Raw genomic sequence first — 121,469 nt, 5'->3', positions numbered from 1 at the left:
CTGGGCTCTGATTGTGGCTAGCCAAACATGTCCCTCGGAGAAGACCCTCGGATCTCCTCCTCAGCAACCGGATCACCTTTGCCTTCTTAGAATCAGAAACGAGGCAAAGAGACCCCTTTAAAAAAAAAAAAATTCACGGGCTTTCCTGTGCTTTGAACTGGCTTGTCCGGGAAGCCAGAACTCCACTTGTTAAGCTTTGCTGTCGTATCTTTAGGTGATCCATAGCTTTTAGGTTTCTGTCTTTAGCAAGAAAAAAAGGGATAGTGAAGAACCCGGACAACACTTTCCGGACTAGGGCAGCACCATGGTCTTGCTGTCTGGGGGATGATGGGACTCTTACTTCCCAAGCGAAATTCACCCGCCTCTGGAAGCTAGGCATCCCGCTTTGAAAGAAAGCCGCTTTTTAAATAGATCACCAACTCAGGGAACACAGAACCCGGTAGCGCCCTAAAAGGTGACCAAATGGTGCCATAACAAGACTTCAGAGTCTTTCGAACCCCACGAGCTTCTTCGTTTGGCCGTCAAGCTGAGCGGGCAGAAAAACTAACCCCGCAACGTTGACCCTCGTTTTTTGCTGCTGACCTTTCTGCGCTCTGCAAAAGCCCCCCCCCCGCAGGCAGGACTTTCCCTTTTAAAAGCCACATACATAAAGTAAAAACTTCTAAAACAAAGTATAAGAGCAGGACAAATAAAAACATTAAGACAGTGACCCAAACTTGGGGTGGGTGGGCTGGATCTTTTGGAGACCCTCAGAATCTGTGACCCATCCTGCTCGAGGCAGGAGTGCCAGATGTTGTAGCCCCCAAAAAAGGAACTTTTATCAGCTCTGCTAATACAGAACAGCGTTATCTCACCGCACAAAGCTGAGACGCCGGGCTGTGCTGTCTTCCCTCTTCTTGAGGTTTGGAAAAACGAGTCTCTCCGTGGCCGGGATATTGCAGGGTGTCTTGACCCCCACCGCTTCTCCTATAGGACAAAACAGACTTGGGAGGGTAGAATAGGTCAGCAGGGTTTTGGAACGAGATGGCTCTGTGTTCAAGTTCTACCTGCCTTCTGAATCAGTTCAGACTCACCCCCTGCCACTAGGGGGCGAAGCCGAGCACACACTCCTTAACTGGGCAGGTGAGCACTGGGAATCTTGCCTTTCCAGCTCCGGAGGGTTATCCCGCAGAGAATCTGGCTGCATCCCAGGCAATACCTCGAGCTGGACAAAGTCTCCGTCGGTGTCCTTAAATCTTCTTTACTTCTCAGCCAAGAGGCGCTTGCCGCCTGCCAAGCTTGATTCTTCGCCACGCTGCAATGGTTTTCCTTGATCGTCGCAAGGTCTGTATACACTGGGGTGAAGGTTTCAGGGGAAGCAAAGGAGCGGCATTCTGCAGAAGCTCAGAGGCACTCTAGTGATTTCATAACCTGGCTCTCCTGGGGCACCGGGTGGGGGGGAACCAGATCTGGCATACAGGTGACATGACCAGCTCTTGGAAAAGTTATGTGTACTTCTGGATTTCAACATTCAAGGTCTCCACAACCGGAATTCTAGGGTGATTGAAAAATGGGACTCGTCTAAGCTCTGGAAATGAAGAGTCCGTTCATTTCCACACGACGGATTGATGTTCCCCATATTCAGTTCTCAAATTTCCTAGCTCTAAACTTTTTCGCTTATTGCATTAAATCTAAATTGGTGCGTTGAAATTGACAAATTATTATTTTATCTTGTCTTGTCTTTTTTTCATGGGAGCTAAACTAATGGGCTATAAGAGGATGGGCACGATATATCCTTTTAAAGGCCGTTCACTGGATAGCGTGGCAATGCAATGTGACAGCTTAATTCGCTTCTTAATTATGGCTATTTTCTAAAACTGTAAACAGTCAGGGAGAGGCACTTTCTGGTTTTGCTGCTCTTGTGGGTGGCTTTTACAGACTTTTAGGTGAAAGAGCAGGATTTTTTTAAAAAAGCAAAGCAAACAATTATTTAAGAGACATGCCATGCATTCAGACGGTTCGATGGACGGTTCTAATTTAGATCTAATTTGTTTTGTCTGATTGATTTGCTAACTACGCCATGTAGAGAAAACCAAGAGCTGCCGAAGGCTGCCAAAACACCATCTACCTTCAAACCCCCTCTTCTTCTTTTCCCCATTGTATGCTTCCAGAGGTGGCGAAGCTCTTGTGCCAAATTCAGAAGGCACCCACTTTGATCCGTGCCCTTGCCGGAGCAGGTCCCAGTACATCCTTTGGGGTGTGGGGATTTGGGTAACTAAAACTCCCTGTGAATTATTCCCTGTTTCTGTAAAAGAACTGGGAAGGGGGTCTAGACTGGACTTGGACTGGTCCTGCTTTACAAAGTCTGAAAAGTTGCTCTCTTTAAATACAACCAGAATCCTCTAAACAGCAGCTAGCAGACTCTAAAAGTTCTTTTTAAAAAAGTAAAGTTTTTTTAAAAAGGGGGGGATGACGACAACTTCTGTTCCACTTAAATCCACCCCCCAAGCTACAGCCGTTTATTGATTATGATAAAGCTGAAAATAAATATTTTACACCTATGTTGCACCTGTATTGGAGGAGAGCTTCACAGATACCCTCGACTCTCAGAAAGACCAACAAGGGGGTCCTAGATCAAATCAAGCCTGAACTCTTTCTGGAGGCAGACACGATGGAACGGAGGCTGTCCTCCTTTGGGCACCTCATGAGAAGCCAGGATTCTCTGGAAACGGCCATCCTGCTGGGAAAAGCGGAAGGCTGCAGGAAAAGAGGAAGACCCAATACGAGATGAACCGATCCTGAAAGGAAGCCCCAGGCCTGAGTTTGCAAAAACTGAGCCGGGCTGTTGAGGACGGGGCGTTTTGGAGACGGCTCATGCCTAGGATCGTCATAAGTCCAAGGCAGCTGGATGGCACACAACGGCACTTTCAGCATCTGCACATGGCATGGTTGTCAACAACCCTATGAGGTGGCTCCTTATCATTGCCCATGTTGCATATCCTGAAGACAGGAGGCAAGAGAAAATCGAGAGTCCAAAATCCACCTGGAGATTCCATGACAGAGGCAAGATTTGAACCTGGGACTCCGAGATCTGCTGTTTGGCCTCTAGCCAGGGCCCCGGATTTCCTTTCTGAACTCGGGATGGCTTCCCACTGCTTTTGTCTTCCAAACGCCCCTGTGGAGCGGGCAAGGAGAAAGGGCAAGGAGAAAGGGGCCCAAGGTCATCCTGCGGAGCTGCGCTGCTCAGTAAGGGCGGATGGGTTGCTTGAAATCCTTTCCCGACTTTCATCTCATCAGCTCCAGGTGGGTGGACGTGGGTCTCTGCCTCCCCGTTTTCTCCACATCAACCCTTCAAGGTAGACCAAGCAGACGAAGAGGGTGTGGTGGGTTCACGGCCATCCCGAGAGCGTCACGGCTCAAGGGATCCTCCTGACCTCCCACGTCTAGTCCAGGGCGCTAAGCATTGACCCCGTCTGGAGCTTCCTCGTCCGCCTGGCGGAGCCGGCTTCTAGGGGAAAGGGAAGGAGCTCAAGACTTGGAAATCCAAAAATCTATCTCCTCCTTTCTTCAGCGATACAGGATTTTTGCAAAAGGGCGCCCGTTCACCTTGAGGCAACCGGTTGGAAAACATCTCCGGGGGCACCGACATTGAGCAGGCGGTGCTTTGACGTTCCTGCCCACTCAACAAAGCCCATGTTCCTTTGATCCGGCCAGGTTTCCCCAGCAAAACCCTCTCAAAGCCTCTTCAAGCTAAAGGGGGGGGGGGAGAAAGATGGCAGCACATTTAGGCAAATACCGGTCCACAAACTTTTAGCCAGGACTGCCTGCCTGGCACAGCGCTCCACGACATGGCCTCCTCGTGTCACTGGACTACAAGGTCCATCAACCCCAGCCAGCACCGGCCAGAGGGATCGTGGGGCTTGTAGTTCCACCCGACCCAATGGTGTCGTCCATGAATGCTGTTTTGTGTGAGACCATTCCCTTTATATAAATGGTGTCTCCACTTTTCAGGGATCTATCTGGCAACGGGAGTTGTTTTCACGAGAGATTTAAAAACTGGGAATTTTACAGTGGGAGATGTCCTATGCCCCAATGCTTTTTGCTCCAAGCTTTCCCTCTTAGAAGGATCAGGGCTCTCCCCACCCCCGTTTTTTTTTTATAATTGCCCAGAGAAAGGGAGGGGAAAAAAAACAGGTTCCAAAGGGCAAGTCTGAAATGCCAGGCAGAAGGGCAAAGGGCCAAAGGGAGCCTCACCACCTGGTTCAAAGCAAAGTCCACCCTGGGGCTGTGAGGTCAGCTGAATGGTAAGGCAAAAAAAAAAAAAGGTGACCACTTTCTCTCGAGAAACTTGGAGCCTTCCAAAAAAAGAAAAAAGCTGAGCAGGACACTGAGAAACCCAAGCTCTCAAGTCCAGTCCCGAAACCTGTAAGAATCCTGGGGCTCCCTATCAAGGGTTTGGAATCTCACCTTTTTTGGATGACCACAATACCCAGAATTTCCCAGCCAGCGAGTTAGAATCATGGGATCCTAGAATCATGATGTGGGAAGGGGGCCTCGAAGGCCATCCAGTCCAACCCCCTTGATCAAGGCAGGAACCCAAGTCAAAGCAGACCGGACAGAGGGTTGTCCAATTTCCTCTTGAAGGCCTCCAAGGCTGAAGTTCTCACCACCTCCCTTTGAGGTCATGGGTTCCCTTGTCGTACTGCTCTAACTGTTAAGAAGTTTTTTTTTCTGATATTCAACCGAAATCTGACCTCCTGCAACTTGAGCTCATAATGACATGTCTTGCACTCTGGGATGATGGAGAACACAATCTGCCCCTCCTCTGGAGGACAGCCTTTCAAGTCTTTGAAAAGGGCTATCCTATGATCTCCCCTGGGCCTTCTTTTCTCAAGTCTAACCATGACCAGTTCTTTCCACCTTTCCTCCTAGGGCTTGGTTTCCCATCTCCTGATCATCATCCTGGTCGCCCTCCTCTGAACTCATTCGAAATTGTCAGCATCCTCCTTGAAATGCGGTGTCCAGAACTGGACACGGGGATAACAAACCTTCTTGAGAATACACAGAGTGACATTTCTGATCCAGAATTAGCCAGCACAATTCTGCAAGTGGGGAGAGCCATAGAGACCACCCAGATGTCCTTTCCACCCCCCTTAAAAAAGGTACCTATTTGTGGGTGTCGAGCTCCCACACCGGCAAATTCTCCCAACCCTGTTCTCCGGAATCCTAGCCCATCACACTTTCCACTACACCACACAGGGAATCCCAACTGGCTACATTTGGTAGACTTTTTTTTTTTTGGACATGTGTTGGGGCATAAATTGCATGTACCGAAATGCTGCATGGATTGAATTTCTCCACAGTCACAGAAAAACTGTCCTGCACTCAAGTAGCCCCATTTTTGCTGATTATTCTCTGATCTTCCTAGTTGGCTTGGAAGTGTGTTAGTTGACGTGTGGGTGGAAAAGGGATGAATGACAGAGGGCCAGGTGGTTGGAGTAGGGAAAGTACAAGCTTTTGAGTACCACAACAACCTTTATCATAGGGGATCCCGGTGGGGAAAGCAAGCAGAATTTTTGTCTGTCTTTAAAAGGAATGTAATAGTTGCAATTAAATGAATTATGATGCAAATCACCTCTTATAACTCTTGATAGTACTGCATTTTATCTTTTCATTTCTTTTTTAAGTGTAAGTTGCTCCGTCTTTTTTAAAACAAAACCCAGCAAAACGTTGTTCTTAACGCTTATGCAGAGCCCATTGAATCCGTGGGTCTCTACACTAATTAGGCGCAGAACAGTGACAAAAATAAAATATAAAAGATCAGAACAATTTATGCAACATACCCCTGAGACTATCTGCAATGAAGTGCCCGCCAGATAAACAAACATAATGCACCCACTTTCCATAGTGGTGGCAAAGACACATTTACCAGTATGGACGTCTCTATGATGTCCAAAAATGAAGCCACCGGAAACCAGTAAACTTTCACACCAAAACCCTCTTTGGTTAGCTGCGAGTTTCGAGCTACCGGTTTAATTCCAGCATCAAGGCTCCCTGAATCATCATCCGACCCCCCACCCCCCCAGCATCCAGGAAATCAGACATCAGATCGCACCAGTTTCCTCACTGAGCTCTTGTAACTTTTATTTCAGAAATTGTCAAAATTACGAAATCGATGAATAAAAAGCAAGAGATGTGGCAACAGATGTATTCCAAAGACCGCGTGGCCATCAAAACCTAAGTGTTCCGAAGCAAGTTTCCATTCTAAATTTTAAAACGCACACACACACAAGACGAGATTCAAAAGCCGATGCCAACACACGGCTCAGGACTCTTTTGGCTCAGCACTTTTCCGCGGTGTCAACTACAAAGCCCATCATCTCCAGCCACCCAGGGAGCTGTAGTCCCAGACATCTGGAGTATACTGGCCTGTGGAAGTCTTCCCTGCTCGATTTTCCAGCTAAACCTTCCTTTCCAGTGGTCTGGGCAAGGCGGTGGAGGAGGAGAAGGAGAGAATTAAAAGCTTTGGAGAAAGTGGTTTTCATGATAGTGAAGAAGGGTGGTGTTACACAACACAGGTTGGGGGGGGGGTCCCCCGGCAGCCCCCTTAGGGAGAGTAAGAGACTTTCCATCCTTAAAAGCCTGCAGATCTGGACGTCCACTGACCCTACACTTAATACGGAGTAATTAAAATGTTAGGCTTTTACCCCAAGATATGCATAAAATCAAGAACAGAAACCTGGAAATGTTATTTTTTTATGACTAAGAGATTCTAGAAGCCACAGTCCCCCCCCAAAAGTAGATCTTTTAAGGTTCTGGGGAAGAGTAAGCAAAAGTGCAGTTCTCCAGATATTCATATACTACAACACCCATCAGCCCTAGCCAGTGAACGCTGGGTTGTGCAGTCCAGCACTTGACTCCATTTCGTCCAGCTTCGCTCTAGAATCACCTAGATGGAAGGCAGACATAGATCATGGATTACATGTTGCTTTGAGAAGACATTTCCCTGATGGGCCGCAGCCAATAAGGGCTGGCTCTTACCGTGCAGCGTGGTGGAGGTGGGACCACCGCCTGGCATGCTGGTAGAGACCACCACGCAAACATCCACATCATCACGGCAGCCACGTTCCCCGGGGTGGGGAGTTAAAGCAGTTAAATATGCTCAGAGACTTCATGTCCCGATCGCCTGCGGTTCTGGGAGTTATAAGGTCTTTTGGGGGGTGCTTCTGCACTACAGTTCTCAGAATCCCTTGACCGCCAGCCATGATGGCTGGCTCTTCTGGCAGAAAGGCGTCTGAAGCCCCCCCCCAGGAGAGTAAACCACCAAGAAGAACACCACCGTGCAAATCACCCTGTGCTTCTTAAAATCAGGGCTTCCAACGGGTCCTCCCCCCCATGACAATTGGCAGGTTCTCTACAGCCCTGGCCATGCCGGAGGGGGGATTATGGGACTTGTAGTCTGAGCATGGCTTTCTGCATCTCCCCTCCAAAACAGCTGTCTGCGCAGAAAGGGCCGACAAGTGCGAGACCCGTGCTGTTTCCGGTGGACTCGCCCTTCGTGCCGTCCAGTTCTGGCCGGCTCCCTATTGAGCGCTCCTCTCCCAAAGGGAGGCCGGGGCTCTGCCGAGGACGGACGGGTTTCCCTTTCTCTGAGAAACAAGGATTCCCACCTGAGGAACATGGAGGTGGTGGGGATTGAAGGGGAAACAGAAACTCACCCCTTCCACCCAAATTATTGCCAAGAGGGTGTGTGGTTCATGGGTATGGGTGTAGCAGCATCGGACATTGGCACTACAGAAGACGCTGGGATGGTGGTGGTAGTGGGGGGCTCATATTTCCTTCCCCACCCCATTGTCGAAACTTATTGCTTACCCAAAGGGAATAATCCTCTTGCCCACCTGTTTTGGCAAGGAAGTCACAGGAAACTCAGAAAACCCAAGAAATTACGAAAACGCGGCTGGGCACAGCGCAACCTTCTTAAGCGCTGTCCGGCTGCAGTTACCGTCCTCCCTGGGCCCTCCAGCCTACGGTGGGGGATGTCTGTGGTTAAAAGTCCAAAAGGTAGCTGGTTGGCTGCACTTTGACCACCCCGGCTTCAAACGGGAGCGTGGAAAATTTGGAGCAAGCCTGGGTTGGGAAGACATGCGGCCTTCCAGGTTTATTTATTTTTGGCACTACCGCCCCCATCATCCCCTGGTTAATAGTGAGGATGCCTCGGGCCTGATGGGAGCTGAGGTTTAACCCAGCGCGGCCTGCTCCCACCTACATAACAGATATTTCTGGTTTTGTTTTTACCGTCCAAAAGTTAATGTTTATGTTCCACCTAAATCGTTAACAGTCCTTCTCCTGCATTGCTTGGGGAAAATCTGGAATCTTGATTAAGGCACAGTGATGTAAATACTCTAATCAACACCTCCTTAACACTACATGTCAGAGAAAGCATTTCGTACATACACGCACATACCATGACACACACACACACACGGACAGTTCCATTGGTCCCAAAATATTTCGAGGTGAAGTTTTTTTTCCTGTCCGGTTTGGCCTCCTCGGCTGCCCTCTTCGATTCCTCCAGGAAATCAAGCCTGTCTCCATCAGGACACCAGCCCGGCTTCAGAAATGACCTTGTAAGGATGACCATTTTCGGGACCGATGACACCCACGGGAAGAGGCCCCTCGGTCGCCAAAGGAGTACCTTCGCCAGCCTCGGCTTTCATGTCAGGTTCTCGCAAAGCCGAAGGCCGGAGGCAGTGAGAAAAGTTGGGCATGGTGACCAGGACGAAGCTGCCGGCCACCAGGAAGGAACCGGCAGCTAAGAAGGAGGCAACGTAGTCCCCGGTCACATCCCTCAGGAAACCTGGGAAGAAAGGAAGGAAGGAATCATAGAATCATGGAATGGGAAGGGGGCCTCAAAGGTCATCCAGTCCAACCCTGTACTCAAGGCAGGAATCCAGATCCAAGGAGATCAGAGAGAGAGAGTGGACCCCAGCGTTGGGAGTGCTCACCACCTCCTCTTGAGGCCATGGGCTCCCTTGTTGAACTGCCCTAACAGTTAAAGAGGTTTTTCCTGATATACAGCCAAAAATCTGGCTTCCTGTCACTTGTGTTTCTGGCTCCCTGGTCATCCTTTGTTGACCTTCTCTGAACGTGCTCCAGTTTTTGTCGGCATCCTTCTCGAAGTGTGGTGTCCAGAACTGGACACAGGACTCTAGATGACGCCTAACCAGGGCTGAATAGAGGGGGGCTTATCTCCTTGCTAGGAAACCCTGCCCTCTGGGTAGAACCGTAAGATGTTCAACCCAAATGTGTGAGAAAAAGGCCTTGACTCCAGGGGAAGAAAGAGACACTCTATGCATGCTCAGTGGCTCCCTTGACTAACAAAGCACATGTGAAGGTTCTCAAGTCATCCAGGTGAGGTTGTCTGGAAATTGAGTCATGGCCACTGGACTTCTTTCTTGTTGGGTGGAAACGTTTTCACTCCTCATCCCAGCAGCTTCTTCAGACTGATGAGAGTTGGTAGGAGATCCTTGATCTATCCTCCACGTTGGTTTCACTTCCCCCTGGTCTTGAAAAGGATCCTCAGAAGGACAAAGGACTCTGGGGGTGAGGGATAATCCCACCTCTGCAGTCCTTCTCCACCCATTATCATAGATTGACTGTTAGTGGTCTTTCTGGTGTGTGGGGGCCTAATCTTTCTGGGGAGGGATGAAAGGGAAGCATGATAAATCCTTTTGAGCTTTTCAGACACACCCACCATGTAAGGAACCGGCCAGGTTCTTCCGTCAGCTCTGGGTCTCAGACTGTTCCATTTTCCTGCTGGGTCCGGACACGGCTTTGTTAAAGGCTCCTTTAAACAATATCCACAGGCCGTCAGGGCTGTTTTCATATGTCCGTCTTCCTTCTCCTGTGGAGGTGGAGATGTTTCTTGCTCTGTGGTCCTGATGACCCCGAGATTTTTTCACCCATTTGTCTTTTGCATCCTCGACTGTGGTCCCCTCATCATCCTTCTTCTTGCTGAGTTCCACTGCTGACTGTTTTCAGAAGATAAGGGTATCACATTTCTTGGTTTGTGTTTTTGGAAGATTAAGGTATCAAATTTCTTGGTTTGAAACTGGAACAACTGATCTACCAGTGGCAGAAGCCCTTTCATCCGTTCCCCAGAAAGATAAGGCCCACAAACACCAGAAAGACGACCGTTAATGACCGTTAAGGACCTATGATAATGGGTGGAGAAGAACTGCAAAAGTGGGATTATCCCTTACCCCCAGAGTCCTTTGTCCTTCTAAGGATCCTATTCAAGACCAGGGGGAAGTGAAACCAACGGGGAGGATCAATCAGGGAATCTCCTACCAACTCTCCTCAGTCTGAAGAAGCTGCTCGGATGAGGAGCGAAAACGTTTCAACCTAACAAGGAAGAAGTCCAGTGGCTGTGACTCAACTCCCAGCTCCTAGAGAACGGAATCCACTTTTGAACCTGTGGCAGAAAAAGGTCAAAAAGAGTGCGGGTCAAGAGCTGGGCCTACCTGAAAGGGGCGATCCGAGCAATCCCCCGATGCTCTCTATCATCTGCAGCAGCCCCATGGAGCTGAAGATGTTTGAGATGCCCACGATCTCAGGGATGATGGAGAAGACCAACGGAGTGAGGGCTCCGGAGCAGAAGCCGTAGCCCAGGCTAATGGCCACCAGCAGAGGGTAACTCCGGCCACAAGGAATCAGCAGCAAAAAGACGCCCGTCAGGAAAGTCCAGGTCACCAAGATGTGGATCAGGCGGAAAGCCCTGCAATTTCCCAGCCAGCCGGAGAAGAGTCGGCCACACAGATCCGCCACGGCCGCCACGGACATCAGGAAGGCCGCTTGGTACTCGCTGAACTTGAGCTCTCTGGCCCGAGCCACCAAGTGGACGTAGGGGATGAAGTACCCGGTGTTCACGAGGGTAACGGCAAGGACGAAGCGCATGAAGGGCCAATGGGAGAGGAGGTGGAGGCCAAAAAGCGAGGAGAACTTTTTCCAGCAGGACTCTCCGGGGTCTCCTCTGGTTGGGGAGGAGAGGTCTTCCTTCAGGGTCAGCGGCTGGATCAGGGCCCCGCAGACCATCAGGTTGAAAGACATGCCGGCCACGATCATGAGGGCCCCACGCCAAGCGTAGGTGTCCACCAGGAGTTGGAAGAGCGGGGAGAAGGCGAAAGAAGACAGCCCCACGCCGGTCAAGGCCAGGCTGGTGGCCAGCGTCCGGCGCTTCTTGAAGTATCGCGCCACGGAGGCCATCGACGGGGTGAAGACGAGAGCCCAGCCGAAACCTGCCAAGAGACAGAAAGGCACCCCGTCCCCCCAGCTCTTGTGACGTTGTCACGGCCCACGTTGAGGGATGGGGCCTTTCACTGACAAGGCCATGACGTTCCCTCAAAGGAAACCGTTCCCTACAGCCTCAGGCCCTTACCAGCTACCCCAGTTTGCCCCAATGGACAGCCCACTTCTTCTGGGCAACAAGACCTCAAGGGACTCCTTTCTCAGGGGGAATGGCGGCCATTCTGGAAGAGCCTTTGTTGCATCCTCAAGGGCAGCCATCTTGCACAACACCTAATTTTGCATCTGCCTGGAATATCCAGCGGTCTCTCTCTCTCCCTCTCTCTTGTTGACCACAATCCTAACCAGCTAAGACCGACTTTCCTTTCTCCAACCCTTGGCACCCACTCAAATTCACCCATTTTTCTAACATTTCTACCTCCTCCTCTTTCGGAAGGAAAATGAATCAAGTCCTTCCGTGGATTGGAAGACAAGACAGACAGATTTAATTCAGCGCAGCCTTCCTGAGACGACAGCTCTCCCGATATGCCACAGGTTACCACACAATCAGGGGCAAAAGTGGATCATTTTGGAGCAAGACCAGCGTGTGTAGGTAACGGGTGGACCGGAGGCAAAGGACAGGGTTTTTCGAAGGAGAACGTACCTGACAGAAGCCCGATGCAGAGGTATAAGTGAGCCAGGCAGGTGGCAAATGATGCTAAGAGCAGTCCCACTCCAGAGAAAAACCCGCCGGCCATGACGACAGGACGGGCCCCATAGCGACAGCTCAAGGCGCTTCCCACCGGACCTGCCAGGAAGGACGACTCTTGTGTTATTAAATCTCTCTGACCTGGGGTGCAGTCCCTCACACCAGCATCCACCTCTGCGTGTCTAAGTCCTCGTTTTCCCTTCATTAATGGGGGAAAATGCAACCTTTCACTTCTCCTAGAGAAGCTGAGCTTCTTGAAAAGATTCCATGACCAGCTTTCCTTTCTCCGCTTTACAGCCACCAAAACATCTGGACTACAGTTGTCTATACTCCACGGTGCCCCCCTGGAAGAGTATTCAAAAAAGCCTGTTGGCAGCTGTGCCGTTCCCTTTGTGTGGGTGATCCTCTGGTGGGTAAGAAGGATTTTTTTTAAAACCCAGGAAGTGGCTGATTTCCCTTCCACCGACTCGGTTTTTAATTGCTTTTAAAAAGCATCATGTGTTTATGATTAATATGCTTCTATGACATCCCGTCATCCTAGCCGGTGGAGGAGACTAAGAAAAGGGATTTGCAATACATGGACGGACGATCATCCTCATCATTCATTCTCCATGCTCCCTTCCCATGAAACAGACCCCCCCCCACCTCCCTTTCCCCACATGAGGCGCTTCCTGCTCGTTCCACTCACTGGCAAACTGCTGGATGGCGATCCCGATGGAGGTGATCCAAGAGATGCGTCCAGAAAGCTCGTCAAAGTGGGTCACGAACTCCACGAAGAAGACGCCGAAGGAGCGGATCACGCCGAAGACCAGCGCCGACTGGAGGAAAGCGGCCAGCACCACCACCCACCCCCAGCCTCCGTCGGGGGGCTCGGGGCGAACCACCCCCTGGGCCGGCATGGATCCTGCTGGGAGAGAGAGGGGGGGGGAAGGAAGAGATGTAACCAGGGCATCCCCCAGGCTTTTTGCTGGCCAGAGCCAGAATAAATAAACAAAACGGGGATGCGAAAGCCGATTGGACTTTTAACCTCCCCGTAGCGTGAATGGTATATTTCAAAGGGCAAGTGCCGATCAGAACAGCCCTTCCAGTCATTTTTCCTGCTATTCAATCAAAATCTGGCTTCCTGTCACTAGAGATCATGGCGGTGTGTTCTGCCCTCTGGGACGATCGAGAAGAGATCCTGCCCCTCCTCTGTTATTCCTTTGAAATATTTGAAAAGTGTTATCCTACCCACCTTTTGTCTCATTTCCCCCAAGGCTAAACAGGCCCAGTTCTTTCAGTCTTTCCTCCTAGGGTTTGGTTTCCAGGCCCCTTCCCCTCCGGGAGAGTCCCCCCCAAAAATTCATGTTGCTGGGTGAGTCAAAGAAAGTGCATGCCTTTTGTAAAGCTAATGGCTCTTGATGGCCTGTCCGAGACCCCAGTATCCTCAGATCCTCTGTGTTACAACAGAGATCGCTCACAACAGGGAAGGAAAATCCATTTCCCTCCCAGCTCCCACGAGGGTTACCGCTACACCCAGAGAGGAGGAGGGATTGTGTGTTCGGTGGTAGACGATGTCACCGTTCTTACCACTCAAAAAAGTCTGGGGCTTTGATTCTGGCATCATAACATCACTGCATCTTCTACCACACCTGAAGGCAGAAGTTTAATGTAGGAGAGGTGCTCAGCTCTTCCTTCTGATACTTTTGATAGACCTCCCAGCGCCTGCCGGCTGAGGCCACCCCTCAGTCTGACTGATCACAGAGATTCAGGGGGAAAAAAAAAAAGAAAAATCAGACGTAAACATGTCCCAATTCCTTAAGCGGCTTCCTTCATAAAAATTAAACCCACTCTTTCCTGGGTTGGGGTCCGCTCTGCCGCCCCCCCCCCCAGCAGAAAGCTGAACAAAACAGGCGTGCCTTGTTTTCTGGCCTCCCAGGCTGAGCTCCAGGATCCAAAGAGACAAGAGTGCCTCTGAGCACATGCAGAGTGATGCACCCTCCTGCTGCTTGTGGGGGAGAACCTCCAAATGGCTAAAGTTTCTGTGCTGGGCTTTAAAGACCCATCCACCTCTCAACAATCTCAATCAAAATACATCATCACAGGCCATCGAGCATCTGCAGGTCCAAGGAAGGGACGGAGAGGATGTCTCCCCCCCCCCGAATCGATTCATCCCCCCCCAGTCACTGACTCACCCCTGGATCAGCTGCTTGTTTTCTCCCTTCCCCCTTCTGCAAGCCTCGGGGCCATCAACGGAAGCATCATCGTGCGGCCAGCCGGCCCTGCACTACTGCAAGCTGGAAAAGAAGGGGGTTCAGGGAACATGTGGGGGGGGGCAAAGCTTTTTTTTAAATGGAGAATTAAGGAGAGCTTCTGCAGGAATTCCGGGCGGCGGGGTGGAAGCAAGAGAGAGAAGCTTGGTCACTCCATGTCATGGGTGCAAAACGGCGCACGCCAGCGTGCGTTCTGGCCCATTTCTCTTCAATGAGCTAAATTAAGTCCAGAGTCAAAAACGTGGAGTTCACTTGTAATCACTTTGGGAAAAAAAGGTTTATTCAACTACAGACTTTGGCAAAGGTCAAAAATACTGTATAGCATTTGAACGAAAAACAGAGAAGGCATTGGTCTTACTTATTCCAGGCAAAGTTTTTATTTTTAAAGCTTTGATGAATGTTTCTAAACTGGGTAAAGCAGCCCCTAAAGCTAGATGGCTTGATTGCACGTGTGGATGGAGGGAGGGAGAGGGAGGGAGCCATCAAGGGGGGGGGGCAGGTGCTCCATCTTGGAAAGTGAGCGAGGGGCAGGATCGCCCACCTTGAGCTGCATCCTGACAAAAGTCAGGTTGGTTACCTGCACGTTTCAGGTAACAGATCTTGGAGCTTCCCAGGAAGGGCAAACGCCCCCCCTCCCCGACAGAAAATGCTGGAACGGGGGGGGGGGAGAGCAGCGCATCCTCCATGCCCGTTATGTGGGTGGGGGGAGGAAATAAACCAAACGCAAGAAAAGCACGCCTTTGCAAAGGGGTTGATTCATTCATTAAATCAAAAAAAAAAAATCAAAGGAACTGATTATTTCCCATGGTTACTAAAAGGGGGGGGGAGAAAAAGGACGTTAAGGTGAAGTTAACCCTTTGCATGCCAGGGTCCCCGGCCCCCACCTCCTCCCCACACATTTGCAGAGCATTCCCCAAAGGGCATGACTCCCTCCCTCTCACACCCCCACCACCACCAAGGGGGGGTCTATAGGGGCTTCTCCCCCCCCCACATAAGCAATCTGCCCCCTCCAAGGAAAAAACCCTCACGCACCCCCCCCCCCACCGAACGGTCCCCTCTTCCCACCGAGGGGGGGGCTATACGACTCACGGATCGCCCCCCCCACCCGCCGCCCCAAGTGCGCCTGGATCGCAGCACGTACCGGCGAACGAGGGAGCCGCTACAAGGTTGCAGGATTCGAAAGGGGCGGGGCCTAGGGGCCCACAAAGCCACGCCCCCAGCGCTCCCATTGGCCTTCCCCCAACGCGCCCCCCTCCCCTTGGCCAGCGAGGCGAACAGGTTCGTTTGGCGCAGCCGCAGAAAGGGCGGCGAGGGGGGGGGGAAAGAGCGAGGGTCCCGATCCCCAGCAAAGTTGCACGGGCTCCCAACCAGTGGGCGGAGGGGCTTCCTCGGGAGGCAGGCAGGCTTTCGTGTAAACCTGTACCACCTCCCCCTCCTCCGGTCCACCTTGCAGGCGAACGCCTGAGGACAAATGATTCATCATCCTTATCATCCTCCTCTTCTTCAAACTGCAGAGCTGGAAAGAGATCCCTTAGGGCTAACTTGAGAACCAGGCACAGGAAAGGGCGCTTTACTTCCGAGGAAGCCTACCTGGGATCGGGACCTTCCACGCCTGCCGGCCGCGTGGCCGGCCGGAGTGCACGCGCTTCCCATGCGCAGGGACAGGATGATGGCGTCATCTTTTTCGATATATTTTTAGCCCAGCCATTGGAAAAAAAACAACAACCCACAACCCCCCCCTTACACAAAACAGCTGGGAATCGGGAGACGAGCCTCCATCCTCAGGAGCAGGCTATCCCCGTCCACCTTGCTGTACATAATGCTTGCTGCAGGCAAGGGGTGGTGGAATTAATTATGGGAGTTTTTAAATATATATATTAAATATGTTTATGTTTATATATGTTATTAAACATATACACACACATATATACATATATACATATACATATACAGTGGTGCCTCGCTAGACGATAATCCGTTCCACTGAAATAGTTGTTTAGCAAAATCATTGCGAGAAAAGTTGAAGGCAGCAGGAGAAGAGGGAGGCTGGACGTGGGAGGGACGGGCTCCCTAAAGGAAACCCTGGGCTGGAGTTTGCAAGACCTCACCTGACCCCCCCCACCCGTGGGGCATCACTTTTCTGAACCGTCTCTAGGCTTTCAGTTTTCTCAGGCAGAGATTTATTAATTTAAAATATTTTCACCCACACACCCACACACACCTTTCTCCTCGAAAAGGACTCCAGGGGAAAGGCAATCTTTAAAACTAAGAACAAATGATCCACAAACCTGCTTGATGACCTTTGGAACTCCCTTTCACTTTCATCCCCAGATAGTTTGAGGTTCTAAAGACGTTTCGCAAACACAGGAACAAAACTAGCCCGGCCGTCTTTTGTAATTCCTAAAGATCTTTTGGTTCCTGTGCACGGAATTCTTCTCTTGCCTATTTCCCCCCTTTCTTTAGAGGCCGGTTTAAAAGCCTGCCCCACCTGGCACGCCTTCCAGATGGGGGGGTCAACTCTACCGAGGGCGATGGGAGCAAAACGGTTTAACGCGCTCTAAGACAGACCTTGGAAAAGTTCCTTTTTGGGGGGGCTACTACCACCCGAGAAGAAAAAAATTTTCCAGCTGTGCTTTCAACCTGCAGGCACTGTTTTGGTACAACATGAGAGATCAGCAAGGCTTTTGAATTTTGTGTTTTGCTATGGCACCCTGCTCTCTCTGTGTGTGTTTTGTTAGGCTCTTGACGAATAATCCGTATTTTTGCTGGCTCGTCCCTGGGGTTTCCATGGCTCATGAGCTGGCCCCCTGCTCTGTAACCCTCCATGACCCCAGGACGCCTGGGGTCCCCCAGACCTCAGATAGATACCCGTATTTTTCCGTGTATAAGACGCCACCCTTTCTAACCCAAAATTAAGAAATCTAAGTGGGGCTTAGCAAGTGTAGGGGGAAAGGGATCAAAGCGCTGCAGGATCGCTTTGATCCCTGCTTTCCCCTCCACTTGTTTTTGTGAGAGTTGTTGATGAGCTCTGGAGAAGACCACAGTAATACATTTTAGCTGCTCATTTGAGATAAATAAACTTGCTGACTTTTTCTGCGCCTTTCCTTGCTGCCCTTTTGAGTCTTCTGATTTATGTCTATGGAAAGGCACGTCTGTGTGTTCTTAATGTTTTAAAATGCAAGGATATTCATGAAAACGTGGTGGGGCCCCTCCTATTTAAAGCAAAAGGTTATGGCTGAATGTGTGTGTGCCAAATAAGGAACTTAATAATTCTCCTTCACTCGAAACAAAGATATGTGGATGCAGCCATCTTGGACCTTAACTGCTTCCTCATGTAAACACTACCGAATAATCCCACTAGCCACTCCACTCCTAATATAACACATCAATAGTGTGCAGGTTATGAGCTAGAACAAGCTATGATCATGTCAACTCCCATAAAGGTCATGTTCCAAAGTGGTCCTGTGCGCAGAGATTCGCCACTCGTCTAGTTCATCTAGTCCATGTTTGGGGAAACAAAGGCTTAGGGTGTTTCACAGAGCTCATCTCTTGTGTTTATTTGGGTGGACATTAAGGTACAAGAGAGATTTGCCGATGTGCCCCTTGTTAGTGAGACCTTAAGTGCTAGTTAATGAGAAAGGGGTGGACTATGTGGAGAACTTGAAGCTATTCTCTTCTGTGAGTTTAAGAGGAATGCTGACCAACTGGAGCAAGTTTAGAGGAGGGCAACAAGGACAACCAAGGGATTGGAAACCAAGCCCTATAAGGAGGAAAGACGGAAAGAACTGGGCCTGTTTAGCCTGGAGAAAATAAGACTGAGGGGAGATGGTTGTTGTGGGTTTTTCGGGCTCTTTGGCCGTGTTCTGAGGGTTGTTCTTCCTAACGTCTTGCCAGTCTCTGTGGCCGGCATCTTCAGAGGATAGCACTCTGTGCTCTGGTGTAGTTGGCTTTGGGAGTGCAGTATTTATGGCTGTGAGTTAGGCCATAGGTACCATAGGTAGGCATGCCAGCCTAGTCTTAAATCATGCCCCTCAATTTTTAAACGTCTCCGATTTTGTAGAGTAACGCATTCTCTCATCTAGGACAGACCTGCTGCTCTGTAATAATTCATCCAGTCTGGTAGGCCAACCCCCACCCCCTTTGTTTATTGTCCTGAAGAGACTTAAGCTTTATTCTTGGTTTTTTCCCCATCCCGCCTAGAGTGTTCGCAATGAACAGATAGGCGGGGTATAAATGCAATCAATCAATCAATCAATCAATCAATCAATCAATCAATCAATCAATCAATCAATCAATCAACCAATCAATCAATCAATCAATCAATCCCAAACAAACTTGGTCATATTCAGTTCTTTTAAAAAAATATTGTTTTAATAATATTGGGATTGTCTGGAAGAGTTTTGGTAGTATATTCGTTCTTATTGTGGATATTCTACCCATTAGGAGTTTAGTCCACTTTTGCAAATCTACTTTCATTACTTTCATATAATTGTCCTTCATTAATGTACTTGGGTTTTTTTTTGTCATATTAATTCCTAAGTATTTAACCTTGCAGGTTTGCACCTAGGGAGCAACATGATGCTTATACTGTAGTCTGTGCTTCTGTGGATTCCTCAGTATGTGTGGAGTCCCCACACTTGGGGGATTTCTGATGTGCTGAAGAAGGCTTCCACATGGATAGTTGTGTGTGAGGCTTTCTTCACAGGTTCTGATGAGCATGAACAGATCACAGAAGAAGCCTACGACTGAGGCCTAGACATTTAGCAAGTGCAGCTTTTTCTGGCATGGAAATATGTGCAGGTACAATGGTGCCTCGCAAGACGAATGTAATTTGTTCTGCGAGAAGCGCTGTCTTGCGAAAAAATCGTCTTACAAAAAGCGGTTTCCCATAGGAGCTATGGCAAGCTCCCAAGATGAATGATTTTTTTTCATCTTGCGAAGCATCGGTCTTAAAAAAAAACCTGTTTTGCAAAGCACGGCCATAGAAGAAGCCTTCTTGCGAGGCACCATAGCGATCGGAAAAACCATTCGTCTTGCGGGCTTTTTGTCCTGCGAGGCGTTCGCCTTGCGAGGCACCACTGTATTTCCAAATTTGGGTTGCCTCGTGGCGCAGTGGTTAAACACAGATCGCCCAGCTACATCCCTATCTAGACACGGGGGCCCTTGCCACGCTGGTCCATGCGCTTGAAGTCTCAAGAATAGACTACTGTAATGCTCTCTACGTGGGGCTTCCTTTGAGACTGATGCGGAAGCTTCAAATAGTCCAGAATATGGCAGCCAGGCTATGAACAAGGGTGAAAAGATGCCATCACATCTCCCCTATCCTGGCCACCTGACACTGGTCACCTATTCGCTTCCACATCGACTTCAAGGTGCTGACTATTACATACCAAGCCCTGAACGGTTGAGGGCTTCCGATACTTGGTAGAGCTCCTTCTTCCACCTCGTTCTGCCTGTTCCACTCGTTCCAGCCAGGCTGGGCGGTTGAGGGGGCCTAACTCCGAGAGGGCCCCAAAGGGAAAAAACTAGAAACCAGGACTTCTTGGCAGTGGCCCCTCGTTTCTGGAACAGCTTGCCAACAGAAATCCACCAGGCCCCTTCGCTAAAGGCCTTCAAGAGCCAACTAAAGACCTGGCTGTAGAAGCCGGCCTTCCCAACAGCCATCACTTCGCTTTACCTCTTCTTTTTTTCCTTTCCCCCCCATCTTGGACTCTTGTAGGAAAACTGGGCCTTGTTTCTGAAATGCATTCATGTTTTCATTTATTATATTTGCATCTTTGGTTTTGGTATTTTGGGTAAACTGCTCAGAGTAGACCTGTTCTAGATGGGCGGTATATAAGTCTAATAAAATAAATAAATGAAATCGGGATGGGGAGCAAATTTCTCTCTGCCGTCCCAGTACTTTCTAAATGTCCGATTGATTGATTGATTGATTGATTGATTGATTGATTGATTGATTGATTGATTGATTGATTGATTGATTGATTGATTTGATTTGATTTGATTTGATTTGATTTCTATCCTCCCTATCTAGACCAAATGTCTACTCTGGACGGTTTACTAATTTTAAAACAATAAAACCAAAAACATATACCATAGGTCCAAAATGGCAAAGTATAAAAAATTAAGATACGGCAGGAGAGAAACTTTGCCCAAATAGCCAGGTTTACGTTTATTCCTGAAAATACCCAGAGTTGTAATAAAAGGCCAACCCGACAGATGGAGTGGCCATCCGCTTCGCCGTGAGCCATTTGAAAAGAAGGAGGTGCGCACCGTGCAAGCGCATGAACAGGACTTGCCTTAAAATCCACACAGTTAAAAACTCTTGTTTCCTTCTGAGATCACGGCGGTTTCCTCTTAAGACACGGCGGGCCATTCGTTCGTCATTCCCTATTTGGAGCCGGCGAGATGGGTGGAAGGATCGGCTCAGTGTCGGGTGAGAGGGATTAGTTTCCCCAGGTTCCCGCATGGCGTTTTGCCATGGCATGACTCACACTGGGGTCCGGGGGTGGGTGGGCAGCGGCTTGCGGGCCAGGAGCAAAGCGTTTCGCACCTGTTTCCTGCCCTCCCAGGCCTGGAGGAAGGAGCCGGAAGTGTTCTGGGTGAATCTGGAGAGGGTCCCGTTTCCCCTGATTTGCCGCCGACTCCTGAATCCGGTGCAGGATGTCCAGAGGAAGTGGACGGCCTCCCGATGTGTCGAGGAAGGAGACCGGCCAACCCTTTGCGACCATGTTGACTCAAAGCAGAGAAGGAGCCCTTGTGCTAGGCGCTGTACGCCTTGGATGCCGGAGGTCAAGCTGGCATTAGAATGGCTAATGATCTTTCTAAGTTGGGACAGGCCAGAGACATGGGGGGGGGGACAGATTAAACAGAGGTTAAACTGGCTGTCTTGAGTTCATACTCCCAACTTCCTCTGCCATAAGGTCTGAATGTTCTCCCTGTCCCACTGCTGGCTGAAGCTCCGTGGGTGGGTGGGTGCCCCATCTACCAAGACAGCCGAACCAGCCTGGTTTGTGGCAACGTCCACGGGCCGATCCCCATTGATTCAATAGGTCCCCTCGAGTGCAATGGACGGCACTGAGCAAGAGGATCCAGGCCATGGGGAGAAAGCAGCTGGGGCGGGGTGGGATGCGGTGGAGGTCAAGTTTTTGGAAGCAACACCACATCCACCGTAGAAAACGTTTACCCACCAGAAGGTGAAAACCAGCTTTCATTGGCCGTTGAAATGATAGGAATTCGCTCTCTCCAGCCTGGCTGCTGGTCTGGATCCGTAATCAAGAGAGGGTGTTTTGCTAGATGTCTGTGGCCAAGGGTCAAGCTGGATGTACAGTGAACCATCTGCATGCATGAAAAAGATGCTTAGTCAGCCTGTGCGCGTTCGTTTGTAATGAACAACCTCCCGGCATGATTGCGGGATGTAGTAACGGGGGGGGGGGGGCTAACAGCAAAGCGATTAACCATTTCAGAAGACGAAGCGATACCGACGTGGCCAGCTCAGTCCACCAGCTCTGCCTCCGTCTTCCAGATGCTGGAAACGAGACGATGCTACCACGGGCGGTGTGGTGGAACCTGGGCTCACAGAGTTGACGCCCCTGGATGCTTTGACGGCCAGCACGTCCATTGTTCACATCCCAACACATCTGGAAGGCAGTAGAGTGGGAAAGGCTGTATTTCGACACTGAGTTATTTCCCCCTTAATCCCCAGATGTGATTTTGCGGGACCGAGTTGACAGCCTTCTATGCATCATGCTCGTGCACCCTGTATTTAGCATCTTTCTCCATGTACGACGGGGGCCGGACCTTTCTTAAAAGGGGAAGCCGAGCAAACCTACGCAGAGGGAGCGTAGAAATGGTGGCTGGCGTTGCAGTGCTTTTATGACCAAACTGCCATTCCTTGGATATCTGGCGGTGCAGAATCTAGTTGACATTTCTGGTTTGTTTCTGGGCGCCATGGTGGGCCGAAATACACCGAACCATGAGTTCACTCTTTTCCCCCCTCTTCTCCGTTTTATCTGGATCTCCTGCTCCTCTCTCTGCCCCCCCCCCCCCCAGCTTCAGCCCTGGGAAATGGGTTGCTATGCTTCTGTTAAAAATATCACAGCAGGAAAAATGACAAGAAGAGGCCTGGGTTGTTCTAAAGCAACCGGATCAAAGGCTGGTTTTTTTTTCCTGGCAACCCTTCCAGCATTGCCTGGATGAAAACAGAGAGAGGGAGGGAGAGATGGAGGGCTGTGGTGAACCAGGTTGAGCCACGAGGTGGCAGTAAAAACTCAAGCTTTAATCAATCCCCAGACCCACACTGCCCTGTAGATACACATTTTGAGGACAATAACAACCATCACAGCTCCAAAATTTATGCCAGTATTAGGAACAGCATACGTACTGTGCCAATCTTTAGCAGAGACTTAGGTTTTTGGTTAAAAACCTGTATGTGTTACAGAATACAAGTCAATGTTGATTGACTGTGCCAGCTATTTATTTATTTTTTAACAACATCAGCAATACAGGCCAGCTGCCTGCACTGGGCTGGAAAAAGTCTTGATTTTTTTAAAAATTATTAAATTTATACCCCGCCAATCTTAGACACAAGTCTACTCTGGGCAGTGGCTAACGGTAAAATTAGAAAGAAAACAGTATAATAAAATAAAAAGCAACAATAGTAATATGGTTCAAGATGGGGGGAAAAATAAAAATTTCATTGTCTTCCCTTTGCGGAAGAGAAACTAGTTCAGATTTCAGGAAAGCTGCAATGGTAGACTCTCTCTCTTTCTTTCTCAGAATCCCCCCCCCCCCCCGGCCAGCTCTGAACGACAACGGGGAGTTCTAGATTTGAGGTGCAGAATTTGCAAGGTCCTTCTCTACCGCCTCCAGGTCACACACACACACACACACACACACACCGACCCCCTGACATCTGGAACCCGCAGAAGGGAGGAAAATCTGAGTCTGGGTGGTGATCTGGCCGTAGTGGGTGTGAGGAAAGCAGGATGCATCTGCTCGCTGTGTTTTGTAGAGCCAGGAAGCCGCAGCCAGGGTGTGTTGGAGCAGCCTTTCTTTTTTCGGAGAAAGTATAATCCTCAGGAAGTCTTTTCCCCAGCGCAGAAAGCTGGGCGGCAACTGTGCACATGTGTTTGGTTTGTAGCCTAAAAAAGGTGAGATCCTGCCCCACAACCGGAGACAATCACTTGTCGCAAATTTTTCCATCTCTGCCACCCAAAAAGCAGCAAGGGAAAAAAAATCTAGTGTCTTGTCTCTGAATCCCTTTTGAACACGTAGGGACTGCCGTGCCTGGACTCACGAGATCCGAGTTCAAATCTCTGCTTAGCCATAAAGATCTCCCGTCCGGCCTACCTCACTGGGCTGTTGTTAGAATACCAGGAACGGGGTGGGGTGGGGGGTAGAGAGGCAGATATGCCATTTTGAGCTCACGGCTAGGAAAGGTGGCATGTCCATGCAACACCAAACATAAATATAAATAAAAATGGAAAGTCCTTTTGTGCTTCTTCGCCTCTCACTGAAACTTGTCTGGGGAGATGGTTGTCATACTGAAACATCTCTAACCATTTCCATAGGAAATAAAACATTATTTCTAAAACTGCCCCCCCCCCCCGGATTAAAATCAGCAGAAGCCTCCACATTGCTCTTAGTCAGAGTTCGGAAGGGTGTTCTGCCGCTTGTTCTGTGAAACAGAAACTGCTATTGTCATTATTTGTTCCAAAGTTTTAAAAAAAGGACTTGTTTTATTGTTCACTGCATTTCTAGTTCTTTTATTTTGAGGTTTTTGCATTACCTCTTTTTTTGGGGGGGGAATCCTGCCATCCATGAGGAAACAGCAAAAAATCCAAAAATAGCCCCCAAACCTTTCAAAGTTTTTTTTAAAAACAAAGTTTTAAAATGCCCCTTAAAGGTCAGTTTTAAAGAAGGAACCAGGAAGCATTGCTAGCTTGTTTCTCGGGTAAAGTTAATTTGCTCCCACTTTGTAATAATACATTTACAGTGGTGCCTCGCTAGACGATGATAATCAGTTCCACTGAAATCGCTATTTAGCGAAATCATCGTCTAGCGAAAAGCATTTCCCAATGGAATGCATTGAAACCTGTTTAATGCGTTCCAATGGGGAATAATCGTCATTGTCTAGCGAAGATCAGCCATAGGAAAGCCGCTTTGTGAACCGCTGATCAGCCGTCTTGCGAAGCTTAGGTCCCGAAAACATCTGTTTTGTGAGCGTGGAGGAAGCTGTCAAAATCATCATCTAGCGAAAATCGGTTTGCGTAGCAGGGACCAAACATTGTCCAGCGAAATTCCCCCATAGCAATCACTGTTTTGCGAATCGCTATAGCGATCGCAAAAAGCCAATGTCTAGCGAAAAAACTGTCATGTGGGGTAACTGTCTAGCGAGGCACCACTGTAATACATTTACTCTCATTCATATGCTATGAGGAATGACACCCCCCCTTGTAACCGGTTAACTTTTGATGCTCTGTTAACACTCAGCTCTTTTTCCGCCTCCAGACTCCCTCGTCCATCCTTTCTGTTTGCAAATCCATTGGAAACTCTGAACCCACGCCTGGCTTGCAGAAGAGCTGTAACCCCCCCCCCCGGGGCCAGATGTGAGCCCTTCCCACTAGGGACAGAGGAAACGAAGGGTGTGAATCTGCACACCTGTAGATGTGGGGGAAACACAGGTCTCCTGAACAGGAACGTGGCGACCACGAATGAACATTTTTGAACACAACACATTTTGAAGGCAGTCCAGAAATGCGAAAGATCCTCAGAAACAACTCTAGCTTTATTGATATAGGATATAAAAGTTTGGCAGCCTTACAAAGAGTTACATTTTCATAATAGGCCTTTGGAAATAAATAAAACCTTTAAAAAACCTCAACAGACCCTTATGTCTTCCTGTCTCCCTTCCAAACAATTTCTGGACCAAAAGGATTCCTGCCTATTTGGTAATGCCTCCAGAAGTCTGGAAAAGTTCCTTTTTTTGGATAACACATGCCAGCCTCCCCAAGCCAAGAGTGGCCATGCAATTCATCAGAAAAATACCATATTTTTCCATGTATAAGAGGCTGCCATGTATAAGACTATAAGATGCCCCCATTTTTCTAATCCAAAATTAAGAAATCTAAGTGGGGTTTAGCAAGTGTAAGGGGAAAGGGATCAAAGTGCTGCAGGATCGCTTTGATCCCTGCTTTCCCCTCCACTTGTTTTTGTTCTCTCCTCAGCTTACTTCTGTATATAAGACAACCCTCAATTTTTAGTCTAAAGATTTTAGATAAGTCTTATACACGGAAAAATACGGTATCTATTTTCCAAACTCTGCAGTTTCCCACATGCCTCGTTCAGGATCTTTTTTTAAAAGCATCCCGAGATGTCCAAGAGGACGCACCTTTTTTGCACAAAACTGAATTTGGAAAAGGTCCTTTAATAAAAAATCTGCAGTTCCTATCATCTGAAGGATCCCAGGAATCATGGCCCAAAAGATAGCTGGGGAGGATGGTCAGGGTTCTGCAAAAGTAACTTCTCCAGGCTGTACTACTTATCGACCCCACTGACTCTCTCCTGAAAGCAGCTGAGGTTCCAGCCCTCTTGTAGAGCACCATAAACGTCAATCGCCAAGGTTCCAGACCTCAGTGTCTCTCTCATCTAGACTCCCTTCCCCTTCCATTCCTGCCAGGCCCGGCTCTGAAGACATTTCTCAAAGGGTCTCTGACCACTTTGGACAGCAAAAATCTCTTCAATGCAAGAGAAAGGCATAGAAAGCAGACGCGGCCTGGCGAAAAGGAATGAATCACCATCATAACATAACATAATTTTTTTAAAAAAAAATTAAGACTATTATAAACATACTCAAAAGATTTGGCCAGCAAATAAGGTGTAAAAAAGGATGATGGGAACTATAGTCTATCAACATTTGGAAGGCCACAGATTCGCAGTTCCGGTTCCCAGGGATGCCTGGGGGTAGGGAGGAGCAATCTTAAAACACTTTCCGCCTGAAAACGGGATCTCTTTTGCGTCCCCACCTCCTCTCGCTCACGGCCGGAGCAGTTCCCTGCGAGACCTTGGCTTCCCAACAGAATTTCAAAAAGAAAAGAAATAAAAGCACATCCTGGGAAAAGCAGAGCTGAGAAATGCTCAGGGGGTGGACTACGGACCCCATAATCCTCCAGCCACCTATGGGATCTGTAGTCCAAAACAGGGCCCCCTCCCCCTCCCCCCGAGCTCTGTGCAAAATTGAAACGCTAGATACTCAGCCCTGTGGGCATCAGTCTCCGAAGCCTGCTAGCGATATAATACGAGCTGTGCCTGCACAGCTGCGCACCCGGAAAGCTCCCGGAATGACTTCTCTCTCGTTAAGAGAAGAGTAGGACCCAGGGATGGGGACTTTGATTTGTGCAATTTGCCGTCAAGTGACTCAAGCGTGTTTTTTCTTCTTCTCTCGACTCATGATTTGCCCACCCACTCACTTTTTTCTGGGGGTGGGGGGTGGGAGTTTGTTTTTCATAAGGACTCAGAAACGGGACTCAGGTTCTTGTACCAAAGATCACATTCGAACTCGGAACTCAGACCCAAAGATGTGCCAGCATCCCTGGTAAGGGGCCTGGTGGGTTGGTCCCCAGGAGTCGAAGTGCTGATCACAAGAAAGGGGTCCCCACTCCTCCTTGTTCCTTTGGGGGGTGGGTTAAACATGCTTCCCTCCATCCCTCCCTCTTTTCTCCTTCCTTCCTAACCCAGGCACCTATTTTCCTGAAGCTTGGAATGGAATAGGAAGCAAATTTCTGTGTAAACGCTCCAAAACGTGCTGGGATTTTTACAGGATGGTGTTTTTAAAAAAAAAATCTGGCTAAAGTCTGGATATTTTTGAACAGAGGAGATGCTTAAAACGAAAACACGCATGTCCCCGGGCAAAAATTGCCCCAAATTGGGAAAACACAGAAAGGCCGAACACCGGGGAGAGGAAAGCGAATTTCCGAGGCAGGCGATGAGCTTTTTCCGCCCCGTCTCTGATGACGCTGGGGTTCTCGGTTCGACGCGAGCCGGGCCCCCTTCGCTCCCTGCTCAGCAGAGGGTGGCGTAAGGGCCCCCCAGCACCTTATAGCGGATCTTCGTGTTGGTGACGGCGCCGTGTTTCTGCCGCAGGTGAAGGCGTAGCTGACTCTTGTGGCGGAACCGGACGTTGCATTTCTCACACTGCTGGAAACAGAAGGGCGTCAGAGGGATGGCCGATGGTCAAGAGGAAGACGTAGAGCCCAGTTGGCTGGCCTTGAACGTAAGGTCAAGTCTTGACCTCCTGGGCACCAAGTATGCCCCCCCTCGGGCATCCCCGTGTGGCACAGTCCGGCTTCCCCATCATGACGGGAAGGCATTGTGCCGTAATGTTTAGAGTGCCACACTAAGAGATCTGGATTTGAACTCAGGACTCCCCTGGGCCTCGCTATCATCCTGCTAGCACTCCGTCAGCTGGCCAGCCCTTTTCCAAGGACTCCAGAACCAGCCTTTCGAGTGGCTTATAACCATTAGGTTGCCCTGCCCAGGTGAAATTGTCCTGCGTATTCAGGGGTAACAAAGGTCTTCAGCCTATGGGGGGGAGCGCACCTGGAATGAAGATCCCTTTCACAGACACCCCCGCCCCAGAAGCTCTGGGTCTTAACTCTCCGGCCCCCACCCTTCTTCGATCCATTAAAAATCTCCCCAACACAGATCCCTGCTCACGTGATAAGGCTTCTCTCCCGTGTGAATCCGGATGTGGCTTTTGAGGGTCTGGAGATGCCGGAATCGCGTCCCGCACGTCCCGCAGGGGTACGGCTTCTCTCCCGTGTGGATCAGGACGTGCGCTCGCAGGTGGGCGACCTGGAGGCAAGAAAAGAAGGAAGTGTAGAGGGTCAGACTAGCAATGGCTTCCCGGGCAAAGTAAAAACGTTCAGCTACACATCCAAAATTTAGAACCCTGGTCATCTGGAAATGGATCCTATTTCTAGAATGGATCCTATTTCTAGAAAGCAAACGCTTTCCCTCCCCCCCCTTTCTTTCCCACCTCACTACAGGCTGCTCAGCCCTTGGTTCCTCCCACCCCATTTTTTTTTTACCTGCACAAACCGGGAGCCGCACGTCTCACACTTGTAGGGCTTCTCCCCAGAGTGGATGCGCAAGTGGGTCTTGAGGTTGGCCGGCCGGTTAAACTGGGCACCGCAAATCCCACAGCGGTAAGGCTTTTCCCCTAGAAGGGCGACAGGAGTGTGCAAACAAATGCAGATGCCGAGGGCGGGGGGGGGGCGCCAGCAACACCTATCCCCCCCCCCACAGCTTGCAGGAAGAGGGGTCACCCCCTTTTGCTCCTGTTGTTCTTCATCATCATAATCATCATCATACCCTCATCATCTTTATGACTCCTGTAGGGCCAGCCTACAATATCCGCTGCGTCCCTCTTTGAACCTTTCGTGGACCTCAAGAACCACCTCCTTAGCCAGAAGCCGCCCGAAGAGCAGGATTCGGCCCGAGGTGTCCCTCTCTCCTTACGAACCCAAACTGAATTGAGAAGCAGGGACACCTGTGCGCTAGCTCGCTCGCTTGTGGGTGTGCATTCATGTTCCAACCCACCTGCATGAAGAGACCCGTGGCCGGCCAGGTGCCCCTTGCAGCGGAAGGCCGAGCGGCAGACGTGGCACCGGAAGGGCTTCTCGGAGGATGCGTCTGCATCTAGCGGGGACCCTCGGCCACCTCCATCCTCTTGATGGCATCGCGGGTCACACGTCCCACCGTTATAGGGTGGCGCACCTGGAGGGCCAAAAAAATACGCACAAGGAGCTCGCACATCCTTTCCCAGCCTTTGGAAGTTAGCCTGGCTGCACACTCTGTGCATGCCTAGAGGCACCCCTGGTATGGTGTTATATGGCTGAATCTCTCAGAAACAAGCACTGCCAGAGAACCTGGGGTGGGGGGGGGGAAGGCATCACTTTTCTTTTCCAAAGGACTAAGGACTAGCCCCTTTTTCAGGCCCTTGCCAGGCTTATCTCCAACAGGAGTGATGATGTCCTGAGTGCCTCTAGGCATGCACAGACCGCACCCCCAGCAACACGCCTTGGACTCACTCCGGCTCTTCAGCAGACGGGATGCCGAGCCAGAGATGGGCAATGTCGGTGGGTCTTAAGCACTCACAAAGTCCTCTGCCATTTTTCCCTTAGGGAAAAAGAAAAGGCATTTTTCTCCTTAGGAAAAAATGGGGGATTTCCCCAACAAAGCTCATGAGTGCCCTCTAGTGACCAACTTAAAAAAAATAAAATTTGGGTGCTGGGGGGGGTCCAGCGATGCTAGGTGACCGTCAAGACATGGCAAAATTGCCCCCCAAATCTCCAAGAGGATGCAGAGGGACTTTCTCAGTAAAATAATAAATATACCTATTTTAAATGTTAGAAAGGGTGGGTGTGTGTTCTGCTGAGAGAGAGAGAGAGGCCCTCCTAAACGTCCCAGGGGTAGGAGACCTTCCGCCCTGGGCCAGATTCAAGCCCTTAGGGAGCCCGGATGAGGCCCTCTGGGTTTCCCCATGACATCCTCCCTTGTTGTCTTCCTTCGCTTTGCACAAGTTCTCCTTTGCCTCCTGTTCTGAAAGGCTGACACGCCATTTCGTCAGGCTTCGGGCTCAAAGATGCTGACATTTCAGTCCTGGCCTTTGGAACTTCCCGCCACTGGAACAGGGACCCTGAGAACCTTCTCCGAAATGGGACAAAGAAGAATGTCTGAAAGATGATCCCCGCCTTTGGCCCACAGACGCTCTGTCTTGTTCCTCCGCCGACCACCAGTTGGCTCTCCTTCACGTGACTCACCCGGATCACAGGAGTCTTCCCGGACCACCGAGGCAACATCCTCTGGAAGATGAGAGCAAAGCACAGGGGGAGGCCGGTGGCAGACGGAGCAGTGGGTCGCTGCGGGGAGCGCCCTGGGCCTGGGGAGAGAGAGGAAAGCGGGGCTGAGTCAGAGTCAGGATGGATCCAGGCTTTGCTTCTCCAGGCCAGAGAACTTGCACTCGAGGCAAGCCACTAAACCAGAGCTGGAAGGGGCCCTTTGAGGTCATCTAGTCCAACCCCCTGCTTCAAGGCAGGAATCCAAATCAAAGCGGATCGGACAGAGGGTGGTCCAATTTTCTCCTGATGACCTCCAGCATTGGAGTGCTCACCACCTCCACCTCCCCGAGGCTATGGGTTCTGTTGACGTACTGCTCTAACGGTTAATAAGTTTTTCCTGATTTTAAGCATCCTGTATGGAGGACTTGGGACAGTGTCTGGTGTGGCCAAGAAGGCCAATTCGAGAGTGACCATCCCTTCCACACTGAAGACAAATCCAATCTGTCCCCTGTCCAGCTCCCTGGTTTTGCTGCTTTCAGGACAGCCTCTTGGCCTCAGCCTGCTGGACAAGGGTCTCTTCAAATTGGGAGAGGCCGTGATGCACCGCCTGCCTCCAGGCTGAACACTCAGATGTCAAAGTTCCCCATTGGTTGAGGTCTATTCCTAAGGCCTTCAGATCCCACTTGCAGATCTCCTTGATCTGGGGTGGTTTCCCTGCACTAATTCTCCATCCAGGAGATCTTTTGGAATCCAACCATCAGCCATTCTCACGACGTGCCTGAGCCAACGTAGACGTCGCTGTTTCAGTAATGTATACATGCTAAAAATTCCTGCTCGTTCTAGGACTACTCTATTTGGAACTTTGTCCTGCCAGGTGATCCCAAAAATACGTCGGAGGCAATGCATATGGAAGGTGTTCAGCTTCCTCTCCTGCCGTGCACAAAGGGTCCAGGACTCACTGCAGTAGAGGAGTGTGCTCAGGACACAGGCTCTATAGACCTGGATCTTGGTCTATGCCATCAGCTTCTTATTAAGCCAGACTCCCTTTGTGAGTCTAGAGAACATAGTGGCTGCTTTCCCAATGCATTTATCCAGCTCAACATCTAAGCAGAGAGTGTCGGAGATCGTTGAGCCAAGGTACATAAAGTCATACTTTCAGCAGTGATACTCTGATGAAATCTGGCTTCCTGTCGCTTGAGCCCATAATGAGGTCCCCTACATTCTGGGATGACGGAGAACAGATCCTGCCCTTCCTCTGGATAACTACCTTTCAAATATTTTCTGAAAGTACTCCAGGAGATATCTTTTAAAAAGCAACAGTTCTTCTTATTCCGAGCATGAAAACATTATATTTTTGGACAGCAACACTCAAAATCCTCAGCCGCCCCAGCTCATGCACATCTTTTTGGATTCTAGCTGTTATCTGTAACTTCTCTAAGCTCTGCATTGAATAAGTACAATGCTCACAGCTCACTGGATTCCTAGGTGACAGCGCTGGCCACTCTCCTGACAGTCTGGCTCCTCCATCAACTAACAGGCTGGGTGGGCTATGGACGCCGTCAGCAGAGGATTCCTGCACAAGCAGGGAGGGGGTGGACTAGATGAGTTTTCGGATCCCTTCTAACTCTACACTTCTATGATTCATCCCAAAGGGAAACCCTTCTTGAGGTCCCGCCAAGTAATCTATGGCTGCTGTTCTTATGGCCACAGCAGGAAAAAGGACAAGGAGATTCCCCCACCCCCCAAAAAATGGGTGCAGGGATGAAGCCTGGTTTAAAAGATCCTGGAAACTCTCACTCCCCCCCCCCGACCCCGTTCTAACCTGTGGAGGCTGGTTTCTCCCTCGGAGGTGCCAGGATCACGATCGCCACTGGACCGGCCGAGTGACGAGGGGGCGTCCGGCTGCCCCTTGTGGAGCAGCGAGTTGAGGACGATGAACTTGTACTTCTTCCAGTTGCAAGCTTTGGGGTCAGGGGTCGGGGCACAGCCGCTTGACTCGCGAGGAGAGGCCGGCCGGCCCAGTGGAGACTGGTCCCCAGTTCCCGGCGACATCACGGGTCCCAATCCTTTGTCTTTGGGCGAGGAGAATCGGGGAAGCAGGGAGCCCGTGGCCGTGGCAGCAGCATCCACCTCTTGCGTGGGGTTAGGGCAACGGGGGCCAGCCGATCTTGCTTCCTCTCCCCCTGGGGGCTGGAATTTAGGGCCCGGGAAAAGGGGCGCAGAAGGAGCCAAGAAGAACGTCACCCGGTCATAGCTGCAGGAATCAAGAGAGAGAGAGAGAGATAACTCAGGCTGATCTTTTCTGGAGGAAAGAAGAGCGAACAAGAAGTAATAACAATTCATTCAACACCGGGAAAGGCTGCCGGAGAAAGTGACGGACTCACCGTGTTGGAAGTTAGCTCAGAAATTAGCAGAATTTCTGCGCTAATAAACAGAAATTATCTAAGGGCTTTTGGTCTCTGGCTGTGGAGCCAGAAGTTCAGATTTCAATCCCCCCAGTGGGGCTTCTTTGACGGGGACTGGCCAAGATGATCTATAAGATCCCTTCCAGCTTTGCAGTTCTAAGATTATCCTATAATTAAATTCAAGGACTGTCCCTGCGGAAGTTGGAGAGTTCCCGCAGCAACAGCATGGGGCTGGACTAGATGATCTCTGGTTGCCTTCTGACTCCACACTTCAGTGATTCTAAAATGGGGTTTCTAGCAGTTCGACAGGATTTGAACTGCTAGGGATTCCTCCCGGGAAATCCTGAATTTTGGGGAGGGACTGGGCATTTGCTGCCAGAGAGCCACCTTTGAACTGCAGCAGAGAATTCTAGGTCCATTACCGAACAAGCGTGTTGCTTATATACCACCCTATGGCACTTAAAAGCATTCTCTGGGCAGTTTACAATTTAATTATGCAGGCTATACACTTCGCTGCCCTCCAGGTACTCCATTTACCGACCTTGGAAGGCGGGAAGGCTGAGCGAACCTTGAGCCGGCTACCCAGGATTGAACCCAGGGGGTGAGCAGAGTGTCGGCTGCAGTGCTGCAGTTGAGCCACTCTGCCCCGAGGCTCCCTCACCCAGCTCCCTGCTTGAACGTGAAATAAAGCACTCTGGAGTCCATGGAGAATAGTCTGGACCAATGGTCTGACTCTCCCCTGAGTACCTGGCTTGGATGAAGCGATGGCAGCTCTCCACCACATGCTCCATCTGCAAGTAAGATGCCGCGGCAAGGATGGCCGGCACGGTGCCCGGGGTGAGGAGAAGGCGGGACGTGTACATGAAATCCAGGAGGGCCTGGAATCCGGCCGGCTCGATGGAGCTGGGCAAGGTCAAGACGCTCACTTCATGACCCCCTTGGCCCAGAAAGATGGAGTAGAAGAATCCGCTGGGGGGGGGGAGGGAAGAAAGAGAGGCTGTCAGTGTCCGAGAACCACGTCCAGAGATGGGGAGAGTGGTCTGGCTAGCGAGTGGCCCCACTGGCCGAAGGGACTCTGGAGGGAAACGTCCCCTGAGTAACTGTTCTGATCTCTCTACACATCCCTTCTGATCATGTGGCGAGCCATTCCAGTCTAGGACATGGGAGAGAGGGCCTTCTCTATGGTGGCTGCTCCCAGGGACAGAGGAACTCCCTGCCACTGGAGGCCAGGCGGGCCCCATGTTTGCCATCCTTCTGCAAGCAGGCAAAGAAGACCTTTTCTCTTCAGGCGGACTTTTCCCTGAGTGACTGGCTGTCTGGCAGAGATTTTTTTAAATGGACAGTTGCGCCTTGTTGCTTTGAATGGGCTCTTAGGGTTGTTTTTGCTTTGCTGGTGTGGAATTGGTTTGAGTCTTTTGTAATATTTATAAGCTTCCTGTTTTTAGCTTCTAAGCCTTGTCTTCTAAACCTCCTTGGGTCCTTTTTAAAGGAGAAAAGACATGGTAAAAATACTTCGGCTAAAGTAAGTAAATGAATGAAATTCACCAGTCAAAACCAGCGCTTCAAAAATGCACTGAGGACTCCGTGATACAAATCTGTTCACCTCCACGTGTACGTCAGCAGAGCAAAAAAGAGCGAACCTCCCAGAGAGCAGGTGTGTCCCAGACAAACGGACCTGAGGGCTGCACCCTGGACTTTAAAAAAAACACACACACAACTCTTGAGGATGATTCTTCCACCCAAGCCCTGTATTTGGGGCAACCCATCTTTCCATCTACATAAGGATAGTCCCTGGTGTGGGAGTTTTGGCAACCTTGCAGGCTGCGTTTAGGTAGGTGTGGCTGGGAGGAACCTTTCTGAGCTGTCAATCTATCCAGCAGTAACCAATCACTCCTTTCCTGTCTCTGAATTTGAAGGGAGCCCTGCCTCTCTGCTCAGTGCCTTCTTTCCCTCTCGTACATCTGTTTGCTGAAAGCAGTTCTGCGTGTCAGTTTCCTATTTAATCTGTTGAAGGCAAGTAATAAAACCTTTTGGTTTTTTCCTACTATTAATGTCTCAGAGGGAGTTATTAAAACCATAAATGCCAGTTCATGAGGGAAAAGAGGTGGGCTATTCTCGGGAACTTGAAGCTATTCTACTCTATGGAGAGTCCTTCTGCTGTGCAGGTCAAGAATTTAACCAGAAATTCTAAACTATACAACATGAGGCACATCCACAAGGGACACAGAACCACGGAAAGCTGCTTTTTTTTTTCAAATGTCAACCTCCAGCATATCCCCCAAACGACCATGTTGGCAGGAAAATGATGGGAACCGTAGTCGGCGAAAAGTAATTTTCTCAGATGTCATCTCCCGAGCCACTCCTGATAATGTCATTCAGGATTTTACGGAGGGTGTGTTTGTATCATGTGCCATGAATAGTCTCACCATGCCATGGGCTGTGCGGTGTTCCACGCACTTCCACCGCCATAAACAAGAACCGCTCACCTGCAGGCTGTAAGGACCGCTTTGTGGGCTTGCAAAGGGAACCCCCCGACTCGCAAGGTGACGTCGGTGAGAAGGTGTCGCTTCCGCAGCTCGTTGAGGTTCATCAGAACGTCGCTGGAGTGGCGGGTGAATTCACGGACGAAGCTTGAGTTGCCCGGCCCGGCCATTATGCCTGCGAGATCAGAAACGGAGACCGCGGGGGGGGGGGAATGGTTAAGGCTTCAAGCCGCTGGGGGTAGGAAGCACATCCTGCCCGGCACTCGGAAACAGCAGGCCACATTGCTGCTTGTCACAAGTGACCGCTCAGGGGAAAAAAAGCAGGCTGCAGCGAATTTTCATTTCCAAATTACTTTTCGGTTCCGAAACTTCAATTTGAAATTACAAAGTTCTGTGTGACATTTTCCCGTGGGTCCCACTGGAATGCCAACCGATTTCAGTTCCCTCAAAGTGACAATGGAAAATGTCCAGGGGAAGTGACCTTTTGTAAAAGAAATGATGACAGGTCCCAAAGAGGTGAGATGATTGGTGTTACTTTTGAACCACATTTTTGGCAGAACGTTTTCAAGTTTTACATCATTCTTTTCTCAGTCCAAAAGATCATTCACCCTCTGGTCTTTCCAGTCTCCTCATATGGGCGTGAAAGCTGGACTATAAAAAAAGCAGACGGGGGAAAAATTGATTCTCTGAAAAAGACAAGAATGCCGGGAAAGGTGGAAAGCAGCAGGAAAAGAGGAAGACGCAATACGAGATGGACGGACTCCTTCAAGGAAGTCACAACTTTTGAGTTTGCAAGAGCTGAGCAGGGCGGTTGAGGACAGGACATACCCGTATTTTCCCGTGTATAAGGCGCCCCCCCCAGTTTTTAAGTTTTAAATTAAGAAATCTAAGTGGGGCTTAGCAAGTGCAGGGGGAAAGGGATCAAAGTGCTACATGATCACTTTGATCCCTGCTTTCCCCTTCACTTGTTTTTGTTCTCTCCTCAGTTACTTCCGTGTATAAGATGACGCTCAATTGTTAGTCTAAAGATTTTAGACAAAAGTATAGTCTTATACACTGAAAAATGCAGTTAAGTCTGATGTGACTTGTTGGCACATCACAACAACGGCAACTGCAATAACAAAACATCAGCAACTCAAAGTAACAACAAAGTACAGTAATAAGGTGTGGCCTCCCCTTTGATTCCGAGGGATGTGGCTCGAGGAACCGACCGACCGTGTGGCTTGGAATAAGGCCACCAAGGAATATCTCCACCCACGAACTCTCCAGTCTTCTGGTCTATAAACCTTGACTCTCAGACCCGGACAAACCAGAGGATAATTTTCCTTTTAAAAAACACTACACTTCCCAGAATCCCCCAGCCAAGGGTGGCTAATGGATTCTGGGAACTGCAATCTTTAAAAAAGATTCTCTCCGAACTCTGGGCTTAACACCACATCATCTCAGCCTGTCAAAACAACGCCAGCATTGGTTTACCCCGGAAGAGGCCAGCGATGCTCAAAAACACTGTGTTCCTTTGCCTGTTTCAAGAAGATGAGATTTTATCAAAAAGTCTTGATGCATCTCTATTTTTTTAATCCTCTAGAAAAAAATATAATCTGGGCGATACATGTCATGATGAGCCGCCTGTAATTCACACTCGCCTTCTACCCAACCGATTATTGTTGTTAAAAATAATATTTAAAACCCTCTAAGACATTCCTCTTCGCATTTCGTTAATGCCCCAATAGATCATTTAAAAAATACTGTAGCGTAAAAGTTGTCGTTGGTTTTTAAAAAAATATTCCTTTGGTCGAAACCGGCCAGCCAGAACGAAGCAGGGGGCCCGCTTGGCGGTCCGGCTCCTGCTTCCGCCGAGGCTGGTCTGAAATGCTGTTTCAGATTTCATCATCCTCTCTCATCCCGAGCGTTCGAAGAGCAGGTAAGGGCAAGGATTCGGGGTGAACGCCAAAATACAAAGCCATAGGCATGCATCATAAAAACCAAAAGGAGAAAAAAAAACACAAATGGATTGCACTGTTTTAAAGACCCAAGAGATTCGTTTGTAATTGTGAGTGACCCATAAACGCTCACGCTGAAATCAGCTGCTTGGTCTTGAAGGAGGCAGAAAATTTAGCATTTTTTTATAGGCAGGCTGAAACAGCCTGACACCGCGACGTCTTTCAGCTACAAATACGTATATTATCCATCATTTAGGGAGGAAAGAAGCCAAGCGGCTGGTTTTTGTCCACACCCGTCTCCCTAGATACCAGCTCCCCAAAAGTTCCTCTTTTTTCTTTTTTTGGACAACACCTCCCATGGTCCTTGGGCCCGTCCGAGCTCAGCCCGAGAGGCCGTTCCATCATAGGCAAGAAGCCAGCCCTCCCGCTTCTGGACCGGACTCCTTCCATGCCAACGGATGCAGGGAAGGGACCCTTTCCCCCCACTCACCCCTGTCCTGCAGGGACCTCCGTGGAGCCCCCCACCACGGGTGGCGTGGAGTGGGGGCTGCTCCTGCCCGCAGGTGCGGCTGGGGAGAGGGGTCCAGGGCGCCAGCCGGGCACCCACTCTCCAGCCCCTCTTCTGGAGGAGCCCCAGCGCTTCGAGAACCAGCCTCAAAGCCGACCCGGCCGGAGGAAGGCCTTTTTATAAGGTCGGGAATAAAACTGGAAAGGAAACGTCCCCGGGAGAGGTCACCTCCTTCCGCTCTGGCTTGGCCTCGCTGGCAGAGGGAAAGGAGGGCTGCTGGAAGGGGTGTATTTATAGCGCATTCAGGAAAAAAAGGGGGCCCTTCGGGGCCTCAGAACGCCCAAACCCCTTTTTCTTTTCCTGCTTTAGCCTCCCTGGCGGAAGCTCCGTCTGTGGCTGATTTTTTGCAAGAGCCACTTTGAAGACGGTTTCAAACAACAGCAGCAAAAAGAATATTTGCATTTATGTGTATCGCTTTTGGAGCCCTCCTGGGTAGAAATGTGATATAATAATAATAATAATAATAATAATAATAATAATAATAATAATAATAATAATAATAATAATAATAATAATAATAATAATAATAATAATAATAATAATAATAATAATAATAATAATAATAATAATAATAATATGGCCCTGGGTCTCAGCAACGGGCTTCTTTTGCCATTCTTTTCTCTGGGGCCAAAAAGCCACCCCCAAATTCTCCTTCCCTTCCCTGCCTTTCCTTCCCCCACGGCCCCCTCCAGCCCTCAGAGAGAGTCCTGTTCTCCGAATTTCCTGGCATTGTCCCCTCCTGCCGCGGCCGTGGCTTCAGCAAAGAGGAAGCACCTGCTTTCATGAGGCTACGTCCTGCTTCTGCTTCTGCTCTCTCCCCCCCCCCCCCCCCGTTTCCCCGATCCTTTGGCACCAGGTTCAGACCGAATCATAGGAGAAGACGGCTTAACCAGAATAGAGGGGGAGGACTCACGTACCCCTCACGGTGAAGCCATGGGGCCTCTGAGCATACGCCAAGTGCATTTCCCCCGTTACTCAGAGGCTGTGCCCCCCCTCCTCCGACGGACTTTCCCCCTAAGGGAATTCTGGTTATTTAATAGTGCAGCGGAAGAAAAAGGAGGGGGGGTCTTCCTGGCTCCCCATCTTTAACTCTGTAATTGCAACGAGAGGAGGGAGGAGAGGCGGATCTGCGTGTGTGTGTGTGTGTCTCTGCGACTGGCTGGCTGCATGAGCGCTAAGCCTTGGAAGTGCCACAGCATTAAAAACCCTTCCCCTTAGTACCAAGCAATGCAAAGAAATAAACCCCGAGGGAGAAAATAGCCTTGAAAGAAGCGGGACAGGGCGAGAGCAGGACCGCGTCCTCTGGATGTCAGGGGAACGGCCACTAAGATGGGCGAGAAGTTTTGCCTGGAAAGCGTTTCTCGTCTTCCTCCGTTCCCTGGACAGCAGAGGGCACCCGCGCCCAGCGGCTTCTCCGGCGCCAGCTTTCTGATTCTCCCAGGGCACAAAAGGCAGCTTTTCTTAACTCTACATCACAGATACACCAGCGAGGGTTTGGGGGGGGGGACACACAAAAAGACTGCATTCGAGGTCCGGGGACTTTCTCCTCTGTGCCCAAGTTTGGCCAGCCCTCAATCAGGATCCTTCAGATGGGATGGTCTGTAAGTCCCACCACCCACTCACAATCATGCTGGCTGGGGCAATCCGATCTGTAATCCATCATGCCAGAGGGGGGCCGGGTCAGGGAAGGCGGGCGTTTCGGTCCTTCCAAATTGCAAGGGAGATCCTGAACTCAGGGCCTGGAAAAGCATCTTTAAGCAACAACTCCCAGAAACCGGCTAGAAGAGTCTGGGAATTGAATATATATATATAGATTTTTTTTGGGGGGGGGAGAACCTCAAAGACAACAGGGCAGCCTTTCCGATACTCTAGATTTTGGGGAGACAAAGCCGAGATCCCAGAAAGAGCAGGTTGGAAGCACAGCCACTGTGAATTCCCAGTGGCTGAACGACTCCCCAGCCTCTGGAGGGTCTAAAATGGCTCGGCCGATCTTAGTGCCTGCTCTCTGGATGTTTTGCGCTAGCTTTATATTTAGATTTTAGATTTCATAGAACCCGGCCGTCACCCGCAGGGCGTGGTGGGCTTTAAATAGACACTGGCTTCACCCAGGCAGCAATCTGTCCTGCCCAAGGAATGAGAAAGGCAGGATTTGGAGCCTGGGAACGTTTGTTTTAAAAACACAGAGAGAGAGAGAGAGAGAGAGACATAAAACGCCCAAAAACGCCTTTAAGAAGTTGGTCAGCGTGGCAGGGGGTTTGTGTCAGCTCGGTTCCATGGCTGCCACCTTTTGACCTCTTCCATCACCGGGGCTCTAACCATTACACCTTCCCACCCGATCTCTCCTCGGCTTTCCTCCCCCCAACCCATAAGTGGCGCTTGATGCTACCGCGCGGGCTTCTTTTATATGGCCTGTTATATATTTCTGAGCCGCTGCCAAGATGGATAAGGCCGCCCAGCGAAGGCGATAAGGTTGGATCAGAGCCAACGCGCTTGCGAGCGGTGGAAATCATTGGGGTAATAATGCCGGGCCGGCCTGCCGCGCGCTCTTTTTCTCCTCCGGACGTACCCCACAGGGCTGTCGTGAGGGTGAAACAGGAGAACTCTGTCTTTTGGGAAGGGAGGACATAAAACAATTGGCCAAATAATGCACAAATTCCCCCCATGAATTTGTCTCTAAATCATCCTCTAAATCCATTCTGGATCCCCAAACGTTTGGGGGAAGTCTGTCTTTTGCACTCTGCACATGCCCTGATTTCTTGGGTTGTTATCTCCTGTATTCCACTCCTCATTCTGTTGAGGGGGGAAAGAGGGGGGGTGAAGCCCCCCCAAATGAAGAGGTCTGATTATGGGAAGTCACGCCCCTTTACCTTGGGGAAGTTATTCCTTTGGAGCTCAACACCTGGCGGTCTATAACTTTTTTTGGACGACAATACCCAGAATCCCCCAGCTGGCAGCTGGCTGGGGGATTCTGGGTATTGTCGTCCAAAAAAAAAGAGCTGATTTTTCCCCCCTCTCTCTCTCATTGCAGTCTGTTATCTCCTGAGCTCCAGGAGTGGATCAGGGCCCTACCAGGAAAGCGTAAACTGCCCAGAAGAGCGAGAGAAGCAGGCTCCTCGCCAGCAGGTCCTGACACGTCCCTGCCTGGCAGCACCCACTCCGCCTCTGACTGCTACACCCCACTGCCCTGAAAGTTGGGGGGGTGCTCTCTGAACACGTGGCCCCTCCCTTGCTCCCCAAGAAGAGGACCCAGGCGTCCTGCCTCCTCTCTCCTCACACCCCCCTCCCACCAACCCCATAGCTCTTCTTGCCCCAGGACCCCCAGATTTCATGCCTCCCCCCCACATGCAGTACTCCAACCACTACTCCCCACGTCCTTCCCGGTGGGGTGTGTGTGGAGAGGAGGGAACAGAGGGGCCACACCCCCTCCAAGCCCCGCCCCCCTGAAGCTTTCCTCCCCCCCCCGTCCCCGCCCCGCCCTTACGCGCGCGCCCCCCTTCCCCATTCATCCTCGCCCTCCTCCTCCCACCGGAAGTGGCAGGAATTCCCAGGCGCCACGTGACCTCGTGGAATGCGGTGACGTCACCGGCGGGGGTCCATTAAGAAAAAAAAAGTTTCTTTTCGGGCGTTCGAAGGAGGGGGGGAGGGGAGGGAGGGGAAAAAAGTTTGAAAGAAAGTTTCCGCGCGAGGTGGGGGGAGCGCCGCGGTTTTCTTCCGCCCCGGGTGTTGGCGAGGATCGAACCGGCGGGGTTGCGGGACGGCGGAGGCGCAGGAGAAGGCTGGGCGCCCTCCCCCCCCCAGCTGGCCAGCCCCTCCTTGGGAGCAGGTAAGCCCAAGAGGGGCGGTGGCTGATTCTTTCTCCCCCCCCCCAATTGCTCTCCCTATGGGTTGGGACCCCGCTCTTCCTCTCCGGAGAACCTCTTACTTGGGGGGGCAGGTATGGAAAAAGGGGGATCGGGCCCCCTAAGTGGGGGCGGGACCGCACGCCTTCCGGGTAAGATCAGCTCGCCCCAGCCGAAGTGCCCCCCCAATAGACCAGGTGGGATGGGATGATGAGGGCGGGAGCCCTTTCCTCCCCAAATTCCACGGAGATTTTTTTGGGGGGGTCTTTCCCCCTTCCTCCCCCCCCCCCAGTGTGATCTGAAACATCCCATCGTCTGAAAGGAAGGAATCGGAGGCTAAGGCGCCTGGGTCCAGAGAGCTTAGGAAGCTTTCCCTCTTTTTTTAGGACTACAAAGCCCAGGTGGCTGGGGACTTCTCTTGCTCCCCCCTCAAAAAAAACTTGTGGGTTCTTGAAGCTGTACTTGGGAAACTAATCTAGATGATGGGAACTGTAGTGGAACCTGGACTACATGAGGCACGGCGGACAGGAACCGAACCTCATGCTGGTTGGATTCTGGGCTTTGTAGTTCCAGCACAAGAAAGTCTCCCCAGGTCTGGGGGGGGTCAAATGCCCTTGGCTTCGCAGCCCCTTCTCTCTGGAGCTGGTGGATGCTGGACGTTGTAGTCCAAAAAAAAAAAGGAACTTGTCTGGATTTTCCCTGGGTTATGTCGCAGCCCTCGCCCCCCCCCCCCCGGTTGCCCATCTTGCTAAATGAAATTTGGGGAGGGAGAAATCGGGGATGTGGACAAATCTCAACCTGAAGCCCCACCCAAGTCACCTGAAGAAAAAAGATTTTTGTGTTTGAACAATAGTAAAAAGCGAAGCCAAGCAAATGTATTTGTTGTGGGCCCAAAACTGAAATATTGTATCTGCAGAAACCGATACAGGCTCCCCATGAAAGAAAGTGGTCCGTTTCAAAGTGTTTCTCCCCTCCCCCCCCACCACAGAACATTTTTTATTTTCTTTTGGTTGTCCTGCTGGTCAAGTGAAAGACTGCTTTGCCTCTGAGCATATGCAGAGTGTTCCTTTTATACACCTCTGGGGGTCTGGCGCTAAGGGGGAGAGCTTTGCCCTTCAAAGCCCCAGGAGGGGTTTGTTCCAATAAGCAAATGTAGAATAAGGGACAATTCGGATACCGGACTACAGTGGGAAATCTTATATTTTTGAAAAGATGCTTTTGTGCAGAAGGAATACACACCTTGCCCTGATGTCATATGTGCAATTTATCCCCCCCCCCAATCTTGGAGGTGTGCGCGTGGCTTTTTCATTTGTGTCTCCTTTCCGTTGCTATTTGTAACTTGGCTCACTCACTCGAGTCGCCTCGAATATATCACACAACAGGCCGTTATTGTGCTCAGCCGCAGCACCGTTTAGCCTTTCTGGGTACAACTTTTTTTTAGGATGATTGTCTTCCTTAAATGAGTGGGCGGGTGGGTTTGACTTCCTTGCTGGACATAGGGTGAAGAAGAAGCCTTATGAGTTCAGAGTACATTGTGAGTTTAGTCTGTTTGTTTTTTCAATAACGTGTGAGCTACTTTGGCTTCGTCCATTGGGAGAACGGTGGCATATAAATATAAATAAATAAAATGGATGCTGCAGGCAACCGCAAAAACACCTCTCTTAAGCTGGTGCAAGATAACGTCAGACAGTTGACGGGAAGGTTGGTTTTTTGGACTATACTTCCTATAATCCCCCAACTGAGGGCTTCGGGGGTTTGTTGTCCCCTTCCCCCCAAAAATTAGCTTTTTAAAGTTCTGGTGAGAGGTGGTTGTGCTTCTTCAAAGACCTTTTCGACACCTTCTGTTTCTGTCCCATGTCTTCTCACAACCACACACACACTCATATATGTGCAGTGATTTGAATCCAGGCCTCCACCTTCTTTCGCCAGGACTGTGTCCCAGACCAGCTTTTAATTTTTATTTGGGACAAACTTTGTGGTGCTGGCGGGCCCTGCTGTGTATGACTTTGCAGTTTTTGCATTGCAGGCAACTTTGCTGCGGGCGAATCCCCACCAAGAAGCCAAATTTGCAGAGCCTTTGATGTGCAATTTAAAAAACGAAAATAAAATGGAAGTTTTAAAAATTGTGTTGTATTTTTCTTAGAACTGTCCTGTTATTTGGGTGCACATTCCCCATGTGGCCCAGTAGAAAAGAATTTTCCTCTTTTCCTTTCTTGGTTTTAAATAAAATCATTTTTTAAAAAAAGGTTAAAAACAGTCTTTTGAACCATTTCAGCAAATCTGCCCTCATGTTGCCTGGGTTTCTAAGGGCAAATAAGCAACAGGTTAAAAGTGACTGTGGAATAACAAACCCAAAATATATGCAGAAAGGACCGTATGGATTGCTTAGAAGGCTTAGAAAATTGTGATCATGGGGATGATATTTTTAACAAAGTCTGCGGGTGGCCTTATGAGAAATTGCTGTGTCATGTTTTTAAGGATGCAGTACATTGTTGTTTTAAATATTCATGCATTCATATATTAATTCATTTCTTTTATTTAATTGATCAAAAAGATGCAGCGGCTACTTCTTTACATTTTGCCGCCTGCAAAGTCCTTTGGACATTAACAGGCCAAAGTTTCGCCAACATCCAGAGTCCATCATGAACCGTCAAAATGCCTTGTCTGACTTCTGGATTGGCAGTGGATTTTCTTCCGCTCACCCCCGGGAACCCCCTCTCGGGCCAAGCCAAGAGTCCGGGGTCCTCGAAGGCTGTCGGTACCTGCTGATGAAACCTCGCTTCCTTGTTTCTTGAATACAGTATCCTCTTTTATTCCTTAGCGTTCCTCGTGATGTCTGGCCCTACCTGGCTTCCCCCGAAGCAGGTGGGTGTCCCGGGCCAGCCTGGCCTCACAGTTTCTGCCCCAGCAGGCTGCAAGCCCCAGAAGAGTTTTGCTTCCATTCCTGCACTGCCCAAACCGGCTTACGGATCTCAGGAGGTGAACGGGACCATGAGCAGCGCCACGGGGCCATCGCCTCAGTACCAGCCCCCTCTGCCAGGTAACGGGTCCAGTGCTAATGAATGGGACCCCATGGGGTCGGAATAGACTTCGAAAATATGGATAAACGAGGGATTGGTTTGTATTCTCGGAGGCTTTCACGGCCGGGATCCGACAGTTGTTGTAGCTTTTTCAGGCTGTCTGGCCGTGTTCTGGAGGTCGTTCTTCATAACGTTTTGCCAGTCTCTGTGGCCCGGCATCTTCAGAGGACGGGAGTCAGAACTCTGTCTGTGCTCTGGTTGAGTATTTATTGCTGTGGGATCAGCCTTTTGTCCTTTTCAATCACCGCTTCGATCTCGGACTATCTAGTTCGTTAGGCATCCTTCAGTCTCGAAAGACTATGGTGACGTGCTCTGTATGGAGGACTTGGAACAGTGTCTAGTGTGGCTGAAGAGGCCACTTCGAGAGACAATCTCTTCCACACTGAAGACAAATCCAATCTGTCCCCTGTCCAGCTCCCTGGTTTTGCTGCTTTTGTGACTTCCTCTTTGCCTCGGCCTGCTGGACAAGGGTCTCTTCAAATTGGGAGAGGCCGTGATGCACTGCCTGCCTCCAGGCTGAACGCTCAGATGTCAGGGTTTTCCATCTGTGGAGGTCCATTCCTAAGGCCTTCAGATCCCGCTTGCAGATATCCTTGTATCGCAGCCGTGGTCTCCCTCTGGGGCGATTTCCCTCCACTAATTCTCCATACAGGAGATCCTTTGGAATCCGACCATCAGCCATTCTCACGACGTGCCCAAGCCAACGTAGGCATCACTGTTTCAGTAATGTATACATGCTGAATATTCCAGCTCGTTCTAGGACTATCTCACTCTACCTTAAAGGTTTCTATTTCAGCTGTTGTAGCCCATCAGCCCTCTTCATTCTGAATCAGCAAGACTTTTCTCACACCCAACCCTAAAAAGATTCCAGAATATTTGACCTCCAAGACAACAACCTCTGCCTCAGTGGTCTTTACAACTGGTCCTCAATACCCTTACTTAGACCAGCTTTCGAACCAATGGCCGCCTGTAATCTTAAGCTACTTTCTTTAAGGGCATTGTTCCTTGTTGCAATAACATCTGCCAAACGTACCAGTGAATTAGCGGCCCTCAGATCAGATCCACCTTATCTCCAGTTCCATCCAGACAAGGTCACTCTCTATTTTGATGTCTCGTTTTTACCGAAAAAATTGTCTCTGATTTTCATCTTAATCAACCATTGATTTTGCCAACTCTGTTTCCTTCTCTTTCTACGCCCATCAAGCGCATGCCCTGAAAAGGACAAAAAGCTGATCCCACAGCTATAAATACTCAACTATCCCACAGACTGCACCAGAGCGCGGACAGAGTTCTGACTCCTGTCCTCCGAAGATGTCGGCCACAGAGACTGGCGATACGTTAGGAAGAACAACCTTCAGAACACGGCTAGAGAGCCCGAAAAACCCACAATCACCAAGGGATTTGGTTGTCTCTGTTTTAATAGTGTTGGTAGTGGCGGGGGGAATTATTGTCTGCCCAAAACCACATGGGCCATTGTAAAGTTAATTATAATTTAAGCAGATTTAGGACACAGCTTAAGTGTCTCAAACCAGGTGCGATGTCTGTTGCTTTGTGCTGGCTTTGGGTGAGGAATCCTTGTGTACAAAGTCCAGAACTATGATTTTTGCACGCACACCCCGGTTCCTTGGCAGGCCTTGGCTTGTGGCTCGCGCGGATGCAGTGCCTCTTGTCAGACCTGCTTCCTTGCCGGTTTGACAGCTGGGCTATCTCTAGCTTGCCAGCAGAAAGAAAATGACGGTCCTGGAGGGCCACGGTGCGCCTAGAGGCCCCTTACACCAACAGGGGTGGAAATATTAAATTGGGGGTGGTTCAGAGCCTTGTTTGCACAGCGAGAGTAAATGCATCTCAAAGAAGTTGAAAGGCAGAAAAGGAAAGATGTCATGATAAAATGGGTGAGCGACCCCCATGGAACTGACCGCCACATGATTTTGCAGTGCCATTGGTCATAGAAGAGCTGTTGGAACAAGACTTCAGAGCTCAACCAAGTTGCTCTGTCTTTTGGATGGTCAAGAGAAGGTTGACGATCTGCCACCCTTCACACTCAGAGTTTGAAGGATCCAGCCGAAGAAGAAAGAGGAGGCGGTTTTGTCATGCCAGGCTTAGGGCCTTTTCTTTTTTGGCTGGCCGCTCAGTGTTTGGAGCAACTGGCCAAATGGCTCACCGGCTTGACCCGGGGGCTTCAAAACCTGTGGCTCCTGCTGTGCGTTCCCTCTTCAAGCGAGCGCAGAATCACTGGTAACCTAAGATATTTTGCCGCCTGAGGCAGAGTAATGTGTGTGGCTTCAGGTGGTGCCTCCCTTTTTTGCTGCATGTATTGGAGGAGATTCAATTTGTGTTAGAGATAACACAAACACACTGTGTGCCCCCCGCCACTGCGAAAAGTTTATGCTCACAAGTACACAAGGCAGGGTGTTCTCTGTCGCAGGACCTCATCTGTGGAACTCTTGTGTGTGTTTAGTCGTTTAGTCGTGTCCGACTCTTCGTGACCCCATGGACCAGAGCACGCCAGGCCCTCCTGTCTTCTACTGCCTCCCGGAGTTGGGTCAGGTTCATGTTGGTTGCTTCGCAGACACTGTCCAGCCATCTCATCCTCGGTCGTCCCCTTCTCCTCTTGCCGTCACACTTTCCCAACATCAGGGTCTTTTCCAGGGAGTCTTTTCTTCTCATTAGATGGCCAAAGTACTGGAGCCTCAGCTTCAGGATCTGTCCTTCCAGTGAGCACTCAGGGTTGATTTCCTTTAGAACTGATAGGTTTGTTCTCCTTGCAGTCCAGGGGATTCTCAAGAGCCTCCTCCAGCACCACAATTCAAAGGCATCAATTCTTCGGCGGTCTGCTTTCTTTATGGTCCAGCTCTCACTTCCATACATCACGACAGGAAAAACCATAGCTTTGACTATTCGGACTTTTGTTGGCAAGGTGATGTCTCTGCTTTTCAAGATGCTGTCCAGATTTGTCATCGCTTTCCTCCCAAGAAGAAGGCGCCTTTTAATTTCAGGGCTGCTGTCTCCATCTGCAGTGATCATGGAGCCCAGGAAGATAAAATTTGACACTGCCTCCATATCTTCCCCTTCTATTTCCCAGGAGGTGATGGGACCAGTGGCCATGATCTTAGTTTTTTTGATGTTGAGTTTCAGACCGTTTTTTGCACTCTCCTCTTTCACTCTCATTACAAGGTTCTTTAATTCCTCCTCACTTTCTGCCATCAGAGTGGTATCATCTGCATATCGGAGGTTGTTGATATTTCTTCCGGCAATCTTAATTCCGGCTTGGGTTTCTTCCAGTCCAGCCTTCCGCATGATGTATTCTGCATATAAGTTGAATAAGCTGGGGGACAATATACAGCCTTGCCGTACTCCTTTCCCAATTTTGAACCACTCAGTTGTTCCATGACCAGTTCTAACTGTTGCTTCCTGTCCCATGTATAAATTTCTCAGGAGATAAATAAGATGGTCAGGCACTCCCATTTCTTTAAGAACTTGCCATAGTTTGCTGTGGTCCACACAGTCAAAGGCTTTCGCATAGTCAATGAAGCAGAAGTAGATATTTTTCTGGAACTCTCTGGCTTTCTCCATAATCCAGCGCAAGTTAGCAATTTGGTCTCGAGTTCCTCTGCCTCTTCGGAATCCAGCTTGTACTTCTGGGAGTTCTCGGTCCACATACTGCTGAAGCCTACCTTGGAGGATTTTGAGCATAACCTTGCTAGCGTGTGAAATGAGTGCAATTGTACGGTAGTTGGAGCATTCTTTGGCACTGCCTTTCTTTGGGATTGGGATGTAGACTGATCTTTTCCAATCCTCTGGCCACTGTTGAGTTTTCCAAACTTGCTGGCATATTGAATGTAGCACCTTAACAGCATCATCTTTCAAGATTTTAAATAGTTCAACTGGAATGCCATCACCTCCACTGGCCTTGTTGTTAGCCAGGCTTTCTAAGGCCCACTTGACTTCGCTCTCCAGGATGTCTGGCTCAAGGTCAGCAACTACATTGTCTGGGTTGTCCGGGATATCCACATCTTTCTGATATAATTCCTCCGTGTATTCTTGCCACCTCTTCTTGACGTCTTCTGCTTCTGTTAGGTCCCTCCCATTTTTGTCTTTTATCATGTTCATCTTTGCGCAAAATGTTCCTCTAATATGTCCAATTTTCCTGAACAGATCTCTGGTCTTTCCTTTTCTGTTATCTTCCTCTATTTCTTTGCATTGTTCATTTAAGAAGGCCCTCTTGTCTCTCCTTGCTATTCTTTGGAAGTCTGCATTCAAGTTTCTGTAACTTTCCCTATCTCCCTTGCATTTTGCTTCCCTTCTCCTCTCTGCTATTTCTAAGGCCTCGTTGGACAGCCACTTTGCTTTCTTGCATTTCCTTTTCTTTGGGATGGTTTTCGTTGCTGCCTCCTGGACAATGTTACGAGCCTCTATCCAAAGTTCTTCAGGCACTCTGTCCACCAAATCTAGTTCCTTAAATCTGTTCTTTACTTCCACTGTGTATTCATAAGGGATTTGGTTTAGATTATACCTGAGTGGCCCAGTGGTTTTTCCTAATCTCTTCAGTCTAAGCTTGAATTTTGCTATGAGAAGCTGATGATCAGAACCGCAGTCAGCTCCAGGTCTTGTTTTTGCTGACTGTATAGAGCTTCTCCATCTTTGGCTGCAGAGAATATAATCAATCTGATTTCGATATTGCCCATCTGGTGATTTCCATGTATAGAGTCGCCTCTTGTGTTGTTGGAAAAGAGTGTTTGTGATGACCAGCTTATTCTCTTGACAAAACTCTATTAGCCTTTGTCCTGCTTCGTTCTGAACTCCAAGGCCAAACTTCCCTGTTATTCCTTTTATCTCTTGGCTCCCTACTTTAGCATTCCAGTCCCCTAGAATGAGAAGAACATCTTTCTTTGGTGTCAGTTCTAGAAGGTGTTGTAGATCTTCATAGAATTGTTCAATTTCAGTCTCCTCAGCAATGCTGGTTGGTGCATAAACTTGGATTATTGTGATGTTGAATGGTCTGCCTTGGATTCGTATTGACATCATTCTATCATTTTTGAGATTGTATCCCATTACAGCTTTTCCCACTCTTTTGTTGACTATGACGGCTACTCCATTCCTTCTACGGGATTCTTGTCCACAATAGTAGATATGATAATCATCTGAGCTGAATTCGCCCATTCCTGTCCATTTTAGTTCACTGATGCCCAGGATGTCGATGTTTATTCTTGCCATCTCCTGTTTGACCACCTCCAGCTTCCCAGTGTTCATAGATCTTACATTCCAGGTTCCTATGCAGTATTTTTCTTTGCAGCATTGGATTTTCCTTTCACTTCCAGGCACGTCCACAGCTGAGCGTCCTTTCGGCTTTGGCCCAACCACTTCATTAGCTCTGGAGCTACTTGTACTTGTCCTCCGCTCTTCCTCAGTAGCATGTTGGACGCCTTCCGACCTGAGGGGCCCATCTTCCAGCGTCATATCTTTTAGCCTTTTGTTTCTGATCATGGGGCGTTCTTGGCAAAGATACTGGAGTGGCTTGCCATTTCCTACTCCAGGTGGATTGCGTTTAGTCGGAACTCTCCACTATGTCCTGTCCGTCTTGGGTGTCCCTGCACGGCATAGCCCATAGTTTCTCTGAGTTACTCAAGCCCCTTCGCCACGACAAGGCAGCAATCCATGAAGAAGGTGGAACTCTTAATGGAAATTAAAGTTGATTGAGAGGCAGAAGTGTGATTTCCTTATACCTTTTGGTTTTTCAAACTGGTTTTTCAAGCGGGCACTCAAAATTATTTTAATTTGATCTGTAAAGAGTGTTTTATGTACACACATATATATATTTTAAAAGTGTACATTGGTTTGGGGTGCCAGTTGGAGAAATGAGACTAATATTGGTCAGTGGCTGGAAAATGCACTGGGCTGACACATTGCTAGACTCTGGAACTCCCTGCTACTGGAGGCCAGCCTGGCCCCCATCTTGGCTGTCCTTCCGCAAGCAGATAAAAGACCTTTCTCTTCAGGCAGGCTTTCCCCGAGTGACTGGCTACTTGAGCGGGATTTTTAAAGAGATTGTTCTGCTTTACTGCTTTAAATGTGCTTTGGTGTTTATGGTTTTTGTTTTTTTTTTAAGTATGGCAGGTGATCCTTTTTTCATTTATATATCCACTGTTGTTAGCTTTAAGGACTCTCTTTTAATGATGTAAGTTGCCTTGTGTTGTTTTTTTAGGGAGAAAGGCAGGGTAAAAATATTTAAAAATAAAATCAATCCATAAATCTTTTGGTTGTTGTGGGTTTTTCGGCTTCTTTGGCCGTGTTTTGGAGGTCGTTCTTCCTAATGTTTCGCCCGTCTCTGTGGCCGGCATCTTCAGAGGACTGGAGTAGGGACTCTGTGCTCTGGTGCAGTTTATTTGGGAGTTGAGTATTTATAGCTGTGGGATCAACTTTTGTCCTTTTCAGGAGATTGGGTGATTATGGTGATCAGTGTGTTTTTGTAAATCTTTGCCCGCTCGGAGATGAGCTGCGGGTTGGTTTTTTTTTTTTTTTTTTTTTTGCATGCCGAGTAGATCCTGACCCCCTTTCCTCTCCCCCTTCCTCTGCCATGCCAGGGCCCTCTTCCCTTCTTCAGGACTCCTCTGCTGAGCATCGTTACTCCCCCGCGGACGACCGAGGGTCAGGAGGGTCGTGGGGCAGCGTTTCTCCTTCCGGCTATTCCTTACAGGTAAGGGACGGCCTGGGGAAGACGCCCAGTCGGTGAGGGTGGTAGAAATACTGCAGACTCCATGTGTCTCCGAAGGCTCAAAACACTGGCAGTATAGCATGCATTCAGATGAGTGAAATGACGATGCGGTGTGGACACCCTATCCTTTTTGCCGTTGGGACGTGTTAGAAGGTCAATTAACTCCTTGGGCTGAAAGAGGCTCCCTCACCCCATTATAGCTTGCCCCTTACCCAGAGCCCTGAAACTCACTGGGTGATGTTGAGCCTACCTGGTGGGGTTGTTGTGCAATAAAACGACAGGAGTCAAGTGCGCCACCTTGAGCCCACTGGAGGAATGACAGGGTAACATGTCAATGGATGGAGAAGTAACTTAAGGAGATGTGCATGTATATCTTCTAGCATGGAGGGTGGCAATGTTCTGGAGGGTGGGGGGAGAGGGGGGGAGTGTCACCTGATTTTGACTCTTGTCCCTTCTTCCCAGCAGGGGGCGCCCCTGACGCAGGGGCCACCCCGTCCCTCCAGCATCGACGTCCAGATCGACTCCCTCACCAGCATGCTGGCCGACATGGAGAGCGCCCGTCACCGCCGGGCCGAGAGGCAGGTAAGGAAGACCGGGTGGGGAGTTTTGGAGGCGCTCGGGGGGGGGAAACACCCGCTTTCAGGGAGTTATGGCTCCTCGGATCCCCAGCTGTGATGGCTGTAGGGGATTCTGGGTGTTGTAGTCCAAAAAATGAAGCCGTCCCCAGCTCCGGTTGTGGCAGGGCGTGATGGTTTCCCCATGACTGGGTTTTTGTTCTTCACTTTCTTTCCCCGGCTGCAGAGTCTGGAGTCCCCTCCGTATCCCCCCGCCGGGGCGCAGCCTGGCATCGCCAAATCCGCAACCACCTACAAGCCTGGCCTTTCTGGGACCTTTCCTCCTGCCAAGTCTTCCGGGTTTGCTGCCGACCTCTACCCGAAGAGCGTCCCCTACGGGGGCCAGCCATCCCCCCAGGTGCCAGCCTATCCGACCGCCTCGGCTCTGCCTTCCCAGTACGCTGCTCCGGATCGCGGCGATGCCTACGGCTCCGGCTACCCCCGGGCGATGGCAGTGCCCAAACCTTACCCGCAACCGATGCCAGCCTCGTACGCCACTGCGTCTTCCTCCGCCGGCCCGCCCTTCAACGTGCAAGTCAAGGTCGCCCAGCCGGTGTTGGGCTACAACCAGCCACGCCGCCGGCCCGAGCAGGCTTACAGTCCCCCCTCCCCCCGGCCCAGCTATGGGGCAAAGCCGCCCCCGCAGTATCCCTCGGAGCCAGGGGGCAGGACCCGCCCTCCCGACGGCGAGCCCTGGTATCCGGAGCCGCCCCCGTCGTACGGCCGGCGGATGGCCGAGGGGGAATTTTACGCCGGGCCCGGGGGCCACGCCAAGGCGGGGGGCCCGGGGGGCCAGTACCAGCCTGGCTTGGCCAAACCGGGGAAGGAGGAGGTGGCGATGGCTTCGCAGATGCCAGCGAGCGGCGGAGGCGTGAGGTACCAGCACCAGGTAAAAGTGGCCGTATCGGGAAGGGAGAATTAGGGAAGTGGGAGGCGCCGGAAAGCTATTTTTCTGGACTGCCGTTTCCGCCCCGCCCGCCCCCCCAGTTGGCCTATCAAGATCCATGGGGCGGAGGCTGCTGGATGGAGAGGGGAAGCTGCACTCTGTGCATGCTCAAAGGCACACTCCGGTTCTCTCTTGCTTCATGCTTGCCTGGAGGGAGGATAGGTTCTGTCATTAACCTGCGTTGAACGGGGTGCTCCGTGGAAGGCCATCCTCGGTCTTTATAGCAAGAGCAGCATCCGTATATGTGGCCCTTTGCTACTCCAGGTAAACGCGCTTTGGGACGTTGCGGCTCTCTGGGGTGCCCTACAGAACAGAAGGGAGAGAAAGACCAGGGAAGAGGGTGTGCATTATTGCTTTTCCAGCTTACAGATCCCGTCAGCCCCTCAAAAGACATCCAGGGGTAAGGGAACATGGGAATTTATAGTACCGAAACATCCGCAGAGCTGGTAGTTTTTCCCAAGCCAGGGCAGGAGAGAAGAAGGAACATGGGACTGAGGATATTTTTCCGTACCTCATTTTGTCCTTCTCTTCCGACCCCTGAATTCCAGGCTCCCCCTTGTCGCCCGGAAGAGGAGCTGGATCGGCTCACGAAGAAGCTGGTGTACGACATGAACAACCCGCCGTCGGGGGAATATTTTGGTGAGTTTTCTGGATTCGGCCGTGGCGTTCCCTGCCCCGAGGTGTACGTAGCGATGGCTCCCTGCCTTGGATAATCCAGGTAATTGAACTGCAACTCCCAGAAGCCTTCACTGTGCTGCCCAGGGGTTTCTGGGAGTTGCAGTCCAAGAACACCTGGGGGACCCCAAGGTTGAGAACTACGGTCTTCGATGGTCTTCTGTGGGGAACAAATAGAAAGCAGGAGTAGATGGAGGCCTTTAATAGACCACTAAATAAAAAAACGCCCCACATGCCGCTTGCTAGCTTTTCGCAGATCACAGCCCATGACTCCAGGCCTGCCCCGGAGAAGTCTGTGTTTCCTTTAGGTTTCAAAAAATGAAAGAGCAGGCAGGCTTTATGGACCCGGTCTCTCCCTGTTTCCCGGAGGCTGGAGCCCATAACCTTTGGTTTCGGTCGCTTGATCCCTGGGGCATTTGATAATCTGCCGTAGATTTGCTGGACCGGACAGCTGGTTTCATAGCTGTGATAAATAAATGAAACCTCCCTATTCAGAGGCAGTGTATCCCAGATCTTGGCAAATGTCTCCTTTCCCCCCCCCAAGTTTCAGCTGAGGGATCTTGGGAGCGGTAATCCAAAAGAGGAACCTTTCTAAATCTTGGATCCCCGGATATAAGTTGCCGGGCTCGTTAAGCCTGGCCTTTATGAGAAAGCACGGATCCCGGCTCCGCCTGGTCATTCTTTGCTTCTGCCTTTCACCGCTTGCCCTTTCCTCTTAGGCCGCTGTGCCCGGTGCGGGGAGAACGTGGTTGGCGACGGCACGGGCTGCGTGGCGATGGACCAGGTCTTCCACGTGGAGTGTTTCACGTGCGCCACTTGCCGCTGCCACCTCCGCGGGCAGCCGTTCTACGCCATCGATCGCCGCTCCTACTGTGAATCGTGCTACATTGTGAGTGATGAGGTGGGGTTTGTGGGGCCAGGCTTTTGGGGGAGGAGGAGAAGGGTTTAGAACGAGGGAACCTCAGAATCAAAAGGTCTCTTTTCCCCCCCCCTTTGGTCTTCAGAGGGATGGCATTAGCGAAGGGTAGACCAGCTGGCTAACGTAAACCGTCTGTAGGCCAATACACTTTGGCTCAGCTTTTGTCTCGGAAGCGTTGAAGTCCTGATACACAAGACTCGGTGTGTGGCTGTCATGAAAACCAGCTTATTTGTGTATGCGGCAGGGCAGAGAAAATTACAAAGAGGGAATCCTAGGAAACCTGATCCCTCGGCTTTTGGATGCACCTTGCGGTTGCCCTTCTAGGATTCCCGGTAGCATTCTGATCCAGTCCCCTGCTCCCATGTTTTTCTTCCTGACTGGAGATTCCCACATGTTTTCTGGTGCACTTTTAAAGATATGCATTTTAACACATTTTTTCTCATTTGCTGCACTGCGTTGATAGTTCTGAACTATGCTCCTTTTTAATCAAGTGCATTTATTTGCACACCTTTTCGGAAAATAAAAGCAGCTTCCTTTGAATCCCTAGATTTTTTTTTTCCCAAGGGGGAAGGAGGACGTCATTTTGGTGCCCTCTGGTGTTTCGATCCCATTCCTGCAGGGTCTGTGGAATGGATCAAGAGCAGGCAGAATCCCAACTTTTGCCAGCATTCCATAATTTTCCATTTGTTGTTGTTCAATCGTTAAGTCATGTCCGACTCTTCGTGACCCCCATGGACCAGAGCACGCCAGGCCCTCCTGTCTTCCACTGCCTCCCGGAGTTTGGTCAAATTCATGTTGGTCGCTTCGATGACCCTGTCCATCCATCTCGTCCGCTCCATTAGAGCTTTGCAATGTTGAGTTTTTGGACTACAACTCTTATAACCCCCTGGCAAGCATGGGCAGTTATCCAAAAAGCCTTTTTTTCTAGACCCAGCTTTTTACTTCTTTCTTTGAAGAGCAGACCGGTCCGTCAGCAAAGGGGATTCAAGCCAGAGTGAATACCTTTTTCTGAAGCTTTTTGGTCCTGGCAGATGGCTTTTTTCCTTCTTCTTCACGTGAATCAGCCAGAAACAGAAGCTGAAAAACCCCAGAGGCCCTCCAGATGCATGGCCGGTTGTCAAGGACAATGGGAGACGTAGTTCAGAACTGTGGGAGGATCAAAAGGTTCTGCAAATTCTGCTCTGAAATGCAAAAAGTGGCACCAGCATTGGATAAAAAGCGTAACTTCCATTTGTTCAGGATGGAATGTAGAAGACCCATTCCACTTTCAGAATGCAGCTCTCAGAAATTTTTTTTTTTGAACTACAATTCCCAGAACACTTTGGATCGGCAGAGAGGGCTCTCGGGGGACTTGTAGTCAGAAAAAAGTGATAATTCTTTTTTCACTTCCCAAGCTCCAAAAGGTTTTTCTTTCGTGAAGAACGGAATGGCTAACCCCTTCTAAATAGTTCCTCCTTGAAAATAAATCAGAATTAACTTGATGCCAAACGGTGGTTTGTGATCTTTTAACCGCTCTTTCTTTCTAGGTGACCTTAGAAAAATGTTCCATGTGTTCCAAGCCGATCATGGACCGCATCCTGCGAGCAATGGGCAAGGCTTACCACCCGCAATGCTTCACCTGTGTTGTGTGCCATCGATGCCTCGATGGGGTCCCGTTTACCGTCGACGCCACCAGCCAGATCCACTGCATCGAAGATTTCCACCGGTAAAAAAGCTTACTGCCAAACAGAGCTGATTTCTCTTCCCCCCCCCCCCCCGAGGTTAGCTGCTGGGAGGAACAGGTACCTTTATAGAAAGCCACTGCTTTCCCAGAATTTTTTTGGGGGGGTTGACCAAAGGGAACTGGCCACCTCGTGTCTGAGAGCCACAAAAAGCAGCCACAGACCGCTTGCCTTCTGGTTCCTTCCAAGCGGTCGTCTGACCTCCCGGTTTCTCTTGCAGAAAGTTTGCTCCTCGGTGCTCCGTGTGCGGAAACGCCATCATGCCGGAGCCTGGACAGGAGGAGACCGTGAGGATCGTGGCCCTGGATCGCAGCTTCCACATTGGCTGCTACAAATGCGAGGTGAGGAAAAAAGGGAAGGGTTGATCCGTGGGGGAAACTTGTCGGGTTTTCGGATGCTGTCGGTGGTTTTAGTTGAAACTCTGTCCAAAACACTTCAAAAAAAAGGGGGGGGGGACACACACATCCCAATGAATTTGAAGTGTCTATAAGGAACAGATTTGCATTCCTAATGCCGATGAACTGGAATTGGAGGCCAGAGATAGGAATGAGGAGAGAAAGGCCTGCTTCTGTAGTCGAAAAGAGAGAGAAAAGCTTTGATGGATTGTAATTTTAACATTCAGAAGGAAGAAACTGAGGTTGTTAAAAGGTTTTCTCTATGTTGGTCGAGTCATGAGTCCAAATGGAGAGGCCTTCTTCTCTGTGGCTGCTCCTTTAGACTCTGGAACTCCTTCCCACTGGAGGCCAGCCTGATCCCGTCTTTGCTCTCCTTCCACAAGCAGTTAAAAGACCTTTCTCTTCCGGCAAGCTTTCCCTGGGTGACCGGCTGCCTGAGTGGCAGGTTTTAAATTGAATGTTTTGCCTTCCTGCTCTGGATGTATTTTTTAGCTTTCCCTTTGCTTACCTTTTTAGTGTGAAATCGGTTTGACTCTTTTAAATCCTTGTACTCTCCTTGTGTTTTAGCTTTTAGATGTTGTGTTTTTAATGATGTCAGCCGTCTTGGGCCCCCTTTTTAAGGAGAAAGCTAGAGCAAAAAAAATTATTTTAAATAAAGAAATACAAGCAGCCCAGCCTGCTGGATTGATGAGGAGAGGTTTGGCTGGCTGGGAGGAAAATCTAGGGGCCGAGTGTTGGAGAGACGATCTTTCATTGCTGCTTCTCTTCCCAACCACTCTACCTTTCTCCCCATATTCTCTCCGGCAGGAGTGCGGGCTGCTTCTCTCCTCCGAGGGAGAAGGCCGAGGCTGTTACCCTCTGGATGGCCACATTCTATGCAAAAGCTGCAGCGCCCGGCGGATTCAAGAGCTATCGTCCAAGATCACGACGGACTGCTGATCAGCAAACGGGAAAATCTTTTCCCCTCCACGGAGGAGTGGGTCATCAGCAGCAACCTTTTCTTTTTCCTCCCTTCCGTCTTCCTCCTCAGTGGGGGGGGGGCGAGAGGCGGCGGGTGGGCATGGCTGTTTCTTTCGGCTTTTGCTCTTCTCTCCAGCCCTTCTTTCTTTTTTCTGCTGGGGGGTCACCCCTTCTTCCCCCCTCCCCTGAAATGTCCATCTTTTCATTTCTGCACCCCATTTAGGAAAACACATCGTTACCATCGAAGCTTTCCCCCTGTGCAGAACTTGAAAGAGGTGTGGGTTTTTTCTTTCTTTTCATTTTTGGACTACAACTCCCAAAATCCACCCGCAGCATTTTAGGAGGTGTACTGTCCCGAGAAGAGGGAATTTTCCTGACTTCCGACATGGGGATTTTTGTGGGGGGAAGGAAAGTGTTTGGAGCTAGAATTCCAGCAATAGAAGAGAGGCACCTCTTTCCTTCTCTTCCCCCCCCCCTCGCCATTCCCACTGGAAGCCGTGCGTGGATCGGAATCCTATCCTGCAGGGCACAGAGGGAGAAATAAATGATCTCCGCCTTCTTTCTGTCCCAGTCTTTTCCGTAGCCGAATATTCTGGGCCCATAAGCTGGTCTGAGTTCGTTGCTTCTGGGTTATATGCGGTTCCTTTCCTTTCCTCCAAAACCTTTCCAGATTCGTTCATAGTAAAGCAAACCAGCCACCCTTCCTGTTTCCACCACCTTCTCCCAACCGAGCGGTTGCTTGTCCTCCCAGATCCTCTTCCCAGCTCCCGGCGCTTCGTGTCCTTCCTTCTGAACTGCATCTGGAGTCAAGTTCATCCTTTTTTAAAAAAACAAGCTGGAGTTGTTACTGTTATTTTTTGAAAAAAAATGAAACTCGTACATCCTCTTCTCTCCCCCCCCCCCCAACGTCTGGTCTTCTTACCGCAAGGGATGTGGTGCGCATGTGCATTTTGTGTCCAAATTTAATTAAAGAGGTGTCAAATTTAAATTGCACCGTTTTTTCCCCCTTCTGTGTCTCAAGGAAGGGAGCATGGTAAATCACACAGAGAGGGAGAGAAGGAAGGGGGTGGTTGTCTCTACTTGGAGTTTGTGCTAAGACTGGCTTGGTTAGACATTACAGTCAAGGGGTGGGCACAATTGCAGAGTTTTGAATTTCTGGTTGAGTTCCTCTAGCGGCACAGCAGAAGTGTAATGATTCGCAGAGAAAAAGATCTTCCAAGTTTCCCATAGTAGACCACCCCTTTCCTCATTAATTGGCACTTACAGTCTCAGAAACGCACTCTTGAGACATTAGTAGCAGAAAGGATTTAGGCGGGCTTAGGCATCTGGCTACAGAGCCAGGGGCTGGGAATTCAATTCCCTGCTACGCCTCCTTGACAGGAGCTGTATACGATGGTGCCTTCCAGTACTGCAGTTTCAAGGTGGTTATAAAGAATAAAAAAAGGTTTTGTGTACTTACAGATCCATAGCAAACTGACAAACATGACTGCTTTCAGCAACAGACTCCAACAGAGTACAGACTGCCAACCTACAACAGAGAGGGAGAAAGACAAAGAGCAGAGAGGCGGGACTCTCTCTCAACTCAGAGGCAGGGAAGGAACAATTGGTTAGTGCTGGACAGACTGACAGTCAACCCAGCCCAGAAAAGACCTTCCCAACCAATCCTACTAAAGGCAGCCGGCGAGGCTGGAAAAACTCCAGAGGTTGGAGGAGTTACATTTTTTTGAACTGTTAACTTCTCCCAACCAGCATGGCCCACCATCATCAACAAGGAGAAAAGGTCACCTCAATGGAACGCCCCATTTGGGAGCTACAGAAATCTTGAGTGGCTTCTTGAATTGCGAAAGCCAAGTAATATTTTAGCTAAAGCTCACTTTGGAAAATACGTACTTAAAGGAAATGAATTGGAGCCTTAATATCAACAGGAGGAGCAAGAGCATCTATGAGCATGTGCAGAGTTCTTTTCTGACCTAATTACCCCTTATACCTGGAATTAGGACACAGGGGTTTATGGGATATGTAGTGTAAAACAACTTTTCCTTAACAATCCAGACGACTTGCAGTGCTGAGCGTACTCTCAGTATTTTGGGATTGCTGAAGTTTATAAGAGCTTGTCTTATAAACAGCCTCTTAGAAAGAAGTTTACAAGAGGTTCTCTGGCACTCGAATACAAAGCTAGTTTTCCAGGTACGATGTACTACAATTCCCATCATCCTTGTCCAGGAAACCTGCCAGGAAGGGGCTGAAAATTGACCTTTCAACTTACCCACCTTTCCCCACCTTTCCCCTCCCTCCCCCCGGAGAGCTGAAAACGAAAAAGAAAGCAACCACATCGGCGCACCTGTCTGTGAAAAAGACAGACAGACAAGACGCTTTGGGGCCGTCGGTAGCAGCAAATTGGTTCCCAATTGGAAGAGTTTTTGGGCGAGCCCGTTTTGTGAAGTATTTCTGGGACGCACTCCGAATGACGTGACTTTAGGACACCCAGCCAATTTCAGCTGGCCGAACATCTTACAGAATCCTTGTGGACTGGTAACTTACTCGGGTTCGCCCTTTTACGAGACTGAGCTGCGTGTTTGGTTGGAAAACAAAACCCATACGTTGGTGCCCGGAGCCGTAGCTGAGGCTCCTAAGGGGGAGGGGGTGCTGCTCAGCCCCTCTGTTTTGTTCCTTCGGAGACTTTGGGGGGGGCATACTAATCCTTTCCTTCCTCTGCGTGTGATGTGCGAGCCCACTTATAGCAACCCTAATAGGGCTTTCAAGGTAAATGAGTGTTTTCACCAGTTCCACGCCTGCAGTGAGTTTCCGTGGCCCAGCGGGGATTCGAATCCAGCTCTCCTGTCTTAGTCTGTCATTCTAGCCAAGACACCACACCAGGTACCCAACCCCTGGCTATATTTCCAGGTATGCCTGTCTCCTTTCGCTCCAAGGACACCCTGGCTTTTTCCTCTTGGTTGCCCAAGACGCCCTGTCTTCCTCCCACCCCATCCTCTCACAGAACCCCCCCCACCTGCTCACCTGCCTCCCCTGAGGGGGGCTTTCTTTCTCTCTCCTATTGGCTGCTCCCATCCCCTGGCTCTTCCTCCGATTGGCTGCCTTCCCAGAGGCAGGAACTGGTGGCATTCAGCAAACAGGTGAGTGCAGTCCACCTGCCATACAGGTGTGAGCCCCCCTCCTGGTAGCAACCATGAAGTCTCCCCAGCTTTGCTTGTTCCTGCTGGCCGTGAGCCTCCTCCCTGGAACTCCGACCCCTGCCGGTTCCCTGGAACTCCTTAGCCCTGAAAGGAAGGTAAGGGGCTTTCCGGGGGGAGGGGGAAGGAGGGGGGTTAGGTTTGGGAATGAGGGTCCCCTTTGGATGCCTCCCCCCCCAAAAAAAAAACCTTTTAATGTTCTCAAAACTAGGAAGAAACGGTCATGATTTTTATTTTGTGGGATTGCATGTTTTAGGTGAGCCACGGCTGGTCTCCTAGAACAGAAGGAGGAAATTGTGTGATTTTTGGGGGGGACTACAGTTCCTAGCGGTCTTGCTGATGGGATTTAAGATTCTTGTAGTCCAAAACCAGTAACGTCCCCCCCCCCATGCTCTGCGCCAGATGATGCTGGACGGAGACGGCCAACTCCATCACAAGGGAAGAGTGGCAGAAATGGTGGTCCTAAACCCATCTAGAGGGCTGTTGAGTGCCCCCCACCCACCCTATTTGAGGGGTCCCAAGGCAGGCAGGATGAAAATGGTGGGAGGGGGCTTGTTAGCTTTACACCTGGGGAGCTGTGTTTGCAGGACTCCTAGGTTTTGTTTGGGGTGGACTAGATGATCTCTGGGAGGACCCCTTCTGACCTCTGTGGCTCTAGAGGATTGGAGCAAAATGAGGTGAGATGGATGAAGATATTCCTAAGGGAAATGAGATAGTCATCTCCCCCTGCCACACACACACACACACACCTCCACATCTAGGTTCGTCATGTTGAGAGAGAGGGTGGGCTCACAGATGATAGGGGGAGAGGGGATCGGCCGCCGCATTTCCTGACACCCGTGAAACCTGCTCTAAAGGAGATTTCCACAGTAGAAAATGCCTTGGGGACCACCTTCCACCCCTAGCATGCTGGCTGGATGGGTGTTGTAGTCCAACGGGGAGTGGGGGAGCACAGACAGCAAAAAAAACCCAACAACCTCAAAATAGGTTCTAAGGCTGTAAAGGTGACAATTCCTTCTTTATGGGCCTGGAAGAGGGAAGAATGATGGCTTTTTAATTCTGAACGAGATCTGAAACATCGTTCCCCACCTAAATTAGGATGAGTTTGGGGAAACTGGATTGGAAGACGCTGACACCCATGCGCCCCAGCCATCCTAGGGGAACGCTGGGCCATGTTGTCCAAACGAGGAACTTTCCTTCCCCACTGAGTTCTGAAACCGCTCTCTTGAACCCTGTGCTCACCTCAGTCTCCCTTCTTTGCTCTCTCTCTCCCTCTTCTTCCCTTTTCCCCTTTCTGCCTCTCTGTCCTCCCCCCCCACGCACACCCCGAAAAAGGAGGACGCCTCCCCGGGCCGCCTTTTCCTGCGAGCCATCGCGGGCCTCCACCGCCCCCCGCAAGCGGGCCCCCACCGGTCTGGCCTGCCGCCGGTTCCAGGGAAGCCCCCCCGGGAACGCAAAGCCGGCTGCAAGAGCTTCTTCTGGAAGACACTGACCTCCTGTTAGACTTTCCGGGTTTTGGAGGCAGGATTTGCACTCAGCTCCTCCGAAAGATCCACGTCTCTCTCTCTCGTTTTGCCACAATCCCACGTTTTCCCCGGAGAACTCCTGTATCATCTCGAGAGCCGGACCGCCTCCGTTTTTCCTCCTTTCCACCTTTCTCTGCTATGTATCCAGTTCTCTCTCTTTCCAGGGAATACCTGTGAAATATTAAAACTTTCTTTAGCAACTGTACGATGTTTGTGGCTGCAATAAAACACAGTCTGGCGGTGTTTGCCTTCACTTGGGGGCGATCGTTTTTCCTAATGGTGTGAGCCACTGGTATCCCGGCCACCTGGTGTAGTTCGGATAGTCCCCGAAACACATGACATATAATTATTTACTTAAAATATTTTTACTCCGCCTTCCTTTAAAAGGACCCAAGATTGAAGTGTTCAGTGCATTGAAGTGTTTGTTGGTATTCCGTGTCAAGTGCATTCAAAGAGACAGGGCAGCTGACATAATTAAACGACAACATTTAAAGCTGAAAACAAAAAGGACACAAATATTAGGAAGGAACAAACAAACACCACTCCGAGACACGGTAAACATAAGCAATACTAAAAATACAAAGCAATAATGCATAGTAATCCATTTAAAAACTCCACTCAGGCAGCCAGCTGGGGGAAGGTTGCCTCAAGAGAAAAATCTCTGCCTGCTTAATAGTTTGTTGTTGTTTAGTCGTTAAGCCGTGTCCAACTCTTCGTGGCCCCATGGACCAGAGCACGCCAGGCCCTCCTCTCTTCCACGGCCTCCCGGAGTCGGGTCAGATTCATGTTGGTTAATATAATATAATATAATATAATATAATATAATATAATATAATATAATATAATATAATATAATATAATATAATATAATATAATGTGATGCAATGCAGTGCAATGCAGTGCAATGCAGTGCAATGCAATGCAATGCAATGCAATGCAATGCAATGCAAATATGTGACATTTGATACAGCTAGTGTGCAACACATGGTTACACCACGCTTAACTTTGATTATGGAAGCTAAGCACATTTGGGCCTGGTTAGCTTTGTGGATGGGAGACACACCCCACCCACCCCAGTTAGGCAGAGTCCTTTACTGTGGAGGAAGGGGTTTGGGTATAGCAAATTCTGACCTATTTTGCCGTTCTTGAAATTAGCATCGTTGCACCATAACACAGCAGTGCGTTCTTGTCTGTTGTTGTCCTCGGTGAGACTGAGGGGGTGCCCATTTCTGTAAACCTACCTAAGTTGAAGCCGCAGCAAACGCCTGTCTTGCTGGATCCGTCGCAGAAGGGCCAAGAAAGGAGGCTTTAGGAGGGGTCGGTGGGGAGGGGGTCGTTTTGAGCCAAGGTTGCTGGGATAAGCATACCCATGCAGGCTTAATTTTGCAGAACAAAAAACCACACAAATAAACAAAACAAAAAAACAGGCTGGAATCATTTCATTGAAATTTCACGAACCACAACGGTCATGGAGGAGTTTGTTCTCTTGAAAATGTGGTTCACCAAACGTTGGGAAAGTAAGTGTTTGTCAGTATTCCGTGTCAAGCCGAAACAGATGGGACAGATCTCTTACCAACACAGTTGAAGTTCATTGATTGAAAATCAGTCAGGAGACGAGTGCAGGACAGAGAAGCTTTTCTTCGTCTGGTTACCTCTTATCTAGCCTTCAGTCCTTCTGGTTCGCCGCCCCCCCCCCCCAAAAAAAACCCTGACCCGTTCCAAAGTTGTCTCACTCACTCAGTCTCCTCCAGGACTGCTGTTTACATACTGTAAGAGGCACATATAATTTGGATTCAATTAACACCACGTCTAATGCCGTCCTGAGCGTGAAAGCACACTGATAAATCAGACCTGGAGAAGCTGTACCTGTTGAATTAACTACCTGTTGTGCAACTCCTGCAAGATGAAATGTCAAGGTTAAAGAGAAACACTCTGCCAGGGGAGAAGAAGAGTTTTTCCAGGTGTTGCTGGCCCACAGTTTCCATCATCCCTAGCCAATACGGCCGAGGGCAAGGAATCATGGGCATTGTAGTCCAATCACACAGGCTGCCAATGGGCTACTGAATCAGTGGTTCCACATCGTTTTGGACCAGGTTGTAACTCCTTTGTCCTCATGGGAGTTGGGCTCCGACAGCTGCCTGCGTGAAGTTAGTTTGGCCCTGAGATAAAGGGGAGCCTTCCTTGTTATGGAGATTCGGCATGGGGTGGGGTTTCAAAAAACAGGGTGTTTCTGTGGCCACCCTGCTTGCCCCAGGCATTTTCCTGGCCCTTGGGAAGAACCCTTACAGAGTTTTATACTTGCTAATTAGTTTATGATCCCAGAATCCAGCCAGGGAGCCACTAGGACCCCATAATTCCATACTCATGCACACCCACCCACACCCACACCCACAGCAGAAACCACAGCTCTTTCTGACTTTGGCCGGGGAGGGTTAACAATCCGTGGGTGGTCAACTCCCCCCCCTCCCCACAGTCTCCAAATGGGTCCACTTTGCTTCTCACGCATCTCCTAACTTTGTTCCTTGATGGAGATTAAAGCTGATGAGGAATTTTTGGGTTTTAATTACCCCCCGCGGTGGTGCGGAAGACAGTGTGGGCTGACTGAAGGGTACGAGGAGACAGCGGGGCCCATCAGCCACAGAGGCCGGCCAACCGCCTGCCCGCCCCCTTCATCCCCGATTTTCTGCTAACGAGGACTGGAAAGGTTCCAGCTGAGCCGCCTTCTCCTTTTCCCTGGTTATTCCCCTGGGGCCCAGATCCGAAGAGAAAGCGCCTGGGCAAAGCCACACCGATATGATCCCCCAGCACGGCCAAGGGAACTGCAGATTACGAGGACCATGGCTGGTGGATGCTGGGTGTGGTAGTTCTCCAAAGAGAGAGGGAAAGAGAAAACTGTGCTATTGTTCAGTTTAATTAAGAAGAACCATAACCGTCAAACGGCAGGGCTGGAAGGGACCCCCAGAGATCATGAAGTCCAACCGCTGTCCATGAGGCACGACGGGGGAATCGAACCTCCCAACCTGAATGATCCAGCAATTCTCTTCCACCGGATCATTTCCCCCCCCCCTTTACAACTTTGAGTGCTTCAGTTTGGTCTTACAGCAGGTAACAAGAGACCTCACCCCGTCACATTACAGTATTTCACAATCAGATTTCCCCCCCAAAAAAACAAGCCAAAATGGAACCACACGGCAAGCAAAGTTGTTTTTTTAAAAATGGGGCAACTGCACCAGCTGTTTGGAGGAACCTCAGGCCCCTCTTGACACTCTTGGGGAGGGCAAAGTCGGGAGAGGGTGACGAAATGAAATGCACAGCTGGAGAGACGAAAAGAGAAAGTCACCCACGCAAGACGCCACCGAAGACGCCAATGCCTGTTGACAGCTGCCTTGCAGGAGGCAAACTCAACTGTGGGCACAGGGGAGCGATCTTTGGAGTTTTGCAACTTCATGGAGTTGTTTGCTGTCCTTCCGTGCCACGAAGGCGCTTCCCACTTATGGCCACGCTATGAATAGGCGACCTCCGAAACGTCCCGTCCTAAACAGGCCTGCTTGTGAACTCAAGCCTGTGGCTTCCTTCAAGGAGTCCGTTCATCTCATATTCAAGTCTTCCTCTTTTCCTGCTGCCTTTCACCTTTCCCCGCATCCTTGTCTTTCCCAGGGAGCCACGGCCTGCCTCCAAGGAAGGTCGCCGTGCGGTCACAAGAGGCTGCAAAAGCATTGCATTGGAAAATCCCTTAGGGATTTTGGGAGTTGTAGTCCAAAAAGCTTTCCTCTCGTCCTGTGCGGAAAGCGAGGCTGCCCTTAAGTGAGCTGAGTCCTTGAATGCCCTTAAAGCGGCTGTTTCAGCAGTTGAGTGCTTGACCGGGTCACTCGTTAAAAGGCCCTGATGGACTGGATAGAATATCCAGAGGCGAGATGGCGGCGGGACCACGGGCCCAAAGAACAGATGATGTAAAGGGAGATATGTGATCATCTTTGAATAGCTGAGGGGACTCCATTGTCACTCTGTGCCATCAAAACTGGGTAGCGGAGTGGTTTCGGCAGAGGCTGCGAGTTCGATTCCTGCCGTTATTGCCTTTTCCAGCGAGGCTGGCCTTTTCACACTAAGTCCAAAACACCCGCGCCTGAGTCATCATTCTAGCTTCTAAGGAATGCTTCGGCTTGATTTGATCCCCCACCCCCACCCCACTCATCCACCCCCAAAATTTGCTTTTCTGGCTGTCGGAATCTACGAAAATCTCCTCCAACACGTTTTGAATCAGTCAACACTTTTTCCTCTCCGTTTTCTTAACGGCCTAGCCTCTACGTCCGTAAATAGTAATCGGGAACATCAAAGTAGGTCCCTCGGCAGCAGCACCTCCCGTCACTTCTGTGCTTGTCTGGGCAAGTGTAAATTCAGTTAACTCTCTAGTCCTCACTGGTTATATACTTAAAACCAGCCAAAAGGTGGCAAAAGAGTCACTTACTTCGTAAGGGCCATACAGAGACTGAAAAACAAGGGCTGGTAAATTTAATAGGTACAAAGATGGGCACAAACCGGTTCGTCTCAGTTCGCCCCAGTTCGTAAAGGTAGGAGTACGGGTGCTGCCACTCCCCTTCCCTGCCTCCTCAGCTAATCAGCCCCTCACCTTGCTGGCTTTCCCCCCGCCTCCTCAGCTAATCTCCCAGTCACAAGCAAGAGCACAGGCTTCTCTGCCACACCCCCTTGGCTGATCTGCCAGTCAGAGAAAAGGGCGGGGCAGAGAAACTGCTGTCGGGATTGGCAGATCGGTTGAAGATCATGGAGGCGGGGCCTGACGAGGGGCTGACTGAGCCAGCGGTGCGGACGCCTTGATGAACGGGGACGAACCGGTTCGTGCCCATCTCTAGTACAGAGCCTGGGCGAAGTCACTCTTTAGATATCACAACCTGCAAAATCGACTTGTACTCACCAGGCACTGCAAAAAAGTTGTACTTTTCCAAGTTATGCTCTGAATTTTTACAAAACTCTCAGACAAAATGGTTAGAACTTGAGCTGCTCACGGCTTGTCCAGGGGTGGTTGTAGAATTTATTTATTTATTTATTTATTATTTATTTATTCGAGTTTTACCCCGCCCCTCTAGACTACGTCTACTCGGGGTGGCTTACATAAAACACATTAAAATAAACATCTATAATACAATTATTACAATTAATTCTAACCAGCATGTTTCCAAGATGGCAAAATTCAGAAAGAAGAAAAAGAAAAAGAAATTACTTGATTGACTGGGGGGAAGGCCTCTTTAAATAACCATGTTTTTAATTGGCTTTTGAAAACATCCAGCAAGGGTGCCAGCCGGATTTCAGTAGGGAGGGTGTTCCACAGCTGAGGGGCAACCACCAAGAAGGCCCGGTTTCTAGTTTTCTCCTTCCGGTGAGGGTCATCCCTCCAAAGGAAAGGGAGTCACCTATGCCGCTGATGGAGGGACCGCCCCCCCCTCAAGACCTCCGTCTTGTCCGGGTTCAGCCTCAATCCATTCGACTGCATCCATTCCAGTACAGTCTCCAGGCATGAATTCAAAATCTACATCAGACTACCATTTAAGAAACATATTTAATATTCCTTTCGATGTGTGGGTAAGAGACAAGGTGGAAGGAAGAAAACTGGAAGAGAAAGCAAGCGACGCTGTTTCCCTGGTTCTCTGCCTCCTGGCTGGATCCGACGGACCGCTTGCCACAGATCCTCTCAAGGCGACTTCTCGCTCTGCGCCAGCCTCTCCAAGCCCTCCCTCCCAAGCTCCATGCAATGCCACTGCTCTGACTCGGTGGTGTCGTGCGCCCCAAGGCGGGTGTAAAAAGCCTTGGCCCGGGCATTCCACTCCATGGTCACAAACTTTATCTCGACACAGCCGGCATCCAGGGCCATCTGCATTGCAGGAGGAGGAGGAGGAGGAAGAGAGAAACCAGGTGAGGAAAGAGATCACCTGTTCAAGAGCAACACAGCGACAATTCTCCCCCCACCCCCAAGCTGCTGGAAAGCACATTGAGCCTGGCTAAAAACATCAGAATAAAGTATTTGGGGCAGGATCCTATTGATATTCACGTAACGCTTCTGCAGTACTGGCTAATGGAGGCTAATTTGTGAGGTGCCCGGGTTGAAGTCTACCCCAGTTGCGGAGCTAAGCCTGTAACCGAGGACCCCACTCAGGCATTAATTCGCCCCAATTCGCTGCAGAAAGTTCTGCAAACTGATTGCACACCCCGACCGGATTGGGGTTTCCATATCTCTATAAAAAACAGCTTTTTTTCTTTTAAAAACAAACAACAAAAACAAAACTCAGTAACGAACTGCCTCCTTTACTCCAGGGTGAAATCAATCCACAAAAGCTTTCAAAGAGCTGGACTGCGTTCGAGCAAAGGTACACATCCTTCTGCTTCTAGGATGGAGCCCAGAAGCAGCGCATGGATGCAACCGTGCCCTCCCACGGTGGTCCCCCAGGAAGTCTCTGAAATGGACGCCTGCAGAGTTCAGTCGCTGCTATCTGTGCGCCGTAACTCCTGTTATTACTGTTAGGAGCAACGAGGCCATCCTGTCTTTCGGGAATAAATAACTTACCTCTGCCACTTTGCTCAATAACTGTCTTCCGATCCCTTTACCTGGGAGAGAGAAAAATGCAGTGAAATCAAGAAGGCCAGGATCCCCTTAGCGATGCGCATAAGTGATTTTATTAATTTAGGCATTTAAAATATTTTTACCCCGTCTTTCTCCCAGAAGAGTAACCCAAGGGGTCTTACAGAATTAAAAAAACAATACAAGGCTCATCAAGGGAGACTCGGTCTCCGAGAGAGCTTGGGCTCCAGCTGTTTAGGGCTTTATAGACTGTGTAAATCTCAGCAGCAAATTGCTGCTAACGAATGTGACTAGCCATATTACGGGTTGCGTTGCCCGTCTTGCGATGGACCGCACAGAGGGTGAGACAGTCAATGCTTTGTTAATTAGCATCCATTTGTCACTGTGATCACGGCCATTTCGCCTGCTTTCCGGCGTAAAGGGCTAATAGGATTCTGGCCTGAGAGGTGCAAAAAGATCAAACGAGATCCGATTCCTAAGGACACGCCGGGATTCCACATTCAGCCACTGAATGAATGACATAGAATCCTATCAGCCAGCCACTTCCCCTCCAGCTTACAAAACCTCATAAATCTGGATGCATAGAATATTTGCCAACATTTGAATGGAAACATTGGCCTAATTATGATCAAATGCATCACTGTGCAGAGTAGCAGGCACCTACCCATTATTATTACTATTAGCAGCAGATCTGAACCACTAGAGAACTCAGTGGTTTAGATCCAGAGGTTGGGAGTTTGATTCTCCGCTGTGCCTTCCGGGAGAAGAGCCAGCCTGGGTGGCCTTGGAGAAAAACTGCACGGTGGTCCCAGCACACACACCCCGCCGGTAGAAGGGAAGGGGAAACTACTTCCGAGTCTTCTATACTTGGAAAATCCCGGAAAGGGTCGCCGTAAGTCAGAATTGACTTGACAGCACATCATGATGAATATTAATTATTCAAATCACAGTATAAAAGAAAAGAGAGTTAAGATCTTTAATCCGATCGGGATTGCTCCTGAAAAAGGAAGCAAAACCATGAGAGGTCTTCAGCAACTTTACTCCTTCGTTGCATTAAGCTATGCCGGAAATAATCAGCCCCTTCAAGGCTCCCAAGTGCCTTTTACCTACTTAAAAGTAGGAAAATAGGATCTTGGTGAAATATGCCCCTGGCATTACGAGAGTTGCTCCCGCTTTACTTATAGCTGTGTTGTAGCTTCAGTCTGTGTTTTTTTTTTTCTCCTAAAGTACTTTTTATTATCAGCAGTTAGGCAAGTTTTATTACACAGATAAGCGTTTTATGATTACTTTCTTTTCTTTGTTTTTTTGCTCATATTGCAGACATTTTCTTCCAGGTTCAGAGTCTGAGAAGCTAGCTGTTTTTAACATCTTTCTCCTTCCTGAATCAGGAGCTTAAAAACTCTTTTGTTCTGATTCTCCTTCCTTCCTTCCTTCCTTCCTTCCTTTCTTCCTTTCTTCCTTCCTTCCTTCCTTCCTTCCTTCCTTCCTTCCTTCCTTCCTTCCTTCCTTCCTTCCTTCTTTTTCTTTCTTTCTTTCTTTCTTTCTTTCTTTCTTTCTTTCTTTCTTTCTTTCTTTCTTTCTTTCTTTCTTTCTTTCTTTCTTTAATCCTCCCTCCCTTCCATGGCACACCTCTGCCTGGGCAGTTGGTGTCCCATGACCACATATTCCACCCCCTTCAATGGATGCCCTCACATACCTCTGAATTCAGACACCACGTACAGATTTTCAAGGTAGACGATCCTTCCATGATTGACGCTGTATCCGAAAAAGAACAGAGCGTGGCCGATAACATGGGCTGTGTTAGGGGACAAAACACAGGGCCTCTTCACATTTTGGAACAGGTGATAGCTCAAGGCTAAGAAAGTTTCTTTTTTCTTTTTAAGTGATTCATATTCTTTTAAAGTGATTAATAATAATACCCCTTCATGGATGGCTGCCTTGTTGTGGCGAAGGGGCTTGAGTCATTCAGAGAAGCTATGGGCTATGCCCGTACAGGGACACCCAAGATGGACAGGTCCTAGTGAAGAGTTCTGACTAAATGCGATCCACCTGGAGCACGAATTGGCAAACCACTTCAGTAGCTTTGCCAAGAAAACCCAATGGACAGAAACAAAAGGCTAAAAGTTAGGATGCTGGAAGATGAGCCCCTTGGGTCAGAAGGTGTCCAGCATGCTACAGAGGAAGAGCAGAGGACAAGCACAAGTAGCTCCAGAGCTAATGAAGTGGTTGGGCCAAAGCCGAAAGGACGCTCAGCTGTGGACGTGCCTGGAAGTGAAAGGAAAGTCTGAGGCTGCAAAGAAAAATACTGCATAGGAACCTTGGGAAGCTGGATGTGGTCAAACAGGAGATGGCAACAATGAACATTGACATTCTGGGCATCAGTGAACTAAAATGGATGGGAATGGGCGAATTTAATTCAGATGATTATCATATCTACTATCGTGGGCAAGAATCCCGTAGAAGAAATGGAGTAGCCCTGATAGTCAACAAAAGAGTAGGAAAAGCTATACTGGGATACAATCTCAAAAATGATAGAATGATTTAAATATAAATCCAAGGCAGACCTTTCAACATCACAGTTTATGCACCAACCACCGATGCTGAAGAGGCGGAAATTGACCAAGTCTATGAAGACTTACAACACCTTCTAGAACTGACACCAAAGAAAGATGTTCTTCTCATTATAGGTGACTGGAATGCTAAAGTAAGGAGTCAAGAGATAAAAGGAACAACAGGAAAGTTTGCCCTTGGAGTTCAAAATGAAGCAAGGTAAAAGCTAATAGAGTTTTGTCAAGAGAACAAGCTGGTCATCAGAAACACTCTTTTCCAACAATACAAGAGGCGACTCTACACATGGACATCACCAGATGGGCAACATCGAAATCAGATTGACTATATTCTCTGCAGCCAAAGATGGAGAAGCTCTATACAGTCAGCAAAAACAAGACCTGGAGCTGGTTGTGGTTCTGATCACCAGCTTCTCATAGCAAAATTCAAGCTTAAACTGAAGAGAGTAGGAAAAACCACTGGGCTAGTCAGGTATAATCTAAACCAAATCCCTTATGAATACACAGTGGAAGTGAAGAACAGATTTAAGGAACTGGATTTGGTGGACAGAGTGCCTGAAGAACTTTGGATAGAGGCTCGTAACATTGTCCAGGAGGCAGCAACTAAAACCATCGCAAATGAAAGGAAATTCAAGAAAGCAAAGTGGCTGTCCAGTGAGGCCTTACAAATAGCAGAGGAGAAGGGAAACAAAATGCAAGGGAGTTAGGGGAAGTTACAGAAAATGGAATGCAGACATCCAAAAAATAGCAAGGAGAGACAAGAGGGCCTTCTTAAATGAACAGTTCAAAGAAACAGAGGAAAATAATAAAAAGGGAAAAAACAGAGATCTGTTCAAGAAAATTGGAGATATTAAAGGAATCTTTTGTGACAGATTTTACTTTCTTGGGCTCCATGATCACTACAGATGGTGACAGCAGCAACAAAATTAAAAGACACCTGCTTCTTGGGAGGAAAGCAATGGCAAACCTCGACATCGTAAAAAGCAGAGACATCACCTTGCCGACAAAGGTCCGCATAGTCAAAGTTACGGTTTTTCCAGCAGCAATGTATGGAAGCAAGAGCTGGACCTTAAAGAAGGCTGACCACCGAAGAATGGATGCTTTTGAATTGTGGTGCTGGAGGAGGCTCTTGAGAGTCCCCTGGACTGTGAGGAGAACAAATTTATCCATTCTAAAGGAAATCAAAACCTTGGAAGGACAGATCCTGAAGCTGAGGCTCCCATACTTTGGCCATCTCATGAGAAGAGAAGACTCCCTGGAAAAGGCCCTGATGTTGGGAAAGTGTGAAGGCAAGAGGAGAAGGGGACGACAGAGGATGAGATGGATGGACAGAGTCATTGCAGCAACCAACATGAATTTGACCCAACTCCGGGAGGGCCTGGCGTGCTCTGGTCCATGGGGTCACAAAGAGTCAGACACAACTTAATGACTAAACAACAACAACAAAGATGAAATAAAACAAGAATTCCTTTGGCAATTAGGACTGATAAGATACTGGCATTTTTTAAAAATCCTGCCAAGATATACCTAAGAATGTTCTTACAAGTCACTTTCAAAAGTAACTAGGAAACATGAGTTGTTACACCAAAAGAATCTATGCAGTGAATGTTGTACAGTATTAATCTAGAAATACAATTTCATTGCCCTTTTGTCACACCCCCCCGAAGTAACCAGTTACAGTCAATTGTTTTGCTTCTAACTAGTTATTTGCAAGGTCTGTCCACTTTGTACTCTGATGTAATATACAATTCGAGCTGTGATAAAGTTTACAGCAGCGTGCAGGAAAGGAAAAGCAGAGCAGAGTGGAGATGGGAAATGCTTCCTTCTCATACTACAACACCCACCATCCCCAGCCACAAGCCATCTTGGTTGGGGGATTCTGGAGTTATAGTCCCAAATCTAAGGTTTCCCAGTTCTGAGGAGACTCTTAGAGCTGAAAGAATGTCAGGTGTAAAGCCCGTCTCGGCTTTCATGAGTTCCTGCTGGACTCTTCTGACACTTTTCTGACATTGACTAAGGGTGAAGAAGACAGTCCATGCACTGTGGGTCCTCCCCACCCCTTTAATTAAATCGTACATTTATGTTTATCCTGCAGACTCTCTGATTACATATCCAAATCCGTGGCTTGACAACTGCCAAAGGAACGATGCCCCCCCATATTTTGTAATCTAGAACAAAGCTTGGAAGTGTGTCCTTCTTTGGGACTACAACTCCCAAGACTAGCTGGCTGGGGGATCCTGGGAGTTGTAGTCCCCCCCCCAAAAAAAAACCCAACACCTCACTGTTTTTAAACTCTGGCTAAGAATAATTCTCACAGTCATTCTCAGAGGGCTGTGGGAAAGCATCGGATGTGTGTGTGTGAGGAAGGGGTTACCTTGCTGGCATCCGTTCCTCACGGGTCTCTCTGCCAGGATGCATTTGTAGAACGGGTTCTTGCCAAAGCCGTCTGCTTTTAAAACTGGAGTTGGAGAGACGCGGTCAGAATAGAACAAGCGGAAGATTCATGTCCCAGGGAAAAGAAAGAAGCTTTGTTTTGGGCTCCTGACGGTGTTTGCAGGGGACGTGAAGGGGGAGAGAAACAAGTCTGTGTGAGGCTAAATGAGGGAGACTAGATTTTCAGGTGGGGTCCCAGTTTGTGGGGTGAAAACCAAGGACCTAGGAAGCTGGTGCTACAGGCCCTGCGTATTCCGGGGCAGCAGCTGGCCAAGCCAGAGACAAGCAACGCCAACGGCTTCCGGATTCAGGGCACGATTGGAAATTCAACCAACTTTCGCAGCCCCGAGAGCAGACAAAGGCCTACATGTGCTTGACGTAAAAATGGGGGTGTACATTTGGGCGGGGAGGGAGTGGGTCACCAAACAGAACCAAACACAGAACACCTTACCTTCTGAATTGATTGTTACCTCGCCTCCCAAGTGATGATAATCAGCAATTTCCTGGAGGGAGGGCAGAACAGACAAGACACAACATCTGGTGACCGTCTTCCCCAAAGCTTGGGAAAGTGACCTTTTCGAAACGATCGCTCTCCCAAAATCTCTGAGCTAGTGTGGCTCCTGGAACGTAGAAGCCAAGAAAGGAGCTTTTGCAGAGCCCCCCCAAGGTTTGGGGGCAACGAAGGGCGTCTGTCACCCTTTCCCTCTTTACAGGCCATGGTGGGAACAAACAGGGGCCTTCCGCCTTTGGAAGCGAGAGATCTACGGATGACGCGCTCCCTTCATTTAAGGTCAACCAGAACTCTCCTGCACCACCCTGTTAATCCCACATTAAAAACCATCACTCTCCCAGCTGGCGCATGCGCTGGCGGGAAAAGGTTCTCTTACTTGCATACCTAATGCCAGATGTGAGAATCAAGAGGCTGGAGCTCCCCTGAGCAGGGGCAGAGTGCATCTTCCTTCACCAGGAAAGAGAGAGAAGGGAGGGGATGGAACCAGAGGCCGGAGCAAGGATGGAACGTGGAGGGATGCTCAAAGCAGAGGACCACGAAAGTGGAGTCAATTCAGCGTTCTAGGTGCCGGCTGGGGGGTGGACTCACCTTTATTAAGCTCATCAAACATTCGCAGTCTTCGCTGGTGGCTTCTCGGATGGCACACTCCATGTTTCCAAGAGGATGAGTGTCTCCGAACCTCACCTAGGCTCTGGAGGTAGATATCTTTTATAGTTTCCGAGCTCCCACGTGACTGGGATTCTTTTATTGGATCATGTCCAGGCGGGTTGCAGAACGAGAGAAAAAAGGTCACCCAGCGTTCAGGAAACACTCCTTTCCTTCTCCCCACGACCAGAGGCTTGTTTGGCTAAGGATCTGTTAGTAGGGTGAGAGCGAACAGCCACCTCAAGTCCCAGCGACCTACATGGAGGAACTTTATCCTTTTATAAGATTGGAAATGTCCTGGTTGACATCCTTCTGATTGACCCCTTCAAGAAGTTCAACACCTGTACTCAGAGCTTGGAAAAGCTCCTTTTCTGGATTATTATTGATTGATTGATTTGATCTCTATTCTGCCGTCTAGCCGAAGGCCTCTCTGGACGGCTGACACAACCTAGGGGGTAAAAACAACAATTAAAATCAATTATAAAAACATAAATCATCAAACGACACATCTATAACTCAGACAACAGAAATAATAAACCATTCAAATACATACTTCAACAGTTAAAAAAACAGCTAAACATTTAAATTGCTGGTGATTTGAGAGTATTTCAGCTGTAGCTGCAGTTTAGGTAATCTCCGGAAACGGGATATTTTTGAAATGCCTGCCAAAATAACTGGGTCTTTAGCCATTTGCTTAAGATGCCACCCTAAATCACCCCCACCCCAACCAATTAGCATGGACTACATTTCCCATACATACTCACAGACTCCAAAAGGAGCATGGCAGATAATGATGGGGTTCTGGGACTTGTAAAGAAAGCTGCCTGAAATCTTTGGGGAGTTGTCCTTTAAGAAAAAAATAGCAATAATGAAATATGTCTATGTCCAGCATATTGCTCAGTTACTCATTAACCAAACAATCTAAAAGTCAGGGTTGTTAGCTCACCAGCTCAGGACCAAAAGTTCTGGGCCTTTGGAACAATCGCTTTGGTACAGTTCCATAAAAGCGTTGAGGCAGAATAAAGAAATCAATTTGATGCACGGCAGATTGCATCAAAGGCAGAGCAAACAAAGCTAATCTTACAGCTGCGGTGCCTTCATTTCCTTTTCGCCTTTCCCATTCATGGTCTCATGGACTCAGCGGCTGGTGAGCCTCAGTCCCCTAAGACGAGATAAGTCAAGGTGACCATTCAGTTGGCCCCAATTCCAACTGTAAGCCAAACTAGACCAGACATCGGAAAGAACCACAGATTTTTCCATTGAGTCAGTTGGTCTACTTTTCTGGCTTACCATTGGGTTTACACTTTCCCATCTCCTTTTAGTATTGCAAGCACACGAGAAAAATGAGTTCCTTTCTTTTCTTTTTTCTAGTCCATAAGGATTAGAAATGGACTTGTACGTTGTACAATAATAATTACATGTGGTCAAGTTGATTCCAATGTATGGAGACTCTTTCAATCTCTCTCTCTGTGTGTAATGTGTTAATGTGCTAATGTGTCGTTGTTTTAATTGCTATTATATTTTATGATCTTTCTTATGTTGGATGTATTCTATATTTGTAGCGACCTTTTAATTGTTTGACTGTTATTGACAGGTTTGGGAGAAACCTGGAGGAATTGTTAAATACAGTTTTGTACTATGCAATAAGTATTTGTAAGGATCATTACTAAAGAAACAAGCAAAGCTAGAATTTATCCAGCTGAGTAAATTGTAACAGCTGAGAGCAATCCCAGGATTGGCTAACCCTGGGATAAAGCTAGCAGACCTAACACACACATTCTGTGGTGGTGTGGGTTGGTGTTGCTGTGCTGGAGTATCCTGGAAGAAGCCGTGTCTTTGTGCTGTATGTTGGGAGAGGAACTCTGGCTACTGGACTGAACATATGGTATAGTGGACCCTTGACTTACAGACGGCTTGACTTACAGACCTTTTGAGTTACAGACTTCTCTGGCTGCAAAATTTAGGTTTGACTTGCAGACTGAGATTTGACTTACAGACCAGAAAAAAACCAAAATGGAACAAAAATGGCCTGTTACGGGATTAATTGGTTTTCAATGCACTGTAGGTCAATGGAGACTTGACTTACAGACTTTTCGACTTGAGAACCGCTTTCCAATACGGATTAAGTTCTCAAGTCAAGACCCCACTGTATATGACTGCTGAACTAATTTACAAGGACTTTGACTATGATTTATGCATTGAACTTTGTGGAAACTGCTGTGTATGACTTCGGGACTGGAAACAAGGACTAAGCTGTACATGTATGTATATATCCTGTAAATAATACAACTATTCTGCTATCAACACTGCTTTATTGCTTGGCGTCTTCATCTCTCAGGGAAGTTCTTTTGGTTAGCGCCACCTGGTGCATCCTGGTAATACTGCAACTCTGTCAGTTATGAACTACCCAGAGTGGCCTTAGGCTTGATGAGTGGTATAATCAACCCACCAACTCAACCCACTCACCAACCCACCAACCAACCAACCCGTAAGTAATTATAAAGAACTCAAAAGTGATTTGTCATTACCTCCTTGGGGGGGAGGGTGCTCTGAGACGACCATGCAGTTTTCCCAAGGCCACACAGGCGGACTCTTGCGAGGCACAGAGGGGAATTGAACTCCTTGACATGATGAGACATGAGGTCCAAAAAGCTGGATTTTATCCCAAGCTGCACAGCAAGATACAACAGCAGCTGGATCATTCTCTCCTGTCTCAGCACTTTGCCAGGCCTTTGGGTGGAGACGGGAGAGCAAATTGCTGACGAGAGATATGAAACAATTGATGGCATCATATATTTTTTTTGCAAAAAAAAAAAGCAGCATTTCAGGTTGTGATTGTACTTTGGAATCCAGGCCAAAGGCTTAAGAAGAGAAGAGGAGGCTTAAATAAACCGCCTGGTCTGAGGGCGTGGGTCCCAAGGTAGGGTGGAGTTTCTGATCTGCCACCAATGAGCTCATGGGCCTGGAGGATCCGCCAACACAACAGCTGCCAAGCGGCCACACAGCCTGGCAGCGAGAGGTCATTTAACGACCGGCTGGGACATCATAAAAATGTCCGACACACCCACCCGTTCGTTACAGAGGGAGCCGAGAGAAGACCAAGCGGTGACCTGGGGGGCTGATCTCAGGGAGAAACCCATGCCTTTTTCAGCCGCATCTTTCCCAGTGGCTTCAATGGAACCTCAATCGAGAGCGTGGGCTCTGTGCCCAATGAACTGGGGAAAGTTACTTGTTTTCTGGACTCCGCGTCCCCAGGATCCACCAGGCAGAAAGATCACCCCTTCTGTTGGCCACCGGTCCTGGGAGCTGTATCCCCAAAGGGTACATTTTCCAACCCCTGGGCTCCGCGCAAATAAATGAATAGACATCTGATGTTATAAATGCCAGCACTGAACGCCCACTGATGCAACAAGGGTAGGGGGGAAACGCCAGCCCGCCCAAGATTACTCTGCTGAGAATCTTAAAACAGCCATTTTGGAGCCAAGAAACAACAGGGGGAGGGGGACTGCGCCTCCTGAGTTCACCGGCACAACTGATGCCAGGATATCTACATTCCCCGTGACAGGTTGGCAAATAAACAGGGCTCAAAATGTGACATTACAAATACCATGATTGAACACACAGACACACATATACAAAACTAACAAAAAACATGCAGACAAATGTGGGAAACAAAACACAGACTGAGATAGTCAAAATATATCCTTCTTCCATCATCTTCTTTTATCATCTTCTTCTCTAATCTCCTTGGAAAAGGGCTTGATGGATACCATCGACCATCAGAATGACAAGTAGGTAGGTGGCTGTTAGACCAAAGGCGTGAACTCTCTCTAAAGGCAAAAACGACAAAACAGAGGCTATCACACTTTAGGTAGGTATATCGTGGGAAGATACAATTCCTTAGACAAGACAATAATGCTGGGAAAGGTTGAAAGCAGCAGAAAAGAGGAATGCTGGACACAGAATGGATTGACTCAGTAAAGGAAGCCATGGTTTGGCTTCGAATTTGCAAGACCTGTAGATTATTTGTTTTATTTCTTTATTTCAAGTATTTTTTTATTTTTGATGACATGACCTTTGGGCGGTCATATTCCTTCAGAGGTTTCATCATACGTCAAAATTATTTGATGCCCAGGGTGGAGAACAGAATGACAGACTAGCACTCAGGAGGCCTGGGTTCGAATTCCTGGGGATGTGGAACTGGTAAAGCCAGCCCTTAAATATCTCATTTACTGTATCTCGAAAGCTCCTATACCGTTAAGTCTCTTCCAGTGTAAGAAACACACACCACAGGAGTGACAATGATGTGGAATCTGATGCCACCTAGTGTCAAAGAAAGCAAAGTGGGACATACTGGTGAATTCTGGGGTAATAGCCACACTTTATTTGTGAGTGGCTGTTATGGGAGTTTATTTGTGGGCCACCCACGAATAAAGTATTTCTGCCATACATCAAAGGGGTCACAGACTGCATGGGGAAACTTTTGAAAAAGCACAACCTACAAACAGTATTCAAGCCCACCACAAAAATACAACAAATGTTATGGTCAGCAAAGGACAAAAGGGACCCCCTCACCACAGCAGGTGTATATGCAGTTGTGGCCAGGTATATATTGGAACCACAAAACGAAGCATCCACACCAGAATCAAAGAACGTGAGAGACACTGCAGACTAAAACAACCGGAAAAATCGGCAGTTGCTGAACATGCCCCAAAACAAGGGGGACATGAAATTCTATTTCAGAATACTGAAGTACTGGACAACACCAGCAATCATTATGTTAGACTGCACAGGCAAGCCATTGAAATCCACAAACACCAGCAGAGCTTCAACAACAACAAAAAAGAAAGTCTAAAACTCAACAAAGCCTGGCTCCCAGCACTGAAAAATACAGCCCGCAAAAGGTCAACAAACTCTACCCAGCCACAAGGAACAGTGATCACTGCAGACAAAAGACCAGCTAACAACACCCATCAACCACAGTGACAGATCATCTCTCTCCCTCATCACAACAATACACCCACAAACGGAAAAACACCCTGATCACCATAATCACCCAATCTCCTGAAAAGGACAAAAAGCTGATCCCACAGCTATAAATACTCAACTATCCAAACAAACTGCACCAGAGCACAGACAAAGTTGTGACTCCTGTCCTCTGAAGATGCTGGCCACAGAGACCGACGAAACGTTAGGAAGAAAAACCTACAGAACGCGGCCAGACAGCCTGGAAAACCCACAGCAACCACTGGATCCTGGCTGTGAAAGCCTTCGAGGATTCATTAGATCTTTAAAGACTCTTGCATTCAACCAGAGTTTTGGAGGGTGGGAGTGATGGGTGGGGGAATTAGAACTCCCCAGGAAACATGGGTTTTGGTCTCCCTAGGTTGGGATGCTGGGATCTGTAGTCCTCCCCAGCGATCTTCAAACACCCCCCCTCCTCCGAAGCACACATTTGCTCCAGTAGCTGGAGGCACTTGGGCTGTTCTTAAATCCCCCCAGACTGGGGAGAAGCTGGGAAGTCCCTGGCCAGCTGGCCGATGGCGGCTGAGTCGTCTCCGGCTCTGCCATCATGCCAGAAGCTGGCTTGCCTGTGCGGGCACAACCGGATGGAGCAGCTTCCACCTGATGCCCGGGGGTGTGTCTGTGAAGCGGATGCTTCTTCCACCCTTGCGTTCCAAACGCAGGTTGAGACAATTCTCCCCTTTTTTTCCTCTCCTCCGGGCGTTAACTTTCTGCATAGGCTGGCCACAACGCACCCACCCCCAGCCCGGGCCTGACGTTCCCATTGCAAGAGGAGGAGGGTTGAAGGGGGAGCAGAAAATGGGCCACAAGTTTAAAAAAAAGGGCAAACGCAGCTTTTTCCAAGGTGCGTTTCTGGCTGGCGTGGCAAATAGGGTGTAAGACTCAACACACTTTGTAAGCCTTTTTTTCCTCGATTTTAAAAGCCAGGATGGCCTGGGGGTGTGGGGGGAAAGAGATATTGGGGATTCTGGGATTTGTGGTGCAAAAAGGTAACTTTCCCAGGTACTGAACTAGTATCCAGCTTTGAGGAATCTGAGGTTGCCACCAAAAAGCTCTCTCTTTTTTCTCTAGGGAGGAAAAAAAATCTTTTTTGCCTTTGGCTGCCATGCTGGCCTTAGGCAGAACTGAGGCAAGAAGCCCAACGGGGGGGGGGGGGAGAGGGGTCATGATCTCCCCCAACACGCCTGCCCCTTGCCCCCGCTCTCTCCAGGGTGGTGGGAAATGCCCCATCACCAATGCCCCTCTGCCCTGCAGGCTTTCCCACAGGCAACGCTTTGTGGGTGGGTGTTTGCTGTTATTCTTCGCCCCCAGGCGGCACAAGGTCTTGGTCGGCCACCCAAGCACCCCGGACGGGGATTCCTCGCTAAGTAGGAAATGCACTTCGCCCATGCTCAGAGGCCCTTGCCCTAGGACTGCAATGGAGAAGCGCTTGGGACCGAGGCTCGACCCGCCGAACTCCGGCCCGCTTCTGCAGGCGAGGGCGAAGCCAGGCAGGCAGACATCCGTCCGGGCGAGCCCAAAGGGGTGGGGGGTGGATTTTATTTTATTTTTTAATTTAAGCCCCACCTCCCCCCTGGCTGCCCCATGCCAAGATGGCACCCCCGGCTTCCCTCTCGCGAGACCCGGCTGCTGCTCCTCCTTCCCGGCGGGGGCTGGAGCTGGAAGCGGGGAATCCCCAGCGCGTGGTTTCGGATGGGAAAGTGTGGCTGGTTTTCCTTTCCATTCACCCGGGAAAGGCAAGGCGGAGCGGGGCCGGTCGCGCCGCCGCCGCTGGGGAAGGACCCGCCGTCGTCTTCCTCCTCCTCCTCCTCTTCCTCGGCCCCCCCCCCTTTGGGGTAAGGCAAGTCTCTTTGCAAACTTCCCTGCAAGGGATCAAAGGCGGGGAGAGGAAATCCAAATGGAACGTTCGACCCGCGAACGTTCTGAGCGTGGAACGTTGGGGGGCCGCCGCGTTCCATTCCGCCGAACGCTTGGCGGGACCGCCGGGGACTCTTTCTCTCTTTCTCTCTGCCCAAAAACAAAAGGAAGGGTATGGGAGGTGGACCCGATCCTTGGGGGGGGGGCTTTTCTTTTCTGGGGAAGGAAGGAGGTTGTTGTGGGTACGGGCGTTCACGACCTGTGTCCGCTTTACACGGAAGTAAAGCGGACACGTTTTGGCGGCTGCAGAACGGGCGGTTCTACTCTAGAGGAAGGTCTGTGCAGTTGTGTTGACTTGACGGGGTCTAGGTTTGCAAAGCTGGGAGACGGGCGCCTTTCCTCAACCCCCCAGATCTGGAGGGAGGCGGGCAGGATCCTGCTGTTCCCCCCCCCCGTTGATAATGCAAAAAAAAGGAGACCTCTCTCTCTCGCACCCCCACCATTTGCAAGGAAAAGAGACGGGTACGTGGGGAGGGGGTTGTTTTCAAGACTTAGTCCGTGTATTTCTGCCTACCCCCTTGCGACTAAAATTCCCTCCAAAGGTGCAAGCTTTCCTCTTACACAGGGCTCTTTATCAAGCTGGGTGATACCTAAATCATAAGAGGGGAAGGGAGAGGAATCTCTATGCACCCCAATGATGCAGGGAGCTGGGAAGAGCTTCCGCTCCTTTTCTGGTTTATAGGGTCCCTTCCAGCTCTGGAGGCTTAAGATGATGGTGATGATGAAAGTATTCCTTATGGGTGGATTTGGGCTGTGTTTCTGATTCTGAAGCCTGTGCATGCGTTCATTATGGCCAGAGGGGGTTTGTGTGGGGAGAGCTGCCTTGTGTAGGAGAGTGGTTGAAACATTGGCCTGTCGGTGGAATGAACCTGCACCCCTAGACCAAACTGGGGATCTGCCTCCTGGATTGCAAAGGGTTCTGCTCAGTCGGGTGGATGGGGGCTTCTGCACCTTGAGTAGTAAGATCCACCTGGGAACACTGCCATTGGCCTCTTTCACACACTTTTAATCAAAGGTACAGGAGCCCCCACTCTGTGCTCGGCTGAACTGGGGAACCGGGTTGCCGTGCAGAGGGGCATCCTTGCCTTGGATCAGGACCCTGGATCAGGACCCTTCCAAGAAGTCTCACCTGTGTGTGTCCCCCCCCCCAAATCTCTTTTATCCTCTCTGGAAAATGGAGCTGAAAACGGTACAGTCTGGTGCAGCCTTGCTTTTGATGAAGGGGAAAGTCAGACAGAGCGCCTGTCTTTCAAAATTGCAGGAGAAAGTTTTTGCAAATTGCAGGTCCTTGCATCAGCAGATCTTTCTGGGTTTTTCAACAGGCTCTGGAGAAGAGAGGAGGAGGAGGAATCCCGGGGGGGGGGGGGAGGCAGAGCTTTCCCACTTCTTATCTCCCTCTCCTCCCAGTCAGGAATGGTATCCTCCCTGGGCCTGAAGCTAGAAAGGAAAACGTTTTAAAAACGTTTGCTTGGAGGGGAGGGGATTGCAGGCCTTCCTGGTTTGAAACATTGCAAATAAGCTGCTTCCTTATAGGCTGGAGATGATGGGCTGTGGGGTGCACACAGAAGGTGATCCTTTCGTTTTTCTTTGTGTGTGTGTGTGTGGAGGATAATGCAAATATAATTCAGTATTAATAAATGCTTTTAAAAATCGGAAGTACAGTATTGGAGAGTTATACCTCGTTGCTTTGAATCTTTTTTTTTTGAATTGATTTTGTTCACCATTGCAAAGGGTTATCGGTTTGATTCTTTTGTAATATTTGTGTGCTTCCTGTTTTATTTATTATTTATTTATTTATTTATTTATTTAACTTATATGCCACCCACACTACCCAAAGGTGTCTGGGCAGTTTTAGTTTATAAATATTGTTGTTTACAGATGTAAGCCACCTTTTAAGGAGGAAGGTGGTGGTGGTGGGGTTAAGAAAACATTTTAGTTAAATAAATAATACCCTGTTTTCCCTAAAATAAGACCTAACCTGAAAATAAGCTCTAGTAGGATTTTTCAGGATGCTTGTCATATAAGTCCTACCCCCCAAAATAAGCCCTAATTAATTGAAACCCCCACCCTCCACCCATTTTTGCAGCAACCAGAAGAAGAGGACAGGATTGTATTTGAATAAATGTAGATGGTTATACAGTGGAAAAAAAACATCCCCTGAAAATAAGCCCTAATGTGTTTTTCAGAGCAAAAATTAATATTTTATTCACCGCCCCGATCCGGGCTACATTCGGGGAAACAGGGTATGTACATTCTTTTAAACAAAGATAAGTTTTAAGTCCTACGGCCTCAGCGCCTTCCTGGATAGTTAGATGGTGTGGAATCAAAGTCACTGGGAATTCTTGATTTTTTAGGTCTCCTATCTAAATATGTCGACCCCTTCCCCCCCAAAATAGCAAGGAGGGGAGAAGATATGATTTGTTAGAAGGAATACTGTGCGCACGTTCCTTGATTTGGCTTCGGGCCTGATTGAGTGATTTGCATCGGGCGCTGATTAGGTTTGGACTTGTTCAGGTCTGAATCCAAATCGGGCACCGGGAAACCACTTTTAAATGTTTTTTTTTCCACGCAAGTGTATGAGATTTGGAGTCATGGTGGCAACCCGGTAGCCCCATCAGCGGGGATTAACCCTTAAAAAAAATTGCAGACAGGTAAGTCTATGGAGTGTGTGTGTGCATGTTGAACACTTTTCAATGTTTGCTTCCATATGTTTACATTTTGCTGCTGCATTCCCTTGTTTGCTAATATGGAGAGATTGGCCCTGAACGACGCATGCATGTTTTTGCACTAAGGTTTAACTGTGTTTCTGTAACTAACAAACATATTAGAAGCAGACGAGCACAAGCAGAAAAAATAAAGGCAGTGCAGATATTCTAAACAAACAAAACAGATTGAAATCAATGTGGCATTTAAAAAAAATATCAAGGGCCAACATTGCTAAACAAAGCAACATATTTTGACAAATCCCAACTGTCCCATGCTGTTTATTCGCCTAGCTACACCACATGCCATCATCACAAAGAAAGCTCCTTTACTTATTCATGCACCTGAGCCGCAGTGTCTCATAAACCTCACTGAGGCCTAGTGGCATGCATATTTCCAAAGAGATGTTTTCAGATACTGATTGTAAAAGGTGCAATTCTGTGGAACGTGTAAGCCGGGAGCCTTGTTGTTTGCATGCACCTCGAATATTTATCGGCCATAATAAACTCAAAATAGAGAAGGGAAGACACTCTTAAGAGAGAAAAACAGAATGTGTTGGCAGGAAAATGCAAATGGCCACAGACAGAATCTGTTAAAATTAGGCATCCTTTTAGCCACTGAATGATTAAACCTTGGAATTAGCCCGATAGTTATCTGTTTTGAGCTCACATGACACAAAAAGAGGAAAAAGCAGATGGAGAAAATTAAAAAGAGAAAGGAAGGGTTAGAAATTTCTAAAGCCACTGAAAAGTTTTCTAAAAAGTAGAGGAATTTTTAGAACCACTTGCAGTTACTCCTGCTGTGGGTGGGGCTGTCCTGTTTTTCTCTTAAGAGTTCCCATTCAAGATCTGAGGGGGGGGGGTAAGCCAGTTTCCTGTTGATGGTCCCCCCAGTATCCTATCTCCAGTTATACGGTGGCGTTTTTCTTTATCCTGAATCTTATAATCACCGGTCTTTTCCCCCATGAATATACCTGATCCTTTAAGAAACAAATCTAATCTCTCAGCCTGAGCTAATGTTTGAGTCTTTTCCTGGGCCTTCATTTTGTAAGATATTTACTTCCTTGACAAAACAGTTCCTGTTTCTGGTCATCAGCCACTATCCTTTGATACAGACTTGGCAAACGTGAGCCGGAAAGGGAATAAGCGATGCAAAAATATTTGTCAATGTGCTTTTATTAAAGAGTTGGCCCCGATAATTATTTCCCTCCAGGCCCAGATTTACCTGGACTGCAACTACTGTATATAAGTTATCATTTTGAATTGCAAACGGCTTCCTCTGCTTTAGGAATAAGAGGACCAAAGATCAGAAAGGTACTTTTTTGCTGTGTAAATCGTGGAATTCTCTCGGTCAGTATGGAGTCGGATTCTGGGAATTGTAATTTACAAGTACAGTTTTTTCTGAGCTCTGAAGATGAAAGAAGGGGAGAAGGAAAGCAAGTAAATAAACATAATTGGATGCAGAAATCAAGGTGGCTAAAAGCACCTGTGGCTACCCATCACGGGGGGGGGGCAAATATATCACCTCCAGTATCCTTTGCTGGGGAATGTGAGATAAGAGGGTGTGTTTGAACTGGTGGCCTACTGGCACGCTTCCCAGAGGTAACTGGTTGGTGTAAAGCCTTTTTCCCCAACTGATTTTGAGTCCTGGGTATGTATTTCTGTCTCATTCTTATCCCTTACATTTTATTTTTGGGTTTTGGCGTTCTAATATTTTAACATTTTGACACTGTTTGGCTAGTTTGCGTTTACCGTAATGTTTGTGGCTTGCTTGCCTTTTTACGTAGAGTGTATATTGTCAGCCGCGCAGGGCGTAAATGCTTAAAAGCGTTTCAATTCCTTGTGGATTGGCTGGTTTTAGCCACGGTTATGGAAAACAGACTTGCCAGACCAGGTGGGATTCCCAACGGAGGCTGCCGGGCTCGCCTTGTGCTCTCGGGGAAACCAGATGTTCCTCTGGTGCCTGCCAAATTAATGGCGGACAGAAAGCTTTTGGACCCCCATCTGCCACGGGTTGTGCTGGGTGGGTGGGGATTCTGGGAGGTGTCATTATTTGCTGTGAAACTTAGGAGATAGAACCCTAGAATCATGGAGTTGGAAGGGGTCTGTAAGGCCACCGAGGCCAACGCTCAGTGCAAGAATCCAAATCAAAGCCGTTTCCGGGAGACGGTGGTCCAGTTTTTCTCTTGAAGCCCAGAAGGGATGGCCTAAATCTGTTTAGTCCTTACTAGGGTTGACCCTGATTTGGGGAAAGTGTGAGGGCAAGAGGAGAAGGGGACGAGAGAGGACGAGATGGGTGGACAGGGTCATCGAAGGGACCAACATGAATTTGACCAAACTCTGGGAGGCTGTGGAAGACAGGAGGGCCTGGCATGCTCTGTGGTCCATGGGGGTCACCAAGAGTCGGACACGACTTAATGACTAAACAACAACAAGGGTTGACTTATTGATTCAGTGGGCACTGCCCTGAGGGCTGACGGAGGATTCTGTGGCTCAAGTGATGGTTGAACCTCTGCTGATAGGTTGCCAAGAGCGAACGCTCCTTCACCCCTTTGTTTTCCTTTCCTCTTAGCTTTCTGGACTAGATGGAGCGTGATTTGGAGTCCGACCTGGACCGCACCCTGAGTCCGCTGCTGAGCCAGGAGACATTTCAGGACCTGTGGGGTTCCTTGGAGGCGACAGACTCAACAGGTTTCCTGGTGAGTAGCGTTGGTGTGGGAAAGCGTGGCTGGAGCCCGGGACGGGGGTGGGGAAGTGGCCTACGAGGGTGCGACCGTGAAATACAGTACGTGGGCTCTTTTCCGATTTCAGAAGCTAAGCAGGGCCTGGCGCGGGAGAGAGGTGGATGGGAGGCAACCCATCAATGCCCCCCCTTTTTTAACGTTAAGTTCATTTTTCACATTTTGCTTTTAATTATTCAGTTGCATTTTCATTTGCAAATCCTGTCATGGTTCATTAAGGTTTAATTTAATTGTGTTTTAAATTCTGTTTTAAATATTGTGAGCTGCCTTGGGTCCCCTTATCGGGGGGGGGGGAGAGGCAGCCCATAAGACAAACGAAGAAGCAAACAAAATCAACCAGTAGGGTTAGGAAAAAGTCCTGCCGCAAACCCTCGAGGTCCCTGGCAGCCAGACAGCGCTGACCGTACTGAGCTAGGTGGTCTTAAGGATTTGACCGTCTATAAGGCGGCAGTCTATTTCTGTAGTCTGTAAAACAATTGACAACAAAATTATTGTGGTGCCTCACTAAACGATGTTAATCCGTTCCGTCAAAATCGTCTTGTGATAACATCGTTTAGCGAAGCACAGTTCCCCATTGGAATGCATTGAAATCCATTTAATACGTTCCAATGGGGATAAATCGTTGTTGTCCAGCAAAGATCGCCCTAGGGAAACCGATTTGTGAAGCACCGACCAGCTGTCAAAATTGGCGTCTACTAAAAACGGTCCCGAAAACACCCGTTTAGTGAAGCGCTGATCAGCTGTCAAAATCAGCGTCTAGCGAGGTATCGGTCCCGGGGGGGGGGAAGTCTTGTGAAGCACAATCCGAAACATTGTCCAGTGAAAATTGCCCATAGGGAAAGCCGTTTTGCAAAGCGCTATAGTGCTCGCAAAAACCCGTCGTCTAGCGATTTCCTCATCCTGCAAGGCAATCGTCTAGCGAGGTGCCACTGTAACAACTGCCTTGACTTGTCAAAAAGACAGAGAGAGAGAAAAGGTGGCCTTGCAGGAAGTCTCGCCACTTGTGATGCGAAGTGTCTCATCCGGTTGTCATTTTTTTCATCTTGTCTGGACCTTCACGTCGGTGGAGTTAGACCAGCACACGTGACGAATAGGACTCGGGCCAGTGTTTCATCCTCATCTTCCTGACTCACATGGAGATGAGAGTGGAAAATTGAACATAATGAATTCTGACTATTTTAAGACCCGTTAGAAATGTGAAGAAGAAATTGGTACATATGTGGTGGGAGTGTAAATTGAATCAGAAATTTTGGAAATGGATTTTTAAGGAAATACGTGATATATTTGGAAAAAGATAATCCAACTTAATTCTAAAGTTCCTTTGCTGTCAATTTTTGTTAAGATAGAATGGATTTCTAATCTTAGCACAGGTGCTAGAATATTAATCACTAGATTCTGGAAAGACAAAAATGATATCAAATTAGAAGATGGGCATAACGAAATATGGGACATGGCGTTAAATGATAAATTGGCTACTGAACTTAAGATGAAAAGAGGGGAAATAAGTTTAATTATTTTTAATGCTATTTGGGGCTAGATTTATTGAATTTGTATTAGTTGAAAGGAAAGGGGAAAGCCTCTAAGTAACAATCGATACAATTTTTGGAAAGGAGGTTCGTAATAAAACTATTGCTCCAAAAGGTCCCGTGAGTAGGGGGGGTGCACTGTGTTTTAGATTTTGTATTCTTGTATTTGTTTTGGATTTTTTTAAAAAGGAGATGAGAGTGGAATTGAATATCCTGTCGCTGATTTCTTCTCTCCTGCTTTCAGGACCCGGGCAACACGCCAAGACCGATGGGCTTCAGCGACCTGGGTTTTTGTCCCTTGTACGTGCAGGCGGAGAACATCCCGGAGGTGGGCGGAGACCGTGCCGACCTCCCCCAGCCAGGTCACCCGGCCAGCGACCCTCTCCCGGATCCAGCAGCCCCCGCGGCCGCTCCCGCCGTCCCCTGCACCGAGGACTACGTCGGCGAGCACGGGTTTGAGCTGGCTTTCGAGACGTCCGGCATGGCGAAATCCGTCACGTGCACAGTACGGAGTTGGGGGAGGAGTCGGCGGGCACATGCCGGGTGGGGAGGTTGGAGCAGCCCCCGTTGGAAAAATAGATGGCATCTTCATCTCTCTGTTGATGCCATTCCTCTCCCGATTTTCTCCAGTGAGTTAGGCAGCTTCCGACACTTTCCTCCTCTCCACCTTCTCCTCCCTGTGAGTTGGGCAAGGCTACGGGAAAGAGAGTGGCGGTCCTGTGGAGTTCGTAGCAGGACTTGAACTCGGGTCTCCTGAACCTCAGTTAGCCGCTGCGCCACTCATTTACAGTGGTGCCTCGCTTAACGATTGCCCCGCTCTACGACGAAATCGCTTGACGATTAGGTTTTTGCGATCGCAAAACAATGTTTTAAATGGGTTTTTTCGTTTAACGATGATCGGTTCCGTACTTCGGGAACCGATTATTGCTCTACGACAATCAAAAATAGCTGATCACCGGGTTTCAAAATGGCCGCCGGCTGCTTAAAATGGCTCCCTGCTGTGTTTTTGGACGGATTCCTCGCTTTACAGGCAGCGAAAATGCCTGCCCCCATGGAGGATCTTTGCTGGACGGTGAGTTTTCAGCCCATTAGAACGCATGGAGGGGTTTTCAATGTGTTTCAGTGGGCTTTTTTATTTAGCTTCACGACGTTTTCGCTTTACAGCGATTTCGCTGGAAAGAATTGACATCGTTAAGCGAGGCACCACTGTACATCCTTCCCCCCCAGCCTTTTCCTCCATCCGTGCAAGTGAGAGTTCTCGAGTTTCGTCGGCTGGGTTTGCCCTGCATGTTTATTTCACACACCTGAAGGTAGAGTTCATCCTATTCTAGATGTGGCCCCTTTTTTAAAAAAAAAAAAACCCCAATAGGGCTGGACCGCTTTAGATTTCAGGAGGGGTTTGCAGGATGAAGCCCTCTCTCAACCAGAAATCAGTCCATCCGTCCTGGCACATAGCAGAAGTGATTGGCTGGAAAAGGAGAGGGGTTTTTCCAGCCAAGCTTTTCCCTTGGGAGGGGTCGAGGGGTGTTCATTGTTCTATATTTGCCAGAATGTAGTGTTGTGGATAAGGAATGTTGAGTTTGCAACACTGCCAGGTAGATCTTTTTTAAAGAATTAGGACCAAATCCTTTTCCACGATGTGGCTTAAAAGGACGACGGCAGGTGAATGTCCCTGCTCTGTGTCGTCGTTCATGGGTCTAGGGGTCGAAATGGTAGCGTTCGAGCCAGAAGTCGGAGCATTGACTTTCGTTTGCCGTCCAGTCTGAAGAGATAAAAGTTTCGGAGCCCTTTGTTCAACTTGGCAGATTGTTTTCCAGGAGAGGATTTTTAGAAGCACGTTGTTGGAAAGTTGTTAATGACTTTATTGCCTGGACTCCGTAGAGGTGGGTGGTTTTTTAGACCAGGAGCTTCTCTCTGCTAAGAGGGCGCTTGGCAAAGAAAATAATCCAGTCCCACCCATTGCAGAAGCAGGGCAGAATTCTTTCAATGATTTAATTTAATTTAATTTCCCGTCAGCAGCTTTCTCAAAGCACAGAGTTTGGGAAGCCCTTGGGATATAGGCTCCCTGGGGAAAGAGCAATATTATGGTCTGCACTGGGCTTTTGTTGTGGTGGTGATTCTGAGGGTTTTCACTGAGCCGCCTGTGTTCCTGGTATTTCCACTTTTACTTATGGATAAATATGTTGGTATGATGTTGTTCTTACACGTTTGTAAATGGTACTAGCAGTATCCCAGTAAATAGGCCAGTACTGTAGATCGGTATGTAGTTTTAGAAAAAAGCACTGTATTTTTTCTGTATATAAGACTATACTTTTGTCTAAAATGTTTAGACTAAAAATTGAGGGTCATCTTATACATGGAAGTAAGCGAGGAGAGAACAAAAACAAGTGGCGGAGAAAGTATTTAGACAATAAAGTACTGTTTAATTATATAGTTATATCAACGTTAAGGTATTTTTGAAGCATCAGGGTGCTCTGGTACACTAATCTGATTTTATTTTATTCCCATTGTGTGCAACTCAGAAAACCTGTTGTGTGCAACAACAACAAAAGCAGACAACTTTCACCAGTTTGGACTGAAGGGTTTATTCTATCAAACTTAGCCGCCTAGAGTGGTCGTATAGACCAGATGGGCGGGATACAAATCAAATAAATAAATAAATAAAGCAGGGATCAAAGTGATCCTGCAGCGCTTTGATCCCTTCCTCCCTACACTTGCTAAGCCCCACTTAGATTTCTTAATTTTGGATTAGAAAAGTGGGGGGGAGGCGTCTTATGCATGGGGGTGTCTTTTACATGGAAAAATACGGGTATATCTTTTCTGTCGGATGGTGTCTGTCTGCTGGCATGGTTTGGTGGTTTTTAAGTGATGCAAAAGAAGCAAGCCCGCAGTGTCTTTTTCAGTTGGATACAGTGGACCCTCTACTTACAGAATTAATCCATATTGGAACGGTGGCTGCAGGTTGAAAAGTCTGTAGGTCGAGTCTCCATTGACCTATAATGCATTGAAAACTGATTAATCCCGTAACTGGCCGTTTTTGTTCCATTTTGGTTCCATTTTGGTTTTTTCTGGTCTGTAGGTCGATTCTCCGGCTGCAAGTCGAACCTAAATTTTGCAGCCAGAGAAGTCTGCAACTCGAAAAGTCTGTAAGTTGAGCCGTCTGTAAGTCGAGGGTCCACTGTAATTGCACGTTTATGCCAACGAACAAGAGCATATTCAGTGGAGGGCAAAAAGGAAGATCAGGAGATGGGAAACCAAGCCCTAGGAGGAAAGACGGAAAGAACTGGGCACATTTAGCCTGGAGGAAAGAAGACTCTGGGGGGAGACAGGAGCGCACTTTTCAAAGATCTGAAAGGCTGTCCTACAGAGGAGGGGCAAGATCTGTTCTTGATCCTCTCTGGTTGCAGGACCCATAGCCATGGGCTCAAGGCGAGATGAGATGGTAAAAGAAATGTACGATTAGGTGGGCACAAAATATAGGACATAATATTGATATTGATCAATGGTTGCTAATATGGAAAAATAACACAAAGCTCACAAAGTCGGTAAATTTCAAGGAGAGCATATATAAGATGTTTTATAGGTGGCATAGGACTCTGAAAAAATTATCAAAGATTTATACAGAGGTGTGAAATGTTTGTTGGAAGTGTGAAGCACAAGAGGGAAGCTTTTACCATATGTGGTGGACTTGCAGAGCAGCGAAACAGTATTGGATAGCAGTACATACTCTCTCACAAAAAATACTGAAAAACACACACCATGAATTTGAATGTAGGTACATCACCTTTTCTCCCCTACCCCCAGGCAGGTGCATACCCATCCGTTCCATCCGTTTGCTAACTGTCCTTTTTGTTGTGTGTGTGTGTGTGTGTGTTTTGGTTTTTTTGTGTTTTTTTGGTCTGCAGCTTTTAGCATGGCTGGCTGGGGCACATGGGAGTTGTAGTCCAAAAGGCATCGTTTCTAAGCTCCTGTAACATTTACAAGCCAAGAAGATGCCCAGAGTTTGTTTGTACCTTGTTTCTCACCTTGTCGTGAGCTAACACGAATCCCAATTTTGTAGAGCCAGGATAGATCTCAAAAATATAAAAGAAAGAATTTGGCTAACTTACCGCTCGTAAGTTGGGGGGGGGTCACCTCTCCTGTCTGCCACCTGTCCTCGTGTCGTGAAATCCTCTTAACTAATAGCGTCCAAAGTGTCGTTCGGTGTCATTTGGCGAGCTTTTTCCCTCTCGGTAGGAACGTACCTCCCTGCAAGGTTGTGATTCAGAAAGAAAAAGGAGGAGGGAAGCGGATTTGAAATTGAATCTCCCCCACCCCCCCATGACATCTCAATGCCACGCTATTCTCCCTGTTCATTTCCTCGCTCTTTGGAGGGTCTGCGGGCAAGCCCGAACATGCCGGCTTTGTCCTGTCGTGGCGGTCCGCTTCCGCCCCACCAGCGTGGCTCAGGTGCCTGTCTTAGCCGGCTGGAGCTGTAGAACAGGACTCGGGGTGTGTGTGCCAGGTGAAGGGAGCAGCTTTAATAGAGACCCCAGCCCACCCTCAAAATTAAGAGCCTTGTTCTTCCCAACGAAGGCTGAAAAGGGTAATTAATCGTTGATCAATTAGAGTGGTTGCAGGGCTCAAGGTGATGTTGAAAGAGGGACCGTTTCCCGTTTGAACTTGGAAAAGTTCTTCTCTCTGTCTCTGTGTGTCTCTTTCAACTAGGATTCCCAGTCTCCCCCCCCAAATCTGGGGATTCTAGGAGTTGTAGTCCCTTCCCCCCCCCCCAAAAAAACCCCACACAACCCTTTTCCAAACTTTCCTTTAAGTAAGAGGCTGCAAAATGAAGTTTCGAGAGAGGATGGCATAGGATGTTCAAGGAGAGAAGGGTGTTGGATGCAGTTTGCAGGAAATGGAGCATAAAATGTGAGTCTTAAAGGGTCAGAGTATTTGAACTCCCACGGAGAGGGTGAGGGGGGGTGCAGAAAATCAGGGTACGCTAAGAAGCCTCCCCCACCCGAGAGCTTCCCTTCCGAATACTAACCTGGTCTCCTGTCTTTTTCTCCTTTCCTCCCATCCTTTCTCTTCCCCCCCCCCAAAAATGCAGTACTCACCGGATCTGAATAAGCTGTTCTGCCAACTTGCGAAGACATGCCCGGTCCATATTAAAGTGTCGGCCTCGCCGCCGGCCGACGCCGTCATCCGCACCATGGCCGTGTACAAGAAGTCTGAGCACATTGCCGATGTGGTGAAGCGCTGCCCGCACCACGAGCGATCCCCCGACTTCAAGGATGGTGAGGGGGCAGCTGGGGTGTGTGTTTGTGTGTGTGTGTGTGTGTATGCGCAGCCCTGGCGTCTGGAGAGGGGAAGAGGTGGGGTTTTAAGGCACAGGGAAGGGCTCAGCTTCCCCTTCTCCCTCTCTGGGGGCACATTTCTTGTTACCAAAGGCAGTCGTTTGGCAATGGAGCACGGGGATACCTGTGGATGTTCAGATGTATTTATTCAAATATTTCTCTGCTGCCTGTGAGGGCAATGTTTGAATCCAAGAACTTGGAACTTTAAAAGCAGAACGCCAATAGATACAGAGAAGTAATGATCTTTTTTTGCTGTGCTGCGAAAGGCGAAGAGGTTTTGACTCCTCGCTTCTGACCGAGATTCTTTCTCCCCTCCCCGTTACCTTCCTGTGCCCCTCCTTCCAGTATGTGTCCTGGGTTCAAAACCTCCTCTCAGTGTTTAAGTTCGCTGCTGGACCTTGGGAAAGTTATCATTTCCTGACTTCACCTTGCCCCACAGAAGCAACGGCGGTCAGCAGAACCGAGGCAAAATCGGCTGCAGGACATGCAAATTTAGCTGGCTCCAGTCAGTGAGCCCAGCTGCATAGTTTGGGCCAAGCTAGGAAACAGAAGGGAGCAAATCGTGTGCAAGGCAAATAAATCTGGGGGTTCATGCCCCCTTGGTTTTGAGTTCGGAGTTGGTGAAAAGTTGGCCTTCTGTACGATCTCAGAGGCCACCGTTAATGCCTGGGTGACTTGAAGCAGGCCAAACTCTGAACCCTCCCTGTCTAAAGCTGTCGCCCTTTCCTCTCTTCCTCCCCGACCTCGCTTTGTATCCGTGGCAGGTACAGCGCCTGCTGAACATCTGATCCGAGTGGAAGCCAATCCGCAGGCTAAGTACATCTCGGACACCGCGAGCAAGCGCCACAGCGTCACCGTTCCTTACGAGCAGCCTCAGGTTACCTGGGGCTGGGGGGGGGACGAGGGCAGGAGGAGGAGGAGAAGGGGTTTCATCCTTCATTTATTTGTATTTCCGAACTGTTTTGATCAGAAGATCATCACGTGGCTTCCAGGAGAAAGGCATAAAATACACACAACCTGTTGCATCAAGAAAGAGTCTTTTTAAAAACCCTTCTTTGCAAATCATCGACGGGGTTTTGCAAGCGTTTGGTCCCGTCGTTCAGCTGTTTGTGCAATTGTATTCCTACGCTTCCGTGGTTTGTTGTAGATATAAATGGGAGGGTGCAGGGTGGAAAACGTAAGAAATAAGTGTGTGTTTCTGGAGACCGGAAGCCGTGAACAGACACAAGAAAAATCCCTTCCGGAATCAACCTGTGAAATTTAATTCTTCAGCTCCCCCTCTACATTCACGTAAACTGAAGATCCCTCGTAAGGGTCTCGGGAGAGCCGTGCGGGATTAGGCCACGAGGTTCTCATTTCCAGCCACGTTCTTTTCATGCTGGCAGACCAGGGGCCTCTGGGAAGCTCATGAGTGGGACGTGAAGGCCACGCTTCTCTCCCTGTGGTTTGCTGCCCTCCCCAGCCCTTTGTAAGGTACATTTCGCCTGGCTTTGGAGGTTCTGTTGGCCACCGTCTTGGCAAAATGCTGCTGATAGATCTCCTTCCGAGCGATTTGATTCCCCTATAGCTGCACCTCTTGCCTTCTGTGGCCCTTAAATGCACGCCACCCCTCGAGGTCGGGGTGCTGTTGTCTTCGGTTAATTATGTAGTGTTTTTTTTTCCAAAGTTAATTTCTTTCCATTCCAAAAAAGGGACACAGAATTGCCCAGAAAAGCAACTGATATTTCTTCTGTTCTGTGTGGGTTTCCCTAGATGGCTGCAGAGGTATTTAGAGGTTGCTTTTGCTGCTAATAAATAGGATTCCTTCTTTAAAACAGTTAAATTTCTCGTCAGCGTTGCCTGCGGTGGCAGTGAGTTCCGTAGGTCAGCCTCCCAAGCGTTCTGCTGCCTTCCAGATGGGCTGGACTGCAACCCCCATCTGGAAGGCACAAATTTAAGGGAAATTGCAGTAAGTCTCAAACCTCTCCTCTACACCTCTGAGAGTTTCTCCCCTAAGGTAGTTAGTTGGAGGCGGAGAGGAGGAAATTTCACCCGGCACCCATACTTTTCCTGCCTGTCTTGCTTCGCAGCTGGGAACAGACAGCACCACCATCTTGTACAACTTCATGTGCAACAGCTCCTGCATGGGAGGCATGAACCGGCGCCCCATCTTGACCATTGTCACTTTGGAGACCCCTCTGTGAGTAGCACCCCCAGAAACCGCCCCCCTGCGTTTATGCCTGACTAGAGATCACCCTGAGTTAATGTGTGGAGTGATTGAATTTTTCATTCCCCCCCCCCTCCTCTCTGGAAACGGAGAGTCGTGAATGAGCTTTAACAAGAGCTTGTACACCATCTCAAAGTCATCTTGCTGTTCGGAGACTGCAGTTAACAGCTCTCAAAATCTGGGTTCAGAAACCTTCATGAATTTCTTACAAATACAGTGGTGCCTCGCTTTACGATTGCCCCGCATTGTGACGAAACTGCATTACGGCGATCTTTTTGCGATGGCAATTGCGATCGCAAAACGATGGTCTGAATGGGGTTTTTTCGCTTTGCAATAATCGGTTCCCTGCTTTGGGAACCGATTTTTCGCAAAACGGTGATTTTAGAACAGCTGATCGGCTGTTTCAAAATGGCTGCCGGGTAAACAAAATGGCTCCCCGCTGTTTTCTGGCACAGGCACCGAAAATGGCCGCCCTGTGGAGAATCTTCGCTGGACAATGAGTTTCCAGCTCATTGGAACACATTGAAGGGGTTTCAGTGCGTTTCAATGGGCTTTTTATTTTCGCATTACAACATTTTCGTTCTACGGCGATTTCGCTGGAACGAATTAACGTCGTGATGCGAGGCACCACTGTCATGCTTTCTCTCTCTTTTTAGTGAGAGAGACAAGCTTATTTTTTAAGGACACTTGGCTTTCAGTTTGGGAGCCAGGACTCCTGGGTTTCCCGGGGAAGGAAATGAGTGTGTGCAGATGGACACGCACACACACACAAATGCACACGTACATGTGTGTGAGCAGCCCAGATGGAAGCTGCACTGGAACAAAGCACAGGGCGCCTGTTCCTCTGAGCCCCGAGGGCTGGAGACGGGCTTGGCTGGGGGGGCACACCCTTCAGCAGGAAGCAAGGATGGTCAGCAGAACCGAGGCAGAATCAGCTGCAGGACATGTAGCTTTAGCTGGCTCCAGTCAGTGAGCCCAGCCGCATAGTTTGGGCCACATTAGAAACAGAAGGGAGCAAATCATGTGCAAGGCAAATAAATCTGGGGGTTCGTACCCCTTGGTTTTGGGTTCAGAGTTGTTCTCCCTCCGCTGACCTCTGCCCACCTCCTGAAGCTAAGCTCTCGGGTTGCCCATTGGTGTGCATTCATAGCTCTGTGGCCTCGACCTCTGGCTGCGGAGCCCAGAGGTTGGGAGTTCAATTCCCCCCCATGGGGCTTTTTGAACCCGGGGTCTGGACTCGATGATCACAAGGGTCCCTTCCAGCTCTGCTGTTCAAAGGTGGCCGTTCTTGTTCATATTCTTGTAAATACAGTGGTGCCCCACATAGCGACGATAATCCGTGCGGCAAAAATCGCTGCAAAGTGATTTCGTCCCTAGGCGGATTTTAAAAGCCCATAGGAATGCATTGAAACCCCTTAAATGCGTTCCTATGGACTTCAAACTCACCTTTGAGCGAAAATCCTCTATACGGCCGCCATTTTCGCTGCCTGGTAAGCGAGGAATCCGGGCGAAAACACTGCGCCAGCCTTTTTTTTTACCCGGTGGCCATTTTGGAACCGCCGATCAGCTGTTGGAAAATCATCGCTATGCGATGATCGGTATGCAAAACGGTACCGATCATCGCAAAGCGATTTTCCCTATCTAAATCATCGCAATGCGATTGCAAAAGCGATCGCAAAAAAATCATCGCTATGCGGATTCGTAGTTAAATGAGGTGCCGTTAAGCGAGGCACCACTGTACTACGGTGGTTGTCCTTGTTATTTTTTTCATCATCAGTTATGACAACAATTACAAGCAACGCCGCCTTTTCTTTGGGTCTTCTGTTGTATTCATGCTTCTGCTCCTCTCCTGCCTCCTCCCAGGGGTATGATTCTCGGACGCCGCTCCTTCGAAGTCCGGGTTTGCGCCTGCCCCGGACGGGACCGCCGGACCGAAGAGGAAAACCTGAAGAAAACAACAAATTCCAGAAGGGAATCCAAAAAGGGTAAAAACCTGGGAGGGAGGCGCAACTTTTGGGAGGGTGGAGATCCGGGGAGTCCGGAAACGTCCCATTCCGAAGCAGGAGGAGGGGGAGAGCGGATAATGAGAACTGTAGATGGGGTGGTCCTGTCCCGAAGAAGGCCACAGGAGAGATTGTATGTTTGCAGAATCGGCTTTTCTCGGACTATGCCACTCCCGAGGCTGAGCCCAGAGAAGTAACTGCTGGATAGCTCCGTGGTTCAGGTCTCTGGCCATGGAGCCAGAGGTTAGAAGTTCAGTTCCCCAGGTTGCCTCCTTCACGATCTGTAGCAGTGGTCCCCAACCTTGGGCCTCCAGATGTTCTTGGACTTCAGCTCCCAGAAATCCTGGCCAGCAGAGGTGGTGGTGGTGAAGGCTTCTGGGAGTTGTAGTCAAAGAACAATCTGGAGGCCCAAGGTTGGGGACCACTGATCTATAGGGTCTCTTCCAGCTCTGCAGTTCTGAGGGAAGCAGGAGGAGGACTTTACCAAGTGGAGAGAAGCAGTTTCCATCTGGGCCTGGGGGGCGACTCCAAATGGGTCAAAGAGAGATTGTAGGGCGGCCTGGCTGGATTCAGACCTTAGGAGGAAGGCCTGATTCAAATCAAACCTTCTGAGAAAGGGGAGCTAAGACCCCCCCCTTTCCCACATGTTATTCAACTGTTGCACTTCTTAAAAAAGGTAGTGGGGAGTGTAACACAGAGAGAGATTGAGAGAGAAGGAAAGTAAAGCTCAAAAGAGTTATTTTTGGGGTTGCGTTTTTCCAGAATCCTACATCCCCTTGGCCAGGCTGACTGCCAAATGACTCCGTGAAACATGGTCCCCAAATTAACTTTTCCCAGAGAAGACCCAGCATTCTGGACCCACAGCGCATCTTAATGGCTGCAGTGGGGAACAGGAGCCCTAGGACAAGAGAGAGAGGTTACCTTTTGTCCGATTTCCTTTCCACACGGTGCTAACATCCACCCTCTTTCTCCCCCCCTCCCCACTCCAGCTGTTGCACAGAGCAGCAGTTCTGAAAGCACCAAGCGGTCCTCCGCGGAAACGTCCGGCAATAACAACGAGAGCGGGCCGTACACCCTCCAGGTAATGTTTACACATGGACATTGGCGGAAGACGCCCCGGGTTTGGCGGTGTGGAGGCCCGTTTGCAGCCCGTCTTCATCCAGACGGCGATGGAGGGAGGCGCCGGGTGCTGCCCCGGGCTCTCGTTAGGTCCGGATCTTACCTAAAAGGAAGGATGGCTCATCCAGGCCCGAGTGCTTGGGGGGGGGGTAGGGGGTGCCAAGGCAGAGAGGCCCGGGAAGAAGCGAAAGGCTCGTCTCTACGCTCTCCTAAGTGTCGTGGTTTGCTTCAGAGAGCCAGCTTTTGGAAAAGTTCCTTTTTCGCACTACATCTCCCAGAACCCTCCGCTGGCTGATCTATGATCCATACACAGTCTGGTCCCTTAACCCCACTAGGAGGGTGGCTAGAAATCTCCAAGGTGGGCATTATCTAGAACTAAAGATTTGCAAATGTGGTGTGTGTGTGTGTGTGTGTGTGAGAGAGAGAGAGAGAGAGGCTACAGCTTCCCAAAACGGGGAATTGCTGTCCAGCCTCTGTCTGGAAATGTCCTGGCTCCTTGGCCACCCTGCCAGAAGGAGTGTGGTCTGTTGTCTTCTCGTGCTGCGTGGCGTTATGTCAGTCGCCACCTCTGCTCTCCAACCCCGGTGCTCTTTTTTTCTGCCAGGTTCGCAACCTGAAGCACTACAAGATTTTGGAGTACCTGCTCAAAGCCATGGAGTCATTTGACTCAAAGCAGCAGCAGCAACCGCCGCAGCCGCAGGGAGAATCGGAACAGCAGGGGGAGCCAGAGAGCCGGTGAGTGTAGAAACCCCGCCTTCTTATCCTGGAATGGGGAGGAGCTGAAAGGGAAGCTCCACCCACACGTAAACGTTTCTTTCGTCAGAAAGAAGGTCCTTCCATTTGGGAAGAAACGGGCCATTTCTCCCCCCCTCCCCCCATGGCTGACATCCTCAAAGTGGGGGACGGCTTCTCCCTGTGTTGATTGGGTGGCTCGTTTGGAGCGGGATGCGTTGTGCTTCTGGAAGACGCCACTTGGCTTGCTTGCTTAAGAGCTCTGTGACGGGTTGTCCTCCAGAGCGCAGATCCTTTGCGGCACGCTCAAGACCCGACGTGTTTATTTAGGGGCGTGTGTTTTTGAGCAGCGCAGCCTGCTAGAAACAGTCAAAACCAAGACTGCCTTTCAATTCTCCTCCCCCTCTCTCCTCTGGAGATAAATAATCTGTTTACGGCCCGCATCTGAAAAAACGTAAAATGGAACAAAAATGTTCAACAAGATCTTGTTAGGGTTTTTTTTAAGGTGCCGCGCGCCTCTCAGTGGGTTCTGCAGAGTGCTGTCCCTCTGGAAATGTCTTTTTAGCAGATCACAAGCACGCACGCACACACACAGAGAGCCCTTCGCATTGAACAGCTCCGTTTCCTGTTTCTTTTCAGGTCTAGTCTTCTGAAGGCCCGGAAACAAGACGGTGGTCAAAGTTCGTCCAGCGAAGGGCCGTCCAGGGTGAAGAAGCGAAAGGTGAAAGAGGAGACGCTGGATTCCGACTAGCAACCCCCTGTGCTCCTTCCCCTCCCCTCCTCCCTTGGCTAGTTGAGCCTTATTCCTCCCTTCTCGACCCCGATCCTTTCCCCTGTTCCACAGTATGTCTTTTTAAAGCAGTATTTACGGAATAAACATTCAGAAGAAGACGGCGACACTCGATGGCTGCAGAACACAGGGAAGTTAAATATTTTGGATGGCCGAACAGAAAAAAAGGTGAAAGGAAAAACTTCCAGGAGTTGCCGTCCAAACTACAGTGGTGCCTCGCTTAGCGATTGCTTCGTTTAACGATGTATTCGCTTTGCGATGGGTTTCTTTGAGGAATTTTCTGCATCGTTTAACGATGTTCTCTATGGGGGAATTTCACTTAACGATGTCTGTTTTTGCTCATTTAAAACTGTCTTAAAATGTTTGAAACCTGTTTTAAATGCTTGGAATAGTTAGTCCACCTTGTGAAACCTATGCACACTTAGTTTGGCTTTGTTCTGAGTCTTCGTTAATTTTTGGTGATTTTTTGTTTTTCTCTCATTGAAAAGCATTGGACTGTTCGTTCAATGGATTTAAATGGGGAAAACAAAAAATCACCAAAAATTAACGAAGACTCAGAACAAAGCTAAATTAAGTTTGCACATGTTTCACAAGGTGCACTACCGATTCCAAGCATTTAAAACAGGTTTCAAACATTTTAAGACACTTAAAAATGAGCAAAAACGGACATCGGAAAGCCATTGAAATGCATTGAGTCGGCTTCAGTGTATTTCAATAGCTTTCCGATGGGGGAAACATTGTTTCACTTAGCGATGTTTCCTATGGGGATTTTCGCTTAAGGACGGTAATCCGTTCCCATTGGAATGGATTAACCGGTTTTCAATGCATTCCTATGGGAAATGGTGTTTCACTTAACGATGTTTTCCCATAGCGATGTTTTTTTTGGAACCAATTAACATTGTTAAGCGAGGCACCACTGTAGTTAACTTTCCCGGTCCCTCTCCGGGGTCCAGAGGCAGCCCATTCCTGACCGTGCAGCCATGGGGTGGAGAGGCTTTTTTGCCCTCCCGTCCGGCTTGCAGGTTTCTCTTCGAGAAACGCCCGCTTCTCTGTGGTTTGGGAGTGGGGAAAGAAATTCCGGCTTCTGGATCTTTCGAGGTTTCCCTGATCGCTGCTATTAGGGGAGGGGGCTGCTGTTTGCCAAGCCCCTCCCCGTCGGGGAGGCCAGCATTAAAAACCACAGAGGCCTTACCCTGCTTTTCCGAATGGAAACGGTCACTGCCAGTTTTCTCTTCCCCCACCCCTGGTTGATGGGATGGATGTGTTTTGGCGGCCAGCTGCTGAGCCAGGTACTCTCGGGCAGGGACCTGCCTTCCTCCCCACTGTCTTTTCCTGCGGGGGGGGGGGAACCAGGATAAAATTTAGGAGAGACAAGAGAGGTGGTTTCCTACAAAGATCCACTTCCTGATCTCCTATGAATGAAAAAAAAACCCAGCTGGCTTTGGCCTTGCAAGCAGAACAAGAAGGCAGGGACATCCCCCAGCTGTCAATACTTGGGGATAGACTGTTTGTGGACATGGAGGCTCCATTAGGTGTTACAAAATGGGCGAAGGGCTGTTCCGAGGCTGGACCTTCAAGGCAGCCCCTCGTCCTTAATTTTTTTAAAGAAAGAGCCGTCTTCCGCCCCTGATAAGAATTTTCTGTTATGTGAAGCTCCCCCCCGCTCCTTCCCATCCCTTCTCTGCCGTGACTGGTCAGTATTCTGTCTCTTACATGTGGTAGCATGTGCAGGGAATTGGTTCCACACACACACACACACACGGACACACACACACCTGTGGATGCCAAAAATGTGGAAATGGCGAACAACAAGCATAATGTGCTCCCTCCCTCTGTTTAGTGGCCAGTTCTGGTTAATAATGCATTTCCGAGGGTTTTGTATAGTATTTTCATTTCCCATTCAATTTAGATAACCCCCTACCTTGTGTATCCACCACCCCTCTTTTCCTACCCCTGATCATTGAATAATGTTTTGTATTACCTCCTCCAGTACTGTTGCTTCTTTTTGTAGCAAATCTTTTTACTGAATAAAGTCTACGGACATGTAATTGCTTAATATTCATGAGAAGCGCCTTTTGTGTTTATGAAAGGCAAGAGGTCCAGAGCTATTTTTTAAAAAACCCTTTTTTTAGAGGGGGCTATAGTCAACTCTATGTCAAAGTTATGGTTTTTCCAGTAGCGGCGCATGGAAGTGAGAGCTGGACCCTAAAGAAAGCTGACCGGCAAAGAATCGATGCTTTTGAACTGTGGTACTGGAGGAGACTCTGGAGAGTCCCCTGGACTGCAAAGAGAACAAACCTATCCATTTTGAAGGAAGTCAACCCTGAATGCTCACTGGAAGGACAGATCCTGAAGCTGAGGCTCCCATCCTTTGGCCATCTCATGAGAAGAGAAGACTCCCTGGAAAAGACCCTGATGTTGGGAAAGTGTGACGGCAAGAGGAGAAGGGGATGACAGAGGACGAGATGTGGCTGGACAGGGTCATCAAAGCGACCAACATGAATCTGACCAAACTCCAGGAGGCAGTGGAAGACAGGAGGGCCTGGCATGCTCTGGTCCATGGCTCATGAAGAGTCGGATGTGATTTAACGACTGAACAACAACATGGCTATGTGATCACCCCCTTGTGTTTTTGCTTAATTGGATCCCCCCCCCCCTTCCTGGGCAAAGTGGTCCTTTGGCTGGGGGCAGGAGCTGTTGCTTTTTCTAACCCGGGACCCAGGAAAGCTGCTCCCTGTCTGGTGTTTTGGGAATTCCTCTTCTCAGCCGGGCGGGGGCAGCAGCGCATCGGTGGAGGCTCCGGCTGGCCCTGTCTTTGCGCCATCCATTCAGGAGCAAAAAAATAGGACTCCCATGAATGAGAGAGGCAGGATGGTGCTCAGGGCCGGGGAGAGGAGGGGAGGGGGGAGAGGAGCAGTGAATCTGGGTTGGCTGAATGGAGAAGAACACAGCTTGCTTCTCTCTGTGCCAAGGCCCTCCGTCTCTCCCCCCCCCCCCCGCCTTTGCCCACTTTCCTGCCATATAATGGGAAGGGGGATGAGGCTTTTGGGCTTCCAGCAAGGTCAGATCAGAGATAGCTTAAGGCTTTTTTTGGGGGGGGGATGAGATGATGCATCCCTCTGCTTCAGTGGAAAAGAGGTGCCCCCCACCTCCATGCTGCTGCCGACCAGCCCTTCCCCAGTCTGTGATGTCACCATGTGGGAAATGGCAGCAGGGTGATGCTGGCAGCCAGGGCTCAGCTCCTTTTTCACTCTTCCCACACACACACACACACACACACACACCAGTATCGAGGGCCTGCCAAGTTTCTTAGCAAATGGGCAAAGACGGGACCCCTGGAACGTCTCTCTCTGCCCTTCCTGCAACCTTGCACTAGCCCTCCGTGTGTGTGTATGTGTGTCCTGTCTCCTTTGAACTGGGATTTGCACTGGGGAGAGAATTGAGTTTCAGGGGGGTCAGAATTCGGCTTCTTGCATCCCATTCTCACCCCTCTCCGAAACTGGGATCCAAAGAATAATGGAGTGGAAGCATGAAGCGATCCTTAAAGTGAACGGTTCCTTCTGCCGCGGGCGGGCACCTCAAGCTGTCCGAATCCCAGCACCGGGTTTGTCAAGAGTACAGCTAGGAAGAGGTCCCTAGGCGGAATACAAAACCCAGAATCCCCCAGGGCCTGACATCATACCCTCGGCTTGGAAGCATCATTTTTTAAAAAAACAAACCCATGCAGGTTTACAGGATTCTGGGATTTGGAGGCTACCAAAGAAACTTTTCCAGTTCCTTGTTATGAGTTTGGAATTTAGGAAATCGCATTCAAACTCCAGGACATTAAGTGCTCTGGAAGTTTGACTTTTTTTAAACCAGGCCTCTTGTCAGACGCAAGCTGTGTTCTGCAGCCAGTGTTTGAACTTGGTAGAGGATGCAGAAAACCCTGTTCCCTGCATCTTGGCGTTCCTTTAGTTTTAATCCTGTTTTCACAGGGGGGAAAGAGCACAAGTTTCTAGCTCTCATGCCTGCAAAGTTACAAGGGCTGGAATTCGGCATCCGCATCCGGGCCCTCAAGTCGATCAGAAGCTGCATTGCATAAGTCGAAAAACACACTAAATGTTTTTTTTTTTTAAATTGCTGCCTTTGTACCTCAAAAATGCCGGGTGTTGCGGGGAGACTTGGTCAAATTTTTGTTCTGTTTGTTGTCCCAAACGAATGGGAAAAGATTTGCACGCTGAGCGAAGGCTGGTCGTTGGGTTGTGCAGGAGGGGAGGTTTTCCATGGGTCTCCTGCTTCCAGGCCTGAAGGCTGTCTCGGGGCTGCCTAGGCAGGCGGAATATCAAACACCTTTTGCTCTAGCTGTGTTTCAAGCGGCTTGGGAAAAAAAGAGCTTCGAAAAGTGGGACAGGCCGACGTTTCTGTGAGGAGGATGCCACCCGCACCCAAAACCTGTGTGGCGTCGATGTGCGTGTCCTCCTTTGCACCCTTTCCTCCGCCTGCTTTTTTTAAAAAAATAAGGAAACCTGGTTTGCTTGTGTTTTTTTGCAAAAGTGCCATGAGGTTTCCAAGGGGATGCTTTCGTTCTGCAAAAAGACCGCCCCCCCTGGCAACGTCTGATGGACCTGGGGGGATGAAGAGAGAAAATACTGATGCATGCACATTTGTGCATAGGTACCGGTGAAAGCACACTGACCCCCCCCCCCTTTTTGTGGCTTGATGCTTTGTCTGCTTCCCAGCCTCCATGTCCCATCGCGTGCATGCTCTGAAGGACCGGCCAGAGGCTGCCTCTCCGGGCCTGCCCCCATCATCTTCCTCTTTCTGCCCACTTAAAAAAAAAAAAAAAACAAAGGGCCAGGAAGACAGGCCGAGGTGGCCAGAGGCAATGGCGAAGTATTTATAGAAAGTGAGGAGGCTCTGCAGGCACTAGGCTGACAAGCCTGGGGAAGATTGGCACAGGGACACATGGGGGGGGGAGGCTGAGCCATCCTGCCCAAGCCGCCACTGCCCTCCCTGAAGGTCCAGATAATCCCACCCCACCCTGAGGAAAATCCCATAAGCTGCTACTGTGGCTGCCGTGGAGGGGGTGTGTGTGATGCTGCTGCGGGCGCCTGTCAGCTAAAGCATCTCTTCCTCTGTCCTTGCAGAAGGATTAGTCCCGCCACAGGGGGAGTTAACTCTTTCAGGCCCCCCCGGGACCCATTTTGTGGGCTGCCGGGGGTGTGGGGGGTGGTGGTGGGGAGAAACAGCATCCTAAGGACCGGACTGGAAGCAGCGGGGCGCGCATGGCTTGAGCGCAAGGGGCTGCCATGATGTCGCTTGCTGAGTGACACCATGGATGGGGCCCTCATGGAGGAAGCATGGAGTCAGTGTTCTGAAAGATTGGGTTGTGCTGGGTGCGGATCCTGCAATCTGTGTTACCTGTCGCCCCAGAGGGGAAGACAATGGATCACGGGGCCAATTCTGCCTGTGTAGAGTTGCTGCTTATCCCTTCTCTCCCTCTGGTTCTGCATCTTTAGGCAAACGAGGACAGGCAGAAATGGCACCATCATGCAACTTTGGCATGCGTACGGTAAATCGAGAAACCGTCATCATCTTAGAACCGCACAGCTGGAAGGGACCCTGTGGGGTCATCCAGCCCAGCCCCTGTCCAGGAGGCACCGTGTGGGGGGGGGAATCAAACTCCCACCCTCTGGCTCCACATCCAGAGGCCTCCTCAACCCCTGAGCTATTCAGCGGGTCTGATTCTGATCGGATGATCCTGCCCCTGTTGGTGGCCAAACCGTTCCCCGGCGGAACGGTCGCTGTCCAGGCGGCGGTTGAGGAGCTTTGTGGGAAGAGAAAGGAGACCCACGTTTGCCCTGGAGATGGGAAAGGCTCCTTGTTTTGCATGACAGCTTCGAGAAATCTCTGAGCAGCGACTGTGATGATTGGGGGGGGGGGAGATTCTGGGAAGTGCATTCCCCCTCCCCTCAAAAAAAGGTAGCATTTCTCCATCACTGCCTTGCACCACTACTTCAAATGAGTGTCGCGGTCCCCCCCTGCCTTTCTCTCTGAGAAAAGATGCATTTTGTTGGCCCTGTGGATGGGGGGGGGGGGAGCTGGGAACATTCTGTGCTGCTTCCAGCCTCTTTCCCTCGGCAGCCCCTAAGACCTCCTTCCATCCATTCACAAAAGCCAGAGAGCTGCTGGGCCAGGGGCCAAGAGAACGGGCCCGGGGAGAAGAGAGAAAGCCACAATGATTTATTTCATTATTTGCTTCTTACGTGGACGGTGGCGTTCGTGAGCATGTTCCGAAACCTACGAGGAGTCCTTAACCCCCGAATCCGTTGCATCTCGTCAGAAGGAATTAAGGAAACTTTTCTCAATTCATCTCATGAACTGGACCGATGTATTCGATGCGTGACTTATTGCCCGTGATCGAAACAGTCGCTTTGAAGGAGACGAAAAATACCTCGTTTGGGGGCAGTGCTTGGTCAAACCTGCAACCAAGCGTCAGCGGGTGGCCTGATAGTAGGGTGCCGGCTGACTGGCCAGTCCCTATGCCAGTGGTGTCAAACTGTGGCCCTCCAGATGTTCTTGGCCTTCAACTCCCAGAAATCCTGGCCAGCAGAGGTGGTGGTGAAGGCTTCTGGGAGTTGAAGTCCAAGAACATCTGGAGAGCCACAGTTCGACACCACTGCCCTATGCTATTCTGCTGCCCGCCTCATGTATATTTTTGGTTGTCTGCCTGTCTTAGTGTATTACTGTATGTTGCCCTCACTCACAGGCCAGGAAATACAAGGAATTGCTCTCTGGCCCCCTCTAGTGCCGCATTCTGATAGTGCACCTTTGAAATATTTGTCAAAATGAAGAAAAAAGTAACCCAAGATTACTTCCCATGCCATTTAGAGAGATTAAAGAGAGAATAGCTTGCCTGAAATATTTACGTCAAAATACTTCTTAAATGCCTTAACATGCCCTTCAAAAGTAATCTTTGAAAATAACTAGCCGTTCACTTGTTATCTTAAATAACTGATATGTTACTGTAAACCTTTAAAAAAATGTAAATGTTGCATTAGTCAGTTTACCCCAAACTAACTAGTTACAGGTAATTGTGATACTTGTAACTAGTTACTACCCACCTGTGGCTCTGCCTCTTGATACGCAGCAGGGAAAGCCCATGACTTTCCCAACCAAACTCTAAGACACCCACCCAGTTGTTCTGGAACTCATTCTGTCGTTTGCCCCCTGAGAAATATCTGTGAGTGACAAGCTGCCTATAATGGCTTATGTTGTTTTAGTGGCCGAGGCGGAAAGTCCAGAAGGCGGCTCAAACATTTACCTTACAATGGACAAGACTCCAGATGGGAACATTGACTTTTCTGGCATATTATTTGCAGATTGCCTCTTCCAGCATAGCCAGTGAACTAACTGAGTTACTCATTATTTTGTTGCAGACAAACTATGGTTATTGTTATCATTCCTATGGCCACAAAAGTCATATTTTGCATGTGTGTTACTAACCTTTTGTGTTGCCCTTACAAGCATGTGTAGGGCAAAAATTACACACTCTTGCAAGCATCCATAGAGACATACTCTCTAGTTCCCTCTAGTAGCCAGTTGTGATATCACGCCTTGAAAATACTTCCAAAAGGTACAAAAAGGAAAATGAAGCAAAACTTCCCTTTGCCATTTGGGATCGAGAAGAGAATGGGATAATTCGAGAAAGCCTGTCAAAATGGTTCTTTAATAATGGGAACTTACAGGGGAATTGACTCGTGAAATCCCCACTGATTCAATGGGTCTACTCTAGTTGTGATTGGCTAATGGATTTCAGCCAATGTCTTAAAACAACTTCAAACAGTAACTTCTGAAAATAACTAGAAGTGTTGCTTTACCCCCCCAAAAAAAGGGTTATATGGTAACTACTAATTATGTTATTTTTGAAAAGTAACTGAGTTTTATACTCATTGCCCAAGAAGTAACTAGTAACAGGTAAATATTTATGTCCAAGCTCTGCCCTACGTCTGATCTTGCTGTTTCTTCTGAGTGGCAATAACTTATGTGGGGGAAAGGGGTTAGCTTTCTCCCTTCCATAGCACTTTGTATTCTTAATTGGAAATTCCAAGGGTGAATTAAGGAGTTCCTATGTGCAAAATAAATGCATTGTCCCTGAGCTGCAGATCCAGGTTCAGTCCTTCCTAACTCCACTTTGGAACAAAACACCTGAGCCCAGGATGGGGAGATCCATGGGTACCCCCATCAGCTACCCTCATGTCCACCACCCCACTGCCTTCCATATCAGAGCACCTTGTTTTGGAGATAAATCAGGAGAATCCCACATGTATGTGTTTAATCCCACTTCATGGATTGCTGCCTTGTTGTGGCGAAGGGGCTTGAGTAACTCAAAGAAGGGCTATGGGCTATGCCATGCAGGGACACCCAAGATGGATAGGCCCCAGTGGAGAGTTCTGACTCAATGCAATCCACCTGGAGCTGTAACTGGCAAGCCACTCCAGTATCTTTGCCAAGAAAACCCCATGGACAGAAACAAAAGGCTAAAAGTTATGATGCTGGAAGATGGGCCCCTCAGGTCAGAAGGCATCCAACATGCTATGGGGGAAGAGCAAAGGACAAGGACAAGTAGCTCCAGAGCTAACGAAGCAGTTGGGCCAAAGCCGAAAGGACGCTCAGCTGTGGACGTGCCTGGAAGTGAAAGGAAAGTCCAATGCTGCAAAGAAAAATACTGCATAGGAACCTGGAATGTGAGATCTATGGACCTTGGTAAGAATCCCGTAGAATAAATAGAGTAGCCTTCATAGTTCATAGTCAACAAAAGAGTGGGAAAAGCTCTACTGGAATACTATCTCAAAAATGATAAAATGATTTCAATACAAATCCAAGGCAGACCTTTCAACATCACAGTATGCATCAACCACCGATGCTGAAGAGGCTGAAATTGACCAGTTCTGTGAAGATTTATAACACCTTCTAGAAGTGATACCAAAGAAAGATGTTCTTTCATTATAGGGGACTGGAATGCTAAATCAGGGAGTCAAGAGATAAAAGGAACAACAGGTAAATTTGGCCTTGGAGTTCAAAACGAAGCAGGGCAAAGGCTAATAGAGTTTTGTCAAGAGACCAAGCTGGTCATCACAAACACTCTTTTCCAAGAACACAAGAGGCGACTCTACACATGGACATCACCAGATGGGCAATATAGAAATCAGATGGATTATCTTCTCTGCAGCCAAAGATGGAGAAGCTCTATGCAGTCAGCAAAAACAAGACCTGGAGCTGATTGTGGCCCTGATCATCAGCTTCTTATAGCAAAACTCAAGCTTAAACTGAAGAAAGTAGGAAAAGCCACATCCCTGCACCCAGTATCCTCCAGCTCCCGGGCTGGCTGGCATCTGGCCAGTTTGGGATAGAATCGATTGAGTAATTGACCACAAATCAGGATGGATCATGTTGTCACTGATCTGCAGCCGGAAGGGCTGGCGGAAAGGGCTCGGAGGTCAGAGGGGGGGCAGCTGGCGATTTACTCACCAGCCAGCTCACCCCACGCCTACCTGCCTCTGAATCAGAGGCAGAGAGTTGGGAGGGGCACTTCCCCTTCCTCCCCGCCCCCCCCCCACACTACAGGGATCTCTCAAGGCTCCTGTGGATGTGAAGGAAGATTTCATTTTTGCCCTGGGCTCGGACTGTCCCATCTCATACGGACCACCTGCATTTGCGCCTCCTGCCCTCACCGTCCACGGTGGGCACCGGCAATGGGCAACGGAAGTGGCTTCGCTGGCTCTGCAGCTGAGCCCCGAATGCGATGCATGACTCTGCAGAGAGGAGGGCATGCGAGGCCACCACGGAGATCGCACACACACCCCCTCCCTTCCTCAGCCTGGCATCAAGCTGCAGCGCAGCCGAGAAGCGGAGGTTGGCAAGGAGCCGGCTGGGCAGCCAGACAGAAATGCAGGCCGGGACTCTTCGGAAGAAGCAGGAGGGAAGGAGGGAGGGAGGGAAGTCTGCCAGCCGGCTGCCTGCAGGATAATCCCATTTTTTTTTCCTTTAGAGATGCCCAGCCTCCCCTCTCTCTCTCTCTCTCTCTCTCTCAACTGGTTGAGTCTCCCTTAGGCTGTTTTAGTGGCTTGGTTGTTTGCTTTATGCTTGTGGAAGCATTTGTGTTTCCCCTTAACTGCTGGTAACCTTTCTCTAGAGTAGGTAAGGATAATTAGTTCACTATTAGTATATGTCTGAAGGAAATCAACCCTGGAAGGACAGATCCTGAAGCTGAGGCTCCAATCCTTTGGCCATCTCATGAGAAGAGAAGACTCCCTGGAAAAGACCTTATAGGAGATTTCCTCTTTCTCCCCCCCACCCAAGCTGCCCCCTTAGAACCCACATCTTCCAGGGCCCAGGACCAAATTTCTAAGGGAGCTTCTCATCCACTGCTTCTGGAGGCAGCCAAGAAGGGGAAGCTAGATGGGAGGCTGATGTGAACTGCTTGTGGGTTTGATTTTTTTTTCTTTTCTTTTCTTCCCCACCCGCCTCTTAGAAAAGCAGCCGCTGGCCTTGGTGCAAAGAGGTAGATGCGGGGTGGAGTTGGCAGGCTGGCCTTCTTGCAGCAGGAACAGACAAAGGAGGTTGCACTGGAACCTTAACGCCACCAGCCTGGGTATCATCATTTGTCACGCACGGGAAGCAACAAGGAAGAGCAAGTTGAATGTCAGGCCTTGGGAGATTTTGGGAGGGAAATGGAGTGGCGTCATCTAGCCCAGCTCCAGAGCCTAAAAGAGAAATCCCATACCTTAAGGAAACCAGGTTTCTGCCTGTTCCAGTTCTCATCCATCCCGCTCGAAAACCTTAGAAACATCTGCATTCTCTCTTTGGGGCTGGGGTTCAGGGTATCGGGTCCCCAGTAACGTTGACAGCCCGTTTTTAGACCCTCTCCTAAATCCACCTAACCGTGGCTCGAACCGCTTAGTTTCCAAGCTAAGGTACGCCAGGGTGGCCTTGTTGTGCCCTATATCAGAGCTGGAGGGGGTCCATGGAGGCTGTCTAGTCTGACCCCACTAGGTCACTCTTCAGCCTTTGCTTTAAGGCTCCTGGGTGGGGAGAGCCTCCCCACTTCAGATGACTGATTTATCTATCAAGACGGGTTTTATGAGTAAGATTTTTCTTCTAATAGGCAACAAAAGTGTACTCAGAATTTGGGAAAATATTCTGGATGACAGCTCTAGGAGTTTGCCAGCATAGTTATTATCAGCCTGCTGTCTTTTAATTTAAGATGGTTAGATCAGACTCCTTGAAGCAATCACAAATGTATCTCTGAGGATGTGCCGAAATTCCTTCTTTTGCAAATGCAGCCCACAGCCACCTTGGTGCGATTGTGGAGTTCCTAAATCTCTTTAGCATGCCGGTTGCTTTTTGGATCTCCCTTGTTAGCTGCTAAAACACCTCTCTGGTGCCTTCCAGTTGCTGAATTCTTAATTCCCTTGGTGCAGAATCCGTAAGGAGGGGACAGGTTTTCCGTGCGTGCCGTTGCTTCCTTCCTTGGAGCTGAAAAAGGATGGGAAGGGAAGGGGCCCCCTGGATCTAGCTGAAGAGCGAGCCTTTCAAACCCCAAAAGGCAAAGGGGTCTGGCTCTGCCCGGAGCCCCCCAACCGGGCACCCTGGACCTCGACACACCAGAAGCTGATCCTACCAAGACTCTGAGTGGAGGGATTGTGTTACGCAGGGAGATTAAAGAAATACAATCTGTCTCGCTGCTCGAGCAGCTGATGGGAGACGGTCAGGCGCGGAGTGGGGGAAGGATTAGGGATGATCCAGGTTGGAGGGAAAGAGACAAAGAACCAAGGGGGAGGGCAGAGTGGTGGTAGTAGTGGGGGGGGGAAGAGATATATTATTATAGTCTTGAGGGGGGGAGAAGAGAGAATATAGGTTACTAGGGGAAAAGCGCCAACAGGCTGAAGAAAGCTATATATCCCTCAACCCCCAGCCTCCCCCCCCGGTGGGGAAAGCACTGGATCCAGCGAGAAAGCAACTAATCCAGGTCAAAACCACAGGAAGGGAAACCCCACACTCTCGAACCCGAGGCAGCTGCTCGCAAGGAGGGAATGGACAGGGGGCGGTGGCTTTCCATAGACCCCCCCCCCAAAAAGAAGGGGATGAGCTTTGTTCTGAAGCATCCTCTGAACTGGGAAATGTGGCTGAGTCGGTGGCACTTCTGAGCCCCCCCCCCTGCAATGGGCCTTTCCCAGAAGGGGCCCCAAGAAGTCACAGACTTTCTGATCCGACAGGGATCTGCATCGATCTTTCGGTTGCTTGCAGGAGGATGGGCTCACAACAGAAACTGAGGCATTTTAGTGACATTCAGCTCGAGGACCCTCTTCTGTGACAGTAAGAAGAGCCCCATGATATCTCGGAGGCTACGGGGTTGGCCGGGGCCCTGGATTTGTGTATTTCACCCCTGCTGATGTGGACAACAGTGCCGTGGGATATTGTGGCCCAAGTCTGGGAGAGTAAAGGGGTGCAAAAAAGAGGAAGCGACGGCTAAACCTCTCTGTCACCTTGAATCAGCTTGCCGTCCCAGCAAGCGTGTTTCCAAGTCATACAGAATTCCACAGGAGGCCAAATGAAATAGGGCAGATATCTCTGGTGGCAACCTTGCGGGGGGGGGGCTTTTTGAGGCCCGTCAGGATCCAGGATTCAAGGGCTGTTAGGAAAGTCGTCATGGAGTGGCTGGCCCACTTTTTTTTTTTCCTTTTGGACCAGTCAGATGAAGAATGCTGTGCAACCTTGAAGCTCGCCTACCTCTAAAGCTGTAGAAAGTCTGGTTAGAAATCCTTATCTGGGTGGGTTTTTCTAAAGCACCAATTTTATGGCAAATCTCCCCCCAGCCACCCAGCCACCCAAAAAAAGGGACACACTCTGATGCCATAAATCAGGATGATGGGAAGAAGTGACATGCAAGTCTCCCCCCTCTGGGGAGCTGTCTATGGTCCTGATGCACGCCTGGGCATGGGGCTGCCCTCCAGTCTGCTGTGGGGGGGGCTTTTCCTGGAGGGGAGGGGAGGTGGGGGGGCTGTGCAAAGTGACAGCTGCGAGGCCCCTGCTCTTCCCCCCCCCACGAAGGCGCAGGCGCCCCCCCTCCTTCTGCAATGAACGGCGTGTCTCCCAGGCAACCCTCCTCCTGCAGAGAAGCACTCCCCGTCGCCATGGCGACCGCCCCCCCCCGCTGATCAGGAGCTGTCTATGGTGCTGCTGGCAGCCCTCGCTGCTGCGCCTGCGCAGATCGGCACTTGCAGACGCGACGGGGGGGATGGTGGTTTGGAAGGGAAGGGGGGGCGCTTGCTTTCCTTATAGGCTGGCTGGAGGATTCTGGGGGCTGTAGTCCAAAAAAAAGAGAACATTTCCAAGCTGGGCTGTAGACAGATGGTGAAGGGCTACTATCGTGCTCCCCCAATAAAACGGGAAAGAAGCCTGCGGTACTCACTGCTACAAGATGTTGCAGAAATACTTCTGACTCTGCCAGCCCATCATCCTCTCCTTATTCAAAATGGCCTCGCCTGCAACCCTCTTCTACAATCTTCTCCCCGCTGTAGGCTGCCTTCCCCTCCCACAACCGACCCTCCACCCTATTTAAATAAGCCCCCCAAAGAATTGGAAGCGTTTTTAAATGGAGGCAACATTTTTGCAATGGGGATGTTAAACGCTATATAAATAGAAACAGTAAATTCTGGAGGGAGAGCAGATAGACGTGTTCCTCTGGTGCAGCAAAGCTGAGGGATCTTGGTGCATCGTAAAGACTGTTTTATTTGGCAAAAGGCTTACCTACTTTGGAGTGTAGCTCAGCTCTACAGCTGCTACTGATCTTTAGGGCCATGCCTGGTTTTATTTACTTTGAATGATTTTATGGTTGAATTGGCTTTTCCTCCTTGCTTTCGTTATGTTTTATGATTATTGAAGAAACGTAATACATGAATGAATGCAGAAGTAGAACGTGAGCAGCACCTAAGTGGCATCTGTTTTCTACAGGTTTATAGTTTGAGTGCTGTGTGTTCCAGAACTCTGCACATGCACAGAGACATAGAACTTCAGAACCGGGTATAAAAACAGCTAAAAATACCCATTTTCACAGTTGGGGGGGTTTGCTATTGGATGGGGGTGAGAAAATACTTGATCCGTAACAAGATATCCGGAACCAGAAAAATCCAGTGGCACTGCCCAGTAGCCTACACAGCATTGTAGCTAGAACAAGCAACCAGGCAAAGGGATCTCCACTCACTAGCCATGAGCCCCTAGGAAAGCTTTCAAGAAGGACACAATCCACCGCCTCCCTTATTTGGCTTGGCCCCTCCAGCATCTGAATCTCCGCAGCATACTGCCCCCTCTGATACTCCCTGCATTGTAATCAATCCCACAAAACTGTAATCAGAACTGGGAAAAGCAACATGTCATGGACTACAGCTGCCATCGTCCCCTATCTGGCAGCTGAGCTTAGGCTGTAAAGGCGGCATCAGGTGCAACTATTTCACGTAACTGCAGGGCTCAAAAAGACACCCTTTGAACAGCAACCTCCAAAGTTTCCCAGCCGGCAATGGCCTTCAGAACTCACCTTTCCAAGCGTAAGACCGAGCAAAACTCCGCTTAGGCAAAGATGAAAAATTACACTCATGACAGCATGGAAAAAGGGAAATCTTGCACATCCCCAGAGTTACAAAAAAAAAAAGTAACTGCAGTACTTTGTGTAATTGCAATTTCAGGAAGCAAGATCCAGAACCAGAGCTCAGGGTTTTCGGTCTCTGGCCGTGGAGCCTGAGAGGTTGGGAGTTCAATTCTCCCACTGGGGCTTCCTTGATTGGGGGTTGGACTGGATGATCCCAGAGGGTCCCTTCTAACTCTGCAGTTTGAAGAGCATTGCATGATTACGTGTAAAGTGTTGTTGATATATTGTTAGCACGGCTTCCTCACTTCTTCTCTTTGACTGCTGAAGGTACGGGAAGGTGTTTATCACTTGGCTTATTCCCTTGAACGTTTATTTCATTTGAATCCCCGAGCCAGAGAGAGAGAGAGAGAGAGAGATGCAGGAGAGGAAGAAGCCCGATAATGGCAACATGGCCAAGAACTAGGGAGCAAGCAGCCTGTGTGTGTGTGCCTGCTAAGAATAGCCTTGACAAGCCAGCAGAGACAGAGCAGACGGGCATGTGGGGTGGGGTGGGGTGGGGGTGGAGGAGTGCGGGAAGCCATTCAGATCTGCAAACCTCTGCAGAGCTGGGAAGATGCCCCTGGAAACAAGAGATGATGATCAAAATTTGGAGTTCAAATGGTAAAATCCCCGCAAGACGTACCCCATTCATTAACGCGGATCACATACAAATGCAGAGATTGCTACGCTGGGAAACAAAAGGATGCTGCTGAAGAATTGCTTTATACACTTTCTCCATGCTGGGGTTTTATGGGACAGCTTTTCCTTGACCCCGTTGGAAATATATAGGTCTCTCTCAAATGCTGACCCCCCTCTACAGTACGCAGATTTCTCTCCCAGTCTCACTTTTCCCCAAAGACCTGGGGAGGGGATCTGGTTTCTATAAGAGGCCAGGCCAATGCTCCTTTTAAGCCCCCCCCCTCCCTTCAACTTCCTCTCCCCATCAACCCAATGAAAAGAAAAAGCACCAGCCAGGATTGAATGAAAGCCATTCATTCCGGTCTGGCTCCGAAGGAGAGGGTTTGCTCTCGCCAGGGTTCCCCCCCCCCCCCAATATAACACTCCCCAACCCATTGCTACTGCTTCCTGGGCACATCAAATGATTTATTTATTTATTTGTGCCACATTCTACTCTGCGTCCAGCTCTACAATGTGCACCTGAGAAGCAATCCCAGGGCACAGCACATCGAGATCAATCGAACAATATCACAATGGCCATTAAAAGTCCTACTTTTACCCTTTATAAGCCTCAAGGTGGGGACACAGGAGAGAGGGGCTTTCTTAGTGGCTGCTCCCAGACGGCGGAACTCCCTTCCACTGGAGGCCAGGCTGGCCCCGTCTCGGCTCTCCTGCTGCAAGCAGATAAAAGATCTTTCTCTTCAGGCGTTTCCTCAAGAACCACTTACCGGTATGTGATTTTTTCAATAGATTTTTGTGCCATATTGCCCTTTTGTTGCTTTTCTTTACTTTTTTAAAAAAGTATGGTGTTTGATCCTTTTTAGTATTTGCATACTGTGAGCTTTAAATGTTGTCTTTTAATGGTGTAAGCCGCCTTGAGTCCTTCTTAAGGAAAAATATTTGGTATATTTTAAATGAATAAACAAACAAATACTGTATATAAACATCTGCCTCATATCCTTGTCACCTCTTTTATTTTATTAATGTTTTAATTCTTGTATCTATACTGTTTAGTACCGTATGTTTTATCTATTGTTGTAAATCACCCAGAATAGTGCTTCTCCCTAATGGGGCAGTATGTAAATCAAATAAATAAATAAAATACCACAGTGCAGTAATACACTGAGTGTATTCCGTGCAGCCAAGTTGGAATTGATTTATCGCGACCCTAATGGGGTTTTCAAGATAAGTGAACAATTTCATTCTGCTCTTCCAGTGAGTTTCCATGACTGAGCAGGAATTCGAACCTGGCTCTCCAGAGTCAGCATTTGTCAGTGATTCCATTACACACCACACTGGGAATCAGTAGGAACTACATCACAAGGGGGGAAAGGCACAATGTTGTATATGTCACCCACAGCAATTTGCATCTTAGCTTGCTGACAAATCCCAGAGGACCCGAAGAAATATGGAAAACTGGGCATCATCAAAGAGCACCCCTTTTTATATGCAGCGATGCCAGAAAACTCCCAAGGGCTGCAACATTGCTAACAGGGACAAACAGAGCCACACATCTGATCTTTACAGTTAATTTTTAAAATTGCGCAAATTTTTTAACATTGTGATGTATACTCTTAAATTCCATATGTATTTCCATGGGAGGATCTGCCCCCCCTCCCAATGAGCATATTAACACTTTTAAATCAATGGATAAACATTAACAATGCAACATGGCACAAGGACCAAAAGCCTTGGAAGTACAACTCCCATGATCTCTCACGCTAGCTAAGGGTGATGGGATATGCGGTCCAATAACATGAGGAGGGCCACCTGTTCATTTAAACCGTTTATACCCCTTTCTCCTCAAGAAGCTCTGAGGCAGCTTCCGTTTTTAATCCACTTCTTGGGATAGGAAGATCTATGGGCGTTTATTTTGTTAAAATTTAGACTATTTTCAAATTTTTATTTTCTTACATTTTTAAATCATTTTTTTTATTTTTCAGTTTTATAAAACAAGGTTCATATTTTGTTTAAAAAGAGGTTGGAAAGGGGTAAAAGGGAGGCGTGAAGGCTTCTGAAAAACCCTACAAGTGAGACCCCCCCCAAAGTCTGGGAATGGCTGCTCTAAGTACTGTACTCCAGATGTTCTTGGACTTCAGCTCCCAGAAATCCTGGCCAGCAGAGTTGGTGTTGAAGGCTTCTGGGAGTTGTAGTCCAAGAATATCTGGAGTCCCAAGGTTGGGAACCATTGCTGTACTAGGCAGTTGGGGCTGGACCGCATTTCCCATAATCCTTCACTGCTTGGCCTCCCCGGCTAGGGCTGATGGGAGTTGTAGGCCAAAAACCCTAGAAAGACAACTTTGAGGCCCCAAGCCAAAGCTTGTGGGGTTTTTAGCCAAGAGAGAACATCCCACCTCGCTGTGGCCCAGAAAATACCACGGTTTTCTGTGGCACCTAGCAACCTAGCTAGTAACTCTGTACGGCCTAGTGGCAGCCATTAAACCACACCACACCATGGTCGGTATCCTAGCAACCACTGCCAGCAGCCCAGCCTTGCAGGCTCTAAGGCCTTCAGCCAGAATCCCACCATCACTGCTCCATACAAAAAAAGCTCGCTTTCTAAATGCTTTCGTTGCAACGTCCATAACCGTGCGCTCCCCCTTCCTTACAAACCAATAGCATAAATGCAAAGCCAGGTTTTTAAAGTTTTATTTCTCATCTTTTACAGTAAATCTGATACAGGCAATTAAATAATTCTGCAAATAAAAACCAAGAACAATCCTCTTTATTTCCCCTCCCCTCCCCCGGAAAAAAAAAAGTTAAAAAGCAAAAGGAATTTTAAGTTATGTCTTTCATTCACACAGGTAACGACTTCTCGAAGATGCAGCCATTAACAAAAAAAAAAAGAGGGATGCAATTTAATCATTATTAAAAAATAAGAAGCCATGAAAGTTAAACACCTCCTTTGCCAAATTAAGTTTGCTTTCCTAGAACACACTTCTTTTGCTCAATAGATATTAGCAGGAAAAGGGAGATCACGCTGGCAAGGATATAGAGAACCAAAAATCTCCCATCAGTTAATGATAGTATCTAAAGAGGCATTATTTGGGTTCTGTCAATATTTTCCCCCCTTCAGCTACAGCAGAAAACAGTGTTTTTTAAATTGTAATTTTATTGTACCTCATCTTAGTGCAATGTGCCACTATAATAACAGATTAAAACAACTGTACACTAAAGAACTAACCGGGTCAGAGCAGATCCTATTTAGAAACAAGGGATGGTGAGGATTAAACAATTAAGACTGACAAACTGCATTCACAGCTGCCATGGCAGTTTTCTCTTGCTGGGAAATCAAAATGGCCTCCATTTGCAAAGAAGCCTTTTTCCCCCTTCCTTCCTCTGTCCTTCAAACAAGTTGCTCACAGTCAGGAAATGCAACAAAACTCTTGCCACATAATAACTGCGAAGGAAGGGAAAAAAAATCTTTCCTCATTCTAGGTTTAGTTCAGTGTAAACTATTAGCGATACACTGTGCACACGGACAAGACTAGCTGGTCACGAAAGGGCTGCCATTCCGCAGGAAACAACTCAAAATGGGTATTTGTGGTTGTTTGGATCTTTTTAGCTCACGCTAATGAGTGCAGCCATTTTGCTTTGCAGTTAATGCTGCAGTCAAATTGCTAGCTTTTTAAAAAATCAATGCAACCTATGCATTATTTTTTTAAGCAATGCAACCTATACACCATCCTACCTGGGTCTACCCACTGTGGTCAGTTGCCCACACTTGAGTATGCATGTTTAAGATGGCAACACAAAACCATTTTTCCTCCATGATGGGCAATGTTTGCCCATCATGGCATCCACAAATACAATAAGGCTCCCCGATAGTCCATGTGCCTAACCGGTCCATCCAGCTAGCCAAAAACAAAACAAAAGAAAAGAAAAACACCTGTAATAATCCTAGAGGAGACTTCTGGAAAAGCAGAAGTCTTGCCACTGACCCAAGATTTCCATAACAGCAGAAATTTAGTACGTTTCCAGGCAGGAGCAAAACTGGTAGAAAAGGTGGTGGTCACGGTGGTGGTGGGGGTTAAGAGAAAAACGGCGCAGGAAAGGGGTCTCTGCAGAGCAGGAAAATACAGGAGGATTCAGCAGTACCTTAATTTTTAATATATATAAAAAATATCTATATACATTTATTATTATATTAGGAAATATCTCCAGGGAAGGAAGGTCAAAGGAAAGGAAGGGGGTCACAGCCTTTGAGCCCCCCACAGACCATATGTGGGGCAAGAAGGGGAAAGCACGTCATAAGGTTAGAACAAGCCAAGTAGCATTCCAGAGAATGGGAATGGAAAGGAGAAGGCAGGACCGAAGGGAAGGGTGTGGGTGGGTGGAAACAAAGCTTTCGTTTTCTTAAAGGGTAGAGGCAGCTGGGATTGTCTAACAGCAACAGTTAGTGACCCTAAGGTGAGCAGCAGTGGTCAAGAGAGCCGCCAGCCCCAGACGCCCCCCCCATCCTCCCACCCCCATCCTCCAGCCTCTGCATGCCAACCCTTCTGAGCTCGGAGGAGCCGTGCAAGGAAAGGTTAGCCGTTAGCCTCGGAGGGTGTCGGGAAGGGATGGATGGAAGAAGGACCAAGAAAGAGAGAGAGACAGAGAGAGAGAGACTCAATCTTTGTTGACCCGGATCTTGAACGCCACACGTCCGGCAAACTTGTCCCGCTCGTCGTTCGTGGCAATGTTGGCCGCGTTGACTTTGCACTCTATGTTGTGGTCGAAGTTGGACGTGAGGTTAAGAAACTTGACGGCCACAACGGGCTGGGTGTAGTTTACCTGGGAGGCCATGGAGGAAGAAGGGGAAGGGAAGAGAAGGTGACGATCCAGAAATCAAGGAGAAAGTAGGTGTATAAACTAATCCAGGGCTCTCTCGCTCTGCCTCTCATTACAAACTTCCACTCCCCTTTTTAACACATAAAGAGGAGGAACACATGAGACATTCCAAAATCTAGCCAAAAAAAAAAAATCTTGGGAGAAAAAGATATGCTTTGATCAGACCCATCCACCACTTCATTTTAAAACACTTCATTTTAAAACATATTTTTCTGCTCCCATACTTAGCAGAAGCCAATTTTGCCCTGGAAAATATAAAGCCAACAGGAAAAGACAATAACGCAGGGAAATGTAGAAGCCACAGTCACCCACCCACCCAGTATTAACCCACAGGCCTTTAATGGCCCCAATACATCGCTTGGGATGAAGTGCACAAGGGGAAATGGGGGTATTTCATAAGGTCCTGAAC

The 121,469-nt window shown here is 49.0% G+C and overlaps 6 protein-coding genes across 22 annotated transcripts in view; 2 read left to right on the top strand and 4 right to left on the bottom strand.

Moving 5' to 3' along the window:
• Nucleotides 1–6,097: 6,097 nt before the first annotated feature.
• Nucleotides 6,098–15,411, bottom strand: LOC110082374 (monocarboxylate transporter 13). Of its 2 annotated transcripts, none has more exons than XM_020799847.3 (6): nt 15,365–15,411; nt 14,146–14,247; nt 12,660–12,878; nt 11,927–12,070; nt 10,503–11,276; nt 6,098–8,836 (listed from the first exon to the last, which is right to left on the bottom strand). In XM_020799847.3, the coding sequence occupies exons 3-6, from the start codon at nt 12,868–12,870 to the stop codon at nt 8,574–8,576; spliced, it is 1,392 nt and encodes a 463-aa protein (XP_020655506.3). In that variant the 5' UTR covers nt 12,871–12,878; nt 14,146–14,247; nt 15,365–15,411; the 3' UTR covers nt 6,098–8,573. The 2 variants fall into 2 exon arrangements, with proteins under 2 accessions (XP_020655506.3, XP_020655507.3); XM_020799848.3 differs by having other exon boundaries at nt 12,660–12,875; nt 15,365–15,410.
• A 9,583-nt stretch (nt 15,412–24,994) lies between these two features.
• On the bottom strand, nt 24,995–38,654 carry BCL6B (BCL6B transcription repressor). 2 transcript variants are annotated; one of them, XM_078378476.1, is made up of 9 exons: nt 38,379–38,654; nt 34,957–35,128; nt 33,218–33,439; nt 31,888–32,319; nt 30,048–30,166; nt 28,825–29,001; nt 28,314–28,444; nt 27,940–28,077; nt 24,995–27,417 (listed from the first exon to the last, which is right to left on the bottom strand). In XM_078378476.1, exons 1-9 carry the CDS (start codon nt 38,422–38,424, stop codon nt 27,286–27,288), a joined length of 1,569 nt encoding a protein of 522 aa, XP_078234602.1. In that variant the 5' UTR covers nt 38,425–38,654; the 3' UTR covers nt 24,995–27,285. The 2 variants fall into 2 exon arrangements, with proteins under 2 accessions (XP_078234602.1, XP_072833289.2); XM_072977188.2 differs by lacking the exon at nt 38,379–38,654 and adding an exon at nt 37,384–37,848.
• A 2,372-nt stretch (nt 38,655–41,026) lies between these two features.
• On the top strand, nt 41,027–58,315 carry LOC110082398 (thyroid receptor-interacting protein 6). 4 transcript variants are annotated; one of them, XM_020799883.3, is made up of 10 exons: nt 41,027–41,284; nt 44,122–44,340; nt 50,962–51,074; nt 51,558–51,674; nt 51,894–52,595; nt 53,201–53,291; nt 54,047–54,216; nt 55,773–55,951; nt 56,188–56,308; nt 57,170–58,315. In XM_020799883.3, exons 2-10 carry the CDS (start codon nt 44,133–44,135, stop codon nt 57,299–57,301), a joined length of 1,833 nt encoding a protein of 610 aa, XP_020655542.3. In that variant the 5' UTR covers nt 41,027–41,284; nt 44,122–44,132; the 3' UTR covers nt 57,302–58,315. The 4 variants fall into 4 exon arrangements, with proteins under 4 accessions (XP_020655542.3, XP_020655541.3, XP_072833287.2 ...); XM_020799882.3 differs by having other exon boundaries at nt 41,029–41,284; nt 51,555–51,674; XM_072977186.2 differs by having other exon boundaries at nt 41,030–41,284; nt 44,212–44,340; nt 51,555–51,674.
• Nucleotides 58,316–67,299: 8,984 nt separating this feature from the next.
• On the bottom strand, nt 67,300–80,553 carry LOC110082371 (thialysine N-epsilon-acetyltransferase). 8 transcript variants are annotated; one of them, XM_078378208.1, is made up of 8 exons: nt 77,313–80,553; nt 75,545–75,630; nt 74,728–75,232; nt 74,080–74,131; nt 73,570–73,653; nt 70,325–70,423; nt 68,614–68,654; nt 67,300–67,923 (listed from the first exon to the last, which is right to left on the bottom strand). In XM_078378208.1, the coding sequence occupies exons 3-8, from the start codon at nt 74,788–74,790 to the stop codon at nt 67,744–67,746; spliced, it is 519 nt and encodes a 172-aa protein (XP_078234334.1). In that variant the 5' UTR covers nt 74,791–75,232; nt 75,545–75,630; nt 77,313–80,553; the 3' UTR covers nt 67,300–67,743. The 8 variants fall into 8 exon arrangements, with proteins under 8 accessions (XP_078234334.1, XP_078234333.1, XP_078234329.1 ...); XM_078378207.1 differs by having other exon boundaries at nt 75,549–75,630; XM_078378203.1 differs by lacking the exon at nt 77,313–80,553 and adding an exon at nt 75,731–76,668.
• Nucleotides 80,554–81,862: 1,309 nt separating this feature from the next.
• On the top strand, nt 81,863–102,937 carry TP53 (tumor protein p53). Of its 4 annotated transcripts, none has more exons than XM_072977182.2 (10): nt 81,863–82,001; nt 87,001–87,127; nt 88,940–89,200; nt 93,785–93,971; nt 94,796–94,908; nt 96,101–96,210; nt 98,101–98,222; nt 99,230–99,321; nt 99,964–100,094; nt 100,731–102,937. In XM_072977182.2, the coding sequence occupies exons 2-10, from the start codon at nt 87,014–87,016 to the stop codon at nt 100,840–100,842; spliced, it is 1,242 nt and encodes a 413-aa protein (XP_072833283.2). In that variant the 5' UTR covers nt 81,863–82,001; nt 87,001–87,013; the 3' UTR covers nt 100,843–102,937. The 4 variants fall into 4 exon arrangements, with proteins under 4 accessions (XP_072833283.2, XP_072833284.2, XP_020665272.3 ...); XM_072977183.2 differs by lacking the exon at nt 81,863–82,001 and adding an exon at nt 83,148–83,294 and having other exon boundaries at nt 89,006–89,200; XM_020809613.3 differs by lacking the exon at nt 81,863–82,001 and adding an exon at nt 83,148–83,294.
• Nucleotides 102,938–118,860: 15,923 nt separating this feature from the next.
• ATP1B2 (ATPase Na+/K+ transporting subunit beta 2) overlaps nt 118,861–121,469 on the bottom strand; it is an 18,154-nt gene continuing 15,545 nt past the window's right edge. For both annotated transcript variants that reach the window (XM_072977179.2, XM_072977180.2), the window contains one exon: nt 118,861–121,003. In XM_072977179.2, the coding sequence (XP_072833280.2) occupies nt 120,839–121,003 (165 nt within the window). In that variant the 3' untranslated portion in view covers nt 118,861–120,838. The remainder of the gene's footprint in view (nt 121,004–121,469) is intronic.

The sequence above is a fragment of the Pogona vitticeps genome, chromosome 6 (genome assembly GCF_051106095.1).
Source record: "Pogona vitticeps strain Pit_001003342236 chromosome 6, PviZW2.1, whole genome shotgun sequence".
Lineage (NCBI taxonomy): Eukaryota > Metazoa > Chordata > Lepidosauria > Squamata > Agamidae > Pogona > Pogona vitticeps.
Note: the sequence above shows the minus strand (reverse complement) of the source record. Positions and strands in the feature narration are given on the sequence as shown.

Coding starts and splice junctions, on each gene's coding strand:
- LOC110082374 (XM_020799847.3), bottom strand. CDS start 12,870: ATGCCGGCCCAGGGGGTGGTTCGCCCCGAGCCCCCCGACGGAGGCTGG. Junction 12,071..12,659: donor CGCCATCCAGCAGTTTGCCA/GTGAGTGGAACG, acceptor CCTTCCTGGCAG/GTCCGGTGGGAAGCGCCTTG. Junction 11,277..11,926: donor CTGCATCGGGCTTCTGTCAG/GTACGTTCTCCT, acceptor GTCTCTTGGCAG/GTTTCGGCTGGGCTCTCGTC.
- BCL6B (XM_078378476.1), bottom strand. CDS start 38,424: ATGCACTTGGCGTATGCTCAGAGGCCCCATGGCTTCACCGTGAGGG. Junction 35,129..38,378: donor CCATGGCTTCACCGTGAGGG/GTACGTGAGTCC, acceptor CTGATCTCGCAG/GCATAATGGCCGGGCCGGGC. Junction 28,078..28,313: donor GCGGCTCCCGGTTTGTGCAG/GTAAAAAAAAAA, acceptor TCTTGCCTCCAG/GTCGCCCACCTGCGAGCGCA.
- LOC110082398 (XM_020799882.3), top strand. CDS start 44,133: ATGTCTGGCCCTACCTGGCTTCCCCCGAAGCAGGTGGGTGTCCCGGGC. Junction 44,341..50,961: donor GTACCAGCCCCCTCTGCCAG/GTAACGGGTCCA, acceptor CTGCCATGCCAG/GGCCCTCTTCCCTTCTTCAG. Junction 56,309..57,169: donor TTGGCTGCTACAAATGCGAG/GTGAGGAAAAAA, acceptor TCTCTCCGGCAG/GAGTGCGGGCTGCTTCTCTC.
- LOC110082371 (XM_078378208.1), bottom strand. CDS start 74,790: ATGGAGTGTGCCATCCGAGAAGCCACCAGCGAAGACTGCGAATGTTTG. Junction 70,424..73,569: donor GAGGAACGGATGCCAGCAAG/GTAACCCCTTCC, acceptor CCCCTAACACAG/CCCATGTTATCGGCCACGCT. Junction 68,655..70,324: donor CGTGGTGTCTGAATTCAGAG/GTATGTGAGGGC, acceptor TCTCTCTCCCAG/GTAAAGGGATCGGAAGACAG.
- TP53 (XM_072977182.2), top strand. CDS start 87,014: ATGGAGCGTGATTTGGAGTCCGACCTGGACCGCACCCTGAGTCCGCTG. Junction 96,211..98,100: donor GTCACTTTGGAGACCCCTCT/GTGAGTAGCACC, acceptor GCCTCCTCCCAG/GGGTATGATTCTCGGACGCC. Junction 99,322..99,963: donor GCGGGCCGTACACCCTCCAG/GTAATGTTTACA, acceptor TTTTTCTGCCAG/GTTCGCAACCTGAAGCACTA.